A 130,434-nucleotide genomic window follows, 5' to 3' on the forward strand; every position below is an offset into this window, starting at 1 on the left:
CGTCCTCGCCTAAGCTTCGTGAAGGCAGTGGGCTTGTCTGGCCTGCTCACCATCCCGTCCATCATCCTGGGCCCAGATGTTTAACACACGTTTGCCCAATACGTGGGGAAATGGGACAGAGAGGGGACACATGTGTGGGGGCAGGACAGACAGAGATGATGTCCCGGGGTGCAGACAGGCTGCACTAGGGACAGGCAGACAAGGGCGGGAGCATGCAGGGCCGCTCCTCCGCAGGGGGCGCCCGTCGCCGGGGGCGTGGCCTCCGGAAGCCCCGCCCTCTCCGCTGGCGACCGGGCGGGCGGGCGGGCGGCTCGCCGCAGCGGCGCCGACATGGCTGCGCTGGTGGAGCCGCTGGGGCTGGAGCGGGGTAAGCGCGCCAGGGGTGCCCTGCCCACCCGGCCGTGGCCCGCGTCCGGGACCCCCGCCCTCGCCCCTCCCCCGGCCAGGGCCGGGCGGGGCGGGGCGGTTATTGGGTGTGGGAGGGTCCGTGGGCGAGCGGGCGGGGAGGGGCGCCCGCTGCACCCACTCCTGGGTGTGCATGGGGGCCCCGGGGACGAAGGGCGCCCTTGCCGCTGGCGACCCTGTGGGCGTCCGATCGGGACCCCGCTGCCCTTCCCGGGTCCGTCCGCGCTGCCCCGTCCTCGGTCTCCGGCCGCATCTCCCGGGACTTCTCTCTGCGCGTCGGTGTCTCTGACTCTGTCTCCGCGCCCGCCCCCGCCCCGCAGACGTGTCCCGGGCGGTGGAGCTCCTGGAGCGGCTGCAGCGCAGCGGGGAGCTGCCCCCGCAGAAGCTGCAGGCCCTCCAGCGCGTCCTGCAGAGCCGCTTCTGCTCCGCCATCCGCGAGGTGAGCGCCGCGCGGCGCCGGCCACGAGTGGGCGGCGGCTGGCAATGCTCTTCCTGGTCGCCCCGAGGCCGGGGACTACATCTCCCAGCAACGCCCGGGGCGGCCCGCCTCGTGAGTGCGCGTGCGTCAGCTCCCAGGGTGGATTGGGAGTTGTAGTTTTCTCCCGCTCCAGGTGTGGGCTGGGACAGTTCATGGGTGGGAGAGGCCGGGCCCGGACTCCAGCGCTGGGGAGAGGAGGGAGCCGACAGGTCCCCGATGCTGTGCATCCTCGCAGGTGTACGAGCAGCTCTATGACACGCTGGACATCACCGGCAGCGCCGAGATCCGGGCCCACGCCACAGCCAAGGTAGGCCCCTCCACCCACCTCGCACAGCATCTCGGAACTTCCTCCTGTCATTCATTCCTGGTTTCTCCTTCATGGTGTTTGCCAAACCTCCGTACCACCCTTACTATAGTTTATTTTCAGTGATCTCTCATAAATGTCATGAAGGGCATCTTTATCTACTACAATTAGTGAAACTAGTACCGAATGCCTGACTAGAAGGTAACCTTAGATACCGACCCAGTGAAAACAATGAAATATCATAAACACTGAGATCTGATGAAATCGGAGTTAGATGCCGTTCTTGCTGCTCCCTGGAGGCTCTCGGCTTCTTCCAGGTCTCGTTTTTTTCTGTTAAAAGGTGAGATTGGCAAGTGTTGAGTATTCAAGACACATTCGCACCAAATGGAGACCTTCTCTTTGACAGGTCTGAACCGCCAAAGTGAGCCAAGAGGGACATGCGGTCATTATGAAATGATCTTTAGAACTGTGGCCGGCAGGCACCTCGTGCTGGGGAAAAGCTCTCTGGCCTCGGTCGCTCTCCCTGGCCCAGATCCTCCACCCTCGTCCGCCTGTCCCCCATGGAGGGGCCCTCACCTCCCCCTCTTCCCGTCTCCCAGGCCACCGTAGCAGCCTTCACCGCCAGCGAGGGCCATGCACACCCCAGGGTGGTGGAGCTGCCCAAGACGGAGGAGGGCCTGGGCTTCAACATCATGGGGGGCAAGGAGCAGAACTCGCCCATCTACATCTCCCGCGTCATCCCTGGGGGCGTGGCCGACCGCCACGGAGGCCTCAAGCGTGGGGACCAGCTGTTGTCGGTGAATGGTGTGGTGAGTGGGAGGCTGGGGCAGGGCTAGGGTCAAAGTCTGTCCTTGTTTGTTTTTTTTTTTAAAAAAATATATTTTTTTTTTAATTGATTTTTTACAGAGAGGAAGGGAGAGGGATAGAGAGAAACATCGATGAGAGACAATCATCCATCAGCTGCCTCCTGCACACTCCCTACTGGGGATGTGCCCGCAACCAAGGCACATGCCCCTGACCGGAATTGAACCCGGGACCTTTCAGTCCGCAGACAGGTGCTCTGCTAGCGGGTCTGTGGGGAGGGAGGGGATAAAGAGGGCCCTGGAGGTCTGGCTTGGTGACTGAGGGCCCATGGGGCTTGTCCCTGACACGAGAAACCTGGAAAACGTTGGGGGAGGACACGGAGCCAGGAGTGAATGACTCCCACGAAGCGATGAGGTCTGGGCCCCTCAGGGACCTGTTTCGGGGTGGGGGGCTGGGTGAGCGTCGGGTGGGGGGCTGGGTGAGCGTTGGGGGGGCCCCACGCCCAGCTGTGCGTGCGCTTTCCGCAGAGCGTGGAGGGCGAGCAGCACGAGAAGGCGGTGGAGCTGCTGAAGGCGGCCCAGGGCTCGGTGAAGCTCGTGGTGCGCTACACGCCCCGCGTGCTGGAGGAGATGGAGGCTCGCTTCGAGAAGATGCGCTCCGCCCGCCGGCGCCAGCAGCACCAGAGCTACTCGTGAGCCCTCTGCCGCCGCTCCCCGGGGTCTGTCTCCACGGCCGCCCTCATCCCCGGACACCCCCCAGCCATGGGTCCCCTCCTGGGACTCTGACCCTGACTCAGACTCTCACCCCAAGCCATTCTGGCTAACACCCCGGGGGACTCTAAGCTGACGCCCATCCCAAGGTCTGGACCTCCTCTCCCTGGAATTCCTGAGCCCACTTCCCTCAGCCCTGGCTCTGGAACCCCCGCCCTGGCTCTGACCCATCCCTCCCCGGGCCCCCTGACCCTGAGCCTGGCTCCCTTCTCTTCGCCCTCCTTGCAGGTCCTTGGAGTCCTGAGGCTGAAACCACAGATCTGGACCCTCCCGCTCTCTCCCCCGCCACCTCCCCCTGTACAGTATTTATTGTCACCGGCTCCTTATTTAAAGATCTCTGTCCTCATTGAGTGTTTGTGTGTCTGTCCTGCATCGCGGGGTCACAGAGGGTCTGGAGAGGTGGGGGAGGGAAAGAAGCTGATGCTGAGACCAGGCCCTGAGGAAGCCGAGGTACAGAATGTCCCCCCCCACGCCCTCCAGGTCTGAAGGTAGAAGCTGGACAGCTTCCGAAGGGACCCGTCCCAGGGTGGAGGCTGGGACCCAGACTGGGTCTGAGGGGGAGCTCAGACGTGAAGACAACGCCCCCCCCCCCCCCCAGGAGAGACTGAGGATGCGGGCCGAACCCCTGTGCAGCTGGTCCTCCCCACGAGTGCCGAAACGCCGCGGGGAGCCAGTGGGTGTCCTCCGTGTGGGCGGGGCGGAGCGAACCATTCCCCTGTCCGCGGGGGAGCCCAGCGTGGGAGGCGGGTGGGGGTGCCGCGTGCCGCTCCCGCGGCGGGCGCGGCGGGCGCAGGGATTGCACAGTCAGGTGCACCCGCCGACCCGGCGTTCACCCCGCCCTGCAGCCCAAACGCGTCCCCGGGAGTTTACCCCCCCCCCCCGCCTTAAAACACAACCTTTCCTCCCGCCTCGCCGCCCGCCCACCCCTCCGGTCTCGTGCGGCGTGAGGGCCGGCGCGCGCCGCCGCCGCCGCCGCCGCCGGGATCCGGGGTCGCGACTCGCGTTCCACGCCGCACGCCACTCGCTCCGGGTGACATCATCCCCCTGCCGGGCCCCGCCCCCCGCCCCAGCTGCCGCACGCCGCGCGCCCATTGGCTGGCATGCCTGGAGCCCCGCCTCCCGCTCTCCGCCCGCGCGACCCCGCCCGGCCCGTGCGGGGGCGGGGTTTAGCCTCCTGCCGGCGCCGATGCCGCTTCCCATTGGCCACTCGGAGCCGTCTGTCAGTCTCCTGTTAAAGGGGCCACGACCGCCCGGGAGCTGTTGGGGGGGAGGGAAGAGGGAATTTTGGGGGGGAAGGTGGGATTTTGGGGGGCGCTGGTGGGCACCCCTGAATCTGGCGGCTGCGGCCTCGTGGGGGGGAGGCTGCACGGTGACAGGGTTAGGGGGACTGTTTTAGGGGGTGAAGGGCTGTGAGACTGTGCGAGGGAGTGGGGTCCCCAGCGCCCAAGCCGGAGCGAGAGACGCGGAGCCCGCGCGAGCGGCGGAGACAGGGTTCCAGAGCTACAGATCCGGGCCCCGGCCGCCGCCAGGGGCCCCGCCCGGCCCCCCCACCCCACCCCAGCTCCCTCCTGCAGCCCAGCTCCGCCCGCAGCCGCCGCGGACCAGGTAGGTGAGAGCCCGGCCTGCCAGGCAGCGCCCACCCAGGGGACCCCTCGCCCGGCTTTCCCCGCCTCTGCGAGGTCCCGGATTCCCTTCTGCATCCCCGGGGACCCCGGCGCCCAGATTCACAGCCCGGCCCCGGAGAGTCAGTGCGCCCCTCCCGGCTCCCAGAGTCCCCAGCCGAGCCCCAGACTCCCGGGCATCCTGCCGCCTCGCGCCTCCTCCGGGGCCCAGGAGCCTGGATTCCGGTTCCACCCGGGAACCCCTCTGGGTCTAGATCCTCCTCCTCCTCCTCCTCCTCCTCCTCCTCCTCCTCCTCCTCCTCCTCCTCGGCCCAGACCGGAGAGCCCCGGACCCCCGCCGCGGCTGTGTCCCCCTCCCCCGGCGGGGGCCGCGGGTCCCCGCCGCGGCCGCAGAGCGCTCCCTTCGCGCCCCCCGTCTGCCCGTCTCCAGCTCCTGGGTTCCAGCCGCCGGCCGGCCGCGTCCCTCCGTCCAGGCCGCCCCGCGGCCGCCCTGGACACAGGCCCGCGCCGGAGCTGTCCATGGTCGGTCAGCGCGCTCGGCAGCCTCGCCTCCCCCACCTCCTGCTGCCACCGCCAGAAAGGGGGCGCCGGCGGCGCGGGGATCCCCCTGCCGCGCCTTTGACCCGGTGATACCCGGGCCCTCCCCGACCCTGGATGCCCGGGACTCGGGGTTCCGCTGGCCAGGCGCTGGGCCCGGGCCTCAGCACCCTAGATTTCCGGGACCCCAGCACCTTCTTCAGGAGTCAAGGCTTCGGAAGGTTCCTGCCCTAGCCACCTTAGGGCAATGGGCATCCGGGGACCCGGGTTCCCAGCCTTTGTCCCTGAGACACCCAGTTCAACGGCCCCTGCGCTCCTCAGGCAAATATATCCCGGCCTCCTAGGACCCCGGCATCTACCCCCTTAGGGATTCGGACGCCATGACTCTCCCTTCTGGGGACTCCGAATGCAATTGTTAATGCCATACTTTGGCATCTGCCTCCCCACACCCCACACCCGCCCCTGGAGATGAGGTGCCTTGTCCCCAGCCCTGCACCCCCTCAGGGACCCAGGCGTTCAGATCCCAGCTTCTGTACTGGTCACCAGCCTGCCTCACCCTCCCCCCAAACCCCTGTCCTTTACCTCCCTCCACGAGGATTCAGGAGTCCAGGTCCCCGGATCTGCTCTCTTCCTGCCCAGGGTTCTAGCTCCTCATCTCTTCCTCTGAGGGACCCAGGTCCCCATGGTCTCACCGTCCCCCTATCACCTCCCAGCGGCCCTGGCAGACTCCTGCCTCATCCCCATTTCATCTCAGACTCCTGGGCTGCCCAGGACTCTATTCTCGCCCCTGGGACCGGCTTCTTGAGATATTTCTGGCAGCCCATTGCCTTCCGAGGCCCAGGGTCTCCGAACGCACTCTCTCAGACTGTGGGCCAAACGCACACCCCTTCCTCCAGATGTGTCCTGTGGCCTAGGCTCATCCGGTGATCTAGAACCTACGCACCATCTTCTGCGTTTCCAGTTAAACACTGCCCTTGCGACACCCCGCATTCCAGACTCTTTCTAGACCCTGGAACGTTCCCGTCAGCACCTCTGTTCCATCGCCACCCAAGGCAGGTGCTCGGTTCCAGGCTGGATGCTACCTTCTAGGCATGTCTTCTCCCAGATGAAGTCAAATATCTAAATAACCCCCGAAAGCCAAATGCTGACCCCACTCCCTCTCGGGACAGGATCCAGTCCTGGCTTAGACTCTGTTAAAATTTCATGTTGGGTGTGTTCTAGGCTCCAGCCACATCCTTGGCGTTGTCCTGCATTCCATTCTAAGTTCTAGAAGAATGTGTGTCTTCCAATTATGTGCTCTGGTCTTTTATTTACTTACTTAAGAAAGGAAGAGTGAGAGAGAGAGAGATCAATGATGAGAGAGAATCATCACTGATCTCACTGATTGGCTGCCTCCCGCACGGCCCCCCACCCCACTGGGGACTGAGCCTGCAACTCAGGCATGTGACCTGGACCAGGAATCGAACCTGGGACCCTTCAGTCCCGAGGCCGATGCTCTATCCACTGAGCCACACCAGCCAGGGCATGTGCTCTAGTCCTTTAACTGTGCTATCAACTCGAGAATGTATTTCCTGCTTCAGGGTCCATCCAATTCTACAGTCTACAATCTAGACTCCCACGGAAGTGTCCTACCTCACCTCTTCCTTTTCAGGTACCAGCTTCTAGGCCCATCCTTCTCTTCCCCCTTTCTCCTTAGTGTGAGGTTGGCTCGGAACTTGCCCCCTGGTGGATTGTGGGCTTCCTCCTCTTTCTGCCACACCAGCATTCTAAGCATGCTCTGGGCCTCTCCCCTCTTCTGGAGTCTTCAGCTTAGAAACGGCCTCATTCCCAGAGCACCCTATCTCTCCTTTGCCAGCTCAGGCCTTATGCCAGAGAATTCTCGATTCCAGGCATGCACCCGTCTACACCTTCCCCCGGGCACCACTACATTTCAGACAAGCTCCTTGCTTACTGTCTAGGTTTTCCTTCACCTCGAGGGCATATTCTGAACTCTAGAGCATCCCTTTTTCATTCTGCGTTCTGGCATTAGCTGGACACAGGATAAAACCAAGGCTGCGAACCCCGTTCTACCCTCATCCCCGGTAGATTTTGCGTTCTCGGTTCTCTCTCCTGACTCGGTTTGTTGGGCATTGCATTAGGCATATTCTTAGATATCATTCTGAGGTCATCCCGCTGCGTTTTAAGTGATGGATGGCTTTGGCAGGTTCGGCGTTTCAGAATTCGCCCCAATTGCAGCTCTTCCCCAACTCCCGTTGGAAAGGCGGGGGGATGGGTTCGTTCTGCACTCCGTGCTGTCTCCACGGGCCCGTGGCTTTCCAGATCTCTGCCCGGCGTTGCTGTGTTGTGTTTCCTTCTCAGTGAATTGGAAGTTCTAGAACAGCTTCCTTTTTAAAGCATCTGGTGTCGCATGCCCTGACCGGGTTCTGGGTTTTAGATACCATGTTGGTTTGGGGCCTAAGGACATATTCCTGAACTTGGCCTCTGAGTGCTGGGATTCAGGTGTCTAGATCCTCAGATGTACCTGTTCAGAGACCCAAGGGACCCAGCTGCCTGCTCTCCCAGGCCCCACGGGCTCTCCGTTCCCTGCTCTCCTCTCACGAGTCCAAAGCCCAGTCCCAGGCTCCAGACACAGTCCGAAAATTGGGTGGCGCTGGGAATTATCTACCCCGAGAACCGGTTATGCCACTGCCGGATGGGAGAGAGGGAAAGGGGGGAAGCCAATGAAAGTCCCTCCTGCTTTCGGCGGGGCCAGCCGGACCTGTCGGACCTGATGTGTGCGAGGGAGCGGCCCGGAGAAAGCCATTCATCTCCGCCCACAGCCGGGCGCCCCAGCCCCTGGGTCCTGGGGACCTGGCCTGTTGGGTTCTGGGGGAGCAGGAGTCTGAGGGCTGGGATTTCTGAGTCTGAGGTTGGAGGCCTGACGCCCAGGCAGAGGAGAGAGGGTCTCATCCTGGGCTCCAGGGATCAGAGGCTCAGACTCCTGAGTCTTGGGGCAGGAACCCCCGGACCTGATGAAGGAGGGAGCTGGATCTTGGTCACCTGGGCTGGGGGAGATGGCTAGCCCACCCCGCCCTCCTCCATGCTCCCCCTCTCCAAGTGGGGTGGGTCTTTAGAATCCTCTGGAGTTGAGGCCCAGGTGAGAAACTGAAGGAGAGGGGGATTGAGCTGGGTAGCAGCTAATGAGGTACCAGAGGCCTAATTCTGTGACCCCAGTCCGGTGTCCTCCTGAAGTCATGCTCTGGCGGGGACTCAGTTTTGTCACTCCTGCGGCGGGTTGAGGGGGATTCTTAGCATGGCCTTTCCACAGTACCTGCGTCACCTGGCTTCGTTGTGGTGGACGAGGCTGGGCCCAGATTTGCGGTCGGTGCCTGATGGAGACTGGCCTCAGTTTCCCCAAGTGCTCTCACCCGGGTAGCCACAGAGCAGTGGGTTTCAGTTTATCCTACGCGCCACGATCAGAATGAACAGATCTGTTTTTCCGGTGCAATGCCCAGGTGGCTCTGCCTCAGTTTCCCCGATGCATGAGCAGGGTGGCCATGTCTGTTTCCCTGCCTGCGCTTTGACGATGCCGGTCTCTGTTCCCTTGCCCCCTTCGCTCCCCTCCCCCCGCCCCCCGCAGGCCAGCACCGCCGCCATGATGTGCGAGGTGATGCCCACCATCAGCGAGGATGGCCGGCGGGGCTCGGCGCTGGGCCCGGACGAGGCGGGCGGCGAGCTGGAGCGCCTCATGGTCACGATGCTCACGGAGCGCGAGCGCCTGCTGGAGACGCTGCGCGAGGCGCAGGACGGGCTGGCCACGGCGCAGCTGCGGCTGCGCGAGCTGGGCCACGAGAAGGACTCCCTGCAGCGCCAGCTCAGCATCGCGCTGCCCCAGGTCTGGGCGGGGCCGGGGCGGGGCCTCGTGCGGCTGGGGGAGGGGCCTTGGGCCGGGAAGGGCGGGGCCAGGGCGGGCTCTGGCGGCGAGGGGCGGGGCCTGAGCTGTCGGAATGGGCGGGGCTTTCCAACCGTTCAGTTCAGTGAGGGACTGATCTGATTGTCCCGATCTTTTCTTTTTTTTTTTTTTTTAAAGCCCAGTGGGTTGTTTTTTTTTTGGCTTTATAATTATCATTTTTTTCTCATTTCTTTTTCTTTTTTAAAAAAATATATTTTATTGATTTTCCACAGAGAGGAAGGGAGAGGGATAGAGAGTTACAAACATCGATGAGAGAGAGACATCCATCCATCAGCTGCCTCCTGCACACCCCTCACTGGGGATGTCCCCGCAACCAACGTACATGCCCTTGACCGGAATCGAACCCGGGACCCTTCAGTCCCCAGGCCGATGCTCTATCCACTGAGCCAGACCGGTTAGGGCTGATTTTCCCGATCTTGCCCACATCTGGACAGGAGTTTGCGGCGCTGACGAAGGAGCTGAACTTGTGTCGAGAGCAGCTGCTGGAGCGGGAAGAAGAGATCGCGGAGCTGAAGGCCGAACGGAACAACACGCGGGTGAGCGAGCGCCTTGCCGAGCGGTGCAGGCGGGGGGCCTCGCGGTCCCGCTGTCTGACCACCTGGGTCCTGTCTCTCCCTGCTCCCGCTTCTCGGCTGGTGTCCTCGGTCCCTGCCTTTCTTCCCGTCTCTCCCCCTCTCCATAACGGTCTCTACTTCTGTGCCACTCCTTCCTGACGCCGCCCCCGACCTCGGATATCCCTGACTCGTTCCCTTACCTTTTGCTTGGCGGCTTCACCTCTCTCCCCATGTGTCCAACCCACCTGTCTGAACCACATTTCCTGTCTACCCTTCCTCTCTTTCCTTGCCTCTTTTTTAGACATTTATTTTATTTTATTTTTAAATATATTTTATTGATTTTTCTTACAGAGAGGAAGGGAGAGAGATAGAGGGCTAGAAACGTCGATGAGAGAGAAACATCGACCAGCTGCCTCTTGCACACCCCCTACTGGGGATGTGCCCACAACCAATGTACATGCCCTTGACCGGAATCGAACCTGGGACCTTTCAGTCCGCAGACCGACGCTCTACCGCTGAGCCAAACCGGTTTCGGCTTTCCTTGCCTCTTTAAAAAAATATATATTTTATTGATTTTTTTTTACAGAGAGGGACAGAGAGTTAAAAACATCGATGAGAGAGAAACATAGATCAGCTGCCTCTTGCAAACCCCTACTGGGGATGTGCCCGCAACCAGCACACATGCCCTTGACCAGAAAATCGAACCTGGGACCGTTGAGTCCGCAGGCCGATGCTCTATCCGCTGAGCCAACCCCGTGAGGTTGACCCGGTGTCCTGTCCCTCAGCTGCTGCTGGAACACCTGGAGTGTCTGGTGTCCAGACACGAGCGGTCACTGCGCATGACCGTGGTGAAGCGCCAGGCCCAGTCCCCGGGCGGAGTCTCCTCTGAGGTGGAGGTGCTCAAGGCTCTCAAGTCCCTCTTCGAGCACCACAAGGCCCTGGACGAGAAGGTAGGAGCGCGGAGGAGCCTGGCTCTGGAGGGGGAACAGCAGCTGGCTGGAGGGGTGCTGGCTGTGGCTGGTTGGGGGGGCTGGGGCGGTGGGGGGAGTCGACTCCGATCGCCTGGCTATGCAGACTGCCCTCCTGGTTGACGATGGAAAGTGGACGAGGGCGGGCTGCCTGCGGCCCGGCTGCTTTGGTGGCAGGTTGAGGCCACACATCCATTATGGATAGGGGAATTCTAACCTTCCCGCTGAGGCCCCGTTCCAGGGCGCTCTTCACCGGGGTCAACTGCCCTAGAGCGGATGGATCTGATCTCCATCTCGCTGCCGTCCCGCCCGCCCCCAGGTCCGGGAGCGGCTGCGGATGGCGCTGGAGCGGGTGGCTGTCCTGGAAGAGGAGCTGGAGATGAGCAACCAGGAGGTGAGGCCCAGAGGGGGAGGGAGGAGCTCGGGCGCTCCCATGGGGTGGGCTGGTTCTGGGTTCCAGAATCCATTGGGGGCAGGACTGGAGCAGAGGACTAACGGGGCTGGACTATGGAGAGAACCAGTGGGGTTGCTAAGAGAACTGCCTAGTGAAAGTGAGACGAAGGTGAGAAGCAGGGGCCGGGCCACCAGGAAGAGCCCACGCCGAGGGAATGTGTGGATGGGAGAAGCCAGGGCTAGAGAGGACCAGAGGAGGCCACACCCCTCCCTCTGGGAGGCTAAGGAGAGATACGACAGCCCAGGTTCTAAGGGTGGCCCCAGTGGGACCAGAGGCTCCTGTGGCCTCTCCTGAGGGCTGCAACTAAGCTTCCTTTTGCCCTGATTTCCCATTCCCGTTCCCAGACTCTGAACCTTCGAGATCAGCTGTCGAGGCGCCGATCCGGGCTGGAGGAGCCGGGCAAGGACGGGGACGGGCAGGTAAGAGGTGGAAGTTTTTCGCTCCCTCTGCTCTTCATCGGTCCTCATCCCTCTGACCGTCCCTCTGTCCTCTGGCTTTGTGATGGTCCCTTTTGAAAATACAGTTTGTTTTTTTTACAGAGAGGAAGAGAGAGGGTTAGAGAGCTATTGTAGAAACATTGATGAGAGAGAATCATCGATCAGCTGCCTCCTGCACACCCCCTACTGGGAATGTGCCTGCAACCAAGGTACATGCCCTTGACCGGAATCGAACCCGGGACCTTTAAGTGTGCAGGCCGATGCTCTATCCACTGAGCCAAACCAGTTTTGGCAATGGTCCCTTAAAAAAAAAATTTTTTTTTTATTGATTTCAGAAATTAAGGAAGAGGAAGAGAGAGACAGAAACATCAATGATGAGAGAGAAGCATTGATAAGCTGCGTCCTATATGCCCCACACTAGGGATCAAGCCTACAACCCAGGCATGTGCCCTAATGGGGAATTGAACCCTGATCTCCTCAGTTATAGGTCAGTGCTCACCCACTGAGCCACGCCAGCTAGGCTGTGATGGTCCTTTTAATGTCTGATATGATTCTCACTGATCCTGAGACATCTGAGCTCCTAGGACCTGACTCAGGTCACCTGGCCAATTACTGTGACCTCCGTGACCCTTACTGACATATATTTTTAAAATTTTTATTGATTTCAGAGAGAGGACGGGAGAGGGAGGGAGATAGAATCATCAATGATGAGAGAGAATTGTTGATTGGCTGCCTCCTCACGCCCCCTACTGGAGCCCTGCTGGGGAGTCAAACCGTGACCTCCTGGTTCATAGTTTGATGCTCAACCACTGAGCTACATGGGCAGGGGGCACCCTTACTGATCTTTGATTCACTCTGTCCACTCACCCATCCCCCCAGCTTTGTTCTCGCCTGGCATTTTCTTTCTGTCTCCGTTTCCCCACTCCGGGTCCTGTGCCTTCCCTCCTCACGGTCCCCCCTGCAGACCCTTGCCAACGGCCTGGGCCCCGGAGGCGAATCCAGCCGGCGCTCGGCTGAGCTGGAGGAGGCCCTGGAGCGGCAGCGAGCGGAGGTGTGCCAGCTGCGGGAGCGCCTGGCGGTGCTGTGCCGCCAGATGAGCCAGCTGGAGGAGGAGCTGGGCACCTCCCACCGCGAGCTGGGGAAGGCCGAGGAAGCCAACGTCAAGCTCCAGCGCGACCTCAAGGAGGTGAGGCTGGAGCCGCCGGTGGGTTGCCCTCTGACCCCCTTGTACCCCCCCATAACCCTGTCCCGTGTCCCTTCGCCCAGAGTCACCGAGCTCAGGAACGGTGGACGCGAAGTCAGTTCACGGGCTGTGTAGACTCTCTCCCGCTCTGAGCCCCCGTTTCCTCGCCTGTAACATGGGACTCACAGCTTAGTCAGAGGGTTGGCGTGTGGCACTTACACAGCGGCTCTCAGTGACTGTTCCTAGTGATGTGATCGTCGCAAACGCTCTGTGCCTCTAAGTTGAATTCCTTGGTCTGCATTTCCATCCATTCCGGGCTTTGGCTCCTGGATCCTAGCTCCCATGCCCCAGGGGCTGCTGGGAAATGTAGGCGTGGGTTCTTGAAGGAAGGCCCGGGATGAGAATGAATAGTGAGCACTTTAGTTTCCTCATCCACGAGGGCCTTCACCTCACGTTTTAAGCCTGCACGGCCCCGGGTCCTGATGGGAAGTCTACCACCACAAGGGCTCCCAGACTCAGGTCCGTTTGCTGGGGTTCCAGGCTGTGCTCCTCTGGGGGATCTTGGGAGATGCTGCCTCCAGGATGGAAGGGGCCTTTGCTTCCCAGGAGACCTAGGGCACTTGCTCTGTGCCTTTAAGCCTGGGCTGTGCCACAAGTTGCTGAAACTTCTAAGTCCTGGATTTATTTTTAAATGTATTTTTATTGCTTTCAGAGAGGAAGGGAGAGGGTGAGAGAGAGAGAGAGAGAGAGAGAGAGAGAGAAACATTAATGAGAGAATCATGGGTTGGCTGCCTCCTGCACACCCCCTACTGGGGGTCGAGCCAGCAACCCTAGGCATGTGCCCTTCATCAGAATAGAACCCGGGACCCTTTAGTCCCCAGGCTGACGCTCTATCCACTGAGCTAAACAGGCTAAGTTCTGGATTTAAAATATATATATATATATATATATATATATATATATATATATATATATATAATTTTAATATATTTTATTGATTTTGTACAGAAAGGAAGGGAGAGAGATAGAGAGTTAGAAACATCAATGAGAGAGTCATCGATCAGCTGCCTCTTGCACACCCCCTACTGGGGATATGCCCGCAACCAAGGTACATGCCCTTGACCGGAATCGAACCCGGGACCTTTCAGTCCGTAGGCCGATGCTCTATCCACTGAGCCAAACCAGTCAGAGCTAAATCCTGGATTTTTGAGGCAAGTGGTCCAAGAAGAGTGGAGCAGACTTCCCATCCCCTGAGCCTCAGGGCCTTTCACATGGGGAGGGTCTAAGCCAGTGCTGCTCTCAGACAGTGTGGAACCATCATTTTCACTTCCAAGTGGCAGGGACCTAACGTTGGCTGCTCCTGGGGGCTCCTGGCAGGTTTGGTTCCACCATTCTGACGCCCGGATGCTAGGGCATTTCATTTCCCAGGGTGCCCTGGGGTGCCTGGTTTGGGGTTCTAGGCCTAGGCTCCCCGCGGGGCCTTTTGGGGAGCTGTCGTCCACGGGGCCCTTTGCCGCCTCTGCAGGCGTTGGCGCAGCGGGAGGACATGGAGGAGCGGATCACGACGCTGGAGAAGCGCTACCTGAGCGCCCAGCGCGAGGCCACGTCTCTGCACGACGCCAACGACAAGCTGGAGAACGAGCTGGCCAGCAAGGAGTCGCTGTACCGGCAGGTGGGGCGCCCGGCTGGGCAGGGGAAGGGGCGCTGGGGACCAGGTCCTGGCCGCGAGACCCAGCCCCGCCCTCTCCGCCCCTGTCCCCCCCCAGAGCGAGGAGAAGAGCCGCCAGCTGGCCGAGTGGCTGGACGACGCCAAGCAGAAGCTGCAGCAGACGCTGCAGAAGGCCGAGACGCTGCCGGAGATAGAGGCGCAGCTGGCCCAGCGCGTGGCGGCCCTCAACAAGGTGAGGGGCCTGGGGCGGGGCCTGGCGGCTGGAGGAGGGGGCGGGGCCTGGCATCTGGAAGAGGGGCGGGGCCCGGAGTCTGGAGGAGGCGGGGCCAGGCATCTGGAGGAGGGAGCGGGGCCTGACATATGGAGGAGGAGCGGGGCCCGGAGGGGGCGGACCTGGCGAGGTGGAGTGGTGGTAGACCTGCAGCCTGGATTCTGGATGAGAACTCAGGGCCTGGGGTTTGGGGGAGGGATAAAACTTGGAATGGGGTCAGGGTCTGGAAGACTGGGACTGCGGAGTGGGGGGAGGATTCTCTAGCTTGGACTGAAGGAGGGATGGCCTGGAACACGCACTGAGGAAAGGAACGGGGCCCGTGTGGAGATGGGGGCCGGGCCTGGTGCCTGTCTTGGAGCCTGACTGGGTCCCAGGGGGGCAAAGTCAGATGTCACGGCCCCATCCTCCAGGCTGAGGAGCGCCACGGGAATTTCGAGGAGCGCCTCAGGCAGCTGGAGGCCCAGCTGGAGGAGAAGAACCAAGAACTGCAGCGGGTGAGGGAATGGGCTAATGCGGCGAAGGCGAGGGGCGGGGCCTGGGGAGCCTGGAGACGGGCGGGGCATGGAGGGGAGGGGCCTGGAGGCGGGGTGGGGCATGGTGGGCGGGGCCTGTATGAGGGGCGGGGCCTGGAGGCGGTCGGGGAGCTCAGGCAGGGGCCCCGCTCTGGACCCTGTGGGCTTGAGCACCGCGGTCCCCTCCTCTGGGCAGGCCAGGCAGCGGGAGAAGATGAACGATGACCACAATAAGCGGCTGTCCGAGACAGTGGACAAACTGCTGAGCGAGTCCAATGAGCGGTTACAGCTTCACCTCAAGGAGCGGATGGGGGCGCTGGAGGAGAAGGTGCACCCCAAGCCGGCACTCTGATAGCCCCGCATCCTGGGCCCCGGATCTTTCCCCCAAACCCATTATCCGAGCTCCCCCTAAACCTGGGCCTCCTGAATCCGAAAGACTTCTCTGCTGTATTGCAGGGACCACTTTTTCTCCTAACCCCCCCAAGAGCTGAATTCTGGGGCACCTGTACCCCGAGTTCTTGGCTTTTCCCCAAGACTCTGATCCTGGGGACCCTCAAACTGAATCCTCTGATTACACAGGACGTGGAATTCCGGGGCTCCCAGGAACGGGATCCCCTACCCCGCTGCATCTTTGGACCCACAACCCCAGTGCTCCAGCTCGCCATCCATGCACACCTCATTCACGGGGCTCCTCTCAGGCCCCAAGCATGTCCCTCCCAGCCCTGCTCCCCTCACTGCATCCCTGTCCCCACAGAACTCACTGAGCGAGGAGATCGCCAACATGAAGAAACTTCAGGACGAGCTGCTGCTCAACAAGGTAGGAGGGGCCTGGCGGGAGGGCGGGCGGCGGCGGGCCTGCCTGCCGGGGTGCGAGCCGCCGGGAGGGGCTGTGCCGGGCGCACATCGGACCGGACCCCTCCGCCCCGTCCACAGGAGCAGCTCCTGGCGGAGATGGAGCGAATGCAGATGGAGATCGACCAGCTGCGGGGCAGGCCGCCGTCCTCCTACTCCAGGTGACAGCAGCGCGCCGGCCCCACCCCCCGCGGACCCCATGGCCAAGCTCATCCTTTCTGACCCCGCACCCCCTCCGCTCACTGCCCGTCTTCCGGAGACTTCCACCGATGTCTTTCATTGTTGACCCCTGACTGCATGACCCCTGACACCTGACCCTGTTCCCTGACCTTTCACCTCAGATTCCTCTCTTCTCCTGACCGAAGGTCCTTTCCTACCTCAGCTTTCTTTTCTTTCTTTTTTAAAAAAAGTTTAAGGCCGAGACCGGTTTGGCTCAATGGATAGAGCGTCGGCTTGGGAACTGAAGGGTCCCTGGTTCGATTCTGGTCAAGGGCATGTACCTTGGTTGCGGGCATATCCCCAGTAGGGGGTGTGCAAGAGGCAGCTGATCGATGACTCTCTCTCATCGATGTTTCTAACTCTCTATCTCTCTCCCTTCCTCTCTGTAAGAAATCAATAAAATATATTTAAAAAAAAATAAAAAAATAAAAAAAGTTTAAGGTTTTTAGAGAGAGGGCAAGGGAGAGGGAGAAACATCCATGTGATGTGACAGCAAAGCATCAGTGGTGTCTCCTGCATGGCCCTCTGGGGGACCGAGCCCCCGGCCCAGGCATGTGCCCTGACCAGGAACCAGGCCTGTGACCTTTCAGTGCACAGCACAGCGCCCAACCAACTGAGCCACACCGACCAGGGCTCAGCTCTTCTTTTCTAAAAAAATACACTTTTATTCATTTCAGAGAGGGGGAGAGAGAGAGAGAGAGAGAGAGAGAGAGAGAGAGAGAGAAACGTCAATGATGAGAGGGAATCATTGATTGGCTGCCTTCGCACGCACCACACTAGGGGATCGAGACTGCACCCCGGGCACGCACCCTTGGCTGGAATCGAACTCAAGACCCTTCAGTCCGCAGGCCGACACTCTTTCCGCTGACCCAAACCAGCCAGGGCATCAGCTTTTCTCTTCTTGGCCCTTTAGTCTCTGTCTTCCTCTTTATTAATGTTTTTAAAATATATGTTTTTCTTGCATTTTATTTATTTATTTTAAAATATTTTTTAAAATATATTTTATTGATTTTGCACAGAGAGGAAGGGAGAGAGATAAAGAGTTGGAAACCGATGAGAGAGAGTCATCGACCAGCTGCCTCTTGCACACCCCCTAATGGGGATGTGCCTGCAACCAAGGTACATGCCCTTGACCAGAATCGAACCTGGGTCCCTTCAGTCCCCAAGCCGACGCTCTATCCATTGGGCCAAACCGGTTTTGGCTATTTTAAAATATTTTTATTAATTTTTTAATAAAGGTAGGGAGAGGGATAGAGAGTCAGAAACATTGATAAGAGAGAAACACCAATCAGTTGCCTTCTGCACACCCCCTACTGGGGATGTGCCCTCAACCAAGGTATATGCCCTTGACCGGAATCGAACCTGGGACCCTTGAGTCCGCAGGCCGATGCTCTATCCACTGAGCCAAACCAGTCAGGGCTTTTCTTGCATTTTGAAGAAAAAGGGAATGAGAGGGAGAGAAACATCAATCGGCTGCCTCATGCAGGCCCCCGTACCGGGGATTGAATCGGAAACCTGGGCATGAGCCCCGACTGGAACAGAACCAGTGACCTCTTGGGGCACAGGACGACACTGGGCCAGCTGAGCCAGGCCAGCCAGGGCTCTGACTGTCTCCTCCACGCCCACAGGTCTCTCCCTGGCAGTGCCCTGGAGCTCCGTTATTCCCAGGCGCCTACGCTGCCTTCTGGTGCCCACCTGGACCCCTATGCGGCCGGCGGAGGCCGAGCAGGCAAGAGGAGCCGCTGGTCGGGGGTCAAGGACGAGCCCTCCAAGGTCAGCAGCCTCTTCCGGGGCCTGGATGGAGTGGGGCTTGGGAGGGCGACGGTGGGCACTGGGGTCTGTCACCGGGGCTCTGGAGGGGCTGGGCGGAGAGCAGGGTCTCCTGGACCCAAGCTCTCTCCTGTCCTTCTCCCACAATGCTCTCTTCCCGCCGCCTGGACTCTCCTCATGGAAACCCCGCTGCTGGTGAGAACCTGAGAGGCGCGATGGGGTGGTGAGGGGCATGGGCTCCGGGGGGTGGTGTGCAGGGTATAGAATCCTAGAATGGGTGGCGTTCAGAGAAGAAGTGAGTTGAGTCAAAGACAACGGTGAAGTCAGGGGAGGGAGTGGAGCCATCAGAGGGTTGGGATGGTCAGAGACAGAGCAGGGCTGGAAGAAGGGTGAGGGCTCGGTCACAGGGTGAGGGCAGTCAGTGTCGGGGGGGGGCGTGGGCAAGGGCAGGAGAGCGGAAGGACAGCCCAGGGCCAATCTCCTCCCCCGCCCACCCGGGCCCCTCTGCCTCCACAGACACAGGAGTGGGAGCGGTCTGCCCCTGCGGGGTCCATGCCACCCCCGTTTCCGGGGGAACTGGACGGCTCAGACGAGGAGGAGGCGGAGGGGATGTTTGGGGCCGAGCTGCTCTCCCCCAGCGGGCAGGCCGACGTGCAGACGCTGGCCATCATGCTTCAGGAGCAGCTGGAAGCCATCAACAAGGAGATCAAGTGAGCACTGGCCCGTCCTGCGGCCCTGCTCTGCCGAGCTCACCCCACGGCCCCTCTCGCTGTGCAGTCTGATCCTAGCTCCTCCCCCACTGTCCTCAAAAATCTTCCCAACGAGACACTCCCTCCAGAAGTCTCCTATATGATATGTGATATGTGATATATGATATATATGATATATATATATCCCTCGGTCAATTACTCACAATTTCCCAGTACAGCAAAGACTAAACCTCCAATACCAAAATTCTCCATCCGGTACATCAACAGCTCTCCAGGACCGCGGTTGGCAAACTGCAGCTCGCGAGCCACGTGCGGCTCATTGGCCCCTTGAGCGTGGCTCTTCCACAAAATACCACGGCCTGGGCGAGTCTATTTTGAAGAAGTGGCATTAGAAGAAGTTTAAGTTTAAAAAATGTGGCTCTCCAAAGAAATTTCAATCGTCATCCTGTTGATATTTGGCTCTGGTGATGAATGAGTTTGCCGACCGCGCTCCAGGACACCATGGATTTAATGGCTACACTCAAACAGTACCCAGAGAGTCCTGGTACCCCAAGATTCTCAATGCAAGCACCCCATCCCCAAACACCAAGAACCTCACTCTAACACATCAAGAACTGCAATTCTCCATACCAAGAATTTCTACCCAACAGATAATATATGACAAGAATTCTCAATTTATATAAAATACACCCCAATTCCCCAGTAACTGCCTTATTTAGCAATTCCTTAATAATACACCCTTCCTGGGCCCAGCAAATATACCAACATGACTACCATCTTCCATTCAAACTTGTTCTGACTTGAGTAATCAACTCTCATACACAAAATGATTCTAAGACTTTTCCCAGATCCTAGGTTGACCTCTGAATTCCAGATCTCATCTTTTTTTTTTTTTTTTTAATATATTTCATTGATCCTTTTACAGAGAGGAAGGGAGAGAGATAGAGAGCTAGAAATGTCGATGAGAGAGAAACATCGACCAGCTGCCTCTTGCACACCCCCTACCGGGGATGTGCCCGCAACCAACGTACATACCCCTGACCGGAATCGAACCTGGGATCTCTCAGTCCGCAGACCGATGCTCCACCACTGAGCCAAACCGGTTTCGGCCAGATCTCATCTTGATCTTACTATGCACTTGCTCTTCTTGTCCTCCTTGAAACTTGATCTCGTTCCCGTGAAAATCCCTTTATGATTTCCCAGAAGCTCTTGGTTATCAGGGTCACCCTGACGCAGACCCTGACCACTGTCTCTAATCCTCTCCCATGAGCCCACCAGGACCCCTGATTCCCCTTGGATCTTGTTGGATTCACATCATGAATCCACGAAGACCCTCAAACCCCATGATGCCCTCTTCAGAATTATTTTCGCCTCCCTAAGCTCTCTGGCTCATCGGGATCCTCAGACTCCCTCTCCCATCGTCTGCCTCGGTCCTCTCACCAGTCTCCCCCTTCCCCTCCTCAGGCTGATCCAAGAGGAGAAGGAGACCACAGAACAAAGGGCAGAAGAGCTGGAGAGCCGGGTATCTGGCTCTTGCCTGGACTCCCTGGGCCGCTACCGCAGTAGCTGCTCACTGCCCCCCTCCCTCACCACCTCCACCCTCGCCAGCCCTTCCCCTCCCAGCTCCGGACACTCAACGCCCCGCCTGGCACCCCCCAGCCCTGCCCGTGAGGGCACCGACAAAGCTGTAAGTGTTCTGGAGTCTCCTTAGCTTGGGGGGGGGGAGGGGTGTAGGAGGTCAGAAACAGGATTCCCCAGCAGAGAGCAACAGTGACTCCTCACACCCGTGGTTTTCAAAGGCCTTCGCTTCCCTAAAAACTCCAGCTCAAAGGGCGGAGGGAGGACTGAGCCACTGGCTCCTGAACCCCAACTTGTGTTCTAGGTACATCTGGTCAACCTTCACCCGTTTCTGCAAGTGATTTTTATTTTTATTTATTTATTTATTTTTAAATATATTTTATTGATTTTTTTTACAGAGAGGAAGGGAGAGAGATAAAGAGCTAGAAACGTCAATGAGAGAGAAACATCGACCAGCTGCCTCTTGCACACCCCCGACCGAGGATGTGCCCGCAACCAATGCACATGCCCTTGACCGAAATCGAACCTGGGACCTTTCAGTCTGCAGACCGACGCTTCAGTCCACAGACCAACACTTCACCGCTGAGCCAAACCGGTTTCGGCTGCAAGTGATTTTTAAAAATCACTTCTGTGACTAAACGTACATTTGAGAACTACCATTATATCATAATTTATCTTTGAGGGATGCATAACAGATATTAATTTAATTTTATTGCCTGAAACCCAAGCTTCTGTGCATCCAGAGCCTGTAACCGGTGGCCACATCGACCCCACTACTGACACCATAAGCTAGAAGCACGGGCTTGTTTAGCTCAGCGGGACCAGTGGGACGGCCATCTTTGGCTCTCCGTCTCACCCCACTTGACCTTCAGAAAGGGTGCCCCAAACCGGGAATGTCTCATTCATCCCCCAGTAGATATTTCAACTAACAAGGAACCCCCAATATGACTCCAACCTAACCCAGCCTCTCTGCCTCTCTGCCCCCAGAATCACGTCCCCAAGGACGAAGCTGGGGCTCCGCGCGGGGAGGGGCCGGCCATCCCCGGAGAGACCCCGCCCCCCACCCCCCGCTCCGCCCGCCTGGAGAGGATGACCCAGGCCCTGTCCCTGCAGGCGGGGTCTCTGGAGGACGGGCCCCCCCGGGGAAGGTCAGCGGGGACAGGGACGGGGACGGGCCTGCTTGGGAGGATGGGGTGGGAGAGGCGAAGACGGGTGAAAGCCCGCCTCCAGGTGGGCGTGCCCTCACTCTGTCCCGCCCCCCAGCGAGGGCGCCCAGGACCCCCTGCACAAGGCCCCCAAGAAGAAGAGCATCAAGTCCTCCATCGGCCGCCTCTTCGGCAAGAAGGAGAAGGGGCGGATGGGACCCCCAGGACGGGACAGCTCCTCTCTGGGTGAGCACCCTGGTTCCACCCCTTCTTCCCTCCTTCCTCCCTCCCTCCCTCCCTCCTTCCTTCCCTCCCTCCCTCCTTCCCTCCCTCCTTCCTTCCTTTCTCCCTTCTCTCCTTCCTTCCTCCTTCCTTCCTCCCTCCCTCCCTTCCTTTGTTCCTTCCTCCCTTCCTTCCTTCGTTCCTTCCCTCCCTCCCTCCTTCCCTCCCTCCCTCCTTCCTTCCCTCCCTCCTTCCCCCCTCCCTCCCTCCCTCCCTCCCTCCTTCCCTCCTTCCTTCCTTCCTACCTTCCTTCCTTCCTTCCTTCCTTCCTTCCTTCCTTCCTTCCTTCCTTTCCTCCTTCCTTCCTTCCTTTCCTCCTTCCTTCTTTCCTCCCTCCTCCCTCCCTCCTTCCTTCCTTCTTCCTTCCTTCCTTCTTTCTTTACATAATCACTTGACATTCATTCCTGTCCTCGCTGATTCGGTAATTCATTTACAATGTGGAAGGGACAGGACTTGGCTGAGGAAGGGGGGGGGGGGCTGGGGGAGGGGAAAAGAGCCCTCCATGGCCTGCTCAAGTGACGGGAGGGCTGAATCATGTTATTTCATTGATGGTTTATAGAGAAGCGTCCTAAAGGCAGAGCACCTGGGGTGCGGAGCCCTGTATTGGCTGTGAGAGCCGATGGTGACATTTTCGGGCATTTGGGGAGCTGCCTGACGTCACGTCACATGGGTAGCTTGAAACTGGCAGCGTGGGGTTATTTACACCGCAGAGATTGGCACCTGCTGCAGATCAAGGAATATCTCCTTCCTCCTCACGGATCAGGCTAAACCCTTCCCACACACCCCTGCCCCCTGACAGGCCAGACCAATGAACGCGGGATTATCGCCAAGTTATTGCCTGCGAGGTGGCACTGGTCCCTTCTGGCTTGATCATGCCCTCTCTGTGGCCTCATTTACTCTTCCCTTGGGGCCTCTGCTCTCCTGGCTTTCTTCTCATCACCCCCAGCATGAAATACTCTTTTTTTAAAAAATATATATTTGATTGATTTTTTTCCAGAGAGGAAGGAAGAGGGATAGTTTGAAACATAGATGAGAGAGAAACATCGACCAGCTGCCTCTCGCACACTCCCTCCCGGGGATGTGCCCTTGACTGGAATCGAACCTGGGACCCTTGAGTCCCTAGGCCGACGCTCTATCCACTGAGCCACACCGGTTAGGGCACCATCATGGAATATTCTGCTTCCCCCTGAGTCTCTCCAAATGTTGGCCCCTCCCTGCCTCCAGCTGGAACTCCCTCCGACGAGACGCTGGCCACGGACCCTCTGGGGCTAGCCAAGCTGGCGGGGCCGGGAGACAAGGACCGGAGAAACAAGAGGAAGTGAGTGTGGGCGAGGGAGGGCGGAGGACTGACAGATTCCCATGCATTTTGCGCGAACCTCCTGCCGGGATGCTCCATTCATAACGAGTGTTTTGAGGGGCGGGGGGGTGGGGGGGGCCCGGGGTCCCTGCCCCTGAGAGCCTCCTGCCCTGCCCCTCTCCCCAGGCATGAGCTGCTGGAGGAGGCCTGCCGCCAGGGCCTGCCCTTCGCGGCCTGGGATGGCCCCACCGTGGTCTCCTGGCTGGAGGTACGCGGCCCAGAGATGCCTGATCCGGACCCTCAGCCCCTGTGACAGCCCCACCCTCCGGGCCCACAAGTGGGGGTGGGTGAGGGGGGGTGCGGTCCTGGGAGGAGCCAGACTTCCTGTGATCTCCTTCCTGTTTGTTCTCCTTCTCCCCCACCCCTGCCCCTTGGGGATGCTCACTTTGGTCCTGGTCTCCTGTTCTCTCTCTCTCTCTCTCTCTCTCTCTCTCTCTCTCGGATTCCCTGTCTATTTTTCGGCTTCTCTCCTCATCTCTGTGTTTGTGTCGTGGCCCATATTACTCCCCCATGCCTCTCTCCCAATGTTTTTGCTGCTTTCTCTCCCCACGTCTGTCTCTCATCTCTGTGTGTCTCTCTGATCTCTGTCCCTCTCCATCCCTCTCTTTCCCTCTGATGCTGGCACTGCCTTTCTCTGACTCTCCTCCCTCGTCTCCCTGTGTCTCCCTCTGACTCACGCCCCTTTGGCTTGCTCCTGGATTCTTCCCGCTGTGAACCGTGTGTCTTTCTGTCCTTCCCCCGCTTGCCTCTCCCCGTCTCTCTGTCTCTGTCTCTCCCCCATCTCTCCTGTTTCTCCTCTGACGTTATATTGTCTGTCTCCCTCCGCCTCTGTCCCTGTCACCCCCGCGTCGCGGGTCCAGCTGTGGGTAGGCATGCCCGCGTGGTACGTGGCCGCCTGCCGGGCCAACGTCAAGAGCGGCGCCATCATGGCCAACCTGTCGGACACGGAGATCCAGCGGGAGATCGGCATCAGCAACCCGCTGCACCGGCTCAAGCTGCGCCTGGCCATCCAGGAGATGGTCTCCCTCACCTCGCCCTCCGCGCCCGCCTCCTCCCGCACGGTGAGCGGCCGCGGCCAATCCCAGCCCTCGCTGCCTCGAGGCCCCGCCTCTCGCCTTCAGACTAGCCAATCCAGGCCTGCCTATTCCAGCTCCTTCCGTAGGCCTATTCTCCCTTTAGGCCACCTGGATTGTGCGGGTGGGGAGGGGTCTTCCCTGCCTCCCCTGTGCCCTAAACTCCAGTCTGTCTCCAACCGCAGCCAGAGGGCCCGTCCTGGAGAATAAGACAAACCCACACGGTTTCCCCCACGGTCCTGGATGAAAGACCATTGCCCCCGCCTTCCCTCACTCTGCTCCTTGGCACCAGCTTTTTTATTTATTTATCTTTTTTTTAAAAAAATATATTTTATTGATTTTGTATAGAGAGGAAGGGAGAGAGATAGAGAGCTAGAAACATCGATGAGAGAGAGTCATCGATCAGCTGCCTCTTGCACACCCCCTACTGGGGATATGCCCGCAACCAAGGTACATGCCCTTGACCGGAATCGAACCCGGTTCCCTTCAGTCCCCAAGCCGACGCTCTATCCATTGAGCCAAACCGGTCTCGGCTATTTATCTTTTTTAATATATATTTTTATTGATGTCAGAGAGGAAGGGAGAGGGAGAGAGAGAGAGAGAAAAACATCAATGATGAGAGAGAATCATTGATGAGCTGCCTCCTATACACCCACACTGGGGATCATATGCCCTTGACAGGAATCAAACCTGGGACCCTTCAGTCTGCAGGCTGATGCTCTATCCACTGAGCCAAACCAGTTTCGGCGAACCTGGGACTCTTAAAAATATATATATTTTATTGATTTTGTACAGGGAGGAAGGGAGAGAGATAGAGAGTTAGAAACATCGATGAGAGAGAGTCATCAATCAGCTGCCTCCTGCACACCCCCTACTGGGGATATGCCCACAACCAAGGTACATGCCCTTGACCGGAATCGAACCTGGGTCCCTTCAGTCCCCAAGCCGATGCTCTATCCACTGAGCCAAACCGGTTTCGGCCGAACCTGGGACTCTTGAGTCCACAGGCTGATGCGGTATCTATCCACTGAGCCAAACTGGTCAGGGCAAGACTTGATTTTCCTCTCTAGCATTCACGCCCTCCTAATGTTTTACCCTTTCATTCCACACAGACAGGTATGTGTACGGTGCCTCCTTCAGCAGTCAGCCCTTTGCCACCCTGGCTGTTCAGACGTGTATGTGCGTCTGAAGCAGTGGAATGTGATGTGTGGACATCATAACCGTTAGCCCCCAAATCACTTCAGCGGTGTCTCCGAAAAATAAGAGCTTCCCCACATAGCTGCCATGCCCCGTCACCTCAGAGCGGGACCGCTATTGCTAATTTCATCTCCTATTCAGTCTCTACTCAGCTCCTCTTCTTGCACATCCCAGACTCTACCACCGGGTCTGGCACTTAGGCTTCGTTGCATATATTTATTTTAAAATATATTTTATTGATTTTTTACAGAGAGGAAGAGAGAAAGAGAGTTAGAAACATCGATGAGAGAGAAACATCAATCAGCTGCCTCCTGCACACACACTACTGGGGATGTGCCCGCAACCAAGGTACATGCCCTTGACCGGAAGTGAGCCTGGGACCCTTCAGTCCACAGGCTGAGCCAAACCGGTTTTGGCATATATATATCTTTTATTGATTTTTAGAGGGAGGAAGGGAGAGGGAGAGAGAATGAGAGGGGGAGAGAAACATCCATGGGAGATCCAGACATGATTGGTTGACCGGGGATCAAGGCTGCAATCCCCCCGCCCCCACCCCCCCACCCATGTGTCCTGACCAACCGGCAGCCTTTGGTGCCTAAGAAGACGCCCAACCAACGGAGCCATCCTGGCCAGGGCACACAGGGTTGAATCCATGTGTGAATCCCTAACTCCTGCTCCACAAATGTGAACACACGTCCTGCTTCCCAGGACGTCCGCTCCTTTGCTGTCGCTGCCCCCTCACTCTGAACCTCTGAATCCTTTCTGTGCCTGTGTGAAGAGAGGGCATGCCATGGGCTCAGGCCGCCCGGCAAAACGCCCCGCAGCCCCCAATGGGAGCCTGAATCTGTTCAACCCGGAAGCGCAAGCTCTGAGACGCAGCAGGTGCTCAATAAACTCCTGCAGACCGAGGGGTCCCAGGTTCGATTCCGGCCAGGGGCATGTACCTTGGTTGTGGGCACATCCCCAGTGTGGGGCGTGCAGGAGGCAGCTGATGTTTGTTTCTCTCTCATTGATGTTTCTATCCCTCTCCCTTCCTCTCCGTGAGGAATATATCAATAAAGATATATTTAAAAAACACAACACAACAAAACAAACAAAAAAACCCCATGATCGCCAAAACCGGTTTGGCTCAGTGGATAGAGCGTCGGCCTGCGGACTGAAAGGTCCCAGGTTCCATTCGGTCAAGGGCATGGACCTTGGTTGCAGGCACATCCCCAGTAGGAGATGTGCAAGAGGCAGCTGGATCAATGTTTCCCTCTCATCGATGTTTCTAACTCTCTATCCCTCTCTTCCTCTCTCTGTAAAAAATCAATAAAATATATTAAACAACAACAACAACAACAAAAAACACCCACGATCATTCCTTCTCTCTGGCACTGGCTGGTCCAAGCAGTGACGGCCTTTCTGAGCCAGAAAGCAGGCTGGGTATAAACGAGCACGCCCTGACCTCCAGGAGCTGCCCCCTCCCTCTCCCTGTCTGCAAGTCCCCTCTCGCCTTCCTAACACCCCTGGCCCCTCAGTCCACAGGGAACGTGTGGATGACCCATGAGGAGATGGAGTCCCTCACCGCCACGACGAAGCCCGTGAGTGCCCCCTGCCGGCGGCTTTGGGGGTGGCACCGACTCTCTCTCTCGGGAGGGGCGGGGCCGGGCGAGTCCTTGGCTGTCTGTCCGTCTGTCCGTCCCTCCCGCCCTCCTCCGCCTGCCCCTTAACCCATCCCTTCTTTCCCCTCTTCCCACTAACGGGTCAGGAGACCAAGGAGATCAGCTGGGAGCAGGTAGGGGGCGCGGGCGGGCAGCGGGCGCATGAGCAGGCTGTGCACGCTGCATGGACCCCCTCCTCCTCCCCGCCCGCCCCGTCCCGGCTGGAACGTTCCACCGTCACCGCGGGGGGGGGGGGGAGCCCGGCTCCGGGCCGTGTGTGGGGAGGGGGGTCTATGTGAAGCCCGGGGTTCCATTGTGAGCTGCTGGCTTGGTGCGGGGCCATCCCATTGCCGGGGGCTGTGGGGACCCCAGGGCTTGTTCTATTGCTGTGATTAGAGGGAGACTGTGCACCCCTTTCCCGCCGGCTGCGGGGAAGGAGGCAAAGGGCAGCTTTTGGGGAGGCGCAGCTCCCTGTGCTCGCCGGAAGGGGGCGCATGCGCTCACCTGTCGGACAGAGCTGTGTGGCCGGGCTCTCGGCCTCCGGTCAGGGGCGAGGCATGGATCCTTTCCTTGCTAAAGTCGAGGAGGACTTTGGGCTGATCCAAACATTCCGGACAGTGCCAGAGTGACGGATGCACCACTTCCAGCTATGCTGGAAGAATCCGTTTTGTTCAGAGTAGTGAGGTTGGACTGATCCATTCTGAATTGTTTTTTTTTTTTAAATATATTTTATTGATTTTTCACAGAGAGGAAGAGAGAGGGAGAGAGAGGAAGATCGATGAGAGAGAAACATCGATCAGTTGCCTCTTGCACACCCCGCACTGGGGATGTGCCCGCAACCAAGGCCCATGCCCTTGACCGGAATCGAACCTGGGACCTTTCAGTCCGCAGACCGACGCTCTATCCACTGAGCCAAACTGGTTTCGGTGTTGCTCAGCCTTTAATGTTCAGTTCGCAGCCCCGGCGGGCCCTGTGAGGATGCAGGTTCCGGTTCAGTAGCTGGGGCTGAGACACCGCGATCCCAGCCAATCCGCAGGCGATAGGGAGCTGCGGGCCCACGGACCACCCCTGCGTAGACAGGCTCCGTGCCGTCATCCTGAGGGAGCGGGAGACCCCGCTGGAGGGGTCAGGGGTGGAAAAAGCACGGCCTCGGGTTGGGGTCAGGCTGTACCCCTGCGCACATACATGGGAAGGGAGGGGTCCGAGGGCCTGACCCTCCCCTGCCTGCCCCGGCCCAGATCCTGGCGTACGGCGACATGAACCACGAGTGGGTGGGGAACGACTGGCTGCCCAGCCTGGGGCTGCCCCAGTACCGCAGCTACTTCATGGAGTCGCTGGTGGACGCCCGCATGCTGGACCACCTCAACAAGAAGGAGCTCCGCGGCCAGCTGAAGATGGTGGACAGCTTCCACAGGTGGGTGCCGCCCACAGGCCCCCGGGGCCCATCTGCAGCGTCCAGCGGGGCTGGGAGCGGGGCTGGGAGCGGGGGGGATTCTCCGGAAACCGCCCCCCTGCCCCTTCCGTCAATAACCTGCCCGCTAGGAAAAGTCCCAACTCTGAGACAGCTCGGCTGGTGGAGGCCACACCCCTTCCAGGTTTGCAAATAAGAACTGCCTGCTGAGCCTAAACCGGTTTGGCTCAATGGATAGAGCATCGGCCTGCGGACTGAAAGGTCCCGGGTTTGATTCCGGTCAAGGGCATGTACCTTGGTTGCGGGCATATCCCCAGTAGGGGGTGTGCAAGAGGCAGCTGATCGATGATTCTCTCTCATCGATGTTTCTAACTCTCTATCCCTCTCTCTTCCTCTCTCTAAAAAAAAAATCAATAAAATATATATATAAAAAAAGAACTGCCTGCTGAAAGCACCCCAGCTTTTTGATGTCGATTCCGCACGCAGAGCAATCAGGCTGCCCTACATGTGCCACTCACCACAGAAGCCCTTTTTTTGCACCCCAGCTTTTTAAAAATAAATATATATTTTATTGACTTTTTACAGAGAGGAAGGGAGAAGGATAGAGAGTCAGAAACATCGATGAGAGAGAGACATCCATCAGCTGCCTCCTGCACACCCCCCCACTGGGGATGTGCCCGCAACCAAGCTATAATACATGCCCTTGACCGGAATCGAACCCGGGACCTCTCAGTCCGCAGGCCGACGCTCTATCTACTGAGCCACACCGGTCAGGGCAGCACCCAGCTTTGAGGTCGGCAATCACTAGAGCTGCCCCGATGGACTAACTCTGCCCTCTCCCGGAAGGCCAGGCGGTGGGGCGGGCCCCGCGGGAGCAGCAGGCTCCTCTGTGACGCCCCTTCCCCTGCCGCTCAGGGTGAGCCTGCATTACGGGATCATGTGCCTGAAACGGCTCAACTACGACCGGAAAGACCTGGAGCGGCGGCGGGAGGAGAGTCAGACCCAGATCCGGGGTGAGTAGGAGCGGGTGGGTCCCTGCGGGGGCCAGGCGGGAGGCTTGGGGCGGGGCTGGACAAAGGAGAAAAGCGCTGCCGTAAACCACGGGGCGGAGCCACCGCCAGGAAAGGGGGTGAATGGAGGACGGGCCCGCCGCTGAGCCGAGGGTCCCTGTGGCCCCAGATGTGATGGTGTGGTCCAATGAGCGGGTCATGGGCTGGGTGTCCGGCCTGGGGCTGAAGGAATTCGCCACGAACCTCACGGAGAGCGGGGTGCACGGGGCGCTGCTGGCCCTGGACGAGACCTTCGACTACTCGGACCTGGCCCTGCTCCTGCAGATCCCCACGCAGAACGCGCAGGTGAGCGCGGCCGCCGCCGGACCGCACCGGGCACACCCCCCAACCCCGCAGCCTGCAACCCCGCCCCTCCTCCCCCCCCAAACCCGCAGCCTGCAACCCCGCCCCTCCTCTCCCCCCCCCCAACCCCGCAGCCTGCAACCCCGCCCCTCCTCTCTCCCCCAATCCCGCAGCCTGCAACCCCGCCCCTCCCCCCCCAACCCCGCAGCCTGCAACCCCGCCCCTCCTCTCCCCCCCCAATCCCGCAGCCTGCAACCCCGCCCCTCCTCTCCCCCCCCAATCCCGCAGCCTGCAACCCGCCCCTCCTCTCCCCCCCCAATCCCGCAGCCTGCAACCCGCCCCTCCTCTCCCCCCAACCCCGCAGCCTGCAACCCCGCCCCTCCTCTCCCCCCCAACCCCGCAGCCTGCAACCCCGCCCCTCCTCTCCCCCCCCAATCCCGCAGCCTGCAACCCCGCCCCTCCTCTCTCCCCCAATCCCGCAGCCTGCAACCCCGCCCCTCCCCCCCCCAACCCCGCAGCCTGCAACCCCGCCCCTCCTCTCCCCCCCAACCCCGCAGCCTGCAACCCCGCCCCTCCTCTCCCCCCCAACCCCGCAGCCTGCAACCCCGCCCCTCCTCTCCCCCCCCAATCCCGCAGCCTGCAACCCGCCCCTCCTCTCCCCCCCAACCCCGCAGCCTGCAACCCCGCCCCTCCTCTCCCCCCCAACCCCGCAGCCTGCAACCCCGCCCCTCCTCTCTCCCCAATCCCGCAGCCTGCAACCCCGCCCCTCCCCCCCCAACCCCGCAGCCTGCAACCCCGCCCCTCCTCTCCCCCCCAACCCCGCAGCCTGCAACCCCGCCCCTCCTCTTCCCCCCAACCCCGCAGCCTGCAACCCCGCCCCTCCTCTCCCCCCCAACCCCGCAGCCTGCAACCCCGCCCCTCCTCTCCCCCCCAACCCCGCAGCCTGCAACCCCGCCCCTCCTCTCCCCCCCAACCCCGCAGCCTGCAACCCCGCCCCTCCTCTCCCCCGCAGGCCCGGCAGCTCCTGGAGAAGGAGTTCAGTAACCTCATCTCCCTGGGCACAGACCGGCGGCTGGACGAGGTGGGCGCCGCCCTCCGGGGCTGGGCTCCGGGCACCCCAGGGCGGGGCGGGGTGTGGCTGCCCGGAGGCGGGGCCGGGGCGGGGCGGGGCCGGGGCGGGGCGGGGCCGGGGAAGAGACACGGGAAGGGGCGGGGCCCGATGGAGGGGGCGGAGTCGGGGCGGAGGCAGCCGGCCCGGTCCCACCCGGACGCCGGTCCGTACCCAGGACAGCGCCAAGTCCTTCAGCCGCTCGCCGTCCTGGCGGAAGATGTTCCGGGAGAAGGACCTCCGAGGCGTGAGCCCCGACTCCGCGGAGATGCTGCCCCCCAACTTCCGCTCGGCCGCGGCGGGGGCCCTGGGCTCGCCGGGGCTCCCCCTTCGCAAGCTGCAGTCGGAAGGTGGGCGGCCCCCCCCACACCCCGCTTCTGGGGGGGGAAAAGGACCAACCAACTCTGCATCCCGGAGGCCTCCTCCCCCTCCTCCTCTTCTCCTTCCTCCTCCCCCTCCTCCTCCTCCTCCTCCTCCTCCTCTTCCTCCCCTCCTCCCCCTCCTCCTCCTCCCCCTCCTCCTCCCCCTCCTCCTCCCCCTCCTCCTCCTCCCCCTCCTCCTCCTCTTCTCCTTCCTCCTCCCCCTCCTCCTCCCCCTCCTCCTCCCCCTCCTCCTCCTCCTCCTCCCCCCTCCTCCTCCCCCTCCTCCTCCCCCTCCTCCTCCTCCTCCTCCTCCTCCTCTTCCTCCCCCTCCTCCCCCTCCTCCTCCTCCCCCTCCTCCTCCCCCTCCTCCCCCTCCTCCTCCCCCTCCTCCTCCCCCTCCTCCTCCCCCTCCTCCCCCCTCCTCCTCCTCCCCCTCCTCCTCCCCCCTCCTCCCCCTCCTCCCCCTCCTCCTCCTCCCCCTCCTCCTCCCCCTCCTCCCCCTCCTCCTCCCCCTCCTCCTCCCCCTCCTCCTCCTCCTCCTCCCCCTCCTCCTCCTCCTCCTCCCCCTCCTCCTCCTCCCCCTCCTCCTCCTCCCTCCTCTTCCTCCCCCTCCTCCTCCCCCTCCTCCTCCTCCTCCCCCTCCTCCCCCTCCTCCTCCCCCTCCTCCTCCCCCTCCGGCTTCTGGAGTGGCCGGGCCGCTCCCCTCCGGGCGGGGAAGGGTTCACCTCGCACCCTCTCTCCAGGGGGGGAATGAACCCGCCTGCTGTCCTCCGGGCACCGGGCACCAGTCTGCGGGAAAGGGAGGGAAACCGGCCAGGATGCGAAGGGGGATTCCGAGGAAGGTCCGCTCATTGGACCACACCATCACATCGGAGAAACCCCGGGGAGGACAGGGCGCGCGCGCGCGTGTGGGTGCGGGTGCGGGTGTGGGTGCCGGTGCCCGTGTGGGTGCGGGTGCGGGTGCCCGTGCGGGTGCCGGTGCGGGTGTGCGCGCCCGCTGACCCGCTGACCGGCTGCCCGCTCTCCCCCAGGCCCGCCCTCCGGGAACTCCCGGGCGGACGGCGTGTCGGTGCGGACCTACTCCTGCTAGTGCAGGCCGCCAGGTGAGCACCCGGGCGGTCCGGGCCCGGGCAGCACCGTGGACCCTCGCTGCAGGTGACCTCGCCCGGACGCAGCGCCTCCCAGAGGCCGGGCCGCCCCCTCCCGCCCGGGCGGCCTCGCCGCCGGGAGCTGCGCCGCGGACCGGACCATCCGCACCGCCGGCGGGGGCGCCCCCCCACATGGACTGGCCCGGACCGAACCACATGGACTGGACCGAGGGGGGGACGGAGAGGGCGGGAGGGATCCCGCCCCACACTCCCAGCTCCCTGCCCCCACTTTGTAATTTATTGATCAGTTTCTCACGGGAGGCGGGTGCCCGTCCCCCCCCCCCGGGAGGGGGCGGGGCTGTCCTCCCGGGGCCGCATGCGAGGAGAGGCGCCCCCCCGTCCTCCCCGGTCGCGGGGCCCCAGTCCTCCTCCTCCGTCCGAAAGGAGGGGAGGGGACTCGCTGCTACAAGCCTCGCCCCCGCCCAGTGCCACTCGGTCCCGCCCCCGCCTCGGTGCCCGGCGGCCCGGGGCCAGCTGCGGGCGGGGCCCCTCTCCCCAGTGTCTGTGTCCCCGGGGCCCCCGCCCCCCGTGCCGTGGCCGTGTCCGTGCCCCGGGGGTGGGGTGCGGGGGCGCAGGGGGCGCGCCCCATGCCCTCCGCCCCGGGGTTTGCATGGGAGCATCCTCTTTCCGCGGGGCCGCTGGGCGAAGGGGCGCGGGGCGGGGCAGGACGCGGGGAGCCCGCGCCCCGGACCCGGGCGGCCTCCCCGCCTCCGGCGCCACTCAGTGATCACGGGTAAAGAGAACTGTTTCAAAACGCGCCCGAGTGGACTGAGTTATTGATCCATCAGGACCTTCAACCACCCACCCGACCCACCGCCCCGCGGACCCAGCACAGCTCTGCTCCCTCCGACCCAGAGCCCCGGGTCCCGATCCCGCGGCGCCCCGGGGAGCCAGACCGACGCCTGACCAGGAGGGCTCGCGGGTCACGTTTATTCGGAGAAATAAATACGGCTCGTGGGGGTGGGGGGCCGGGAGGGAGTCCGCGCCGCCGCGGGGCCGGCTAGGGCTCGGGCGTCTCCAGCAGGTCCGCCAGGGCCCTGCGGGGGGAGCAGAGGTCAGGCGCGGGGAGCTGGCTGAGCTCCCCATCCATCAGCCCCCGGGACCCGCAGCCCAGGGCCCCCGCCCTCCGCACACACACACACACTCACTGGTACAGGGACGCGGAGAAATAGTCCACGTAGCTTCCTGCAGGGGAGGAGAGGGGGCGGTGTGAGGGGTACCCCCCGGCGGACTTAGGGGGTCACTTTTCACCGCGTCCGGGCCAAGCCAGCTCCGCCCTCTTTTCCTAATTCCTCCCCCAAACCCAGTTCCTTCCACTCGGGGACCTCGGTTCCTTCAATTCTTCTCGCTCCGGCCCCGCCCCTCCAGTTCCAGGCCCGCCCCTCAGCCCCGCCCCCAATCTTAAAAAAAATTTTTTTTTGCACGATCAGGTTTATTTACATTTGCCCTAAAAGTGCTAATAGTAAAACCGAGCTCCATAAAAATACAATATTCAGAGATTACAGCAGGCCCTACGGTTCCACGATCGTCTTTTTGTAAAATACATATTTTTTGGCTTCAGCATCCATCCCCAGCCTTCTGTGGGCGCAGGCCCCGCCCCTCCGTTCCCGCCCGGCTCCACCCACAGGCTCAGCCTTGACCTAGCGGCACACCTCGCCTCGCCCCACAGCCTCCCAGGCCCCCCAGGACTCACCTCCCTGGGCCCGCCCGTCCTCAGGCTTCCCCTGAGAACCCCCCCACCCCCTCCACCACCACCACCACCACCACCACCACCACCACCACGCTTACCTGGGGTGCAGACAGTTTCGCAGACCAGCGGGCAGAGGTAGCAGAACTGGCAATGCTGGGGGGGAGGGGGAGGGGGAAAGAGTGAGTGGCAGGCCGCGGTCAAAGGCAGCGTCAGGATTGGGGGGGGGGGGGGGCGTGGGGTGGAGGCTTGCTAGGTGGAGGTCAAGGTCAGAGGCGGGACTGGAGTGGGAGCCAAGGCTGCATCGGCGGCAAGGGGGTTCGGTCAGATGGAGGTGCAGAGGCCAGGATTGGGGTCTGGGCCACCCTGAGGCGGGCGTGGGGCTTTGAGTTCTGGGGGGGCAGGGGGTGTCTCACCTGGCACTGGTCACAGTGCTCCCCCATGTTCTCCTCGTCACAGTGACAGTTCTCACACTCAGTGCATCGCTGGGGACCGGAGGGGGCTGGTTAGACGGAAACCTTAACCCCTTTGGGAGCCACCTGCCCGTCTCCCACCCTTCCCAACTCTCACCCCATTACCTTCCACCCCAGCTCAGTGTCGCCCCCCAGAGCCACTCCTGCCTGCTTGGTTTCCCATCCCCCCATCCCTGTGGTGGGGCTGAGGTGCTCCCTTCTCCCCTTTCTTACTCCCCACAGCCCCAGCCCCGGGCACCCTCCTCTCCCGTCCTGGTCACAGACCTTCCTCTCCTCACACCCGCCCCTTCCGGACCGTGCCCCAGCCTCCCCACCGGCTCCTCGGCTCCAGTCCCCCCCCTAAACGGCCCCCGCAGTGTCTTTCTCCACCTGGAACTGCCCCTGCCCTTCCTTTTTTCTTTCTCTTTTATTTTATTGATTTTTTACAGAGAGGAAGGGTGAGGGATAGAGAGTTAGAAACATGGATGAGAGAGGAACAGAGATCAGCTGCCTCCTGCAACACTCCCCACCAGGGATGTGCCTGCAACCAAGGTACCTGCCCTTGACCGGAACCGAACCTGGGACCTTTCGGTCCGCAGGCCGACGCTCTATCCACTGAGCCACACCGGTTAGGGCTGCCCCTGCCCTTTCTTTGCTCAGAGCCCTCCCCAGGCAGCCCCAGGCCCAGGGACGAGTTGCAGGGACGGCTTGGTGGCCGGGGCTGGGACATACGTTGCAGAAGGAGCAGTAGCCGCACAGGGACCCTGGCTGGTAGTTCCCGTACTCCTGGGCGTCCTGCGGGCCTGTGGGGACAGGAGGGCAGCAGTGACCACTCGGACGCGGCTCCTCCCGCTCCCCGGGGCCCACGGCTTACCGGCCTCGCCGCGCTCCTCCTCGCTGGAGCCTCCGCCCGCCGCCTCCCTCCGGGCCAGCGGGTTGGGGATGATGGTGAAGGGGAGCTGGGCTTCCTCCAGCCCCTCCTCCTCCACTTCCTCCCCCTGGCGGGCCTGAACCTCAGTCCTCTCTCCTCTCCTCTCTTCCTCCTCCTCCTCCTCCTCCTCCTGCTCCCGGCTCAGGCTGAGGCCACGGCCTCCCTCCTCCTCTTCCTCGTCCTCCTGGGCCAGGCGGGTGCCGCCTTCTCTCTGCTCTGAGCCTTCCTCCTCCTCCTCCTCCTCCTCCTCCTCCTCCTCCTCCTCCTCCTCCTCCTGCGAGCTGTGCTCTCCTTTCTCCTCTTCCTCTTCCTCCTCAGAATCTCCTTCCCCCGAATGGCTGCTGTCCCGGACCCCCGTGTGCTCTGGGGCCTGGGGGCTCATTGCTTTGACGGACACTTCCTGGCCGGTCCCTCCGTCGCCCGGGCCTTGCTGACTGCGAGCGGGGGCCTCTCCGTCCCCGGGGACTCGGCGGGGGTGAGGGCGGGGCACGTCTGTGCTATATTCATCCGCGGGGTACCCCTCCTCGGCGCTCCTGGGGCCCCGCGGCTGGTAGCTGGCCACGTGGTGACTGAACTTGGCTGCGACCTCCTCCTCCTCCTCCTCCTCATCCCCAAGGCTGTGGGGAGTATGGTGCCAGTGCTCCATGGACAACTCCTCCTCCTCCTCCTCCTTGGCTCCGTGGCCTTGATGCCCACGGCTGAGGGCATGGTGGTGGTGCCCGTCTGGGGCAGCGTGGTCTTCCTGCCCGTGGCCTTGGCGCCCGGGGGCCTGCAGTCCATACTCCTCCTCCTCCTCCTCCTCTTCTCTGTGGCCTCGGTGTCCGTGGCCAGGCACGTGGTGGGGGTGCTCCTCGGAGTCGTCTTCTTCCTCTTGGTGCCTGAACCCCCAGTGTCCATACTCATTGGAGGCATCTTCATCATCGTCATCATCGTCATCATCATCATCATCGTCTTCTTCTTCGTGGCCTCGGTGTCCGTGGGCAGGGACGTGGTCGTGGTGCTCATCGGAGCCGTCTTCCTCTTCTTCCCTCCTGTGGCCGTGGGACCTGTGGGCCTGGAGTCCATGCTCCTTAGAGACATCATCGTCATTGTCGTCATCATCATCATCATCTTCTTCTCCGTGGCCTCGGTGCTTGTGGGCCTGGTGTCCATACTCAGTAGAGACATCATCGTCATCATCATCATCTTCTTCTCCGTGGCCGCGGGGCCCGTGCCTCATGACGCGACGCCGATACTCACTGGACACGACTTCGCTCTCCTCCTCGTCGTGGTGGCTCCCGTGGCTCCCGTGGCCGGGGGAGGGGCGCCCATGCTCCTCCGGATCGTCCCCCTCCTCGTTCCCACGGCCACGCTCCGTGGAGGCCTCCTCGTCGGAGTCACCCTCCTCTCCGGCCCCGTGGCCTCGGAGCCCGTGGCCGTGGAGCTGGCGACTGTCCTCCCCGGAGACACCGCCCTCGTCCTCCTCTCCGCGGTCCCGGTGGCTCCAGAACGGAGGCCCGCGGTCCGCGAGAACAGCCTCGCCCTCGTGGCCGTGGCCTCGGTGGCTGTGGCCGGCGTGGCCGAACTCACCGGACACGTCCTCCGAGAAGACGCCGGCATTGGTGTTCCAGTTGCTGGGGCCGGGCCCTCGCAGCTGCTGGGCCGGAGCCGGAGGGAGGAGCAGGCTGGCCACGGCCGCCCAGAGCAGGGCGGTGTGCAGCCACGGCCCGCAGCGGCCCATGGGGACGGACGGGCGGCAGGCCTTGTCCCAGGCTCGCTCTGGTGGCCACTGGTGGCGACGTGGGTGAATGTTGGGGGCTCTCGTCTCTCCCGGAGTCTTCCTCTTTCTCTCTGTCGCCCCTTTGCCGTGGCTCCCCCACCTCTGCCCGTCTGCCTCCCTCTGGCCCTCGCTGCCGGCCCGGACACCCCGGTGAGCAGTCTCCGAGCCCCTCACCCCTCGCGGGCCCTCCCTCCCACCTGCCAGCCTATAGGGTCTCTCCCCGCCCCTCTCTGTGGCTAAATTTACTCTGGGCCCTGAGTTATTCTGGGTCAGTCCCCCTGTCCTTCCCCTCCTGCTCCTGTTCCCCCTCCTCCTCCTCCTCCTCCTCCTCCTCCTCCTCCTCCTCCTCCCCCTCCTCCCAGCTGCGAGGGGGTGGGTGAAGGGGTCTCTCCTTGGTCAGGAGAGGAGGGTTCGAGGGCCTTGACCTTGGACTCCCAACAAGCTCATGGTTGGCAGCTGCAAAGACCACAGCTAGACTTGTAACAGGCCACCTCGGGGAGCCGGGCAGCGGGGGGCCAGGAGGGGTGTGTTTGAGGGGTGACGCCGCTGGGTGGAGGATGGGGGTTAGACCAGGGGGTTCTGGCGGAACAGGAGACTGTGCTGAGCCAGTGGATGCCGATCGGAGGCTTTCCCGAGGGGCCAGAGGAGCTGCTCCCAGCACCCCGTGCCCTGACCTCCTGTCCCTGGCACAGACCTGGGCAGGGGCCGGCCAGGCCGGGCTATAAATACACAGGGGGCTCAGGTTACCGGCCAGGGACAGCTGTCCCTGTCAGAGCTGGCTGGCGGGGACCTGTGTGTCCGTGTCCCCCGCTCCGCACCCCCTCCCGACGGCGCTGCGGGTCCCCAGCCCCTCGTCCCAGGTCTTCCTCTCTCCCTCACGGCTCCCTCCCTCCGCCTCTCGGCTCCCTGTCCTGGCTCCCCAGATCCCGGCCCCCTCCCTCTTCGGCTTGCCTTCCCCTCTCACTCTGAGTATCTGCCCTCTGCCCTAGTCTTGGCCACCCTCCCAGGGTCCCTGTGCCCCCTCCCTGGTCTCTGTCCCCCTCTCTCTGTGCCTCTGTCCCCCATTCTCTGTGCCTCTGTCCCCCTCTCTCTCTGGGTGTCTGTCCCCCTCTCTCTCTGGGTGTCTGTCCCTCTCTCTCTGGGTCTCTGTCCCTCTCTCTCTCTGGGTGTCTGTCCCTCTCTCTGGGTCTCTGTCCCTCTCTCTCTGGGTGTCTGTCCCCCTCTCTCTGGGTCTCTGTCCCCCTCTCTCTCTGGGTGTCTGTCCCTCTCTCTCTGGGTCTCTGTCCCTCTCTCTCTGGGTCTCTGTCCCTCTCTCTCTGGGTGTCTGTCCCCCTCTCTCTCTCTGGGTCTCTGTCCCCCCCTCTCTCTGGGTGTCTGTCCCTCTCTCTCTGGGTCTCTGTCCCTCTCTCTCTGGGTGTCTGTCCCCCTCTCTCTGGGTCTCTGTCCCTCTCTCTCTGGGTGTCTGTCCCCCTCTCTCTGGGTCTCTGTCCCCCTCTCTCTCTGGGTGTCTGTCCCTCTCTCTCTGGGTGTCTGTCCCCCTCTCTCTCTGGGTGTCTGTCCCCCTCTCTCTCTGGGTGTCTGTCCCCCTCTCTCTCTGGGTCTCTGTCCCCCTCTCTCTCTCTGAGTCTCTGTCCCTCTCTCTCTCTGGGTCTCTGTCCCTCTCTCTCTGGGTCTCTGTCCCTCTCTCTCTGGGTCTCTGTCCCCCTCTCTCTCTGGGTCTCTGTCCCTCTCTCTCTGAGTCTCTGTCCCTCTCTCTCTGGGTCTCTGTCCCTCTCTCTCTGGGTCTCTGTCCCTCTCTCTCTGGGTCTCTGTCCCCCTCTCTCTCTGGGTCTCTGTCCCTCTCTCTCTGGGTGTCTGTCCCCCTCTCTCTCTCTGGGTGTCTGTCCCCCTCTCTCTCTGGGTGTCTGTCCCTCTCTCTCTGGGTCTCTGTCCCCCTCTCTCTCTCTGGGTGTCTGTCCCCCTCTCTCTCTGGGTGTCTGTGGCTCTGTCTGCGCCTCCGCCTGGCAGCCCGTCTGCCTCCGCCCCGCCTCGCGCTCCTGCGTCGGGAGCCGGAGACGCCCCGCCTCCGGGCCGGCGGCCAGCCGGGAAGCGGCAGATCCGGTTTGCCCGGGGCGGACCTGAGGTCGGGGTGGCGGAGGGAATGCGGGGACCCGGATAGGCGGCGGCGGCATGGCGGGCCCGAAGGAGCAGGTACCGGCCGGGCCGGGCTGCGGGCGCGGGGAGCGGGCGCCGGGTCCCCGAGAGGCGGGTGGGGACCCCGATCCGGGTCAGACGGAGAAGGGGTTTGGGGGGGCCGGGACCTGGGTCCCTGGGAGCGGCGAGGAGGGGGGTGCGGGGTGGGACCCCTAAGTCCAGGGGAGGAGGCGCAGGGTCCCTGGTCCGGGTCCTGGGCGGGGCGCGGGGCGCGGGGCGCTGGGCGCGGGGCGCGGGGCGGGGGGCGCGGGGCGGGGGCGCCGGGTCCCAGGGAGTGGCCTGAGCCCCGCCCCTGTCCCGCCCCCAGAGCTGGATCCCCAAGATCTTCAAGAAGAAGACATGCACCGCGTTCATCGTGGACCCCGCAGACCCGGGGTGAGGAGCCCCTGGACCCGCCTGGCGGTCCGGACCGCTGACCCCGCCCCGGGGTCCTCCCCTTCCCCCCCCCCCCCCCCCCCGTCCCCCCTTCCCTCCTCCGGCTCTGGGACGCGTCCAAGGGCGTTCCCTCCCGCGCCGTCCTGAGGCGGGTTTGGGTCTCCGCAGACGCAGACGTGGCCAGTTTCTCACGCTCTTGCCCGGGGTCAGAGTTAAAGCGCCAGCACTCGGGGGCGTGGACCATGTCACCCTCCTCTCTGAGGTTCTGTCTCTTTCTTTCTCCCCGTCTCTGTCCTCTGTGTCACTTTCTTCTGTTTTTCTTTTTTGGCTGTCTCCGTTCCTTCCTTCCATCCATCCACCCGTCCATCCTTCCTTCCATCCACCCATCCACCCATCCATCCATCCATCCATCCACCAATCCATCCATCCATCCATTCACCCATCCACCCTTCCTTCCTTCCTTCTTTCCTTCCTTCCTTCCTTCCTTCCTTCCTTCCTTCCTTCCTTCCTTCCTTCCTTCCACCTATCCATTTATCCATCCATCCTTCCTTCCTTCCTTCCTTCCTTCCTTCCTTCCTTCCATCCATTCATCCATCCTTCCTTCCATCCATCCATCCATCCACCCATCCATCCATCCACCCACCCATCCATCTTTACATCCATCCATCCACCCACCTATCCCATCCATTTATTCTTCCTTCCTTCCTTCCTTCCATCCACCCACCCTTTTTTCCATCCATCCATCCATCCATCCATCCATCTATCCATCCACCCACCCACCTATCCATCCATCCACCCTTCCCTCCCTCCCTCCATCCATCCATCCATCCATCCATCCGTCCATCCAAGAAAGCTTCCCTCGGCGCTCACTTCTCAGGAGCACAGGCCCTGCCAGGGTTCACATGTCACCCAGGGACGCGTGCTGTGTGGCTTTGGGCAAATCATCGCACCTCTCTGGCCTTACCTGTGCTCGGAGCACAGAAGCAGACCTTAGCCCCTGGGGCTACGGTGAGGAACGCCTGTGTTATTCCTGGCGCAGTGCCCGGCCATGGTGAGCAGGAGACATGCCTGCAGCTCCGGGGCCGGAGCAGGGACTGCCCGTGCGGGCCGCAGCTCGCCTGGGTGACGGACGCCGGGTGTGGGGTGTGTGGGGGAGTCAGACGGTTTGCCACTCCTGAGCAGCACCCGGCCTCAGCCACTGCCTCTCAGGTGGGTTTGGGCTGTCTGGTTACCGTGGAGACCATCTCCGGGGCGTGGACCATGTCACCCTCCTCTCTGAGGGTGTGTCTTGTCTGCGCCTGTCATATCCATGCGGTCTGCTTGCCACGGTGGGTCAGCAAACAGCTATGCGTGTGTGGGGTGAGAGTTCAAAACTTCCTGGTGGACGCCAGGGCGTGGCCAGGAAAGCAGGGACCTCTGGGCTAGTGGGAGGGAGGAGGGGGGCGGGCGGGAGGAGGGGGGCGGGCGGGAGGAGGGGGCGGGCGGGAGGAGGGGAGCTGGGGAGGAGAGGGCATGGCCCCTGTCTTGGGGAGGAGGGAGGGGCCAGTGCGGTGACCTCTGAAGGAGGATCCGGGTTCGGCAGGTGAAGCGGGCTGGAGAGGGGAAGGCAGAGAGGGACTCCAGGCCTGGGAACAGCCTGTGCAGATGGCCCTCTGTGGACCCCGCGGTGAGGCTTGAAAATGGAGCAGAGGCCGAGACCTGTTTGGCTCAGTGGATAGAGCGTCGGCCTGCGAACTGCAAGGTCCCAGGTTCGATTCTGGTCAAGGGCATGTGCCTTGGTTGTGGGCACATCCCCAGTGGGGGGTGTGCAGGAGGTGGCTGATCGATGATTCTCTCTCATTGATGTTTCTAACTCTCTGTCCCTCTCTCTTCCTCTCTGTAAAAAAAAAAAAGAAAAAAGAAAATGGAGCAGAGTTCAGGGTGCGAGAGCACTATCTCGGGAGAGTGGGGGCCCAAGAGGTTGGCTGGGCCGGCCCTCACGGGGCCTCCGATGCCAGCTCGAGGGTCAGGGTCCTTGTCCCAGGCTGCCCTGGGCTGCGGGGCCACGGGAGGGGCAGGGCCAGCTCTGGGTGCGGGGAGACCCTGAGGGGGGTGTCAGGATGGATAGGAGTTCGGAAAGCCGGGGAAGAGGTCCGGCAGGGGTCCAGGCGGGAGGGGAGGAGGCCTGAGCCAGGACAGGCTGTGGGGATGCGGGAGGAGGGGACACAGAGGAGGGGCTGCGTGCGGGTGGGTAGGAGCTCGAGGATTTGGGCTAAGGTGACCAGACGTCCCGCTTTTGGCGGGACAGTCCCGATTTTTAACAATTTGTCCCACTTCCTTGGCATTTTTAAAAAAAGTCCCCATCAGTCCTGATTTTTTATTTTATTTTCATTTAAAAAAATATATTTTATTACCGAAACCGGTTTGGCTCAGTGGATAGAGCGTTCGCCTGTGGACTGAAAGGTCCAGGTTCGATTCCGGTCAAGGGCATGTACCTTGGTTGCAGGAACATCCCCATTGGGGGGTGTGCAAGAGGCAGCTGGTCGATGATTCTCTCTCATTGATGTTTCTAACTCTCTATCCCTCTCTCTTCCTCTCTGTAAAAAAAAATCAACAAAATAGATTTAAAAAAATAAAATAAAAAAGTCCCGACTTTTTTAAAATGCCGAGGGACGCGGGACAACGCCTGGTCACCTTAATGGGGGAGCAACGAGAGTGGCCCCTGGACCTTGGGCTGGGGGCTGAGAGACGGCGGGGTGTCCCCGCCCTGAGGGACCAGGACGGGGAGGAGCAGGGCTGGGGGACCTTTCGGGGCTCGGTGAGAGATGTGGTGAGCTGGGGCCCCCCAGGGGGACTCGGGGCCTTGCAGACTGGGTGGGGGGCTGAGGGGGAGGCCGGGGACTCCCATCCAGGGCCTGAGCAGTCCTCACTGCGGGGTGTGATGGAGGCTGGAGGTGGGGGAGGCGCTATGGGAGAAAGTGCAAAGCCAGGGAGGCAGCCGACTGGCCATTCTGTGACCTTTCCCCCCCACCCCCCATGGAGGCGGGTTTGCAAACACCTGTCTCCACCAGTAAATGCTGCCTCGGGCACCGGGCACCGGGCCTGGCACAGCCCCTCCCTTCCCACCGAGGCTTCCTTCCTTAAGCCACTGGCCTGGCCCCGGAGCTGCAGGTTTGAGGCCGGTGTGGGGCAGCCGCGTGGTCCTGGATCTGGGGACCACCCAACCCGCAAGCTCAAGCCGGGGAAAGCCACAGAGGAGGGAGGGCAGGGCAGGTGCTCTGCCGGGGCCAGTTCCTGGGAGCAGAGCCTTTCTTTAAAAAAAAAAAAAAAAAAATATATATATATATATATATATATATATATATATATATATATATATTATTGATTTTTCACAGAGAGAAGGAAGAGAGATAGAGAGCTAGAAACATGGATGAGAGAGAAACATTGACCAGCTGCCTCCTGCACACCTTCCACCGGGGATGTGCCTGCAACCAATGTACATGCCTTTGACCAGAATCAAACCTGGGACCCTTCAGTCCTCAGGCCGAGGCTCTATCCACTGAGCCACACCGGTTTCGGCCTTTTTTTTTTTTTTTTTTTTTTTTTTTTTTTTAATATATTTTTATTGGTTTCAGAGAGGAAGGGAGAGGGAGAGAGATAGAAACATCAATGATGAGAGAGAATCATTGATCGGCCCACCACCAGGGCATGTGCCCTTGACCAGAATCGAACCTGGGACCTTTCAGTCCGCAGGCCGAGGCTCTAGCCACTGAGCCAAACCGGCTAGTGCCTGGAGCTGTGGCCAGCGCCACTTTGATTGCCGGATGAGACCTGAACAGAGGCCATTGTGTTTGGGGACTTGCGGTAATTGCTGATCGTATCTCATATCTTATCTCAGGGAACCACTTCAGTTCCCATGGCCGCATTGAGTGGGAGGGAGGGAGGGAGGGAGGGAGGGAGGGGCGAGGGCAGAGGGGAGCGGCCAGCTCTGTCCGGCGGACTTCAGCCGGGGTGGAACTGTCCCACAGCCACAGCCAGCGTGCACGCTGGCCACACGTGGCTCCTGACCCCTCCGAGGAAATGGGTTTTTAATTTTCATTTATGTGTTTTTAAAACTAGAGGCGCCCTAGCCAGTTTGGCTCAGTGGATAGAGCGTCGGCCTGCGGACTCAAGGGTCCCGGGTTCGATTCCGGTCAAGGGCATGCACCATGGTTGCGGGCACATCCCCAGTAGGGGGTGTGCAGGAGGCAGCTGATCAATGTTTCTAACTCTCTATCTCTCTCCCTTCCTCTCTGTAAAAAAGCAATAAAATAAATTAAAAACTGGAGGCCGGTTGCACGAAATTCGTGCAGGAGTAGCCTTCTATCCCCCCGCGGCCGGCACGCGCCTCCTCTGGCAGCCGGGACCCGAGCTTCCCTCCCTCCGGCACCGGCAGGCGCCCAGGATCCCCTCGAAGCCCCGGCTTCGTCCGGAAGGAGGGAAGGATGGACATCCAGTCTAATTAGCCTATTACGCTTAATTATTATTACAGATACATTTTCATTGATGTCGGAGAGGAAGGGAGAGGGAGAGGGAGATAGAAGCATCCATGATGAGAGAGAATCATGGATCAGCTGCCTCCGCCCACCTCACACTGGGGATCGAGCCCGCAATCCGGGCGGGTGCCATGACCAGGAATCGAACCCTGACCTCCTGGTTCATAGGTTGATGCTCACTCAGGCTGGGCTGAATTTTTAAAATATATATATATTTTATTGATTTTTTACAGAGTGGAAGGGAGAGAGCTAGAGAGCTAGAAACATCGATGAGAGAGAAACATCGATCAGCTGCCTCCTGCACACCCCCGACTGGGATGAGTCCGAAACCAACGTACACGCCCTTGACGGGAATCGAACCCGGGACCCTTGATTCCTCAGGCAGGCCGACGCTCAATCCCTGAGAGGGGCAAGCAGGAGCCAGCTGATGTCTCGCTCTCAGATGGATGTTTCTCTCTCTCTCCCTCTCCCCCCTTCCTCTGTCTCTCAAATTAAAAACTCTTTACGCCTGGCCGGTGTGGCTCAGTGGTTGGGCATCAATCCAGGAGCCAAGAGTCGCGGTTGGATTCCCCGTCGGGCATGTGCCTGGGTGGTGGGCCCCAGTGGTTGGTGCTTCTCTCTCACCGATGTTTCTCTCTCTCTCCCTCTCCCTTCTTCGCTCTCTAAGAGAAATCAATAAAAACATAAAAAACACTCACCTCTGGCCAGTCTCATTTAGAAAGCAAGGGCTGGCCCTGGCCGGTTTGGCTCAGCTGGTAGAGCATCAGTGGACTGAAGGGTCCCGGGTTCGATTCTGGACCGAGGCACAGGCTTGGGTTGCGGGCTCGGTCCCCAGTGGGGGGCGTGCAGGAGGCAGCCCATGGATGATTCTCTCTCACCACTCTCCCTTCCTCTCTGAAATCAATAAAATATATTTTAAAAGAAAAGAAAAAGCAAGCAGGGGCTGCCTGTATGTCTGTTCAGGGGGAAAGGGTCACGTGAGATGCCCTGGCCGGGAGGAGAAGCAGCCACACAGACAGTCCCGGTGAGGCCAGGTCAGGGTGCCGGCTCTCGCTGAGCCACTGCCAGCCTCGTTCGGAGCCACAGCGGCTTCTCTGCGCTAAAGAGCCGAGCGCAGGGCTGAGCGCAGGGCTGGGCACAGGGCTGGGCACAGGGCTGGGCACAGGGCTGGGCACAGGGCTGGGCGTGGGTGCCCGCTCCGGCCCAGCCGCTCCCGGACTGAGAGGAATGACGTGCAGCCGAGGTTATTTAAAGCTGGGGCGCCGCCCTCATTGCAGGGATCGGCATTCCCCGCGGGCGCCTCTTAGTTCTGCGAGCCCGGCTGCTGCTCTTTTTTTTCATCTGCGGGGGAAATGTACTTATTTGTTTATGTTTTCATTGATTTCAGAGAGGAAGGGAAAGGGAGAGATAGAAACATCAGTGATGAGAATCACTGATTGGCTGCTTTCTGCACGCCCCCTCCTGAGGATCGAGCCCCCAACCCAGGCATATGCCCTTGTCTGGATCCGAACCGGGACCCTCCAGTCCAAAGGCCGATGCTCTATCCACTGAGCCACACCAGCTAGGGCTAATATATTTTTATTGATTTTTTTTACAGAGGGGAAGGGTGAGGGATAGAGCGTTAGAAACATCGATGAGAGAGAATCATCGATCAGCTGCCTCTTGCACGCCCCCCACTGGGGATGTGCCCGCAACCAAGGTACATGCCCTTGACAGGAATCGAACCTGGGACCTTTCAGTCCGCAGGCCGACACTCTATCCACTGAGCCAAACCGGGTTCGGCTCTAAAACATGTCTTTATTGAATTCAAGGAGGAAGGGAAAGGGAAAGAGAGAGGAAAAGAAAGAGAGAAACATCTATGATGAGAATCGTGGATCGGCTGCCTCCTGCATGCCCCTTATTGGGGATTGAGGCCCCAACCCGGGCATATGCCCTTGTCCGGAATCGAACCCGGGGCCCTACAGTCCAAAGGCGGACGCTCTGTCCGCTGAGCCACACCAGCCTGGGCCTGAGGGAAATTTAGCTCAGAGAGGTGAAGCCACTTGCCCGAGGCCACACAGCCGCCTCAGCTCCAGCGGGCGTGCTCTCTGAGTCTCTGGCTGTTCCTTTCCGGTGAGCGCGGTCCCTGTGGAGGGGCAGCAGGGCCGCCGCTCCTCCCGGGGGGCAGGGCAGGGCGGCTCCCTCCCCGCCCGCCCGGCGCCCTCAGGCTGCGGCCCAGGGGGGCGGGGCAGGGCAGCGGGACGGCCCAAGGGGGCGGGGCAGGGCAGCCGGACGGCCCAGGGGGGGCGGGGCAGGGCAGCGGGCGGCCCAGGGGGGCGGGGCGGGGCAGCGGGACGGCCCAGGGGGGCGGGGCAGGGCAGTGGGACGGCCCGGGGGGGCGGGGCGGGGCAGCGGGACGGCCCAGGGGGGCGGGGCGGGGCAGCGGGACGGCCCAGGGGGGGCGGGGCAGGGCAGTGGGACGGCCCAGGGGGGGCGGGGCGGGGCAGCGGGACGGCCCGGGGGGGCGGGGCAGGGCAGCGGGACGGCCCGGGGGGGCGGGGCAGGGCAGTGGGACGGCCCAGGGGGGGCGGGGCGGGGCAGCGGGACGGCCCAGGGGGGCGGGGCGGGGCAGCGGGACGGCCCAGGGGGGCGGGGCAGGGCAGTGGGACGGCCCGGGGGGGCGGGGCGGGGCAGCGGGACGTCCCAGGGGGGGCGGGGCAGGGCAGTGGGACGGCCCAGGGGGGGCGGGGCGGGGCAGCGGGACGGCCCGGGGGGGCGGGGCAGGGCAGCGGGATGGCCCGGGGGGGCGGGGCAGGGCAGTGGGACGGCCCAGGGGGGGCGGGGCGGGGCAGCGGGACGGCCCAGGGGGGCGGGGCGGGGCAGCGGGACGGCCCAGGGGGGCGGGGCGGGGCAGTGGGACGGCCCGGGGGGGCGGGGCGGGGCAGCGGGACGGCCCAGGGGGGCGGGGCGGGGCAGCGGGACGGCCCAGGGGGGGCGGGGCGGGGCAGTGGGACGGCCCAGGGGGGGCGGGGCGGGGCAGCGGGACGGCCCAGGGGGGCGGGGCGGGGCAGTGGGACGGCCCGGGGGGGCGGGGCAGGGCAGTGGGACGGCCCGGGGGGGCGGGGCGGGGCAGCGGGACGGCCCAGGGGGGCGGGGCGGGGCAGCGGGACGGCCCAGGGGGGGCGGGGCAGGGCAGTGGGACGGCCCAGGGGGGGCGGGGCAGGGCAGCGGGACGGCCCAGGAGGGGCGGGGCGGGGCAGCCGGACGGCCCAGGAGGGGCGGGGCAGCGGGACGGCCAGGAGGGGCGGGGCAGCGGGACGGCCCAGGGGGGCGGGGCAGCCGGACGGCCCAGGGGGGGCGGGGCAGGGCAGTGGGCGGCCCAGGAGGGGCGGGGCAGCGGGACGGCCAGGAGGGGCGGGGCGGGGCAGAGGGACGGGTATGCCCCTGGGGCTGGGTCGCCGTGGGGCTCACCCCCCTCCCGCCCCCAGAGGGACCCTGTGCCAGTGCGGGCGCCCCCGGAGCGCGCACCTGGCCGTGGCCGTGGAGGACGCGTTCGGGGCGGCCGTGGTGACCGAGTGGGACCGGGACCTGCACACCACGGAGAAGCCCACCGACGCCTTCGGGGACCTGGACTTCCTGGGCGCCGGCCGCAAGGCCAGCAACGTGAGGCCTGCGGGGCGGGGGGCGGCGGGTGGGGCTCGGGCTGAGAGCTGGGCCTGGGCGCCCGCTGAACACTGTCCCCGCCCCACCCGGGTGTCTGTGTCCCCCCTCTGGGTCTGTGTCCCCCCCGGGTGTCTCTGTCCCCCCCCCCGTGTGTCTGTGTCCCCCCCCCCCGTGTGTCTGTGTCCCCCCCCCCGGGTCTCTGTGTCCCCCCTCTGGGTATCTGTGACCCCCCCTCTCTGGTCTCCTCTCCTCCTGGTCTCAGTGCCCCGGGCCCCCTCCCTGTGCCCGCAGTTCCTCCGGCTCTCGGACCGCACGGACCCGGCCACGGTGTATAACCTGGTCACGCGCACCTGGGGCTTCCGGGCCCCGAACCTGGTGGTGTCGGTGCTGGGGGGCTCGGGGGGCCCCGTGCTCCAGACCTGGCTGCAGGACCTGCTGCGCAGCGGGCTGGTGCGGGCCGCGCAGAGCACAGGTGACCGGGCTGCCCTCGGGGTGTCCCCTCCTCCTCCGGGGTGCCCCCTCCTCCGGGGTGTCCCTCCTCCGGGGTGTCCCCTCCTCCGGGGTGTCCCTCCTCCTGGGTGCCCCCTCCTCCGGGGTGCGCTGTCCTGCGGGGTGTCCCCTCCTCCCGGGTGCGCTGTCCTGTCTCCGCCCGGTGTGTGGGCTCACCGCCCCCTCTGCAGGGGCCTGGATCGTCACCGGAGGGCTGCACACCGGCATCGGCCGGCACGTCGGCGTCGCCGTGCGGGACCACCAGACAGCCAGCACCGGCGGCACCAAGGTGGTGGCCATGGGCGTGGCCCCCTGGGGCGTTGTCCGCAACCGGGAGGCCCTCACCAACCCCAAGGTGGGACCGGGCTCCGGGAGGAGGGGCTGGGCCTGGGCCCTGGGTACAAGGGAGCAGGGGCTGGGGGCCTGGACCCCTGGGTCTGAGGGAGCAGGGGCTGGGGGCCTGGACCCCTGGGTCTGAGGGAGGAGGGGCTGGGGGAGGAGGGGCTGGGGGAGGAGGGGCTGGGGGGCTGGGTCTGAGGGAGGAGGGGCTGGGGGAGGAGGGGCTGGGGGAGGAGTGTCAGAGGGAGGAGGGGTTGAGGGAGGCGGGCTGGGGGAGGAGGAGGGGTTGGAGGAGAAGGGGTTCAGAGGGAGGAGACCCTGATGCAGAGCCCCCCCCCCCCCCCTCCCGGCCCTCCCCCAGGGCTCCTTCCCCGCCAGCTACCGGTGGCGCGGGGACCCCCAGGACGGGGTGCAGTTCCCCCTGGACTACAACTACTCGGCCTTCCTGCTGGTGGACGACGGCACGCACGGCCGCGTGGGCGGCGAGAACCGCTTCCGCCTGCGCTTCGAGTCCTACATCGCGCAGCAGAAGACGGGCCTGGGGGGTGAGCGCTCCGGGCACTCCGGCCCGGCGTCCGGCCGGCCATGCGTGGGGTGTGGGCAGGGAGGAGGCTTCTGTGGCCCAGCCTTCCCGCCATCTGCTGTGTTTTAAAAAAATCTTTATCTGAAATCGGAAATGCGCAGGAGGGACAGCTCACTGATATATATTTTTTAATTTTTAAAATTTTCTTTCTTTAATTTTAAAAAATATATTTTTATTGCCAAAACCGGTTTGGCTCAGTGGATAGAGCGTCAGCCTGAGGACTGAAAGGTCCCAGGTTCGATTCCGGTCAAGGGCATGTACCTTGGTTGAGGGCACATCCCCAGTAGGAGGTGTGCAGGAGGCAGCTGGTCGATGATTCTCTCTCATCAATGTTTCTAGCTCTCTCTCCCTCTCCCTTCCTCTCTGTTAAAAAAAAAAATCCATAAAATATATTTTTTTAAAAAGATTTATATTTTTTTATTGAGTTCAAACAGGAATGGAGAGGGAAAGAAAAAAAGGAACATCAGTGATGAGAGAGAATCATTGATTGGCTGCCTCCTGCACGCCCCACACTGGGGATCGAGCCTGCAACCCGGGCATGTGCCCTGACTGGAATCGAACCTGGGACCCTTCAGTCCTTAGGCTGACACTCTATCCAATGAGTCAAAGTGGTTAAGGCTAATCTTATTATTATTTTTTTAAAATATATTTTATTGGTTTTTCACAGAGAGGAAGAGAGAGGGGTAGAGAATTAGAAACGTCGATGAGAGAGAATCATCAATCAGCTGCCTATTGGGGATGTGCCCGCAACCAAGGTACATGCCCTTGACCGGAATCGAACCCGGGACCTTTCAATCCGCAGGCCGACGCTCTATCCACTGAGCCACACCGGTTTCAGCGCCAATCTTATTTTTGTAATGGCCATACAGAAAAGTTATTTTTTGGGGCGTGCAGTTCTATGATTATAGGTTCACTAGAGGCCCGATGCATGAAGCTTCGTGCCAGAATGGGCCTTCCTTCCCTTGGCTGCTGGCACCACCTTCGCTCTGGCCTGGAGCCACCTTTCCGCTTTCCCACGCTGCCCGGAGGCCCGGAGGCCCAGAGCGGCCTGGGGCAGTGTGGGACGCCTGAGTCATCGCCACGGTGATGACACAGGCATCCTGCCCCCAGCCGCTGGGTGCCTGCATATGCAAATTAACCTTCATCTTTGGTGGGTTAATTTGCATACCCACTCCTGATTGGCTGGTGGGTGTCGTGAAGGTACGGTCAATTTGCATCTTGCTCTTTTATTAGTGTAGGTATGACCATTTCCACAATCAGGACACAGTATGGTTCTCCTACCTTGAAGGCATCCGTTTCTTTTGTACCCTAGCCCCCAGCAACCACTGATCTCTTCACCAGCACTCTCATTTTCTCTTTGCCAGAAGGCCATGTAAATGGAATAATAAAACACATAACCCTCTGAGACTGGCTTTTCACGCAACATAATATCTTATGGCAGTTTTAACGTGTGCCCTTTGGAACAAATCAGACCATTCCAGGGTATATAAAGAAACAGTTAATTATCTTCCCTACCTAGCTCCAGCCCCTCTATTGGGGTAATTAGTCTTACACAATTTAGACTTTATCCTTTTACACCTTTATCTCTGCTTATAAAGTTTTATACAGTTATATTCCACCTATATGGTGTTTCTTTCTTATGCTCTATATCTACATATTACACTTCCTTATGGCCATCCCTTTAGGTCCACAGCTTCTTCATCTTGCTTCCCCTTCTAATAAATAGTTGTATGATATCCCTTAATTATGGGCGTATCATCTGTTGTTTATGTTTCTGAGATGATGGAGACTTAATGCATTACCAGTGCTTGGTCTTAGAAGCAGTGCTGAATTACATACAGGTGTTTTAAGTTCTATCCAGTGGATTCCCCAAGCGATATTGCTAAGGGTGTATATTAATGGGCAGACTAGATATTTTTTCTAAAAACTTGTAGCAGTTTTCACTCCATCAGGAATGTGTGAGAATGTCCTTTTCCATTCAGTTTCAACCAGCTCTGGATACTCTTGCCTTAATTTTTTTTTTTTTTTTCCAGTTTGGTGGGTAAAAAGTAACACCTCACTTTTATTTATTTATTTTTTATTTTTAAAAAAATATATATTTTATTGATTTTTTACAGAGAGGAGGAGAGAGGGATAGAGAGCTAGAAACGTCGATGAGAGAGAATCATCGACCAGCTGCCTCTTGCACACCCCCTACCTGGGATGTGCCCGCAACCAAGGTACATGCCCCTGACTGGAATCGAACCCGGGACCTTTCCGTCTGCAGGCCGACGCTCTACCACTGAGCCAAACCGGTTTCGGCTAACACCTCACTTTTAATTTGATTGTTTAATTAATCTAATAACGTGAAGAGATATAAGCATATTTTGTTGGCCCATCGGATATCCTCAGTTATGAGTTGCCTATCTTGCATGACTTTAATATATGGCTTTGGTCTATATCTTTATTATGTTTGGATAGTCTGTTCTCTTCCTTATTTCCTTTATTTTCTGTTTGAACCTTCATCTTCTCCTGGCTCCTGGGGGGCTCAGCAACCACAGACTCCAGGCCCCCAGCCCCTCCCTCCTTGGGAAGCTGAGCATCATTATCTTCAAAACCTGGCCCCTCCCAACGCGCTCAAAGACAGGACAGTTCCCATGAGCCTCGGACGGAGGATCAGGCAGATGCCGACCTTTGCCCCAGGGACTCCGGGCACATGTGGTTCTCCACCAGCCCTGGCAAAGGCTGACGGAGGTGACCACAGCCCTGGCTCTCTGCCCTCCCCAGGGACTGGCATCGACATCCCCGTCCTCCTCCTCCTGATTGATGGGAACCAGGAGATGTTGAAGGTACAGCCGAGGGCCCAGACACCTGGGTCTAAGGGGCTGGGGGCGCGGGCCCTGGGTTTCAGGGGCGGAGGGAGCGGGGGACCTGTACTTCAGGGGGGGTGACTCCCTTCCCTCTCTGACCTACCCCCCCTCTATCTTGTAGCGGATAGAGAACGCCACCCAGGCTCAGCTGCCCTGCCTCCTGGTGGCGGGGTCTGGGGGCGCTGCGGACTGCCTGGCCGAGATCCTGGAGGACTCTCTGGCTCCGGGGAGCGGCGGGGGCCGGCGAGGGGATGCGCGAGACCGGATCCGGCGTTTCTTCCCCAAAGGGGACCCCGACGTCCTGCAGGCCCAGGTATGACACTGAGGGCCCGGCTCTGGCTCCTGAGGTGGGCGGGAGCTGGGGACCTGGGCTCTGGGGACTGGAGAGAAGAGGTGCTTGCTGAGGGCTTGGAGTCTTGGGTCCGAGGGAAGAGGGTGATAGGGACCCAGACTGGCACCCAGGATCCCGGGTCCCGAAGGCCTCCGGTGCCTCTGCGGCCAGGGCCCCGGGGTGGGGGGCGGGGGGGCCCCCCGGGGATGGGCTAGCGATGCGGGATGTGGTTCCGCAGGTGGAGCGGATCATGACCCGGAAGGAGTTGCTGACAGTCTACTCGTCGGAGGACGGCCCCGAGGAGTTCGAGACCATCGTTCTGAGGGCTCTCGTCAAGGGTGAGACCTGGACCCCCAAATTCTCCCAACCTGCTCAGCTCAACTTTGGACAGTTTTTTTCTGGCCTGACAGTTTGCTCATTTTCTCTCATCTAAGGCCGTGCCCCCTTCACCTCTTTCTTTCCATCATTCCGCTTGGCACTGTTTCTTGAGGCTTTGCATGATGCTTTTGAACCATTTCCCAATATACTTTCTTTATATTCCAACACCTATTTCTTCCTGTTGGATCCACTTATCCAGCCTTTCATCCTTTATCCACCCATCCACTCTTTCATCCATTCATCCAAACACTAAATTTTCCATCTAACACTTATTCCATTCATTCTTCATCCATCCATCCACCCACACATCCATTCACCCATACATCCATGCATCAATTCACCTATCCATCCATCCATCCATCCATCCATACATACATACCTACATCCACTCATCCATCTGTCCATCCATCCATCCATCCATCCACTCATTCATCCATCCATCCACCCATCCATCTATCCATCCACCCATCCATCTATCCACTCATCCATCCATCCACTCATCCATCCATCCAGACATTAAATTTCCCATCTACTACTTATTCAATTCATTCTCCATCCATCCATCCATCCACTTCCTCTTCTGCGTGCCTCCAGTGTGTTTCAAGCACTGCAGGGTGGGGAGTCAGAGATGAACCAGAGCACTCACTGCCTCCCAGTGAGGACTCCTGACATCTCACTGGAGGAATGAAGGAAGAAAACCAAGGTCAGGAGCATGACGGCACCCAGCGGGAGCCGAGGACAGGGCTAGTGTGTTCATTCGACAAGCATCGTCCTGGGCTCCAGAGGTTAAAGCAGACCCACATCCTGCTCTCACCAACCCCTGATCCTCCCAGGGGTGTTTGGATGCAACCTTAAATAAAGCTTAGGACAAAAGCTGGGGAGGACCCGCCGTAGTAAGGGGCGAAAATCCGAAGGGGAATGGTATTTAGATCGGGCCTTGAAGACCCAGTGGGGCTGGGACTCAGGAAGAGGAGGAGACGGGATAAGTCAGTGGGGGCGGGGTTTCCCAGGGTTCCGTGGGGACGTGGGTGGGGGAGGTATTTGTGGAGTTAGAGAGTTTTACAGGGAAAACACCTCAGGTAAAAGCTCCTAAGCGGCATAGCATCCCTTTACAAGGCCCAGGCCCCACCCCAGCTGTATCCGCCATGTCCTGCGGCGGCAGAGAGAACAGTCACGCCTGATTTCGGAGTCAGATGAAGCCGGGTGCTCCCCGCGGGGCCCCTTCCTGGCCGTGTGGCCTCGAGAAAGAGACTCCCTCTCCGGTCTTCGTTTCTCTCTCTGAAACGTGGAGATGATACCTCGCGGGAGAGTTGTGAGCTCAGAGGCAGCTTATGGGGGGGGGGGGGTCCCCCATACACGAGAGGTCTTCGTGGGACCCCCTTTCTCCCGGGGACTGGTCCTCACACAGAGGATGGCGGTGGGCAGGTCGGCCTCACTTTGGGGAAGTGAAGGCCCGAGCTTCTTGGGGGAGAACGGCAGCGCTGTGGGACGCGGTTTGGGGCGGGGTGGGGCGGGGCTTGCGCCCGCTGCCTGCCGGAGCGGGAGCATCAGATCGCACCGGGCCGGGCCGGGAAACCGGAGCCGGCGGGCCGGTGAGGCAGAGTGGAGTGGATGGGGTTTCACAAAGGAGGAAGGAAAGGAGGGGGAAGGGACGAAGGCTCCGTAAGAGTCTAGCACAGCGGTTCTCAACCTTCCTAATGCTGCGACCCTTTAATACTGTTTCTCATGGTGTGGTGACCCCCAACCACAAAATTACTTTCTTTAAAAAAAAAAAAGAAAAAGAAAAAGAAATATATATATATATATATATATATATATATATATATATATATATATTATTGATTTTTTACAGAGAGGAAGAGAGAGGGATAGGATAGAGAGTTAGAAACATCGATGAGAGAGAATCATCGATCAGCTGCCTCTTGCACACCCCCCACTGGGGATGTGCCCGCAACCAAGGTACATGCCCTTGACCGGAATCGAACCTGGGACCCTTCAGTCCGCAGCCCGACGCTCTACCCACTGGGCCAAACCGGTCAGGGCGAGTGTTCCCGTTTTATAGACGAGGAGACTGAGGCTCCGGGGCCCAGTGGCTAGCCTGCGGCCGGTCAGCGGGTGTGGGTGGAGCTGGGATGGGAACAGCCGCAGGGCGCTTTGCCCACCCCCTGCCCCCAGACCCTCTGGCCCCGCCGTGCCAATTGCTGGAACAACCAGGATGATGCAAAGGTTCTCCCTTTGCTCTGGCGATAAGTCTGGAGCAAATGGACAGAGAAGGGAAAAGTGAAAGATGAAGCAGAGGCCGGAGACCGGGGTGGCAGGACACAGGCTTTATTGGAGAGAAGAGTACCCCTGCCGCTGCTTCCAGAGAGAGAGAGAGAGAGAGAGAGAGAGAGAGAGAGAGAGAGAGGGAGAGAGAGAGGGCCGGGGTACATGCACCTTTAAGGAGAGGGGCCGGGGCTTAGGGCACTCAGCACACGCTGACTGGTGGTTTCCTGTAAGGCCTATGGTTAGGGACCTGGGGACTTAGGAATGGGGGTGTAGGGCATTTGGCAGGTGCTGATGGGTGGTTCGGTGCTCAGGAGTGTCTGCCTGCAGGTGGAGTTTACCTCCGTCCATCAGCTGGAGGAAGGGAGGGTCTATCAGAAGGAACTCCATGGCCGAGTGCCCGGAGGCCCAGCAGCATCTAGCCTCGGCTTCCCTTCCTGTCCTCGCTGGCGTGCACACGCTTCGCACGCATTCCGTGGCTGGATCCGTGCTTTCAGGGCCTCTCGGTCTTCCTCCAGGGTTTCCCAGAATCCCCAGACTATCCGCATTTCCCTCACCCCGTTTCCTGCTGCTGCCCCCTCTTTCCTCTTACGCACACTCCGCGTTTCAGGAAGTGAGAGTGACTTGCGTTTGCGATCAGACCCCGTGTTTTCCTGCACCCGGCCTTAGCTCAAGTTAAGGTGATCAGACGTCCTGATTTTTAACAAATTGTCCCGCCAAACCAGTTTCGGCTGCCCCTGAGTTGAAAGACCTTCTGCTTGACTTCTTGAAGGCCCCAGAATCTGCCAACAACACCGCTTTATATGGAATTTAAAAAAATATTTTTATTCCTTTTTTTTTTTTTTTAAGGGAGACAGAGAGAGGAAGGGAGAGGGATACAGAGACAGAAACATCCATGTGAGAGAAACATCAATCGGCTGCCTCCTGCACGCTCCCTCCTGGGGATCAAGCCCGACACCTGGGCATGCGCCCTGACCAGGAATTGAACCAGGGACCTCTTGGTTCATGGGTTGACGCTCAATCCCTGAGCCACATCACCTGGGCTTTATATGGAATTTAAATGTTGGCGTCTCCCAAGCAAAACAGACACTCACCCGATGTCCCCACCCTCCGCCTGACATTTCCCGCCCCGTCTCTCCCTTGCAGCCTGCGGGAGCTCCGAGGCCTCAGCCTACCTGGACGAGCTGCGCCTGGCTGTGGCTTGGAACCGCGTGGACATCGCCCAGAGCGAGCTGTTCCGGGGTGACATCCAGTGGCGGGTGAGGGGTTGGGACCCGGGCTGGGGATCCTGGCAGGGGGATGCCCTCTACTGCCTCCTTGACATTTGGCCTGTCCACCCATTTCTTACTGTCCAGTGTCCCCATCCCGTTCCCTCCCCGTCCATCCGTCCACCCCGCAATTCTGTCCCCGCATCTCTTGTCCTGAACCTCTGACCTCTGACCACACCTGGCCTCCTGTCTGTCCCTGCTCATCTCTCCCCCCGTTCACCCCCCCTGTCAGTCCGTCCACCTGGAGGCCTCCCTCATGGACGCCCTCCTGAACGACCGGCCGGAGTTCGTGCGCCTGCTCATCTCGCACGGCCTCAGCCTGGGCCACTTCCTGACGCCGGCGCGCCTGGCCCAGCTCTACGGCGCGGCGCCGCCCAGCTCGCTCATCCGCAGCCTCCTGGACCAGGCGTCCCCCGGCGCGGGCGCCAAAGGCCCCGCCCTGAAGCCCTCCGCCGAGCCCCGGCTCCCCGACGTGGGGCGGGTGCTGCGGCTGCTGCTGGGCGAGATGTGCGCGCCCAGGTACCGCGCCTGGGCCGCGGGGGACCCCCACCGCGACCACGGCTGCAGGGGCAGCGACGGCGGCCTGGAGAGCGTGAGCACCGGGGATGCTGCTGGGGAGACCCAGGAGGGCCTGGGGGCGGGGCTACACCGGGAAGGGGCGTGGTCAGACGATGGGGTGTGATACTACTGGCCAGGCCGGCGTTGGGGGCGTGGTCAGACGACGGGGTGTGATACTACTGGCTTGGGGCTTATGGGGGCGGGACCAGGCCGGCGTTGGGAGCGGGGCTACACCGGAAGGGGGCGTGGTCAGACGATGGGGTGTGATATTACTGGCCAGGCCGGCGTTGGGGGCGTGGTCAGACGGTGGTGTGGGATGCTACTGGCATGAGGCTGATGGGGCGGGGCCAGGCCGGTGTTGGGGGCGTGGTCATACGACGGTATGTGTTAACTACTTTGCGTGGGGCTGATGGGGGCGGGGCCACCCCTAACCACGCCCCCTCACCTGCAGGCCCAGCTGCTGTGCGTCAGGGCCCCCTCGGAGCTCATGCTGGACGCGGTGCTGGGGCAGACCCCCTGGAGCGACCTGTTTCTCTGGGCGCTGCTCCTGAACAGGGCGCAGATGGCCCTGTACTTCTGGGAGATAGTGAGTGCTGGCCTGTGGTCGCTGGTTCTGCTCCCCCGCATCCCTGTCCTTAGTGCTACCACACTCCAGTGTCCCCAGTGACCTCTGATGTCACCCTGACCCCCGCCACCCAGTCCTCTATTCCTGGTATTTCTGCTGCTTCCTTCTCCCGCGCCCCCATGGCATGCATTTCTTGTAACTGGCCTTTTCTGTTAACAATATACACTGAGGGGCCAGATTATTATGCGTTCAGAGATCATAATAATCTGGCCACTCATTGTTTATGGGGCCTTTCTCTTGTTCATACATACATGTGAACTAATCTCTTTCTTTCAAAATGTCTGAGCAAAGCCAATGGGCATCACTTAAACATTGGTACCTGCCCTTGACCGGGATAGAACCTGGGACCTTTTGGTCCAAAGGCCAAAGTTCTATCCACTGAGCCACACCAGTGAGGGCTGAAGTCCCTGTTCTGTTAGCTCAGAGGTCAACGAGAAATGACTTGATAGAGATTTTCTTAAATGCTTGGGGGGGAGAGAGGGGGGAGGCCAAGCTCTCCCAGCCTGCAGGGTCCCTCTGTGTGGGAGCTGTCTTTCCACACTAGGCAGACTGTTTACAACCCCGCTTTATCGGTCGCTTCCTGCTTTTGTGGCCTGAGGTCAGCCCAAAGTGAAAGTGCGGGGCTTTCTCCCGTGGCTTCTGAGCCAGCATCCAGTCTTGTTGATGCCAGCAGCCTCCCAGGCCCCTGGGTACACACAGGAGCTTTGCAAACCCTCAGGCCCCCGGACCTCCTCCCCAGCCACTTCCCTCCCGGCTGTTCCGTGTGTCTATTACTGCCCGGGCTGCAGTTCTTTGTCTTCCTTGTTCCTGAGTTGTAAGAGGACAGCTCTTTATTGTTAAACGCTTTCACACACCCCCTGGGAAGCCACATCTGTCCTGGGCAAGTTCAAGGACAGGGGAACACAGGCAAGCCCTCAGCGGTTTCTTCAGGGAGCCAGCGGCTAGGCCCACACACACAACCACAGTTACGTTAAGAGGAAGGTCTGAATTGCTCCTTCTGGTGCCCCAGACCCACACCTTTGGGCTGCCACTGAGCAGGGGAGTTGGCTGTGGTAAGCAGGTTAGCTAAAATGTCACAGTGCTCTTTTTATATATATATTAGAGGTTTGGTGCACGAATTTGTGCCCAGGTAGGGTCCAGCTGGCCTGCCCCAATCGGGGTAGGAAAGGCCAATCAGGGGCGGGGCCGGCCAGGGGAGGGGCCACAGGCTGTTGGCAGCCCACCTCAGCCCCTGGTCTAACTCCTGGTCGAACTCCTGGTGGAGGGGACAATTTGCATATTAGCCTTTTATTATATAGGATAGATTTCAGAGAGGAAGGGAGAGGGAGAGAGATAGAAGCATCCATGATGAGAGAGAATCATGGATCGGCTGCCTCCTACATGTCCCACACTGGGGTTGGAGCCTGCAACCCGGGCCTGTGCCCTGACCTGGAATCGAACCGTGCCCTCCTGGTTCACAGGTCGAAGCTCAACCACTCAACCACTGAGCCACGGGCTTCCTGAAATGCAATAGTTTCTTTCTTCATTAAGCATGTTCTTATTTGCAGTACGTTTCATATTAGATTCCAGAATTTAAAAAAAAAAGTTGATTCTGACAGTTTCTGCCAGCTTATTGGTTGCTTTTGTGGAGGGATGGCATCTTGAAGCTCTCTCCCTGGCATTTCGGTGACCTCTCCAACCGCTCCTTGGCCTGCCCTTCATCTCCGAGGTCATTCTGACCAGCCCAGCCCCTGGCCTCTGAACTCTGACCTCTGACCTTTTCACCTGGCGTCCAATGTCTTCTACACCCCTTTCTCCGCAGCCTCTGTTGACCCTGGCTAATGTCTGAACCCTGGCTTTGTCCCTTCCTGTGGTCACAGGCTTGCTGCCCCCGTCCTCACCCTCTGACCCCCTCCGCGACCTCTCCCTGTCTCCTCAGGGCTCCAACGCCGTGGCCTCGGCTCTGGGCGCCTGCCTGCTGCTCCGGGTGCTGGCGCGCATGGAGTCTGAGGCTGAGGAGACAGCTCGGAGGAAGGAGCTGGCCGCCAAGTTCGAGGGGCTCGGTGTTGGTGCGTGGGGCGAGGTCCCTGGGGGTCGGGGTGCGGGGCTGCCGATGTGGGTAGGTGTGTCTCCCCACTCCTCTCATACCCCGCCCCCTCCCTGCCAACCCCGTCCCCTCTCCCCTCACGTCCTCTCCTCACTCCTGTCTCCGCCCCTCCCTCCGTAACCCCGCTCCCAGACCTCTTCGGCGAGTGCCACCGCAGCAGCGAGGAACGGGCCGCCCACCTGCTGCTCCGGCGCTGCCCCTTCTGGGGGGACGCCACCTGCCTGCAGCTCGCCATGCAGGCCGACGCCCGCGCCTTCTTTGCCCAGGATGGGGTCCAGGTGAGCATCGGAGGGCGGCCCCCAACAGCCCGTGGCCCCTCCCCCGGCTGCCCCGCCCCCGATGGCCCTCCCCATCCCGACTGGGCAGGCCAGCTGGACCCTGCCTGTGCACAAATTCGTGCACCAGGCCTCTGGAGTGTGTGTGTGTGTGTGTGTGTGTGTGTGTGTATATATATATGTACATACACATATATGTACATATATATGTATATATATATGTGTGTGTGTGTATATGTACATACATATATATGTATGTGTGTGTGTGTGTGTGTGTATATATATATATATATATATATACACACACATACATTTAAAAAGAGCACTGTGACATTTTAAGTAGCCCACTTGCCATGGCCATGCAGGATCAGCCCTGCCATTGGGTCTCCCCCTAGAAACCTCCCCTCCCCCAGGGAGCCCCACCCTCTCCCAGGAAGGCTGCTTGTCCCACAGGAACCGCACCACCTGCCACAGGAGCGCCCCCCCCCCCCGCCCCCAGGGCACAGCCTCCCCCCCTCCCACAGTTCCCCTGGACACAGGAGTTCCTGTGAACCGCGGCAGGTCCCGCCCAGTTCTGGACTCAGCAATGGGAATGACCTCGCCGGTGGCCTAGTGTTTTGGACACAGACAGACTCTGGGTTAGGAATGCCTGCCCTCCCGGTGGGAATGCCCCTCTTTCCGGAAGCCCTGCTTGTTCCCGGAGTTGAACTCTCTCCGTGTCTTTAACCCAAGTCGGCCAGGGGCACTGAGAGTCCCACCCTCAAGACCCTGTGTTCTGCCTGCAGACAGGAAGTCCAGGTTATCTCAACAGGAAGTCCCGCCCCCAGCTGTGGGAATGATTTGATTGGCATTTCAAATAATTACCCAGAGTTCTTTGCTTCGAATAACGGTTAAACTCATGGGGTCTATTTTTTAAAAATGTTTTTATTGATTTTTTTTTTTAGAGAGAGAGAGAAATGCAGAGGGATAGGGAGACAGAAACGTCAATGATGAGAGCAAAACATCTCTTGGTTGCCTCCTGCAGGCACAACCCGGGCATGTGCTCTGGCCCAGAATTGAACCATGACCTCCTGGTTCATAAGCCCAGGCTCAGCCACTGAGCCATGCTGGCCTGGCTCATGGGGTCTATTTTGTGCCCTTATCTTACCCCCCCTGTGCTCTGTCTGTGAACAGGGAGGAAATATTAGTGCCTGTTTCCTGGGCTGTGGTGAGGGCTATGTGAGCTAATCTATGTAAAGTGCTTAGCCCAGTACCTGGTATGTCCTTCCTTTTTAATAAAACCGTAATATGCAAATCGAACCAATGACCGAACAACTGGTCGCTGTGATGTGCTCTCACTATCCCTGTGCTGTGAACTGCCCCCTGGAGGTCAGTGCGCGCCCACATGTGGAGTGTCACTCAGCAAGAAGCCGGGTTCGCGGCTGATGAGCACAGGGATGGTGGCGGGGCCTCTCTCACCTGTGCTGCAGGTCGGTGGTAAGGAGTGAGGGGTCCCGGACTTTAAGAGCCCCAGACTCCGAGAGGGATGTCTGGTTGCCGGCTTAGGCCTGATCCTGGTGGGGGGTAGGGGGGCGGGGAATGGGCCTAAGCCGGCAGGCGGACATCCCCCACGGGGTCCTGGACTGAGAGAGGGCGCAGACCACGCAGAGGGACCCCTCCCCGGTCACGATTTTCCTGCACCAGGCCTCTAGTTGTGCTAGTAACCATCAGCTGTTTAACCTTCTGGCTACCAGCTGAGGGAAGGCAGTCCAGGCCAGGCCCCGATCGTTGCGGTCCCCACATGAGCACTCGCTCTGGCTCTGGAGCTGTGGGCCAGTTCCTGCCTGGGGTCTCCGGGAAGGGCTGGGGAGACCCAGGCTTCAACCTTCCCGCCCCACAGTCTCTGCTGACACAGAAGTGGTGGGGGGAGATGGACAGCTCCACGCCCATCTGGGCCCTGGTCCTCGCCTTCTTCTGCCCCCCACTCATCTACACCAACCTCATCACCTTCAGGTCAGTCCCGGGCTTCGGCGGGTACCAGGGCGCTGCCCGTGGCTCCTCCTGCTCGGCTCTGTCCACCTTCAGTCCTCGCACTGCTTCCCCTGTTCCTCTCTGTCCCTCCCCGGGACTGGGGCACGTTCTGGGAGGTGGCCTTCGGGGGCAATGCTCTACCCGCAGGCATGTATCTCTATGGGCAGTTCTTCTGCCCGCAGGCATGACTCTGGGATGGCTCCCTTTAGGAGCGGGGAACTTCCCTGTCTCCCTGCCAAATCTCTGGGTAAAGAAGCTGCGTGTCTCCTGAGAATTCCTCTCCCCCTCCCCTCTCCCCCCATCCTCACCCTGTGCTTCTCTCCACGCCAGGAAGTCAGCGGAGGATTCCACACAGAAGGACCTGGGGTTTGACATGGACGGGAGCCTCAATGGGGAAGGGCCTGTCAGGTGAGCGGAGCACCAGCACCACACGAGGGGGGCGGCCTGGGCGGCTGCAGGAGCTCCGGGGACTGGGAGGAAGGCCAGAGCAGAGAAGTGGGGCTTCCGCAGGTACTGGTTTGACGCTGCCCCTGAAGACACTGAGGAAGTTTTCCAAATGCCGAGCTCAAGGCGTGGTCAAGGTTTGGTTCTGCCACCCAGGAGTTTGTCATTGGAAATAAGTCTGCTTCATGCTACATGGACTTCTGTCTTTTTTTTTTTTTAATATATTTTATTGATTTTTCACAGAGAGGAAGAGAGAGGGATAGAGAGTTAGAAACATCAATGAGAGAGAATCATCGATCAGCCGCCTCTTGCACACCCCCCACTGGGGATGTGCCTGCAACCAAGGTACATGCCCTTGACCGGAATCGAACCCGGGACCTTTCAGTCCGCAGGCCGATGCTCTATCCACTGAGCCAAACCGGTCCCGGCTGGACTTCTGTCTTGATGACGAAGGGTTCTCAGCAATCTGGAGAAAGGAGCGGATGCGTAGATTCAATAAGGAGTCCAGGGACGAAAGATAATTTTGAAAGGCATTGGGGGTTAGAGGAGCTTCAGCTACAGGAGCTAAAGACTACCCCCTGACTCAGGATCCCGTGCTTTTTATTAACACAATTTGTCCTAAGGCCAGGGGGAGGGAGATAATACATTCCCAAGGGTAGGGTTTACAGAAGCATTGTCGGATTCAAAAATAGCCTACAGCTGTTCAGGTGTTTGGCCAACAGGAGGCAATACCATGTAGATTAAGAAGCTCTGAGCTGTCTGTCAGCAGACAATCCTATTCAGGTTTGGGGTAGATGCTTTTTAGCTGTTCCAACAGGTAATTATATATATGTGGCTCAGCCCTTGTTGAGCCCCCCCAAGTTTCACCAACCTTTTGATGACACTCTTATAATTATGATCTGTTGGAATTGGTTTCCGGCAGATAAGCAAGTGGAATTGTATGGGTTTGGTTAATTTAGGGATACTTTGTCTATTTCCTTCCCCCCTCTCCCCCCTCGACTTCAGGGCCTTTGCTTTAAAAAAAGAAAGTTTATATTGATTTTAGAGAGAGAGGAAGGGAGAGGGGGAGAGAGAAACATCAATGTGAGAGAAAAACATTGATCGGTTGCTTTCTGTACACACCCCAACCAGAGACCGAACTGCTACCTGGTCATGTGCCCTGACTGGGAATCAAACCGGCTATCTTCCTGTGCTTGGGACAGCACTCAACCAGCTGAGCCACACTGGCCAGAGCCAGGGCCTTTGCTCTTCATCTCAGGCCTAAGCAAATGAAATCAGCTCACTTAATTTTCTCGACAGCCCGATGCAGTTGGGTCTATGATGGATCTCAGTTACAGATAAAGTCACTGAGGTCTTCATTCACCACGTGACCCAGATCACGTGGCTGGTCAGTGGTAGAGCTGGGATTTGAACCCAGATCTCCTTATGCATGGATCTGTGCTCTCGGCCACTGTGGGGAGCCACCTTCCCGGGGAGCTCTGTACAAGGACAGTCCCTGGCCCCCCTCCCAGGGGCCGTGGGGTGGGCCCGGGAAGCCGTGTGGGGCCCGGCTCTGAGTGGGTAGGGAGGGCGGGCTTTGGGGAGCATGCTGACCCACCACCACGCGGTCTCCGTACCGGGACCCCGCAGAGGGTGACCTGGGAAACACCCCTCCACCGGGGAGCCGGCCTCCTCTCTGCCTCTCACCCTCTTTACCTGCTACTGTTCTCCCCATGTAATCTCTCCGAACAGCTTTATGGAGACATGATCCGTTCCGTTCACCCCTGTATTGCCATTGTGATGTTACACCATTCAGTGGATAGACCACATTTATTTACCATTCATCAGTTGGTGACCATTTGGGTGTTTCTCCTTCTGGATTCTTATTTTCTGCTTGGTTTATAAAGAGAGAGTGCCTCACCAGACCAGTTCGTTTTTTCCTGCAAGCTACTAGAGGCCTGATGCAGGGAATTTGTGCAAGGGGCTCAGCCCCGCCCCTCCCCCCCCCTCCCCCCGCCACCGCAGGCTCGACTGAAAGGTCATTGGAAGGACATCTGGTCTAATTAGCATATTTTTATTATGTTTTTATTGATTTCAGAGAGAGGAAAGGAGAGAGAGAGAGAGAGCGAGAGACATCAATGAAGAAAGAGAGAACCATTGATCAGCTGCCTCCTGCACGCTCCCTACTGGGGATCAAGCCCACAGCCAGGGTATGTACCCTGACCAGGAATTGAACCATGACCTCTTGGTTCATAGGTTGATGCTCAACCACTAAGCCACACTGAACGTATTATTAGTATTCCTCATTTTGGCATTTCAGAATTTTGGGGTCAGACTTAAGAGTCAGGATGAAATTGAGACAGAGAATCCGAACTCAGGAGAGAAGGGTCAGGTCGTACACATGAGAGGGTCAAAGGTCACATTTGAGGGTCTAAGGTCAGACGGAGAAAGTCAGAGATCGTGATGGAGAAGGAGGGGCATTTGGACTGTAGACAACAGCCAGGGGTCATCTCAGGGGCCAGAAGGGTGGCGGTAAGAGGTGAAAGGTCAGCAGTCTTGATGGTAGGAGCTTTCAGAGGTCAGAGGTCACGAGTCAAGGAGATGGCAGAGGGACCGCAGACTTAGTTCCAGTTTGGCAGGGTCCGAAGTCACAACGGTGCAGGGGGTCACGTGAAAGGTTAGCGGTCTTGACCATGGTGAAGGTCAGGCTCAGAGGTCGGGTTCAGAGGTCAGGTTCAGAGGTCGGGTTCAGAGGTCAGGCTCAGAGGTCGGGTTCAGAGGTCAGGTTCAGAGGTCGGGTTCAGAGGTCGGGCTCAGAGGTCAGGTTCAGAGGTCAGGCTCAGAGGTCAGGTTCAGAGGTCAGGCTGAGCCCTCCCTTCTCTCCCCCCCCCCCCCAGGCCAGCAGCGTCCCCGGAGAAGGTGCCGCTGGGGGTGCTGACCGAGCCCGGCCGGAGGGGGTGCTCCCCGTGCCTGCGGCGCTGGCGGCAGTTCTGGGCGGCGCCGGTGACCGCCTTCCTGGGCAACGTGGTCAGCTACCTGCTCTTCCTCCTGCTCTTCGCCCGCGTGCTGCTCGTGGACTTCGGGCCCGCGGCGCCCGGCGGCCTGGAGCTGCTGCTCTACTTCTGGGTGTTCACGCTGCTCTGCGAGGAGTTCCGCCAGAGCCTGGGCGGCGGCTGGGGCAGCCTGGCCACCGGGGGCCCCGGGCCGGGCCACGGCCAGGCCCCGCTGCGCCGCCGGCTGCACCTCTACCTCATGGACACCTGGAACCAGTGCGACCTGGTGGCCCTCACCTGCTTCCTGCTGGGCGTGGGCTGCCGGTGAGCGCGGGCCTTCACCCCTGAGAGAGGGAGGGCAGGAGGGGAGGAGGGAGGGGGGAGGAGGGGGGAGGGAGAGGGAGGGGAGGAGGGAAGGGGGAGGAGGGGGGGAGGGGAGGAGGGAGGGGGAGGAGGAGGGAGGGGGGAGGAAGGAGGAAGGGGAGGAGGGAGGGAGGCAGGGGAGGAGAGAGGGGGGAGGAGGGAGGGGGGAGGAGGAGGGGGGGAGGGAGGAGGGAGGGGGGAGGGGGGAGAGAGATTTGTTGTCCCAATTATTTTATTATTATTATTTTTTTAAATTTATTTTATTGATTTTTTACAGAGAGGAAGGGAGAGGGATAGAGAGTTAGAAACATCACTGAGAGAGAAGCATCCATCAGCTGCCTCTTGCACACCCCCTACCGGGGATCGAGCCCACAACCTGGGCATGTGCCCTGACTGGGAATCGAACCTGGGACCCTTCAGTCCGCAGGCTGATGCTCTATCCACTGAGCCACACCAGTCAGAGCCATCGGTTACTTCGCATATGCGCCCTGACTGGGGATTGAACCCGCAACCTTGGTGTATCGGAATGAGGCTCTAACCAACTGAGCTCCGCAGCCAGGGCCGGTGCTTCTTTCATGCACAAACGGCACTCTATTTTATGTATTCCTCTGCGATCTTTCCTTTTCCTCTACAACGCACCCTGGTATTTCCCCATGTCCGTATTTGAAAATAGACGGTATTCTTTGAAAATGCTGCCTCGGGTTCTGGAAGGAGGGAATTGGTGGCTGAAGATCAGACAGGACAGACCTCTCCTGGCCAGAATGTAATGCGGAATGCGTTCTTTCCTAAGGCACCGAGACAAAAGCTCCGCGCTTTACGAGACAGAGATCAGGCCACAGTGTATCCACAAAGTCTCTTTCATGTTCTACTCCAGATAGTAATCTCTGGGCCCAGGACTCTGCTGATCGTGTTTCTTTTTCTTTCTTTAAAAAAAAAATATTTTATTGATTTTTTACAGAGAGGAAGGGAGAGGGATAGAGTTAGAAACATCAATGAGAGAGAAACATCCACCAGCTGCCTCCTGCACCCCCCACTGGGGATGTGCCTGCAACCAAGGTACATGTCCTTGACCAGAATCGAACCTGGGACCTTTCAGTCCACAGGCCGATGCTCTATCCACTGAGCCAAACGGGTTTCAGCCATTTATCTCTTGTATTTTGTATAAAATATCTTCTGAGCTGAAAGGAGTGAGGCCTTGTTCTCCCACGCTCTAGAAGTACCAGCGTATTTTAGACATTTTGCCAAGCTTAGCGTGTTTTAGGGGAGAGGATAAGAAATCCCAGGATCTCGGCTTACCCCGGGAAATTTCCAGGGAGCTCCAGAATTGCATGATGGATGGATCATCTTGTTTTACCAATCCCTTCCAGATGGACATTTGGTTTCTAAATTTTTATTATTCCAAAGTAATAGAAGTTTGCATGCCAGATCTAACTTTTGTAGGTTGAACTGTACATGTTCTTGATGTTGACAGATTTCACCCACAGTCAGGGTAAGAAATTGCCCTCAAGGATATGCTTGGCAAAATCTACAATAGTATTTTCAATCTTTAAAATTTTGTAGCTCTCAATTTAGCTTAGTCTTTCTTTCTTTCTTTCTGCCAAAAATGACCTCTCCTTTTTATATTTATGCATCCCTGACTACTAGTTAAGTTGGGCATTTTTTAATAACTAACGGTCATATGGACTTCTGTCGTTTATCTTTTTCTTAAATTTTTAATCCTCACCTGAGGATATTTTTTCCATTGGTTTATAGAGAGATGAAAGGGAGGAAGAACGAGAGAGAGAGAGAGAGAGAGAGAGAGAGAGAGAGAGAGAGAACATCGATGTGAGAGACACATTAACACACTGATTGGTTGCTACCGGGTCTTGGAACCTGCAACCAAGGTATGTGCCCTTGACTAGGAATCGAACTTGTGGCCCTTCAGTCCAAGGATCGACGCTCTAACCATTGAGCAAAACAGGCCAGGACTCAATTGTCTTTCCATAGCCTTTTCCTTCACTTAAAAATTTTATGTTCATTAATCTCTTGCATATATATATATATATATATATATATATATATATATATATATATATTTGGTAGGTGCTTTCCTTAAAGTCTGGATCCTAATCCTTGGTGGTTTTGCTCTGTACATCTTCTCAAACTCTGAAGCTTGTCTTTTTGCTTTACTATCTTAAGCATTCTTTTAGTCTGTGACTTTTCATTTGAAATAACCCGAGACTAACAAAAAATACTGCAGACACAGTACAGAGAATGCCCGTACACCTTTCACCCAGATCCTCAGAAATCTTGTTCAAATTACACCGACCGTCCACTGAGGTTCTTGTTCTGGCCAGGAGCCCAGCCACGACCCCACACTGCCCTTGGTTGTCCTGCCTTGAACTTGCTGTTGCAGGGACCTCCTAATTTTATTCAATGGATGCCAGTGCTGGCCCAGCCAGCGGGCACCGTGAAATCTGAGTGCACCGGGTGAATGGGACGTCGGGATCTCCCCCGCACCCTCCCAGCCTCATCTGAAGCCTGTGTGGGGAAGACCGCAGGTTTTCCTATGCGCCCTGTGACCCCTGAGTGACCCCTGCTCCGTCTACCACCCCCCAGGCTGACCCCGGGCCTGTATGACCTGGGCCGCACAGTCCTGTGCCTGGACTTCATGGTCTTCACGCTGCGCCTGCTGCACATCTTCACGGTCAATAAACAGCTGGGGCCCAAGATCGTCATCGTGAACAAGATGGTGAGGGGTGGGGCCTGGGTGTGGCCTGGTGGGCGGGGTCAGAGCTGGGGAGGGCAGAGCCAGAACCAGGGTGGGTGGGGTCAGAGCTGGAGTAGGCGGGGTCAGAGCTGGGGAGGGCGGGGCCATAATGCAGTGGGTGTGGCCAGAGCTGGGGAGGGCAGGGCCATAATGTGGTGGGGGTGACCAGAGCTGTGGAGGGCGGGGCCATAATGTGGTGGGGGTGGCCAGAGGTGGGGAGGGCGGGGCCTGAGCCATGGTGGGCGGGGTCAGAGCCAGGTTGGGAGGGGCCAGAGCCAGGGTGGGGAGGAGGCCAAAACCTGGTGGGCTGGGCCAGAGCTGGGAGGGTGGGGCCTGAGCCAGGAGGGCGGGGCCTGAGCCAGGGTGGGCGGGGTCAGAGCCAGGTGGGCGGGGCCAGGCTTAGTCTCATCCCCTTTCCCCGCAGATGAAGGACGTGTTCTTCTTCCTCTTCTTCCTCGGAGTGTGGCTGGTGGCCTACGGGGTGGCCACGGAGGGTCTCCTCAGGCCCAAGGACCAGGACCTCCCACAGATCCTGCGCCGCGTTTTCTACCGGCCCTACCTGCAGATCTTCGGGCAGGTCCCGCAGGAGGAGATGGACGGTAAGGGGGGTGGGCCTGGCACCCCGAGTCCCTTCCTCTATTCCCCATCCCTCCCTCTCTCTCTCTCTCTCTCTCTCTCTCTCTCTCTCTCTCTCTCTGTCTCTAAGCAGCACCCCTCCCCCATCCTTAGGGGACTCTGTCCTCCTCTCTCCGCATCTCTGCCCTCTGGCTCTAGGTCTCGGACCCTTGCTGTGTCTCTTTGGGTCTTGTCCCCCTTGCTTTCTGGGATTCTGTCTCCCCCATGACCCTCTAGATTAAAAAAAAAAACAACAATTTATTTCTGCCCTAACCGGTTTGGTTCAGTGGACAGAGCGCCGGCCTGTGGACTGGGAGGTCCCGGGTTCGATTCCCGTCAAGGGCATGTACCTTGGTTGCGGGCACATCCCCAGTAGGGGGTGTGCAGGAGGCAGCTGATCGATGTTTCTCTCTCTTTGATATTCCCAACTCTCTATCCCTTTCCCTTCCTCTCTGTAAAAAATCAATAAAATCTATATATTTTTTTTAAAAAAATTGATTTTAGAGAGGAAAGGAGAAAAATAAATAAGTAAATAAACGAACAGAGAGGATGGGAGAGGGAGAGAGATAGAAACATCAGCGATGAGAGAGAATCGTCGATGGGCTGCCTCCTGCACACACACACACACACACACACACACACCCCGTGGATCAGGCCTGAAGGCCGGGCGCGGGCCTGACCGGGGATGGAGCCGTGACCTCCCGTTGATAAGTGGATGCTCCTCCCCTGAGCCCGGCCGGCCGGGGCCCTCGGCTTCTGCTTGGTCCGGCCTCTGTCTCTCCGCCCCACTGGGTGTCTCCCTTCGCAGTGGCCCTCATGGAGCTCGCCAACTGCTCCTCGGAGGCGGGCCAGTGGGCGCGCCCAGGGGGGCGCCAGGCCGGCTCCTGCGTCTCCCTCTACGCCAACTGGCTGGTGGTGCTGCTCCTCGTCATCTTCCTGCTGGTGGCCAACATCCTGCTGGTCAACCTGCTCATCGCCATGTTCAGGTGAGGCGCCCGGCGGCTCTGACCGAGGTCCCCCGCCATGACCTTGACCCCAGCATGACCTTTGACCCCAGCATGACTGATTCTTGATCCCAGCCTAATCAACTTACCTTTTAGTCTCTACATCCTAATTCACATCGAATGCTACCCTGTCCCCAGACCCGGGCAGACTCCGCTTCTGACCTGCACTGTGAACTCTGATCCTTTCGCTGAGCCCAGGCTGAAGGTTTCAAAAAAATTTTTTATTGTGGCAAAATATATACATATAACATGAAAGTCACCGTTTTTGCCATTTTAAGTATACAATCCAGTGGCATTGGTTACATTTATTGTCCTATATAATAAAACTCTAATATGCAAATTGATTGAATGGCGGACGACTGGTCGCTGTGACACGCACTGACCACCAGGGGGCAGACGCTCAATGCAGGGGGAGTGCTGCTCAGCCAGAAGCCGAGCTCACGGCTGGCGATGGCATCCTGGTGGCAGGAGCCTCTCCCTGCCCTGCCTCAGGGGATGTCTGACTGCCAGGGAGCTGGCCTAAGCCTGCAGGCGGACATCCCCTGAGCGGTCCCAGATTGCAAGAGTGCACAGGCCAGACTTAGGGACCCCCTCTCCTCCCAGTGCATGAATGTCGTGCACCGGGCCTGTACCGTTTTGTAACCATCACCACTCTCTCCAAGACATTTCTCTCTCTCCAAACAGAAAGTATGTACCCATTAGGCAAGCAGTGATTTCCATGTCTCCCTCCCACCACCCTGATAACCTCTGTCTACTGTATGTCTCTATGACTTTGCCTGTTCTGGGTCTTTCTGTGTGTGTGTGTGTGTGTTTCAGATGTTCATTATAAGAAGAATCATACAGTGTTTGTTCTTTTGTGTCAGGCTTATTTCACTTAGCATAAGGATTTCAGTGTTTATGCTGTGGCATGTGTCGGCATGCCATTCCTTTGCATTGATCTATGCCATTTGGCTTATTCATCTGCCTATTGTGAATAATGTTGCTGTGAACGCTGGTATTCCCGTATCTGTTTAAGCCTTTGTCTTGCTATCTCTCGGGTATGTTTCTAGAATGGAATGCTGGGCCATAGGGTGATTCTATGTTTTGCTTCTTGAGAAACCACCAAGTTGTTTTCTGTAGCAGCCGCACCATTCCAGTCTCTTTATTTATTTTATTTTTAAAAATATATTTTATTGATTTTTCACAGAGAGGAAGGGAGAGGGATAGAGAGCTAGAAATATCGATGAGAGAGATACATCGATCAGCTGCCTCCTGCACACCCCCTACTGGGGATGTGGCCACAACCAAGGTACATGCCCTAGACCAGAATCGAACCTGGGACCTTTCAGTCCACAGGCTGACTCTCTATCCACTGATCCAAACCGGTTAGGGCTCTTTCACCTTCTTGGTTAAATTTATTCCGAGGTGCTTATTTATTGTATTTTTTTAGATTCTATCGTAAATGGAATTGCTTTCTTAATTTCCCTTTTGGATTATTCATGGCAGATGTATAGAAACATAATTGAGTTTTGTTTGTTGATCTTGTACTCTGCAGCTTTGCTGAATTCATTTATTAGCTCTAGCAGCTTTCTTGGGATTCTCTGGGATTTCCTAGAATAGAATCAGGTCCCCTGTGAAGAGAGAGTTTTACCTCTTCCTTTGTCTAATTGCTCTGGCTGGAGCTTACAGTGCGATGACGAATAGCTGTGGGGAAAGGGGGCATTCTTGTCTTGTTCCTGATCTTAGAGGAAAGCATTCAGTCTTTCTTTTTCTTTTTTTAAATTCTCACCTGGGGATATCTTTCAGTGATTTTCAGGGAGAGTGGAAAAGAGAGGGAAAGACAGAGAAATATCAATGTGAGACAAACACATCAGTGGGCTACCTCCTGCACATGCCCTGACCAGGGCTCCGGCTGGGGATGTGCCTGCAACCAAGGTACGTGCCCTTGACCGGAATCGAACCCAGAACTCTTCAGTCCACGGGCTGATGCTCTATCCACTGAGCCAAACCGGCTAGAGCCGTTCAGTCTTTCTTCAGTAAATATGATAGTAGCTGAGGGTTTTTCCTGAGTACCCTTTGCCAGTTGAAATGATTATGTGATTCCCCCCCCCCCCTTTGTTCTATTAAGGTAGTGTATATTACATTGGTTAATTTTTATATGTTGAACCACCATTGTATTTCTGGGATAAATCCTACTTGGTCATGGTATATAACCCTTTTAATATTCTTCTGAATTAGGTTTCCTAGTACTTTGCTGAGAAATCTTGCATGTATATCCATAAAGAATATTGATCTAGCCGAAACCGGTTTGGCTCAATGGATAGAGCGTCAGCTTGGGGACTGAAGGGTCCCAGGTTTGATTCCGGTCAAGGGCATGTACCTTGGTTGCGGGCATATCCCCAGTAGGGGGTGTGCAAGAGGCAGCTGATCGATGACTCTCTCTCATCGATGTTTCTAACTCTTTGTCTTTCCCTTCCTCTCTGTACAAAAATCAATAAAATATATATTTTTTTAAAAAAAGAAAAGAATATTGATCTATGCCCTAGCCCAATTATGTCAAACTCAAGGCTGGAGAACCCTAGACAGTTGCTCAGTGGTTAGAGCAGCAGGGCTGTGTGTTTGATTTCAGTCCAGAACACGGACCTCTGTTGCAGGCTCGATCTCCAACCGGGCCACGTGTGGGAGGCAGCCGATCAGTGTGTCTCACATTAATGTTTGTCTCTTCGCCTCCCTTCCACTCTCTCTAAAAATCAATGGAAGAAATATCCTCGAGTGAGGATTAACGAAAGAAAACAAAACAAGACTATTGATCTGTAATTTTCTTTTCTTTTGATATTGGTATAATGGGAAATGCTGGCATCATAGAATGATTCAGGAAATGGTCTGTCCTATTCAGCTTTTTGGAAGCGTTTGAAAAGGATTGGTGTTGTTTTTTAGATGTTTGATAGAATTCACAGTGAAGCCTGGTCCTGGGCTGTGCGTGTGCATGTGCATGTGCGTGTGCATGTGCGTGTGCATGTGTGTGTGTGCGTGTGTGTGAGTGTGTATGTGTGCGTGTGTGTTTGATTAGTTAATCTCTTTACTTGTTTATTTGTTATAGGACTTTCGAGATTTTCTATTTCTTCTTATGTCAGTTTAGGTAATTTGTGATTTTCTAGGAACTTTTCCATTTTATCTAGGTTATCTTTTTTAAAAACTTGATTTTAGAGGAGGGTGGAGAAGAAATTGATTTGTTGGTCCACTATTCCTGCACCCATTGGTTGATTCTTATATGTGCCCTGACTGGGAATCGAACCCTGACCTCCTGGTTCATAGGTCAACGCTCAACCACTGAGCCCCGCCAGCCAGGCCATTGGTTGATTCTTGTATGTGCCCTGACCGATGGCATTCCAGGATGGGGCTGTAACCAGCTGAGCTATCCGGCCACCACGGCCTAGGTTATCTTTTTTGTTGGCATACAATTGTTGATACTATTCTCTTATAATCCTTATTTCTGTAAGTCTGGTAGTAACATCCCCATTTTATTTCTGATTTTAATTATTTGTGTTCAGACTGACTTTTGAACCTGACCAGAACCTCTCCCCTAACCCATGACCCCATCCCCAACTTGACCTCTAATCTCCGACCCTTGGCCCTCCTATCCTAACTACTAATTGCATTTCGGAATAACCTCTGACATTATTGATTCTACCATCTTGTAATAACCTCTGATATTATTGATTCTGACATCTGCCTGCTGCCTATCTACTGTGAACATATTGCCTGACCTCTAACCTTGACCCACCGCCCTTGACTGGGCATTGACCTCCGGTGACCCTTGACCTCTGGTCCCCACAGCTACACCTTTGGCAAAGTACAGGGCAACAGCGACCTCTATTGGAAGGCGCAGCGCTATAGCCTCATCCGGGAATTTCACTCTCGGCCTGCGCTGGCCCCGCCCTTGATCATCATCTCGCACGTGCGCCTCCTCTTCCGTCGATTGCGCAGGCACAGGGCCAGACTGCCGGCCTCCCCCAACCTCCAGCATTTCCGTGAGAGCGGGTTCTGGCCCAAAACAGAGAAACACGAGGGGCGGGACCCTGAGAGAAAGAACGTGGAGGAGCTGGGGAGGATGGCGGAAGCGCCGGTGGGCGTGGCCTAGACCGCCGAGGGCGTGGCCTAGGCCGTCGGGGGCGTGGCCTGAGAGCTCACTCAGGGTTTTGAGTGGCGGTGCTGGTCGGGCGGGTTGCGGCCCCAGGTGGGCGGTCCTTGACTCTGTCCTGCCTCTGCCCTCCAGGGGTCCACCTCCCTAAGGAAGCCGAGAGGAAGCTGCTGACGTGGGAATCGGTGCGGAAGGAGAACTTCCTGTTGGCGCGCGCGAGGGACAAGCGGGAGAGTGACTCAGAGCGTCTCAAGCGCACGTCTCAGAAGTAAGAGCGGGGCGTGGTCGGGGGCGGGGCTTCTGGCCTCTGGACATGGATTGGTTGGGTTTGCAAAGCACCAGGTTAGGGGCGGAGCCTGAGTGGGCGGAGCCCTGGAAAGCTAAGAGAGGCGGGGCCGCAGGGGCGGGGCTCCGTGTGGGCGGGGCTCCGTGTGGGCGGGGCGGGTGCGCTGCCCCCAGCTCAGGCCTGACGTCATGCGCGCCCAGGGTGGACATGGCCTTGAAGCAGCTGAGACAGATCCGCGAGTACGAGCAGCGCCTGAAAGGGGTGGAACAGGAGGTGAGGAGTCCGGGCCGGTCTGGGGAGTGTGGGCGGGTGGGTGGGAGGCAGTGGGTCTCCATAGGGCGCCCCGATATCCCCTCTGCTCCCCAGGTGCAGCACTACAGCCGCGTCCTGGGCTGGGTGGCCGAGGCCCTGAGCCGCTCTACGTTGCTTCCCCCAGGGGGGCCTCCACCCCCGACCCTGCCTGGGCCCAAAGGTCAGTGAGTAGGGCCGACCTGCATGTATCTCCGGCCTCTGTCACTGCCTCCCGTGTGCCTGCTTTCCAGGCCTCTGTTCCCATCTCTCTTTCTCATTCGCGATCCTTTCTTTGTCCCTCCTCCACTCTCTGGGCTTCCTTTGGATTTTTCACGGGTCTCTCTCCTTTCGCCAGTCTCCCATGGTTTTGTCCTCCTCTGCGTCCACCACCTGTTCGCTCTCCTCTCTTTCCCCCAGACTGAGCCCTGACGACGGACTTCAAGGAGTAGCACCATGTGGGGGGTTTGCCCCCAGAGGAAGGCCTCGCTGGTCCTGGACCCCAGTAGGTGGTGGCCCTGTGCCATGGACTGGATCGCCGTGGGGACCCCTGCAGGAGTCTCACCCATTCGGACCACAGCAGCCGGGCCCCGCCCAGAGGCAGGCCCACGTGGGAGGATCTGCCTCTGGAGCCCAGGCTGGCCCCTCCGCAGGCCCTGCCCGGCCCGCGGGCCCGGAGAAGGCGTCATGTCCTGAGGGCACAGGGACCACAGACCGCACTCAGCTTCCCACACTGGGGAAATAAAGCCACCTGAGCGTCTGGAGGCTTGATTCTTTTTTAAAAAATATATATATTTTATTGATTTTCCACAGAGAGGAAGGGAGAGAGATAGAAACGTCCATGAGAGAGAAACATTGACCAGCTGCCTCCTGCACACCGCCCACTGGGGATGTGCCCACAACCAATGTACATGCCCTTGACCGGAATCGAACCCGGGACCTTTCAGTCTCCAGACTGATGCTCTATCCACTGAGCCATACCGGTTTCGGCTGGATGCTTGATTCTTGGGAAACTGGTGGTATCTGTCTAGATCCTTCGGGCATGAGGGTTACAGCTGGGGGTGGGCTTGTGATCCTTGGTCCATTTGCTGTACTGCAGGTGGCTGGGGGTCTGTGCCTCCTCTGAGCCCCACTGTTCCTGTCTGACTCTGGTCCGGCCCCTCTTGTCTGCACTCTTTTGATGGCTCTCACGTCAGTGGGACGAGAACTACCCCCAACCCCCTGCTTCCTACTTTCCGGAACTCAGTGATGGAAGCAAATTAGCTCTTGGAGTGAGCGGGGAGGGTGGGCGCTGTGTACATCTGCTTTGGCAGCGGGGGAGCAGATGATGCAAAGCTGAGTGGATAACTGCCTATGTGTCTTTAAAAAGCCTAATTAGTGGGAAATTGCAGGCCACGCGCACATGGAATCGAAGCAAATATGCATCATTATCCGTGCAGTTTAACTAAACAACCCATAACAGACTAAACTGGTAATGACAAGGCTGCCCCGACAGCAATTATTAGTTAAATAGCAGGAGAGCCAGCAACAAGCAACACACCCAGCATCACAACCAGAACACCCCGATTGGAGGAATTCCAACGATCTGCCTCTTTGGGTGCAGAGTGGCTTTGAAACATTGCCAAGTGTTGTGTGGCAACCAGATTTCAACGGGAAAAAATTATCCTCGGGTAAGGATTAACAAACAACAGAAAAGAAATTTAAAAAAGGAAAGAATGAGCTGTTGGTTCTGCGGCCTCTACTATGGAGAAGGCCCAGCAAGGACCAGCCTCTGGATCTTGGACACAGCGTGTCTCACAGAGGGGACTTCCCTAGTCTGGATATTCACACTGATAAAAGAGTAAGATGCAAATTGACCATACCTTTGTGACACCCACTACCCAATCAGGAGTGAGTATGCAAATGAACACAACAAAGATGGGAGGTTAATTTGCATACACAGGTACCCCAGCCTGTCCAGGCCTCTGGGCAGAGTGGGAAGGCAGAAACGTGGCTCTGGCCAGAGCAAAGGCAGTGCTCGTAGCCAGGGGGAAGGAGGCCCATTTTTGCACAAATCTTCGTGCATCAGGCCTCTAGTTTTATGTAAGTGGAATCATGCCCTCACTGGTTTGGCTCAGTGGATAGAGCATCAGCCTGTGGACCGTAGGGTCCCAGGTTTGATTCCCGTCAAGGGCATATGCCTGGGTGGCAGGATCGGTCCAATGTGCAGGAAGCAACCAATCAATGATTCCCTTTCATCATTGATGTTTCTGTCTCTCTCTTCCTCTCTGAAATAAATAAAAATATATTTATAAAAATAAGTGGAATAATTGTAATGTTTTGTGTGTGACTTCTTTCACTTAGCCCAGTCTTTTCAAAGTTGACTCATGTCACATCAGAACTTCCTTTCTGTGGCTGAATACTATCCATAGTACGGGTATGTCACTTTTATTTTACCCATTCACCTGCTGACAGATATTTAAGTGGTTTCTACTTTTGGTCAGTTATGAATAATGCTGCTGTGAATGTTCATGTACATGTCTTTTATTTTTATTTTTAAAAATATATTTTTATTTATTTGAGAGAGGGAGAGAGAGATAGAAACATCAGTGATAAGAGAGAATCATTGACTGGCTGCCTCCTGCATGCCCCCCAATGGGGATTGAGCCTGCAACGCAGGCATGTGCCCTTGGCCGGAATCGAACCTGTAACCCTTCAGTTCGCAGGCCGATGCTCTATCCACTGAGCCACGCCAGCTAGGGCTACCTGTCTTTTTGAAGGCCTGTTTTCAGTTCTTTGGGGTATAATGTATACACCTAGAAGTGGGATTGCTGATATTTTTTAAAAATTATTTTATTGTTTTTTTACAGAGAGGAAGGGAGAGGGAAAGAGAGAGTCAGAAACATCCAAGAGAGAGAAACATCGATCAGCTGCTTCCTGCATACCTCCCTACTAGGGATGTGCCCGCAACCAAGGTACATGCCCTTGACTGGAATCGAACCTGGGATCCTCCAGTCCTCAGGCCGACGCTCTATCCACTGAGCCAAACTGGTTAGGGCTTCACTATTTAAAAAAATATTTTTTATTGATTTCAGAGAGAAAGGGAGAAATAGAAACATCCATGATGAGAGAGAATCCTTGACTGGCTGCCTCCTGCACTCCCTAAACGGGATCAAGCCCACAACCAGGCTCATAGGTTGATGCTCAACCAACCACTGAGCCACACCATCCAGCGGCTTTCACTATGGAAGGGAGGGTTGACACTGATGTCTCACATGCTCACACTGGATATCCTATAAGCGTCTGGGTCTGCCATCCAGCACCTGCAGTATGTGCGGTCCTCTCGGAGGTGGGAGTCTACAGGAGCAATGCAGAATCCAGAAGGAGAAAGGGAAACCTAAAGGTAAAATCTCATAGCTGAATAGAGACCATTCCCCAGTACGACAGCGCCACCTGCCGGAGGTAGCCACCATTACACCCCCTTTAAAATATTTTATTGATTTCAGAGAGGGAGAGGGAGAGATACAAACATCAATGATGAAAGAGAGAAAAAAAAATCATTGATTGGCTACCTCCTGCATGCCCCCTACTGGGCATGTGCCTCGACTGGGAATTGAACCTGGGACCCTTCAGTCCACAGGCTGACACTCTATCCAAGCCACTCCAGCAAGGGCCATGTACACCCGTTTTAAGAAAAGGCAGCTATGCCCTAACTGGTTTGGCTCAGTGGATAGAGTGTCAGCCTGCAGATTGAAGGGTCCCAGGTTTGATTCCGGTCAAGAGCCTGTACCGTGGTTGTGGGCACATCCCCAGTGGGAGTCACGCAGGAAGCAGCTGATGATGTTTCTCTTTATCTTCTCCCTTCCTCCCTGTAAAAAAATCAATAAAAATCCTCCCTTTCTTAAAAAAAGAAAAGGTAGCTATTAAGCTCTCCTTGAAAGCAGCCAGCGGCCATTTTGGAGTTTCCATTTTGGAGTAGGCCAGCTCAAACCTGACAGCTAGTAAGGCCTGAAATGGTGAAGTGTACACAGTATATTTGGGGGTGCAGTTGGCCTGGTGTCCATGTATCTGTTTTTCAATGGACAAGTAGCAGTTACCCCTTTGGAGGGAAGGCTGACCCCACTTTACTGCCTGAGGCAAAGCCACTGGCTCAGCATGCCCCCCAACCCTCCATTTCCAGAGGTTCCCACAATCCACTGGGCCTGGTTTGCTACCTGTTGAGCTAAGTTAAAAGCTGATGGTCCTGGCCTGTGTCGCTCAGTGGGTTGAGTGTTGTTCTGTGAACCGAATGGTCGCTAGTTCGAGTCCCAGCCAGGAGGGCACATAACCCAGGCTGCGTATCCCATCACCCATCGGGGTGTGTGAAGGAGGCAGCCAATGGATGGTTCTCTCTCGCACTGATATTTCTCTCTCTCCCTCTCCCTTCTTCTCTCTCTAAAAATCAATAAAAAAAAATGCTGATGGCTGGCATGGTTCAGGGGCTGAATGTCAACCTTTGAACCAGGAGGTCATGGTTCCATTCCCGGTCAGGGCACATGCCCAGGTTTCTGGCTCGATCCGTAGTGGGGTGCATGCAGGAGGCAGCCGATCAGTGGTTCTCTCTCATCATTGATGTTTCTATCTCTTTCATCCTCTCCCTTCCTCTCTGAATCAATTAAAAACATATTTTTTAAATCCATTAGGGTGCAGCAGCCAGCCAACCCATCAGCCCTATTGCAGGCAGTTTATAGTTAAGGTATTGGACGGGTCTCCCCACTTTTCCCACCATCTGCAGGCATCTGGCATTATTGTGGCAACAGTTTCCTAAAAATCAGTTCAAAAATATGTTTCTGACTCTACCTCCTGGTCCGCACACAGCGTAGTCAGGAGTTTGGTTACCAAGTGTGGGTGTGTCTAGCGTGGTTCAACGCGGCTGCTTCCTAGTGACTAAAATCTACATTGGCAACCGGGACAGGGTGGTGCCACCTACTCCGACAGACAACGCTAACGAGCCCCAAGCTCTCCAGCAGCCTTGGTCCTGAGTCCGGAACCCAGGCGACCCATCTCCCAGGCCCACGTTGGGGACACTGTACCCCAAGGAAAAACAAAGCGGAGCGCCAGGTGAGTCTAGGCAGGCTGCCGTCTCGGTGGTAGCAGTGAGGTGACAGTTTGGGACAGATTCTGTAGGGTCCCCATTTGCCAGCGTGGATTTTAGGGGTTAACACATGTCTGAGCCGAGACCGGTTTTGCTCAATGGATAGAGCGTTGGCTTGGGGACTGAAGGGACCCCGGTTCGATTCCGGTCAAGGGCATGTACCTTGGTTGCGGGCATATCCCCAGTGGGGGGTGTGCAAGAGGCAGCTGATCGATGACTCTCTCTCATCGATGTTTCTAGCTTTCTATCTCTCTCCCTTTCTCTCTGTACAAAATCAATAATATATATATATATATATATATATATATATATATATATATATATATATATATATTAAAAAAAAACACATGTCCGGGTTTGAGGGATACTGATGGGGTGGCCCGGTTCCTGCCAGGGCCCAGCTGAGTGACGTCACCGGTTGCTAGGCAATTTGCCCCACAGTTTGGCTCAACCCCAGGACAAGGAGAGGGTCTAGAAACTCGGTCTCTGTGCCCGGAAGGGAGACTGGAGTCACCAATTGGACACTCAGTTCACCGGGGCCTGGCGATTTGGAGGGGGCGTGTGTGGCGGGGTTGGGGTGGGGTGGGGGTGGGGGAGGTGTGGGGGGGTCGCTCACAGAGAGAACACGAGTCCCAGCGGACTGCTTTATTGACCCACAGCTGTGCCAGCCACTCCGCCCCCGGGTTCTGAGAGGGCGGCCCCCCAGCTGGGTGGTGGAGGTTGGGGGGGGGGGGTGTCTGCCTCCATAACTGGGGAGTCAGGTCCTGGAAAGTCCTGGGATGCCCCTCCCCATCAGGCCCACAGGGTGCCCCGACTTCACAGGGAGGAACAGGGGCCCCAGGCCCAGCCCTGTGAGCAGGCCAGTTGGCTCTTCTTCCCGGTTATCCAGGCTCAGAGCCGAGTGGGGTCCCCCCTGAACGTAGAATCGTTCCTGTTCCAGTAGAGGAGCGAGCCTGGGGTGGCGCCCCGCTGAGTGACGTCACCGGTTGCTAGGTAAGCTTTCCCGCACGCCCCTCCCCTTCCTCCCCGGCTGAGCCAATGACTCCTGCCCCCAGACGGGCTCCGAGGCCGCCATTGGTCGGACGGGGGGAGTGGGCGTGGCCGGCGGCTAGGGGCGGGCTTCTTGGGGAAGCGGCCCGCCTTGGTCCGGCGCCTCTCTAGGCCTTCGACGGCGCCCACGTGGCCGCGCTCGCCTGCGGGGTAGCGGGCAGGCTCAGGGAGGCGGACGACGGCACGGAGGGGAGGAAGGGCAGGCTGAACCCCGAGTAGCTCTCCGTCCGCCGCCTCCAGGGCAGCTCCTCCAGCCACTCGGGCTTCTCGTCCGCCTCCCCGACCGCGACGGCGGTGAGCGCGCTGGGCCTCGCCACCACCGAGTTCTCGCTCCGCTCCCGGAAGGAGGGCTTGGCCGCCGGCGGGAACTTGGGCCAGTCGGAGGGCCGGGCGGACTTCTTGGCCAGGAGCTTCTCGAAGGGGTGGCTGGCGATGCGCTCCTGCAGGTGCCACCAGTGCTGGAGCGGGTAGATGGGGATGGGCAGCAGGACGAGGACGCCGAGGAAGGTGATCCAGCCCAGGGCGCTCGGCAGGTAGGGCTGCTCCATTTCCCGGCCCTGCAGGCGGGAGGAGGAAAGAGGTAGGAGCGAGGGCGTGTTTTGTTTTGTTTTTTGGTCCGTGTCCTGTCGGAGGGCCAGAGTCCCCGAGGGGCCGGGAGGCTGGTGGAGCGGGTCCCCGGGGTGGCGGCCCGGGGCCTGCCGGGGGCCCCGCTGGCTGACGTCACCGGTTGCTAGGTAAGTTTCCCGCACGCCCCACCTGGTTCCTTTGGGGCAGAGCCACGGGTCCTGCCCTCCGCCCCGACGGGCAGGGGAGCCGGCCTAAGAGGGACCCCGGAGGGAGGAGGGGCAGGAGCCAGGGCCCGGCTCTCACGGTGCTGCTGTTCCAGGCGATGTAGGAGGGGGGCACCCTGCCGTAGAGGCGGATGAGGCAGAAGGCCAGGAGGACCAGCAGCGCGGGCATGGTCACGTAGCACCACAGGAAGGGGCAGGAGGACCACAGCAAGCGGCCCAGGTCGCCGTACATCTCCCGGAACCTGCGGTGGGGGCACGGGGGCCTGTGGGACGGAGCCCGCCTCCGGCCGCCCCGGGGCGGAGCCCTTGGGAAAGCAGGTCCGCCGGCTGTCTGGCTCCCTCGCAAGCCCTCAGCTCCCCGGGGACGCTGAGTCCTGCCAGGCCCCTCCCAAGCCTGGACCCTGCATCTGGTCCTCCCCGAGGAACCCCCCAATCCACGGGGCGGGGGGGGGGGGAAGAGGGGAGAGAGACACATGCACCAGCCGGGCCCTCTGCCTTCAGACAAGCTCCTGTGGGCAATGGCAGGGGAACCTGAGCCCCCCTTTCCCCGGGGTCCTGGCGGCTGGGTCCCTGGGACCCCCCGGCTGTGCCTCCTGCCCCCGCCCCCTGCTCTCAGAGGGTGCCCAGCTCCGCCCGCTCGGAGAGCCGGGGTGGGGCCCCAGGCCGGGTGGGCCCCGGGGCCTGGACATCACCTGGTAGCTCCGTAGATCCAGGCCAGGGTCACGTTCTGCAGAAGCACGATGACGACGAGGGTCAGCGGGACCAGCGTCTCGTCCAACAGAGACATGATGTAGCTGCCGGCCTTGCTGGTGAAGACCAGGCTGCCCAGGAACCCGCCCAGGCAGACGGCCACTAGGCAGAGGCAGAGGCAGAGGCAGAGGCGGTGTGGCCGCTGTGGTCAGGGGTGGGGTGGGGTTGGGGGGCTGGGCCGCGGCCAGCCCTGGAGGTCGGGAGGGGAGGCAGCGGGACCCCACGGTACCTGGGAACATCAGGGGCAGCCTCTTGAGGGAGGAGATGACGCTGTGGAGGGGAAAGACGATGCTCTCCACGACCTTGACCAAGGTGGTCAGCTGGATCACGGCCAGCGTCAGGAAGAGGACGAAGGCCCAGAACGGGGCGCCGGGCAGCATGGCGACGGCTTCGGAGAAGGCTGGGAACGCCAGGCCAGGGCCCTGCATGAACTGTGGGAGAGGAGGGCTCAGGCCGGGCGGGTCTGGATGGGGGAGGGGGGCAGGGGAGCAGGGGGGGGGATGGTACGGTGGTCCATTAGCAATGTCTGTCCTGGGCAGAGGCGGGAGGCGGGCGATGGGAAGTGGGGGGGTGATGGCGCGGTGGTCCATTAGCAATGTCTGTCCTGGGCAGACGCGGGAGGCGGGCGATGGGGTGGATGGCCGAGTGTTTGCTCTTCTCGGTTTCCGGTTTCCTAAGTTGTGTGCGGTTCACCGCTTGGGGCCTCCCGTTTCCTCCTCTAACAAATGGGGGGTAGGGGGGAAGGGGTCCTAGGATCTGTGTGAGATTTCAAGTAGAGTGACAACCTAGCCGAGGCCCTGGTCCACACAAAAATGGTGGTGGGCCGAAACCCGGTGTGGCTCAGTGGATAGAGCTTCTGCCTGTGGACTGAAAGGTCCCGGGTTCGATACCGGTCAAGGGCATGTACCTTGGTTGCGGGCACATCCCCAGGAGGAGGTGTGCAGGAGGCAGCTGATCGATGTATCTCTTCCATCGATGTTTCTAACTCTCTATCTCTCTCTCCCTTCTTCTCTGTAAGAAAATCAATAAAAAATATATTTTTAAAAAAACGGTGGTGGGAGCCCTAGCCGGTTTGGCTCAGTGGATAGAGCGTCGGCCTGCAGACACAAAGGTCCCAGGTTCAATTCCGGTCAAGGGCATGTGCCTTGGTTGTGGGCACATCCCCAGTGGGGAGTGTGCAGGAGGCAGCTGATTGATGTTTCTTTATTTCTTTTTTTTTTTTTTTTTAAATATATTTTATTGATTTTTTTTTACAGAGAGGAAGAGAGGGATAGAGAGTTAGAAACATCACTGAGAGAGAAACATCGATCAGCTGCCTCTTGCACACTCCCTACTGGGGATGTGCCCGCAACCAAGGCACATGCCCTTGATCGGAATCGAACCCAGAACCTTTCAGTCCGCAAACCGACGCTCTATCCACTGAGCCAAACCGGTTTTGGCACATCGATGTTTCTAGCTCTCTATCCCTCTCTGTAAAAAAACCAATAATAAATATATATATATATATATATATATATATATCAATATATCAATATCAATATATATATATATATATATACATATATATATATATATATTTTTTAAATGGTGGTGGGAATGTGATTACAACCCTTTCCTGCATGATAAGATGCTTGGGTGGCCCGTGAGGCTCCTGAGAAAGACATTTCCCAGTGTCCTCTGGGGCCTTTGGGATGCCCCCTGCCGCCCACCCCCTCCCCCCGTCCCCCCGCCCCCCTCCGCCCCGCAAACACACCTCTCCGCTCAGGGCCTCGATGCTGCAGGACGGGGCGGCCTGGATGACCTGGAACCGGAGGTGCTCGGGGAGGCTGCTGACCCACGTGAGGTAGTCCAGCGGGGCCAGGGTGCCCGCGGGCGGGTTCACGTCCTGGGGCAGCAGCCCCCTTTTTATTAGTTGATTCACCGCGTGGATGCTCCTGGGAGGGAAGGGGCGGAGAGGAGAGGCCGTGGAGACCCGCTGGCCTCTCGGCTGCTGACGAACGAGGGGACTGAGGGCGGGAACGCTGCCCACGGCGACTGCCGCTGAGCCACCAGGGCAGCTGGACAGGGGCCGGACACACCGCACATGGACTGGGGGCGAGGCGCCCTGGAGGCCCACCTAAGGGGCAGGTGATTTGTGCCTCCCAAGAAGCTTGTCCAGCCCTGGCCGGTTTGGCTCAGTGGATAGAGCGTCGGCCTGAGGACTGAAGGGTCCCAGGTTCGATTCCGATCAAGGGCATGTACCTTGGTTGCAGGCACATCCCCAGTAGTGGGGGTGCAGGAGGCAGCTGATCGATGTTTCTCTCTCATCGATGTTTCTAACTTTCTATCCCTCTCCCTTCCTCTCTGTAAAAAAAAAAAATCAATAAAATATATATATGTTTTTTAAAGAAATGTCTGATATGCATTTTTGAAATGAACGCCACGGGAGATGAAAAGAGGGAACAGGCAGGGGACATATGTAATACTTTCTACAATAAAGAATTATTTTTTTTAAAGAAGAAAATAGGGCCCTGGTTGGTTGGGCTTAGTGGGTAGAGCGGCAGCCTGCGGAATGAAGGGTCCCAAGTTGGATTCCGGCCAAGGGCACATGCCTGGGTTTCGGGCTTGATCCCCAGAAGGGGGCGTGCAGGAGGCAGCCGATCAATAATTCTCTCTCATCATTGATGTTTCTCTCTCCCTCTCCCATCCTCTCTGTAAAAAAAATCAACAAAATATATTAAAAAAAAAACACACACAAAAAAACTATGCACACTTCTGCTTGCTTTGTCTCCTTCTGCTTCTTCCTTAAAATTCCTGGACCAGAGTCAGGAAAACGGGTGCGTCAGGAACTTATCTCTGTGCTGGGCTCTTTGAATGTCCGAGACCTGTTGGCAGCCAATAGCGACGGTCACCGCGCGGCCGGCTCCGTCCTGCCTGTGCCCTCACTCCGTCCGGGACACTCACACGGCCCCGAACAGGCTCCTCCCCAGAGAGACACACGCGTGGCTCTTTGCTCACCGATGACGGGCTCGTTACCCTCTGGGATTCATTTCACAAAGGTCTCTGTGCCCCTGCTCTTCGGGAGCTTATAGGAAAATACGATGATTTTAATCCATCTTTAAAAGCGCTGCTACCGCCCTAGCTGGTTTGGCTCAGTGGCTGGAGCGTCGGCCTGCGGACTGAAGAGTCACGGGTTCAATTCCGGTCAATTCATGCCTGGGCTGTGGGCTCACTCGCCAGTGTGGAGCGTGCAAGAGGCAGCCGATCGATGACTCTCTCTCATTACTGATGTTCCTCCCTCCCTCCCTCCCTCTCTCTCTCTCTGTCTCTCTCTCTCTCTGAAGTCAATTAAAAATATATATATTTAAAAATTGCTGCTGCCATGGAAGCAGGCACTTTCTCATCCTTCCACATCCGAACTGGAAGGCCAGTCTCACCGCGGAGCTTTAGAAATCCAGCCGCTGAGTGCGCCCAGGCCCAGCGAACCCTGCCTCGGGCTGCCTCAGACAGGTGTCTCCGACGGCAGAATCGTCCCAGTGCGCAGCCTGGGCCCAGGATCGCGGATTGGGGCTCAGAATGCCGCAGCTGCTCCTGGGTGAGTTCAGGGACTGACCGTGAAATCTTTACACCATTTGTAACGTACGGAAGCCTTTAGAAGTCACGTCTTTGAGACCATTTTCTTACCTATAAAGGGGTGGCTATTAGCCTACTGCCTTTCTGGCTGTTTTCTCTGACCTATTAGTATACATTTATTATTATTATTATTACTAGAGGCCCCGTGGGTGGGATCCGGCCGGCCCACCCGATGGGGCACCATCAGGCCAGGCCAGCAGGAGCGGGGAGGGGCCGTGGGTGGTAGGCGGTGGCCCCACCCCCGATCAGGGTGTTGGGGGCAAATCAGGGCCGAGCTGGTTGGGGGTGGTCAGGGCTGGGATCAGGCTGGTTGGCTGCCACAGTGTGTGTCATAGCCACCAGTCGTCTGGTCCTCTGGCAGTCCTGGTCGCTCCACCATTCTGGTCGCTGGGCTTTTATATAGAGAGATTATTTAAAAAATATATACATTTTTTTAATCGATTTTTTTTTTCTTTTTTCTTTACAGAGAGGAGGGAGAGGGGGAGAGAGTTAGAAACATCGATCAGCTGCCTCCTGCACACCCCCTACCTGGGATGTGCCTGCAACCAAGGTACATGCCCTTGACCGGAATCGAACCCGGGACCCCTGAGTCCGCAGGCTGACGCTCTATCCACTGAGCCACACCGGTTAGGGCTAGAGGTTATTATTATTGTTATTGTTACTAACTGTCGGTGAGCCGGGAGCCTGGCAGCCTGAGCTGGGGGAGCTGCTAAGGCAGAGAGAGGGGGAGGGAGACCTCTTCTCGGAACCCCCGGCGGCGGGGACTCACTTCTCCACGCAGGCGGGGCCGCTGGTGCCGACCCAGTGGCCGGCCACCGCGAAGACGATGGCCGTGGCCACCAGCGACGCCGCCAGGGTGACGACGGCCACGCACAGGACCACCGCCACGAAGCTGTCGCTGCCGGCCGTGGAGGAGGAGATGTTGACGGTGGTGCCCAGGCCCAGGCCCAGCGAGTAGAGCACGTGGCCCACCGCCTGGTGCCACAGGTCCGGCGAGGCCCAGGACGTGTGCTGCGCGGGGAAGGGGGCGGGCAGCGGATTGGGTGTGAGACCCCCCCAGGGAGGGGGGGAAGAGGGGGCAGGCCGGGGCAGAGGAGAGAGGATGGAGGGGAAGGGGGTCCGGAGAAGCCCTGAGGGAGGGTGGTAGGGAGGGAGGGAGAGAGGGAAGGAGGGAAAGAAGGAGGGAGAAAGGGAGGGAGGGAGGGAGGGAGGGTGGGGAAGGAGGAGGGGGAGAGGAAGGAGGTGTGGAGCCCCAGGCCTCACCTTCAACGTTACCATGCGTTTGAGGCTGGCGGCCGCTCCTTCCAGGAAGAGGCAGTGGATGAGGAGGCCGATGAAGAAGAAGGAGGGGAGGAAGATCGTGAAGATCAGGAGCTGGCCGGGGAGCAGGGGCGAGGAGGGAAGACAGAGGCCAGCGTGAGCAGGGGCCGCAGGCGGGCAGGGGCAGAGAAGTGGGGTGAGCGGTGTTACGAGGGGCCTCTGGGAGGATTTTCCATGGAGACCACCATGGCGTCTGGGGGGAGGGGTCCCCTAAGGAGGGAGCGAAGGTCACAAACACAGATGGCTTTTCGATGGCGGGGCAGTTGGTCGTTATTCATCGTGGACCTTGGCTTTTCCGGCCTCTGAACAGTGAGGGGGAGGAGCCACGGGGCCGAAGGCTGAGGGAGACACTTCATAGGTGAGAGGGGAGGAGGAGAAACTGGGGAGAGAGGTTTGTGTTTGCGTGTTGTTTTTTTTGTTTGTTTGTTTTTAAATATATTTTTTTGCCGAAACCGGTTTGGTTCAGTGGTAGAGCATCAGTCTGCGGACTGAAAGGTCCCAGGTTCGATTCCGGTCAAGGGCATGTACCTTGGTTGCGGGCACATCCCCAGTAGGGGGTGTGCAAGAGGCAGCTGGTCGATGTTTCTCTCTCATCGACGTTTCTAGCTCTCTATCTCTCTCCCTTCCTCTCTGTAAAAAATCAATAAAATATTATATTAAAAAATATATATATATTTTATTGGTTTTTTTACAGAGAGGAAGAGAGAGGGGATAGTGAGTTAGAAACATCAATGAGAGAGAAACATCGATCAGCTGCCTCTTGCACACCCCCCACCGGGTACATGCCCTTGACCGGAATAGAACCCGGGACCCTTCAGTCCACAGGCTGACGCTCTACCCACTGAGCCAAACCCGTTTCGGCTGTTTTTTTTTTGTTTGTTTTTTTTTTAATGTATTTTATTGATTTTTTACAGAGAGGAAGAGAGGGATAGAGAGAAACATCGATGAGAGAGAAACATCGACCAGCTGTTGAGCGTGGACCTAGGAACCAGGAGGTCACGGGCTCGACTCCCGGGGTTGTGGGCTCGATCCCCAGGGTGGGGCGTGCAGGAGGCCTCGGATCCAGGATGCTCTCTCCTCATGGGAGTTTCTCTCTCTCTTTCCCTTCCTCTCTGAAATCAATAAAAGCATATCTTTGCCAAAACCGGTTTGGCTCAATGGATAGAGCATTGGTCTGCGGACTGAAAGGTCCCAGGTTCGATCCCGGTCAAGGGCATGTACCTTGGTTGCGGGCACATCCCCGGTAGGGCAGCGTTTTTCAACCGCTGTTCCTGGTGTTGCCTGGTGTGCCGTAGGTGCAGACAAGACAAGAATTTTATAATTTTTCACTATTTTGTTTACTTAATATTTCATAATAAAGTAATTATAAAATACTTTCTTTGTGTTTATTTGATTCCTATTCAAGAGAATTACTTTATATATAGTCAATATAGGCACAGAGTTAAATTTTTTAACATTTTCTAATGGTGGTGTGCCTCGTGATTTTTTTCATGAAACAAGTGTGCCTTTGCCCAAAAAAGGTTGAAAAACACTGCGGTAGGGGATGTGCAAGAGGCAGCTGGTTGATGTTTCTCTCTCATCGACGTTTCTAGCTCTCTATCTCTCTCCCTTCCTCTCTGTACAAAATCAATAAAATATATTTAAAAAATAAATAAATAAAAGCATATTTTTTAAAACGCAGGAAGGTGGGAGCTGGGAGGCTCAGAGTGTGTCCAGGGCAGTGACCGGGGATGGGGGCGGTGTGGTGACGGGGCTGGGCAGCAGGGGGCGCTCCTTCCGCCACGGTGGGAGAGGAGCAGCCCCGGTGAGAGGATGGGGTTGACACAGCTGCCTGGGGGGGCCCCATCGGAGGCTGCCGTCGGGGGAGTGCAGGGCGTGGGGGGTGGACAAGGGAGGCGTCGGGAAGGGGCTGGGACCTCGAGGTCTGTGGAGGCGGAGCAGGGGCGGGGGCGGCCTACCGGCGTGGACAGCTTCAGGCCTGAGACGAGGATGACGAAGAGGAGGCACCACGTGGCCAAGGTGCCCAGGGTGAGATGCAGGAGGAGGTGCTCGTCCTCCTCCTGGATGTGGGCCGAGGCGCTGAGGACCACTTCGTACCAGAAGTGCTGCTCGGACACGGTGCGCAGGCAGGACAGGCCTGGGGGCCGGGCGCTCAGCCGCCGCCTGCCGGGCTCCTCCCGCTCCCCACCGCCCCGCGCCCCCTCCTCCTCTGCTCTTCCTCCCTCTCTCTTGCTTCTTTATTTATTTTTTAAAAATATTTTTTATTCATTTTTTACAGAGAGGAAGGGAGAGGGATAGAGAGCTAGAAACGTCAATGAGAGAGAAACATCGACCAGCTGCCTCCTGCACACACCCCACCAGGGATGAGTCCACCACCAAGAGGACTAGGAATGGAACCCGGGACCCTTCAGCCCGCACGGAGCCACACTGGTTTCGGAGTTTCTCGGTGCCCTTGCCTCCCTTGGCCCTGCCAGCCCTCCCACTCCCTCTGCCTCTGCCTCTCCCTCTGCCTCTGCCTCTGCCTCTCCCTCTCCCTCTCCCTCTCCCTCTGCCTCTGCCTCTGCCTCTCCCTCTGCCTCTGCCTCTGCCTCTCCCTCTGCCTCTGCCTCTGCCTCTGCCTCTCCCTCTCCCTCTGCCTCTGCCTCTGCCTCTGCCTCTCCCTCTGCCTCTCCCTCTGCCTCTGCCTCTGCCTCTCCCTCTGCCTCTGCCTCTGCCTCTCCCTCTACCTCTCCCTCTCCCTCTGCCTCTCCCTCTGCCTCTCCCTCTCCCTCTGCCTCTGCCTCTCCCTCTGCCTCTGCCTCTGCCTCTCCCTCTCCCTCTGCCTCTCCCTCTCCCTCTGCCTCTCCCTCTCCCTCTCCCTCTGCCTCTCCCTCTCCCTCTGCCTCTCCCTCTCCCTCTCCCTCTCCCTCTCCCTCTGCCTCTCCCTCTGCCTCTGCCTCTGCCTCTCCCTCTGCCTCTCCCTCTGCCTCTCCTTCTCCCTCTCCCTCTGCCTCTGCCTCTCCCTCTGCCTCTCCCTCTCCCTCTCCCTCTCCCTCTCCCTCTCCCTCTCCCTCTGCCTCTCCCTCTCCCTCTGCCTCTGCCTCTGCCTCTCCCTCTGCCTCTCCCTCTCCCTCTCCCTCTCCCTCTCCCTCTCCCTCTCCCTCTCCCTCTGCCTCTCCCTCTCCCTCTGCCTCTGCCTCTCCCTCTGCCTCTCCCTCTGCCTCTCCTTCTCCCTCTCCCTCTGCCTCTGCCTCTCCCTCTGCCTCTCCCTCTCCCTCTCCCTCTCCCTCTCCCTCTCCCTCTCCCTCTCCCTCTCCCTCTCCCTCTGCCTCTCCCTCTGCCTCTCCCGCTCCCGCTCCTGCTCCCGCTCCTCACCGGTGACGTTGGTGTGGGGCAGCGGGCAGCGGGTCCAGGGCAGCGGGTGGTGGAAGGAGTTGGTGAGGTAGTAGAAGCACCAGGTGAGGATGATGCTGTTGTACACGCTCACCAGGACGCACACCTGGGGCGGGGGCCGCAGCGGGCAGAGGGGTGAGCGGGGTGGGGACCACAGGGGGGCGGAGCTAGGGCGCCCCCTGGCCTGGCCTCGCTCACCAGCACGCTCGCGTAGCCCAGGCCTCCCATCAGGGTCACGAGGTGCCTCCAGATCTGGATGCTGCCGAGGCGCAGCCACTGCCCCATGACCATCTCCATGTACAGGAGCGGGACCCCGAGCAGGCAGAGCAGGAGGCAGTAGATGAGGATGAAGTCACCTGGAGGAGGGAGCCGGGAGCTGAGCCACAGGCAGCGGGAGCCCGGCCCCCACCCCCTTTATGGCTTTTGTCCCGGGACCCCCACACCACGGATGACGCTCACGGACCTGGTACCCGGGGGGCGGGGGGCGGGGGGCGGGGTGCCCTCCCTCGGTCCCCTCCTCCCCCGGAGCCCGGGGTCCAGCCTTGTGTCCCTGAAACGTCTTCCAGAACCGCCCCGCCCGCCCGGCCTCACCTCCGTTCCGCTGGCAGAGGTACGGGAAGCGCCACGTGCTGCCCAGCCCGAGGGAGAAGGCGATCTGGCGCAAGATGCTCTCCGTCCTCTTGGTCTGAACGACGAAGTTCTGGGTCTTGACCAGGATCTTGCGGGAGAGCCTCCAGGGTGAGGATGACAGCCTTTGGGAGTGCTGGCGGGGGCCTGGCTCTCTGTCCTCCGAGGTCGCGGGCTCTCTGTCCTCCGAGGTCGCGGGCTCTCTGTCCTCCGAGGTCACAGGCTCTCTGTCCTCAGAGGTCGCCGCCATGGCTTCCTCTAACTCCTGGGGGAATCTCGGGGTCACCAAACACAGCAGACGTGAAGGGTCACGTCTCAGATGCCAAACCGCAAAACTCCACGAGAAAGACCCGTGTAGAACAACGAGGGCCGGAGTTTACCTCGCGGCTCCCTCCCCTAGTCACTGACTTAAGGCAAATATTTTCATCCGATGGAAGTAAGAGATATACAAGAAGGAATAAAAGAACATCTAAAAGGCTGACTAGGCAGACCACTAAAAGCGACTAATGACTGTGCTTAAAACAACAAAGAGAGCTGAGACCGGTTTGGCTCAATGGATAGAGCATTGGCTTGGGGACTGAAGAGTCCCGGGTTCAATTCTGGTCAAGGGCATGTACCTTGGTTGCAGGCACATCCCCAGTGGGGGGTGTGCAAGAGGCAGCTGATCGATGACTCTCTCTCATGGATGTTTCTAACTCTCTACCTCTCTCCCTTCCTCTCTGTACAAAATCAATAAAATATATTTAAAAAAAAAACACAGAGAGCAATATATTTTGGGGTTTATAATGTGTAGAAGGAAAATATTTTAATTTAAAAAAGGCCTGAAGTGCTGGGGACACTAGGACTAGGAGATACGTCCTGCACCCACAGCTCCCGGAAGCCCAAAGCTAACAGCACCCTCAGCGGTGAACTGTGAATGCTCTGCGCCTGAGGCCGGGAACAAGACAAGAATGTTGGATGGATCTCCTACTCAACTTCGTATTGGAGATCCTGTCCATTGCAATAAAGCAAGAAAAGGAAAAACAAACAATAACCACAACAGCATAGAAAGGCCATAAGTAAATAAGTCTTTCCTTATTTGAAAACAATATGAGTAGATGTGTGGAGATTACACATGCACAAAGAACCTACAAACTCCATAACCTTAAAAGGTACCATGGTTTTATTTTTAAAAATATATATTTTATTGATTTTTTTACAGAGAGGAAGAGATAGTTAGAAACATTGATGAGAATCATTGATCAGCTGCCTCTTGCACACCCCTTACTGGGGATGTGCCTGCAACCAAGGTACATGCCCTTGACTGGAATCGAACCCCGGACTTTCCAGTCCGCAGGCCAACGCTCTATCCGCTGAGCCACACCGGTTTCGGCAAGATACCATGGTTTTAAATGTTTGTTCCCTTTAGGTTTTGAAAGGAGGCACAACCCATTTTATAAATTAGATCTTGTCATTTTATGTGCTTCTATAATATTTCATATATTTGTACTTCTTTCAAATTAGGTATTGTCATCTATAGATTATGTATTAGATATTGTTATCCAATATACATAGGATATAATATATTTACATAGGGTATAATGTATTTATATTTCTTACACGTTGAATATTATTATTGAATATGTTATATATGGACACTATTGTTAAACATAACATATAGTATGTAAATGCATACTTATGAACATGTGTGTGTTTCTTACAAATTGGAGAATTATATATACACTGAGTGGCCAGATTATTATGCGCTCAGAGATCATCATAATCTGGCCACTCTGTGTATACTAGAGGCCCGATGCACGAAAATTTGTGCAGCAGTAGCCCGCCCCCCTCGCTGCTGGCACCAGCTGCCCTCCTCCGGACGCCTGCGGGCACCGGGACCCAGGCTGGCTTCCCTCCGCCCCGGCCTCCGCAGGAAGGACGTCCGGAATGACTTCCGGAAGACGCCCAGTCTAATTAGCATATCACCTTTTATTATTATAGAGACACTTCTGCTGTATCATGAGTATTTTCCTATGTAAAAAGTATTGTTTAAAAATACGTATTTAGCCGAAACCGGTTTGGCTCAGGGGATAGAGCGTCGCCCTGTGGACTGAGGGGTCCCAGGTTCGATTCCGGTCAAGGGCATGTGCCTTGGTTGCAGGCGCATTCCCAGTGGGATGTGTGCAAGAGGCAGCTGATCGATGATTCTCTCTCATCGATATTTCTAGCTCTCTATCCCTCTCTCTTCCTCTCTGTAAAAAATCAATAAAATATATATTTTTAAAAATGTATTTAGCCGGGACCGGTTTGGCTCAATGGATAGAGCGTTGGCTTGGGGACTGAAGGGTCCCAGGTTCATTTCCGATCAAGGGCATGTACCTTGGTTGTGGGCACATCCCCAGTGGGGGGTGTGCAGGAGGCAGCTGATCGATGACTCTCTCTCATCGATGTTTCTAAGTCTCTATCTCTCTCCCTTCCTCTCTGTACAAAATCAATAAAATATATTTTAAAAAATCCTACACGCATTTAAAATATATATATATATATATATATATATATATATATATATATATATTTAGCCAAAACCGGTTTGGCTCAGTGGATAGAGCATCAGCCTGCAGACTGAAGGGTCCCGGGTTTGATTCCGGTCAAGGGCATGTGCCTTGGTTGCAGGCACATCCCCAGTAGGGGGTGTGCAGGAGGCAGCTGATGGATGTTTCTCTCTTATCAATGTTTCTAACTCTCTATCCCTCTCTCTTCCTCTCTGTAAAATATCAATAAAATATATATTTTTAAAATACATATTTGTTGTTGTTATTTTTTAATCTTCATCCAAGGATATTTTTCCATTGATTTTTAGAGATAGTGGAAGACAAAGAGAAAGACAGAAATATTGATGGGAGAGAACCACATCGATTGGTTGTCTCCTGCCTGAGCCTGGGGCCAGGGCCTGGGCCTGGGAAGGAGCCCGAAACCGAGGTACCTGCCCTTGACCAAATGGAACCCGGGACCATTGGGTCCGCAAGCCAGCACTCTATCCAGTGAGCCAAACCGGCTGGGGTTAAAACTATTTTTAATGCTCCAACTGATTTGCTCAATGGACAGAGCATCGGACTGCAGACTGGAAGGTCCCAGGTTCGATTCCGGTCAAGAGCATGTACCTTGGTGGGTGTGCCCACAACCAAGGTACATGCCCTTGACCGGAATCAACCTGGGACCTTTCAGTTCGCAGACCGACGCTCTATTCACTGAGCCAAACCGGTTTCGGCTAAAAATATATATTTTTAATGGCTACTTACTATTCCAGTCATTCTGTAAACCTAACCACGTGGATGGTTTGCCTAAAACTTCCCAGGCCCCTGACAGCCCTGTTTAGCCCCCAAGGCCCTTCCCGCTGGGACCCTGCTTCTGGTCTCCCCCCACCAACTACCCCCCACCCCTCACCCCTCACCCCTCACCCCCACCTCTCACCCCTCACCCCTACCCCTCACCCCTCACCCCTACCCCTCACCCCTCACCCCCACCTCTCACCCTTCACCCCCATCACCCTGCCTCCGGCTGCAGCCACCCCCTTGTCTCCCTTTCAAGACCTCGTACCTGCAGTTCACTCGGCTGCCCCCAGGGAGCGCGCAGCCCCTGCCCTCGAAGCCTCGGCCCGTCCGGCTGTCCGGCCGCCCGCTCGGCGCACTCGGGCTCCCTGTCGCCTCGGCCGGGCTCTCCGAGAACCAAAGAAGCGACCACCTGCTGGGGCCGAGCTGAGACGCTGTTCCGAGGGGGCCGCCGGGGCTCGGCCTCCCCAGACCCCCGCCGGCCTCGGCGCTCACTGCGGGGGCTCCGGGCCGAGGACCGGGGGGCGCCCGGACTCCTCCCGCTGGGTCCCCCCGCCCCGCCTCGGCGTCTGGTCCCTAAGCCTGGGAGGGGGTCGGGCGCTGGGGAGTCTGGGTCCAGGGGAGGAGGGTGCTGGCGGGGACCAGCCGCCTGGGCGCTGAGAGGTCGGGAGTTGGGGGCCCCGACGGCTGCACCCCCTTTACCTGCCACCGCCGCCGCGCGGGTCCGAGGAGACCGGTTGCTCCGGGGGCACTCGCGGGGGGGGCGGGGGGGGGGCGCGAGGCCAGGCCCCGGCGGCCGGCTCCGGGGCCGAGCAGTCCGGGCTCCCGCCGCAGCAGGAAGGCGCTGCGGGCGACTCACCTGAGGATGCGGGACTCTGAGGTGCCCCCGCAGACCCCCGGCCCCGCCCCTGCCCCCCCCGCAGACCCCCGGCCCCTGCCCTATCCCCCCGCAGACCCCCAGCCCCTGCCCTATCCCCCCCGCAGACCCCCGGCCCCGCCCCTGCCCCCCAGCCCCGCCCCTACCGCCCCGCAGACCCCCGGCCCCGCCCCTGCCCCCCCCGCAGACCCCCGGCCCCGCCCCTGCCCCCCAGCCCCGCCCCTACCGCCCCGCAGACCCCCGGCCCCGCCCCTGCCCCCCCGCAGACCCCCCTGCAGACCCCCGGCCCCGCCCCTGCCCCCCTGCAGACCCCCGGCCCCGCCCCTGCCCAGGCCTTACCCCCCCGCAGACCCCCGGCCCCGCCCCTGCCCCCCTGCAGGCCCCCAGCCCAGCCCCGCCTCTGCCCCCATCATTCACTCGCCGGGCTCTTGGCCTGTCTCTCTGAAGGCAAAAGCGTGGGAGACTCGAGCAATGACGATGTTCATCGCCAACAGCCAGAAAAACTTGCCCGATCCAGGGGGAAAAGAGACTTGGGGTCCAGTTCATCAGCAATTCCTACACTTACCCCCCTAACGCCCCCTGGCCCGGCCCGGGAGCTCCCTGTGAAACACCGGGGGTGCCCTGGCCGGCGGTTAGAGCGTCAGCCTGGGGACTCAGGGTCTCGGTTCCCTGTCTGGCCCGGGGCACGTCCCCCACAGCTGCAGGCCGCCCAGCCCGGCGCCTGAGGCTGCTCTCTCCCGCCGCCCCTCCCTGCACTCTCTCCGGACGTCACTGGGGGGGTCCTCAGGGAGAATGAAAACAAAACAACAAAACAAAACAAAAACCAGCTCTTTCTCCACCGAGGTGCGCGCTCGCCTCTCCTCCGCCACGTCTTCCCACAAGACTCTCGGGATCGAGGTTCCGGCCGAGACACAAAGGCAGAGCCGGCCCGGCCCCCTGGGTCCGGATGAAACTGGCCATGAAATCAGGTACAACCCCAAGAGGGGACGGAGGAGGACCACGCTGGCCTGCGAGGAGTCACCCAGGAGAGAGGACTCCGTGTGCATGCTGGGTCCGGTGGCCTGCACCTTTAAGCGATTGAAAAGATGCTTCTGTCTGGACGGTGGGGGCATTTTAATTGGAAAATGAATGGACTTGTGATTTTGCTCTGTCGATTTCCCCATCTCCCTCCCCCCCCCCCACAATAGTAGGATGGTTCAGTAATAAATGTGTGAGATCTTTAAAAAACAAAACAAAACAAAAAACAGCTGAAACCGGTTGGCTCAGTGGTAGAGGTCCCGGGTTCGATTCCGGTCAAGGGCATGTGCCTTGGTTGCGGGCACATCCCTAGTGGGGGGGGGGTGCAAGAGGCAGCTGATCGATGTTTCTAGCTCTCTATTCCTCTCCCTTCCTCTCTGTAAAAAATCAATAAAATATTTTTAAAAAAAAAGAATATCAGGTCATCAAAATCCGATAGCTAACGTTTGATTATAAAAAACAAAACGGAACAAGCAGTGACAGGATGCCAGCCGAGCCCAGTCTTTATTTCGGAGGAACGCCCGCCGCCGGCGGAGAGCCGGCCCCCCGTTACCGGAACTTGCTCGTCTTCCTCTTGACCTGCGCGGGGGACAGCCGCAGGGGGGCCTTCTGGCTCTCCTCCTTGCCGTCGCCCTTGAAGAAGTCGGTGTCCGGGTGCTGCATGGCGCCCGGCGGCGGCGGCGGCGGCATCCGGTGGAGGAGGATGTAGGCGGCGCAGACGGGGATGGGCAGGATGGTGAGCGAGGTGAGCAGCCCCAGCACGGCCTTTCCCCACGCCGGGTAGCTCTGGAGCACTTCGTTGGACTGCGGGGAGAAGGGAGGACGGCTGAGGAGGCCCAGGGCACCCGAAGTCGGGGGCCGAAGGTGGGGGGTAGGTGCCGAAACCGGTGTGGCTCAGTGGATAGAGCGTCATCGGCCTGCGGACTGAAAGGTCCCGGGTTCGATTCCGGACAAGGGCGTGTACCTGGGTTGCGGGCACATCCCCAGTAGGGGGTGTGCAGGAGGCAGCTGGTCGATGTTCCTCTCTCATCGATGTTTCTAAGTCTCTATCCCTCTCCCTTCCTCTCTGTAAAAAATTAATAAAATATATTTTTTAAAACCTATATTAAAAAAAAAAGTGGGGGTAGGAGATGAACCAAGGCCAGAGACCGGATAACTGATCGCCAGGGAGTGAGGTGACTGGGTCCCGGAGACAAGCTGGGTTGGAAAGTCTGTCCCCACTGAGAGCTGAGACAGAGGGCTGGAGCCGGGAGGCCAGGACACAGGCTGTATTGGAGAGAAGAACAGAGAGCGAGGGCCGGGGCACACGCACTTTTTATTTTTAATTTTTTTAATTTTATTTATTTTTCACAGAGAGGGATAGAGAGTTAGAAACATCGATGAGAGAGAATCATCGATCAGCTGCCTCCTGCACACCCCCTACTGGGGATGTGCCCACAATCAAGGCACATGTCCCTGACCAGAATCGAACCCGGGACCCTCCAGTCCACAGCCCGACGCTCTATCCACTGAGCCAAACCGGTTTCGGCGACAAGCACTTTTTAAGGGGAGGAGAGGGGCCGGGGCTTAGGGCACTCAGCACACGCTGACTGGTGGTTTCCTGTAAGGCCTATGGTTAGGGACCTGGGGGCTTAGGAATGGGGGCTTAGGGCATTTGGCAGGTGCTGATGGGTGGTTCGGTGCTCAGTGTCCGGCTGCAGGTGGAGTTTACCTCCATCCATCAGTTGGAGGAGGGGAGGATCTATCACCCACTCCCTAGGAGGGGCAGGGGGTGTCTGGGGCCGGGGCGGGGGTGGGGCGGGGGGTGTCTGGGGCCGGGGCGGGGGGGTCTGGGGTCTGAGGCGGGGGGGTGGGGCGGGGGTGTGTCTGGGGTCTGGGGCGGGGGGGCGAGGGGGGTCTGGGGTCTGGGGCGGGGGGGTGGGGCGGGGGGGTGTCTGGGGTCTGGGGCGGGGGAGGTGTCTGAGGTCTGGGGCTGGGGGGGGCGGGGTGGTGTATGGGGTCTGGGGCGGGGGGGGGTGTCTGGGGTCTGGGGCGGGGGGGGGTGTCTGGGGTCTGGGGCGGGGGGTGTCTGGGGCCTGGGGGGGCGGGGGGCTGTCTGGGGTCTGGGGCGGGGGGGAGGGGTGTCTGGGGTCTGGGGCGGGGGGGGGGGTGTCTGGGGTCTGGGGCGGGGGGGTGTCTGGGGTCTGGGGCGGGGTGTCTGGGGTCTGGGGCCTGGGGGGGGCGGGGGGCTGTCTGGGGTCTGGGGCGGGTAGGAGGGGTGTCTGGGGTCTGGGGCCTGGGGGGGGGGCGGGGGGCTGTCTGGGGTCTGGGGCGGGGTGTCTGGGGTCTGGGGCCTGGGGGGGGCGGGGGGCTGTCTGGGGTCTGGGGCGGGGGGAGGGGTGTCTGGGTCTGGGGCGGGGGGGGGGTGTCTGGGGTCTGGGGTCTGGGGTCTGGGGGCGGGGTAGTGTCTGGGGTCTGGGGCGGGGGGTGTCTGGGGTCTGGGGTCTGGGGTCTGGGGCGGGGGGGGGTGTCTGGGGTCTGGGGCGGGGGGTGGCGGGGGGGGGTGTCTGTGATCTGGGGCGGGGGGGCGGGGTGTCTGGGGTCTGGGGTGGCGGGGGGGGGGTGTCTGGGATCTGGGGCGGGGGGGCGGGGTGTCTGGGGTCTGGGGCGGGGGGTGTCTGGGATCTGGGGCGGGGGGGCGGGGTGTCTGGGGTCTGGGGTGGGGGTGGCGGGGGGGGGTGTCTGGGATCTGGGGCGGGGGTCGGGGTGTCTGGGGTCTGGGGCGGGGGTGTCTGGGATCTGGGGCGGGGGGGGCGGGGTGTCTGGGGTCTGGGGTAGGGGTGGCGGGGGGGGGTGTCTGGGATCTGGGGGGGGGGGCGGGGTGTCTGGGGTCTGGGGCGGGGGGGTGTCTGGGGTCTGAGCCGGGGGGGGGTGGGGGGGGTGGGGGGGTGGGGGTGTCCTCGAGGCAGGCTCACGATGCTGGAGTTCCAGGCCACGTAGGTGATGGGCCTCTGGTACAGGTGGATGAGGATGATGACGAACAGGACCAGCAGCAGCAAGGGCGACACCAGGCTCCAGAGCCAGCGGTACACGGGGGAGATGGGGCGGCCCAGGATGATGATCAGGTCTGCGTGGAACCTGGGGGAAGGGCCGGGCGTTGGGCGGGCCCGGGGCCGCCCCCAGCTGTGGGGGAGGGGGAGGGCCAGCCGGGCCCCAGCAAGGCCCCTGCCCACGTCTTAGACCTTCCTGTCCGTCTCCACACCAGTCTCCCTCCCTCTAACCCACCCCTTTCCAGGCTCATTTCTGTCCCAGCCCCGGAATTAAAAAAAAAAAAAATTCCCCTTCAGGATGAAGCCAAGTTCCTAAATGTAGTTTCTTTTCTTTTTTCTCTTAAATATATTCTATTGATTTTTTAGAGAGAAAGAGAGAGTTAAAAACATGGATGAGAGATGAGAGAGAAACATCGATCAGCTGCCTCCTGCACACCCCACACTGGGGATGTGCCCACAACCAGGATACATGCCCTTGACTGGAATCGAACCCAGGACCTTTCAATCCACAGGCTGACGCTCTATCCATTGAGCCAAACCAGTTACGGCTGAATGTAGTTTCTTTATGCCCATGTGCCCTGCTATCTTTAGTACCCCTTTTTAAAAATATATATATTTTATTGATTTTTAAAATATATATTTTATTGATTTTTTTTTTTTTACAGAGAGGAAGAGAGAGGGATAGAGAGTTAGAAGCATTGACGAGAGAGAATCATTGATCAGCTGCCTCTTGCACCTCCCCCCCCACACACACACTGGGGACTCAAGGGTCCCAGGTTCAATTCCAGTCAAGGGCATGTACCTTGGTTGCGGGCACATCCCCGGAGGGGGGGGGGGTTTGCAGGAGGCAGCTGATCAATGTTTCTAGCTCTTTATCCCTCTCCCTTCCTCTCTATAAAAAAATCAATAAAATATATTTTAAAAAGTAAAATAAATAAATAAAAATAAAATTATTTTCGTTGCTACTTCATAACTGTAATTTGCTACTGTTACGAATAATAATGTAAATATCTGTGTTTTCTGATGGTCTTTGGCAACCCTGCTAGCGGTTCTCAGCCAGTGGGTCGCCGTCGGAAAACACAGATATTTGCATTAGGATTCATAACAGTAGCGAAATTGCAGTTATGAAGTAGCACCGAAAATGATTGTCCGGCTGAGGGTCACCACATGAGGGGCTGTGTGAAAGGGCCGGGGCGTCGGGAAGGCGGGGTTCCTGTCACCGTGCGGAGCCTGAGGGCTGCGTTTCTCTCTTTTTTAATTCCTTTTTATTTTTTTTTATTGATTTTATAGAGAGGAAGGGAGAGGAATAGAGCTAGAAACAGCGATGAGAGAGAAACATCCATCAGCTGCCTCCTGCACTCCCCCCACCGGGGATGTGCCCGCAACCAAGGCACATGCCCTTGACTGGAATCAAACCCAGGACCCCTCAGTCCGCAGGCCGCCGCTCTACCCACTGAGCCACACCGGCTTCGGCGGGCCTGCGTTTCCGGCGAGGCCGGGGCTGCTGCTCCTCAGAGAGGGCCACTGGGAGAAGCGCAGGCTCCCGTGCTCCAAGCGTGCGGGTCCCCGAGGCCCGGCTTCGGACCGTTCACCACTTTGTGCCTCCTCCGTCCTCTCCCCCAAACCAGCCCGTCCGCCTCCTCCCGCCCCGCGGGGCGCGGCCGGCCGGGCCCGGGATCGCGGGGGCGGGCGGGGGCCGGGGCGGGGGCCGGGGCTGGGCCTCACCGCCGGGCCCCGTAGATCCAGGCCATGGACACGTTCTCCACGATGAGGATGACGAAGAGGGGCAGCGACGCCCAGTAGTCGTCCAGCAGGTTCACGTAGTAGCTGCCCGAGGGCCGCACGAAGAAGAAGCTGCCCAGCGACATGGAGGTGCAGACGCCCACTGGGGGGGGACCGGACCGGTCAGGCCAGGGGTCCTGCGGGGATGAGCTGAGGGGTGCGGGGCGGGGGTGGGGATGGGCGTGGGGGTGGGGGCGGAGGTGGGGGTGGGGATGGGGTGGGGGTGGGGGCGGGGGTGGGGGTGGGGATGGGGTGGGGGTGGGGGCGGGGGTGGGGATGGGGGTGAGGTGGGGGCGGAGGTGGGGGTGGGGATGGGGTGGGGGTGGGAATGGGGGTGGGGGTGAGGGCGGAGGTGGGGGTGGGGATGGGGTGGGGGTGGGAATGGGGGTGGGGGTGAGGGCGGAGGTGGGGGTGGGGATGGGGTGGGGGTGGGGTGGGGGCTGAGGTGGGGGTGGGGATGGGGGTGAGGTGGGGGCGGAGGTGGGGGTGGGGATGGGGTGGGGGTGGGGGTGGGGGTGGGGGTGGGGTGGGGGTGGGGGCGGAGGTGGGGATGGGGATGGGGGTGAGGTGGGGGCGGAGGTGGGGGTGGGGATGGGGTGGGGGTGGGGGTGAGGGCGGAGGTGGGGGTGGGGATGGGGTGGGGGTGGGAATGGGGGTGGGGGTGAGGGCGGAGGTGGGGGTGGGGATGGGGTGGGGGTGGGAATGGGGGTGGGGGTGAGGGCGGAGGTGGGGGTGGGGATGGGGTGGGGGTGGGAATGGGGGTGGGGGTGAGGGCGGAGGTGGGGGTGGGGATGGGGTGGGGGTGGGAATGGGGGTGGGGGTGAGGGCGGAGGTGGGGGTGGGGATGGGGTGGGGGTGGGAATGGGGGTGGGGGTGAGGGCGGAGGTGGGGGTGGGGATGGGGTGGGGGTGGGGGCGGGGGTGGGGTGGGGGTGGGGGCGGGGCGGGGTGGGGATGGGGCCGGGGGCGGGGGCGGGGCGGGCCGGGGGCGGGGTCAGGGCACCTGTGAGCAGCGTGGAGTGCCGCCTGGTGAAGGCGAAGGTGTCCAGCAGCGGCGTGATGAGGCCCTGCATGATGCCCTGCATGGTGCTCAGCCCCGTGGCCACCAGGAACAGGAAGACGATGATGGCCCAGAAGGTGGACCCGGCAAACACGGCGACGATCTCGGTGAAGGCCACGAAGGCCACGCCGGGCCCCTCCATGACCTGCGAGTGGAAGGAAGGGGCGGGGGGGCGGGTGGTCAGAGGGCCCGTGGAGCCCCAACTCCGCTGCTGTCCCCCCCCCCACCCCCCAGCACTGTCCGTGACACTACAATGGACTTCCTCCTGCGACATCTGCTGCTCCAGCACCTCGGGTGTGAGCTCAACAGGTGCACGTGAACTTGGGTGCTCCGTGCGACAGAGCCTACCACGGCTGTGTCACCAAAGGAGGCCGCAGCCCCGACCGGTGTGGCCCAGTGGATAGAGCATCGGCCTGCGGACTGAAGGGTCCCAGGTTCCATTCCGGTCAAGGGCATGTATAATACCTTGGTTGCGGGCACATCCCCAGTAGGAGGTGTGCAGGAGGCAGCTGATCGATGTTTCTAGCTCTCTATCTCTCTCCCTTCCTCTCTGTTAAAAAAAAAAAAAAAAAAAAATCAATAAAATGTATATATTTTTAAGAAGTAAATTATGAATGCATAAATGAATGGAAAAACAAATCAATGCTTCTCTCTGTGAAAAATCAGTCAATAACTTTTTTTAAGAAAGAAGAAGAGCCGAAACTGGTTTGGCTGGTGGATAGAGCATGGGCCTGCGGACTGAAAGGTCCCAGGTTCGATTCCGGTCAAGGGCATGTACCTTGGTTGCGGGCACATCCCCAGTGGGGGGTGTGCAGGAGGCAGCTGATCAATGTTTCTAACTCTCTATCCCTGTCCCTTCCTCTCTGTAAAAAATCAATAAAAATTTAAAAAAAAAAAAAAAAAAAAAGAGCCAAAACCGGTTTGGCTCAGTGGTAGAGTGTCGGCCTGCGGACTGAAAGGTCCCAGGTTCGATTCCGGTCAAGGGCATGTACGTTGGTTGCGGGCACATCCCCGGTGGGGGGTGTGCAGGAGGCGGCTGCTCGATGTTTCTCTCTCATCGACGTTTCTGGCTCTCTATCCCTCTCTCCCTTCCTCTCTGTAAAAAAAATCAATAAAATATATTAAAAAAATAAATAAAATAAAATAAAATTAAATTAAATAAAGAGGCTGTGCACCTTGCTTGGTTGTCCAGGCTGCTGCTGGGAATTGCCTCCTGGGTTCTACAGACTCGGGAGGAGAGCTGGCGTGTCCGGTGCGCGGGGGGCGGGGGGGGGCGGGGGGGAGGGGGGAGGGACGGGGGCGGGGAGGGGGGAGGGGGACCGCCCCTCCCCCCGCCCGGCCTTGCCTACCTCCTTTAGCTGCTCGGACAGGTCGCAGTTGGACAGGTAGGGCAGGGCCACGATCCTGACGGGCTCGGGGAGGTTGCCGAACCACCTGGGGTAGGTGTAGCTCATGTGCTGGTACAGGCTCTCCGGGAGCCGCAGCTCGGGCGGCAGCACCCCGGCGGTGACCAGGTTCATGACCCTCTCCGCGTTCCTGGGGGCGGGGCGGCACCGGTGAGACCATCGGTGAGACCATCGGGGCCCCTAGGAGAGCGCCTCTCCGTCTCCCTCACGCTCTAGAGGAGGAGGGACGTCACTAGCGTGGTCTCTGCCTCCCTGAGGGCAGGGAGGACGGTCTGATTCCGACTGGCTCCGTTTCCAGAACCCAGCATACGGGGGGGTACACAGGAGGTGCTTTGTAAAGAGATGTCTGGCCCTGGCCGGTGTAGCTCAGTGGATAGAGCGTCGGCCTGCGGACTGAAGGGTCCTGGGTTCGATTCCGGTCAAGGGCAAGGGATTCCAGTAGGGGGTGTGCAGGAGGCAGCTGATGGATGTTTCTCTCTCATCGATGTTTTTAACTATTCCTCTCTGTAAAAATCAATAGTGTGTATATATATATATATATATATATATATATATATATATATATATATATATATTAAAAGAAATGTGTGATATGCATTTTGAAATGAATGCCATGGGATATGAAAGTCAGGAATAGGCAGGGGACATATGTAATCCTTTTAACAATAAGGAATTATTTTCTTAAAAAAGAAAATAGGGCCCTAGCTAGTTTGGCTTCACGGATAGAGTGTCGTCGCCTGCGGACTGAAGGGTCCCGGGTTCGATTCCCGGCCAAGGGCCGATGCCTGGATTGGGGGCTTGGTCCCCAGTAGGGGGCGTGCAGGAGGCAGCCAATCAACGATTCTCTCTCATCATTGATGTTTCTCTCTCTCTCTCTCTCTCTCCCTCTCCCTTCCCCTCTGAAATCCATAAAAATATATTTTAGAAAAAGAAAATAGGCCATGGGGGTTTGTGCTGTTTTTTTTTTTTTTTTTTTTTTTGTCTCCTGGTTCAGTTGAAGGCATCCCCTCAGTCTCCCCTGGCAGACACACCTTTGAAAACATCCGCGTTTGGGGTTTTCTTCGTTTAGAGAGACTCAGTGTTTGTAAAGCTTAGGGCGCTCCATTGTGAGGGACCTGCGCTGACCGAGCCAGCGTCCCTGAGGGACGGGCCGGCCGGGAGTCCCTGTGCTGTCGCTAAGGCTCGGGTCCGGGGCTGCTCACTTCACGTAGCACTTCTCGCTGTTCTCCGTGGCCAGGTAGCCCATCGTGGCGAACACGAACAGCGTGGCCGTCACCGAGATGAGCAGGTTGAGGAAGGCCACGGCCGAGGCGTCCATGATGCAGTTGTTGGAGCGAGGGATGTACGAGCTGATGGCGGTGAAGCAGCCGAAGCCCGAGCCCATGGACAGGAAGAGGTGGTTCCCCGTGCGGCGCCACACGTCCACCGAGTACAGGGCTGGCACCTGGGGGAGGGGGGAAGCGTGCGTGGGCGGGGCCCGGGGGGGGGGGGGGGCTGGCCCAGGCTGCACCGTCCTGGTACCCATCCCGGTACCCATCCCGGTACCCGCCCCGGGGTCAGAGGGCTAAGTGGGGAGAGGGGGAGAATTGCCAGGAACAAATGAGTTTCACTAAAAGAGAGATGTTGGCCGAAACCGGTGTGGCTCAGTGGATAGAGCGTCGGCCTGCGGACCGAAAGGTCCCAGGTTCGATTCCAGTCAAGGGCATGTACCTGGGTTGCGGGCACATCCCCGGTAGGGGGTGTGCAAGAGACAGCTGATCGATGTTTCTCTCTCATCGATGTTTCTAATTATCTCTCTCCCTTCCTCTCTGTAAAAAAAATCAATAAAATATATTTTTAAAAAAGAGAGAGAGAGAGATGTTGACAGGAAGCCAGGAAGGCTGGTCAACAACCTTCATTGCTCTCACCACTCACCCTTGAGTGGAGACATGGTTAGCTGAAGCAGCCTCCATCTGTCTGTCCGTGTAAGCTTCTGTGATTTCCTGCCCAAGGGCTGCATGTAAATCTGTTTACCTTGCCTAAGAGGTTTTCCCCAGAGCCTCCATAAAAGGGACGGCAGGGCCACTGGAGTTGGACTGCCGCCTGGCCCCCATGTCGCCACATTGAGTTTGTGTGCGGCCCTTCTCCAGAACCCGAACCCCGAATTGGATCCCTGTCCACGCGGGGCGTGAAAGAGATCCCCACAGGGAAGCACACCTCACCTGGGCGGCCAGCAGGCTCCTGATCCCAAAGTCCGCTCCCTTCAGCATGAGGCTCCGGATGAGGACGCAGACAAAGATGATGTAGGGGAGGAGCACGGAGACATACAGCATCTGGGTAGGAAGTATGAGTCTTTTTGTTTTTAATTTTTTAAAATTTAATTTAATTTAATTAAATTTATTTATTTATTTTAAATATATTTTATTGATTTTGTACAGAGAGGAAGGGAGAGAGATAGAGAGTTAGAAACATCGATGAGAGAGAGTCATCAATCAGCTGCCTCTTGCACACCCCCTACTGGGGATATGCCCGCAACCAAGGTACATGCCCTTGACCGGAATCGAACCTGGGACCCTTCAGTCCCCAAGCCGACGCTCTATCCATTGAGCCAAACCGGTCTCGGCTAATTTTTTTTAATTTTATATATTTTATTGATTTTTTACAGAGAGGAAGGGAGAGGGATACAGAGTAGAGAGTTAGAAACATCGGTGAGAGAGACAGTCATCCATCAGCTGCCTCTTGCAAGCTCCCTACTGGGGATGTGCCCTCAACCAAGGTACATGCCCTTGACCAGAATGGAACCCGGGACCTTTCAGTCCGCGGGCTGATGCTCTATCCACTGAGCCAAACCGGTTTCGGCCAGAAGTATGAGTCTTTTTTTTTTTTTAATATTTTTTTAATATATTTTATTGATTTTGTACAGAGAGGAAGGGAGAGGGATACAGAGTAGAGAGTTAGAAACATCGATGAGAGAGAGAGAGTCATCGATCAACTGCCTCATGCACACACCCTACCGGGGATATGCCCGCAACCAAGGTACATGCCCTTGACCAGAATCGAACCCGGGACCCTTCAGTCTCCAAGCCGACGCTCTAGCCACTGAGCCAAACCGGTTTCGGCCAGAAGTATGAGTCTTTGAAGAAAGTTCAGCAAAGGCAAAGGTTGGGATAGTAGGACCAAAACCATTGGGAATCAGAGGTCAGAGGAGGAGAAACGAGAAGTCTGGAGTGGGCTGGTGTGGCTCAGTGGCTAGAACATCAACCCGCAGACTGAAGGCTCACGGGCCAGATTCCCCAGTCAAGGGCACATACCTTGGTTACAGGTTCAATCCCGGCCCTGGTCGGGGGCGGAGGGGGGGGCGGGGGAAGGAGCAGGAGGCCAGGCATCGATGTGTCTCTCTCACACATTGATGTTTCTCTCTTTCCGTCTCTCTTCTCTCTCCTTCCCCTTCCACGCTCTCTAAAAATCATTGGGGAAAATATCCTTTAAAAAAGCTGTGGGACACCGGGACCAGTTTGGCTCAGTGGATAGAGCATCGGCCTGCAGACTGAAGGGTCCCAGGTTCGATTCCGGTCAAGGGTATGTGCCTTGGTTGCGGGCGCATCCCCAGTGGGGGGTGTGCAGGAGGCAGCTGATCAATGATCCACTCTCGTCATTGATGTTTCTCTCTCTCTCATCCTCTCCCTTCTTCTCTGAAATCAATAAGAACATTTTTTTTTTTTTTAAAGAAGTTGGGGACCTACAGGCATCAGGCTGGGAGAATACAGGGTCTCCGGTAGAAAGGAGACCATCAGAGGAGTCAGTTAGAAGGTAGCTCACCTTCCCAGTGGACTTGAGCCCTTTGACCAGAGAGATGCAGATAATTAACCAGGCCACCAGGAGAGAGATGCAGAGGTGCGTGACCGGGAGCCCGCCCAGCTCGATCTCATCCGTGGTCCGCAGCACCTGCCGGTACCAGAAGTACGTGGTGGACGCCGTCCGGGAACATTCGGGATCTGAGGGGAACGTGGCCATGGAGGAAACTGCAAGCACAGGCACCTCCCCTTCTTTTCCTCCACCCGCTCCTTCCCGTCCCAGGTCATCGTCCATCTGCGTGTCCATCTCTCTCAGCGACCTTCTTCTTCCTTCATCCCCCTTTCCTCTGCTCAGCCCTCCCCACTCGCCCTTTGCTCACCTCCCTTCTCACCGAAAGAGCTGGAGTTGTTCAGAAAGGGGCACATGGCCCACGGCAGTGGAGACTGGAAAGACTGGACCAGATAGTAGAGACTCCAAGCCATGAGCACGCTGTAGTACAGGCCCACGACGAAGCACACCTAGGGACCGTGAAGGATTCTGGAGGCGGGGGAGGAGAGGCGGGCCAGCAGGAGGGAGGGAATTTGACAGAGGATCGGGGAACTGGAGGAGGTGAAATCACGGGGCCCGCTCCGGGACGAGGGTGGGGAGAGGGTTCGGCGTGAAGGGCAGGCCTGGGCAGCCCAGGGCTCCTCACCATGAAGCTGCTGTACCCCACACCACTGCACCAGGGCGTCATGTTCTTCCACACGCCGATGCTGCCCTGATGTAACCTCTGACCGAGCGCTATCTCCATCACCAGGAGAGGGACTCCGACCAGGGCCAGCATGAAGATGTAGATGATGATGAAGCTCCCTGCGCAGGAGATTCGGAAGGGTCTCTGAGGACCATCTGTGGCGTGTGTTTGAGCCCCTGGACTTTTTGGGGAGCCCAGGAGAGCACATTCCCTATCAGGGCCAAGGGCATCGGGCTTCATCTATCTCCACATCCCTCGCAGCCCCAGGGGTCCAGGCCCTTATCCCCCAGGTCCTGGAAGACCCAGAGACCTCGTTTCTACCCCGACTCCTGACCCGGATCTCCACACACCCCCCCCCCCCCCCCGCCCCTGATGGACCCAAAGCATTCCGATATCCCGCTCTCGCCCTCCGGAGGTTCTGTGTATTCACGTGCTTGGCTCTTGCCTCATGCAGGACCCCAAATCCTCACCCCCTATGTATCTCAGAGACCCCAGAGAAGCCAGAACAAGCCTCTGGCTCCGTGACCCTTCCTGGGTTCAAGACCCCTCCCCCCCCAGGCTTACCACCTCCGTTGTGAAGACACAGATAAGGGAAGCGCCAGATGGTGCTCAGCCCCACAGAGTAGCCCACCTGGGCCAGGAAGTACTCCGCCTTATTGGCCCAGGATGGTCGGCTCGAGAGGCAATCGTCCTTCGGCTCATCTCTGTATATGGCCTCCAGGGTTCTCTCGAGCTCCTCGTCAAGCCCGTGTAGACTCTGTTCCTCTATGGTCAGTTCCTCGGCAGGCAGCGCCAAGGTGTTTTTGATCAGGGGAGCGTGTTTGATCGGGGGAGCGTGTTTGATCGGGGGAGCGTGTTCCATCGGGGGAGCTGACGTGGTAGCCCTCTCGGCCTTGGAATTGGAAGATGTGGCGAAATCGGGAGACTGAGACATCCGGGCTTTCTCCTCCTGGGGCTCTGTGTTTCTGAGGACGCTCGTCATTCTGAGGAGGCTCTAGTTCCCGCTTCTGCAAGGATGGGGCCTCCTTCCTTCTTGACCTTAAGAACATCAAGAACTTTAAAAGTTCGCCGCATGAGTTAAGGGAAGACAAGACTCATCTTACAAAAACCCTGAGACTTGCCTGGCTGGCGTAGCTTAGTGGTTGAGCGTCGACCTATGAACCAAGAGGTCACGGTTCGATTCCCGGTCACGATACACGCCCGGGTGGCGGGCTTGATACCAGTGTGGGGTGTACAGGAGGCAGCCGATCAATGATTCTCTCTCTCATCACTGATGTTTCTCTCTATCTCCCTTCCTCTCTGAAATCAATAAAAATATGTATTTTTTAAAGAAAGGATTACAAGAGAGGACTATGAACAATTATACACCAAAAAAACGCAGACAATCTAAATAAAATGGAAAACTCATAGAAACAGAAAATTTACCAAGACTAAATCACAAAGAAATAGCAAATCTGACTCAACATACTAGGCAGGAGACTAAATCAGTAATTTAAAAAATCTCTGTGCCCCCTCTCCCCCCCAAAAAATATCTCCTAATAAATAAAAGCCCTGGACCTAATGGCTTCACTGAATAACAAACAGTTAAAGAGAGACTAGTATCCATTTTCTTCAAACTTTTATCAAAAATTAAGGAGGAGGGGGAGAAACCAAGATGGCAGCATAGGTAAACGCCTAACTGCAGCCTCACACAACAATTTCAAAGAAAATACAACTAAAATACAAAATGGACATTATCCAGAACTACAGGAAAACTGAGTGACTGGAAATTCTACAACTAGAAGGAAAGAGAAAATCAGAAGGAAAATCAGAGGAACTGTAAAAGCCTAAAGTACGGAGACACAGTGCACTCGGGGAGAGGAAGGAGCCAAAGAGGAGGGGGAGGCTGAGTGCCTGAATGGCGTTCCCTAGCGGGAAGTAGATAAAAGCTCCAGACTGTGCTGAACCCCAGCTCCGACAGCACTGAACCCCAGTTCTGGGTGAGACCCTGGGGAACCATGCTCATACGGAGGGAGTCTGGGCTGTAAGGCGGAAACTCAGAGGAGCAGCGGAAGGCAGTCCCAGAGGCGTGCACATTGCGCACAGAGGACAGACTGTTGACTCTGCTGCTGGATTGCCCTAGCGGGAAGGAGACAAAAGCTCCAGACTGCTCTGAACCCCACTTCCAACCGCACTGAACCCCAGTTTTGGGCTCATTGGGGGAGAGCCTAGACTGTTTGGTGGAGGGTGAAACTCGAGGGCACCTTTCTCTCAAAGGTGCTTGCAGCCAGTACTGAGGAACACTGAGGAACACTGAGACTCAGGAACCTCATGGGCAGGGCTGACGAGAAGCCAAGGCTGTAGGCTCCACCCTGAAACTCTGCCCCATCCAAGCTGAGCACAGAGGCTTTTACAATTTTCCAAGTCTAGTCGAATAAGGCTGTCTGCTGGCATTGGCACAGGTGATCCTCACAGCCAATTGGCCTGGTGGTCAGTTCCACCCAGTGATACCAACAACAATCAAGACTTAAATACAACAAGGCTGTACACACAGTCCACAAAAGGGGGCACCAAGAGTGTCCACCTCAGGTAACTGGGAGACTGACCCACTGAACCATATAGGACACCTTAGCACACAAAGCCACCCTACCAACTCAGGGAAGCTGTGAAAATGCCGAGACAAGGAAACAGATCACAAAAGAAAGAAATGGAGGACAAAAAGCGACTGGATATAGAGTTCAAAACCACGCTTATAAGGTTTTTCAAGAATTTCCTAGAAAAGGCCGATAAAATAAACGAGACCTATGAGGATCTGAAAAGGGATTAACTAGAAATAAAAAGGGATCAACTAGAAATAAAGAATACATTCTCTGAAATAAAAAATATTATACAGTCTTAAAAACAGAATGGAAGATTGCAAGAATCAAGTCAAGATTTGAAATATAAAGAGCCAGAAGACACTCCTCCACAGAAGCAAGAAGACAAAAGAATCCAGAAAGTTGAAGATTGCATAAGAAACCTCTGGGACAACTTCAAGCGAACCAACATCAGAATTATGGGGGTTGCAGAAGAAGAGAGAGAGCAAAATACCGAAAACATACTGGAAAAAATAGTGACAGAAAACTAACCCCACCTGGTGAAAGAATTAGACTTACAAGTCCAGGAAGCACACAGAACCCCAAACAAAAGGAATCCAAAGAAGACCACACCAAGACACATCATAATTAAAATTCCAAGAGCAAAAGACAAAGAGAGAATATTAAAAGCAGCAAGAGAAAAGCAGGTAGTTACCTATAAAGGAGCACCCATACGATTGTCAGCTGATTTCTCAACAGAAACCATGCAGATCAGACGGGAATGGCAAGAAATATTCAAGGTGATGAATAGCAAGAACCTACAGCCAAAAATACTATACCCAGCAAAGCTATCACTCAGAATCGAAGGCCAGATAAAGAGCTTCACAAATAAAAAAAAAGCTAAAGGAGTTCATCACCACCAAACCAGAATTATATGTATTGCTGAAGGGGGTTCTTTAGGAAGAGGAAGAGAATAAAGATAAAAATTATGAACAACAAGTTCACTATCAACAAGTGAATCTAAAAACCAAGAGAATTAAAAAATCTGATGAACAATATTAACTGGTGAATATAATAGAATCAGCGATATGGAAGGGGAGTGAACTGACGATTCTCGGGGAAAAGGGAAGAGGGGGATGTGGAAGAGACTGAACATAAACTGTGCACCTATGGATAAGGACAATGGGGGGTGGGGAAAGGGCAGAGTGAGGGGTGGGAACCTGGTGGAGGGGAGCAATGGAGGGGGGAAAAATGAGGAACGTTTGTAATAATATGAACAATAAAGATTTATTTTTTTAAAAAGAAAAAAAAATTTTTAAAAATTAAGGAGGAGGAAACACTTTCTAAGCCAGCATTACCCCGATAGAAAAGCCAAAGAAAACTGCAGACCAATCTCCCTGATAAATATAGACGCAAAAACCCAAAGCAAAATACTGGCAAACTAAATTCAGCAGCCTATTAAAAGGATAATACACCATGACAACGTGGGATTTATGTCTGAAACACAGGATGATTCAACAGATGAAAATGTACCAATGTAATATAACTATCTATGTACACCCAGTGGCCAGATTATTATGATCTTTGAATACATAACAATCTGGCCACGCAGTGTCTATCCTATATAATAAAAGACTAATATGCAAACTGTTCCCTAGACCAGGAGTTCAACCAGCAGGCAGGCTGGTCAACCGCCCATATCCCCTTCCCCTGGCCAGACTCCACCCATGCATGAATTCATGCACCGGGCCTCAAATAAATAAATAAATACACACACACACACACACACACACACACACACACACACTGCGGTTTGGGCCCAATCCCTGCAGGTCAGGCTGAGGAACCCCACCTGCTGGAGGGACCCTGCTGACTCTGCCGACGCCCTTCCGGCCTGGGCACCACCCCGAGGACAGCCCGCTGGGGAAGGACCATGGAGGTTGGCTCCAGGGAGTGTCTAGCCCTCCTCACCCAGTCCCACCCCACCAGCCACCTCCTAATCAACTTCCTTCGCACGTGCACAAATCTGTGCACTGGTCCTTTAAGTGTTAACAGAATGAAGGGTTAAAATAATCTAAATAGATGCGTAAAAAGGATTTGACAAAATCCAACATGCTCTCGTGATAAACACACTCAACAAGAGTGAATGAAAGGAAACTACCTCAACATCATAGAAGCCATCTATGGAAACCCATAGCAGTTTTATTTTTTAAATATATATATATATATATATATATATATATATATATATATATATAGACTTCAGAGAAAAAGGGAGGGGGGATAGAAACATCAATGATAAGAGAGAATCCTTCTGTCTATCAAGGCCAGAAACTTCTTTTTAAAAAAATATATTTTATTGATTTTGTACAGAGAAGAAGGGAGAGAGATAGAGAGCTAGACATATCCATGAGAGAGAGTCATCGATCAGCTGCCTCTTGCACACCCCCTACTGGAGATATGCCCGCAACCAAGGTACATGCCCTTGACCAGAATCGAACCCGGGACCCTTCAGTCCCCAAGCCGACGCTCTATCCATTGAGCCAAACCGGTCTTGGCAAGGCCAGAAACTTCTAACAGCGGTCCGGAAGATGACTTGCTCAGACACAAGGGGCCCAGAAACCGCACTGTCTGCGGTGAGGACCCTGGACCTGTGTGAAGTACCGGTGATAGAAACCAGTCTTCCGCGGTAATCAGTACAGCAAAGTGGGGTGCTCCCCATTTAAACAACCCGAGGGGCCTTCCGCCAGCGGCTGCAGAAGAGAGATCTAGAGGAGGAGGAGGAGGAGGAGGAGGAGGAGGAGGAGGAGGAGGAGGAGGAGGAGGAGGGCACACATCAATCAAGATCTTGGTTCCGCTCCCATCGGTTTATCCGGTAAGCCCCCGCTTGTCAGTGCCTCTCCCACGGCTCTCCTCCCGGAGCTGGGCGGGGAGGCCGGGGGGCGGGAGGAGGACGGACACCTGGGCTCCCAAGAGGAAGGAGCCTTTAACTCGGGCCATTTGATCGTGAGGAGGTGCCTGTGTCCGCCCGCCCATTCCCGCCTTACCTGACTCAATAGCAGGAGTCCTCAGGGGGCAGATCGTTTGGATGGGGGCGGGGGCGGGCGGGGGCGGGGCCATCAGGCTCGGGAGCCAATGGGGCGGAGGGGGAGGAGCACGGCGCCCCGCCCTCCCCTCCTCGAGCCGGAGGGAGGAGGGACGCGGCGGAACTGCTGGGGTCCGCAGACGTTGGGGGCGTCCCTGCTCTTCCCATTCACCGCCCCCGCCCCTAGGGTTCCGCCCGCCAACGAATGGTCAGGAAGGTCTGCTTTTCCTGCCTTCGTCACGGGGACACGGGCGGAGATGGTCTCCCCGGGGGAGCTGAGCAAGCCGCAATCTTGGAGTTTCTGGAGCATCAAATCCTAAAGGAAACCTTGGATCTTCGGGAATCCCAACCACCTCTCCCCACAAGCCCCCGCGCCCAGCCACTGGCTGACTTCTCCTCCTCCTCCTCCCCCTCCTCCTCCTCCTCCTCCTCCTCCTCCTCCTCCTCCTCCTCCTCCTCCTTCTCCTCCTCCTTCTCATCCTCCTCCTCCTCTTGGCTCCGCTGTGGACTCAACCGCTCCTACAAGTTCCCCGAGACCCACTCAGCTCTCAGCCACTAAGTAAATTCATTTGGCTTAGCCCTGTGGGCAAAAGGTAACTCTTACCACGCGGATACGGGACCCTGGTGGGCTCGGAGTACAATCTGGTAGTTCCCAAACTGGTTGTGTTATTGACGGACCGCTTGGTCTGTGTGAATGACTTAGTCCACAGCAGTCATGGAGACTGTATACCGCCCCCCCTCATTCAAAGATGTTTTTACTGATTTTAGAGAGAGAGGGAGGGAGAGGGGGAGAGAAATATAGATGTGAGGAACATGTATCCGTTGCCTCCCCTACACGCCCTGACCAGGAATCAAGCCCTCGACCTTTCTGTGCATAGGACCATGCTCCACCAACTGAGCCAGCAGGACAGTCTCGGAAACTGTAATGAAAAATTTAGCCAAAACCGGTTTGGCTCAGTAGATAGAGCGTCGGCCTGCGGACTGAAGAGTCCTGGGTTCAATTCTGGTCATGGGCATGTACCTTGGTTGCGGGCACATCCCCGGTGGGGGGTGTGCAGGAGGCAGCTGATTGATGTATCTAACTATCTCCCTCCCTCCCTCTCTGTAAAATATCAATAAAATATATATTTTTTAATATTTAGACCGATGAGAGGAGTCTCGTGTCCCATTAACAAGCACATTAATATCCCTCCCTTCTTGGTTGAAACCACCACATGCTGGGTTTTTCTTGGCTACAGGCCAGCCCCTGGATAAAGGTAGTCTAGTCATCTCGCATCCGAATTTGCCACATCAAGGAGAGGGCAGGAGCTCAGGTCTGAATATTTAGCTCTCAAAGGGATGGCAGCCCCCTGAGAGTAAGACTGACTATCTGGCCAAAACCGGTTTGGCTCAGTGGATAGAGCATCGGCCTGTGGACTGAAGGGTCCCAGGTTCGATTCCAGTCAAGGGCATGTACCTTGGTTGCAGTAGGGGGCACACAAGAGGCAGCTGATCGATGATTCTCTCTTGTTCATGTTTCTAACTCTCTATCCCTCTCTCTTCCTCTCTGTAAAAAATAAATAAAATATATATATATATATTTTTAAAAAAGACTATCTGAGCCATTTATAGAAAATAAAAACAGAGCTGCTCACACCCAGTGCTTGGATTGATTTATTGATCAACAGCATTACCCCCCCACCCCCCAGCTCCAGGTTTCGGTATGCATCACCGACAGTGCGTATGTGTCCACACGGAGAAAGGGGGTGGGGAAAATGACAGTGGCAACCAGAGGGGTCTAGGAGGGGGGCTGCAAAGCCAGGCCCCAAGAGCCCCCCAAATAACGCTATATTCTTGGGAATAGGATTCTGGGTCCAAGGACATACCAATTGGTAGTTACGAGTTGCCTGTTCAATCTGCTTCGAAGGATGTGCGATGCCAGGCCACATCAAGGAAGTGAGGGTGTCACACAACTGACGGACCAGCAGGTTCACTGCTGACTTGTGGGGCTTCCGGCAGTTGGTCCTCACTTTTGGGCCTGGAGGATGTGAGAGAGCCATCCGCGCTTCTGGCTTGGAAGGGCGTACCGTGGGTGCAGCTGTATGCAAAGTATAAGGGGATGGGGAGGGTGATGACGAGGAAGACGGAAATCATCAGGAACAGCACCCATGATGGGTAGGGTCGATACACCTGTAGTGACTGTGGAGAGATGGGGAAGGGGTTCAGAACACTGAAGCTCCTAGAAGAGGGAAGGGAGGAGGGAAGGAGGAGGGGGAGGGGAACCGGGCAGAGGGCTGCGGGTTCAGGGAGCAGAGCATTAGAAAAGTCCCTGGAGGCCAAGAGTGGATAGAAAGATCTGGCCCCCGCTCTCGGGGCAGGTCGGGGGTCTGGGGAGGAAGGCTCACAGTACTGGAGTCCCAGGCCACATAGGTGAAGTTCTTCATATCTTGGAAAGACAGGATTGCAACGAACAGGCCCATCAGCGCAGCTGGACACACGCAGCACCACAGCCAGTGATAGATGGGAGGGATGGGGCGATTCCACAGAGTCCCCAATTCTGCAAGAAACCTGGAGGAAAGGGCCGAGAGACGGTGGCAGGCCCAGCCCAGCCTGCCCCTTCCTTCGAGGGCGAGGCCAGCCTGGCCTGATCAAGCTTACTTAGCATCTTTCAAATATTCTACCTCGCTTCCAAACTCCTGCCTCCTCTTCTCTTCTCGTCTCTTCTCCCAACCCGAGAACAAATGGTAACCATTCCTCTCCCGCTCTAAAACCTTTCATTCGTTCCAAAAACATGAGAGTATTGCCGAAACTGGAGTGGCTCAGCGGATAGAGCATCGGCCTGCAGACTGAAGGGTCCCAGGTTCGGTTCCAGTCAAGGGCATGTGCCTTGGTTGCGGACACATCCCCAGTGGGGGGTGTGTGGGAGGCGGCTGATCGATGATGTTTCTCTCTCATCGATGTTTCTAACTCTCTATCCCTCTCCCTTCCTCTCTGTAAAATATGTTACAAAAAAATAAAAAATAAAAAAACAAAAAAAGCATGAGAGTATTTAAGATGTGCCAGGGACTGTTCTAGGTGCACACATACAGCCCCCAATAAAGTTAACATGCGACCCTCAGGGAATTTTTCTGTTTCCTCCAGCCCATATATCCAGCCTCCTTCAGTGCGTGTTCTCAAACTGAATTAATATACACGTGCGGTCCTTTGGTCCAGACTATTCACCTGTCCAGACTCTGCTCAATTGTCTTCTCCTCTAAGATACCTCCTCTGACCTTCCAGTGCCCCTACAGTAAGGTGACCAGACGTCCCGCTTTTGGCGGGACAGTCCCGATTTTTAACGATTTGTTCCGCGGCGTTTTAAAGAAGTCCCGATTTTTAAAAGCGCGGCGGGACGCGGGACAAATTGTTAAAAAGCGGGACGTCTGGTCACCTTACCCTCCAGTGCTGCCAGCACCTCTCCTCTGGACTGACCAACTTGTACCGCGATTGTCTGCTTGCATCTGTCTTCCTCTCTGGACTCTGTGCTCCACCTCCCCACTCCTCCACCCCCCAACCCGCAACAGGAGGAGCTAATTTTAAGTCATTTGTATCCAAGTACTACAAGGCTTTCTCCACACAGAGAAAGTCTCAAGAAATATTTGTGGCCGAAACCAGTTTGGCTCAGTGGTAGAGCGTCGGTCTGCGGACTGAAAGGTCCCAGGTTCGATTCCGGTCAAGAGCATGTACCTTGGTTGCGGGCACATCCCCAGTAGAGGGTGTGCAAGAGGCAGCTGATCGATGATTCTCTTTCATCGATGTTTCTAACTCCCTATCCCTCTGTCTTCCTCTCTGTAAAAAAATCAATAAAATATATAAAGAAATATTTGTGGAGTAAGTAAATGTGAGTGAACTGACTCCAAGAACTACTGTCACCTGCAAACACTGTCCTCTGAGCCTTCTGCCCTTGAATCCTCCCACTTGGATGTCCGCATACCAGCCTGGTCAAAAGCTGGGCTCAGGAATCCCGTGTCTGACTTGGGCTCTCCCACTCTCCCACTCCAGTTATAGCTACTAATTTCCGGTCCCTGGCTATTTTGTTCTCTCTCCCCTGATCGTTCTTCCTTGAAGAATCAGACCACATCTCTCCATCTACCCCTCTAACACCCAGCCTAAGCCGTTGTTAGTTCCCATTCACAATATTACAATAACTCACTGCTGTTCTCCTTGCTTTGCTTTTGACTCCTCATAGTCTATTCTCCATAAAGCAATTACAGGTATCTTCTTTTTAAAAAAATATATTTGTATTGATTTCAGAGAGGAAGGGAGAGGGAGAGAGAGGCAGAAACATCAATGATGAGAGAGAATCATTGATTAGCTGCCTTCTGTAATGTCCCCCACTGGGGTTCAAGCCTGCAACCTAGGCATGTGCCCTGACCAGTGACCTCCTGGTCAATGCTCAACCACTGAACCACACCAGCCGGGATATAGGTGTTTGTTTTAATAAATCTGGCCCTGGCCACAGGGTCACAGGTTCCATTCCCAATCAAGGCAAGTACCTCTGTTGCAGGTTCCCAGTCCTTGTGGGAGTGCTTACAAGGACAGTCCATCAATGTTTCTCTCTCTCTCTCTCTCTCTCTCTCTCTCTCTCACCCCCTCCTCCCTCCCTTCCACTCTCTCTGAAAATCAATGGAAAAAGTATACTTGGGTGAAGATTTAAAATTTTTCATCTGATAATGTCTTTCCCCTACTCAAAACTCTCTAGTGCCTCCTCTGTCATTCTATATAATGAAAGTGTGATACACAAATCGACTGAACGGTGGAAAGACTGGTCACTATGATGTGCACTGACCACCAGGGGGCAGACACTCAATGCAGGAGCTGCCCCTGGTCAGTGCGCTCCCATATGGGGAGCACCGCTCAGCCAGAAGCCGAGAGACTGTGAGAGCCCTGGAGTAGGAGAGGGATTTCTGACTGCTGGGTTAGGCCCGATCCCCGGGGTCCCTCAGCCTGGCCTGTGAGGATCCGGCCAAAACTGCTCTCTGACATCTCCCAAGGGATCCCAGATTGTGAGAGGGCGCAGGCCAGGCCAAGGGGTCTCAATTGTCTTCGGGAGGGCTCCAGGGCTTGTCTGGCCGACCGACCGGTCTTGCCCAATCCCAATTGGCCAGACCCCAGCAGCAAGCTAACCTACTGGTGGGAGTGTCTGCCCCATGGTGGTCAGCGTCCATCATAGCAACTGGTCAAATGGTCAAACGAATGGTCAGACTCTTAGCATATTAGGCTTTTATTATATAGGATCCTATTTCCACCTCTCTGATCTCCTCGTTCTTTACAGCCTCCAGGCATAATGCTTCAGTGGTACTGACTGCTCCCTCTCCTTGGAGCACACTTTCCCAGAATCCCATCCGACTCCTTCATTCAGGAGTCCGCTCAAATGTCTCATCGGAGAGGTCTTTCTTGCAATCCTACCTCAATTAACACCCATACAAACTCACACTCTTGATCGTTTTGCCTTATTCTCTGATTTTTCTCCTGTCAATTATTACCAACGGACATTTTTGTTGTTGTTGTTGTTGATTTGGCGACTATCTCTACCACTAGAATGTAAACCCCCTGAGGACATGTGTGACTGTTTTATTTGAGACTCTATCCGGGGCCTAAAAAAAGTGCCTGGCACATAGTAAGTATTTAATAAATATGTTCAATAAATGAGTGAATTAGAAGGTTTCGCAGAAGGCCCGAAAGTTGAGGGTCCCTAGTGTCGCTCCAGCTGAGTGAGAATGGAGGCAAAAGGAAAGGGGTCAGTTCCGCCAGGGTGGCTCAGTGGTTGAGCATCAACCCATGAAGCAGAAGGTCACAGTTCAATTTTTGGTCAGGGCACGTGCCTGGGTCGTGGGGATATTCAGCAGACAGCCGATCAAGGATTCTCTCTCATCATTCATGGTTCTCTCCCTCTCCTTTCCTCTCTGAAACCAAGAAAAATATAAAAAAAAAAAAAAAAAAAAAAAAAAAAAAAGAAATAAAGAGCCGGGACCAGTTTGGCTCAATGGATAGAGCATCAGCTTGGGGACTGAAGGGTCCCGGGTTCGATTCCGGTCAAGGGCATGTACCTTGGTTGCGGGCATATCCCCAGTAGGGGGTATGCAGGAGGCAGCTGATTGATGACTCTCTCTCATCAACGTTTCTAACTCTCTAGCTCTCCATTCCTCTCTGTACAAAACCAATAAAATATTTAAAAAAGAAAAAAGAAAGAAATAAAGAAAGAGGTCACCCTTCCCTTAGCCCCAAGTGATCACCTCCTGGACCCGTAGGCCCAGCTCACGGCCACGTTTTCAAAGATGATAATGAAGACGATGGGGAGGACCATCCAGTAATCAGCCAGCAGTATGATGTAGTAGACGCCTGCAGGTTGAATGAAGAAGATGCCGCACAGGAACAGGAGCCCAAAGAGAAGCACTGGAAGAAACAGTGAGCGTGGATCAAGGTCAGAGGTCTGCCTGGGGGAGGAGGGGCCTAAGCAGGGGTTATTGCCGGGGTTATTCACTGGCTTAGAGTCTCAGTGAAACCAGGGCCAGTGGGGGGAGGAGGGCCACACATAGGTCGGAGTACCTATAAATAGCTTTGCATGGTTCCTGCAGAAAGCAAAGGTGTCCTGGAGCGGAGTCAGGACGCTCTGCAGAAGCCCTATCACGCAATTCATCTCCAGGCTCAGCAAGAGCAGGAAGAAGAGGATGGACCAGAAGGCAGACCCAGGGACGAAGGATATGGCTTCAATAAAGGCCAGGAATGCAAAGTTTGGGCCCTCCTTAACCTGTGGAGGGGGAGAAAAGTCCCGAGTGAAAGTGTTCGTGAACGTAACAACAATGCAGATAAAGATATTTTTTTTAAGGTTTAATCTTTTTTTTGATGCTGTTAATGTATTTTTAAATATATATTTTATTGATTTTTCACAGAGAGGAAGAGAGAGGGATAGAGAGTTAGAAACATCGATGAAAGAGAATCATCCATCAGCTGCCTCTTGCACACTCCCTACTGGGGATGTGCCCGCAGCCAAGGTACATGCCCTTGACCGGAATCGAACCCGGGACCTTTCAGTCCGCAGGCCGATGCTCTATCCACTGAGCCAAACCGATTTTGGAGAGATAAAGATATTCTATCTTCCCTGGAAAACTTCCTAAAAGCCTCGGGTCACTGAGAAAATCCGATCTCCAAGCTGGCTCTCTGACAAGGAAAATCAATCCCCCCAGCATTATCCTGGGCAGGCCATCCTTGCATTACCAGGGCTGCAGGTTATCCTGGTGTCTCTGGGATTTTTCCCCCTCTTCTTCTGGTGCTCATAAAAGATGAGATTTCTATTTTACAGAAGGCATTAAGGAACTCTCAGCCCCGAGCGCCTATGGTTACCGACCTTCAGAAACTGCTTCTCCAGGTGGCACTCAGTGACGTATTTGAGGACCATGTTCTTGGTGCGCCTGGAAAGCTTGTTCAGCCAGGAGTTGAAGGCGGTGGCTGGAAGAGTTTGCATGTTTGAAGGCGGAAAGGCCTCAGTAGGCAGCTTCCCCTCAAGTACCAGTTTCAAGAGCAGCTCGGAATTCCTGGGGATAAAAAGTTGAATCACATAGAACCATCTGGCCCCTTATCTTCCAGAGAAGACAGGACATCTCTAGCTTCGCATTACTGGTCTAGCCTGGGAGGAAACTAAAATGGCACCCACCTTCGGGGCCATGAATTTGTGTGAACCAGAAGCCTTTCCTAGTCTTCCGGGGACTCTGGGGTCCCTGCTCTAGGGATGAAGTCTCTTCCTCATCCTCACCTCTGCCCTTCCCCCCGTTTTATTTTTTAAATATATTTTATTGATTTTTTTAATTAATTTTTTTTTTTTACAGAGAGGAAGGGAGAGGGGTAGAGAGTTAGAAACATCATCGATCAGCTGCTTCCTGCACACCTCCCACAGGGGATGTGCCCGCAACCAAGGTCCATGCCCCTGACCGGAATCGAACCTGAGACCCTTCAGTCCACAGGCCGATGCTCTATCCACTCAGCCAAACCGGTTCTGACCTTTCCTCCCATTTTAGACTCGTAGGCAAAAGTCAACCTTCTAAGCTTTGCATACCGAGGATGAGGAAGCACGGTGCACTTAGGTGACAGTGCATAACTCTCCCAGGAGGCTGAGCTATGAGAAGCTTCTCGGTCTTTTTTCATCTGAGCTCTGCTGGCCTCTCTCACCTTGTGTTGCCCCCACCCTCCCACGGCCCTCTGCACATTGTGTGCTGTGGTCAGATTTGACCACTTCCACTTTCAGGGCTTGCCAGAGCCTCTTATGCCCAAGACCAACCCACCCCCGCCACCATTCTCCACTTGGTGAATTCTACAAATCCTTAGACATCAGCTCGCTGCTCCTTCTCTACTAACGCTTGCCGAGGCTTACTGATAAGAGCAAAATGCAAGCTGCAGGAAAATAAGTATAGTTCGATCCAATTGCATAAACTAAAAGACTGTATGTTCTTCTGGTGGTTATTTACCGGTTAGGACCCTGGGGACAAACTCAGCTTAGGGTTGCTTCCTCTAGAAGGCCTTCCCTGACTAGCCGAGGCTTTGTCTTCTGTCTTCCCATCACTCCTGCCACCAGCTATCATGACTTTATGATTGTGATGATGTATCTACATCCCTTCCCTTTATCCCTCCAAAACGGGAAACACAATGAAGGCAAGGACTGTGGTCTGATCCACACAGAACCCCTTCCAAACGCCTGAGGGACAGTTCTCATTCGTGCCTACAGAACGGGACAGGCTGAGAAGACAATCCAGGCTCTCGCCCTGAGCGTCCTGGTGGGCTGACGTATGACAGATGGACTGACACCCCTCCATTCCGGAGTTGCCGGTAAAGAATGACGGCATTCGGGAGCTGAAGGGTGTTCCAAAGGGTGTGGTCTCAGAGGCTGTCTGAGACTAGAGTAACCTTGACTGTTGGCTATGTTTTTGAATTTCTCTGTGGAGATACGTTGAGGTGAGCCATTGGCAATCTCTGACATGGACGAGTCCCAGGGCTAGAACAGGACTCTGAGAGGGTGACCTGCGACAGGGATTCTCTCGTCTGTTTTTCACTCTGGGGCACCTGGGTGGAGGTGGGGCTTTGCGGCGGAGCCGTGAGATGAGGACCTCTGGGTTTTGTAGTTCCCTGAGGCTGAAACTCCCAACTAAGGGGCTGGCCTTACTTCGTGGCGCAGTTCTGCGTGATGACGGTGGCCCAGAAGCCCAGCACGCTGAAGATAAAAGGCAAGGCGAGGACCGAGAAGCCCAGGTTGACAAAAGCCAGAATAAAGGCATCATGGAGACAGTTGCTGGGCTGGTCCACGTACGAGGAGTAAACAACAGCCGGCCCGTAGCCGAGCCCTAAGGCACATAAGACTTGCACCCCAGCTTGGACCCAGGATCTGAGGCTGTACATACATGACACCTACAAGGGAGAGGTGAAGAATACGGAGAGATGTCAAAAAGGAGGAGAACCTTAACAAAATACAGGGATGCAGAGGGCTGAAGTGGGGAAAGGATACCAAGAACAGACAACAGGTGTCCTCTAAGGTCTGAGACGATATACCTTCATAAATGTCAAATATTGAAGCCCACTTTGCGCCCCGGTCAGCAGTAAACTCCGGACGAAGAAAAGGATTATGCTGATAGTGGTCAATGGTATCAAGACATACTCTACCTGAATTCAGGAGAGGGCATATCAGCAACCATGTACGGGTGGCGGGGAGGGTCAATCAGCAGTCAGCAGGGATAGAACATTCTGAGCCAGAAATGAGGAGGAACAGAAGGTCGCTTTCAGCAGGGTTCAGGGGCTAGTGGGAGTGAGAGGCCAGAGGGAGCGGGAAATCAGATCAACGAGTAGTCATGTTAGGTGAGGACGTGAGCATCTGAGCCTGTTAAGGAATCCAAAAATGGAGACTCACCCTCGCGATGGCTCTGATCCCATTCACCATGAAAATGCCAACCAGACACCAAGCGATCAGAAGGGGCAGGAGCAGAGTGATGGCCGGCGGCCCACTGTCCTCGATCCTGTCCGAGGCCCTCAGGGTCACCCGGTACCAGAAGTACATGGAGGGTGCTGTCCGTGCACATTCGGGATCTGGGGGGATCTGGCTTTGGATTCCCTTGCTAGACAGGTTGACCGTTTCCCTCTTCATTAACCCTTCCCCACCTCCTCTTCCTCTCATTTCTTCTTCCTTCTGCTACCTGCTTCTTCTTTGTCCCTCCTCACTCACTCCTTTCTCCTCTTCCAAATTCCCTCCCACCTTTCTGTGTCCCCTTTCTCTTTCGCCTGCTCCTCACCAAAGCTACTGGCATTCTTCAGCACAGGACACTGCAGCCACGGGGGGGAGAACTGGAAGGACTGGCTCAGGTAGAAGAGGATCCAGGCATTGGCCACGTTCAAGTACATGGCGGTGATGAAGCTCACCTGCGGGCCAGGAAGGAGGCGGCTGGAGAGGAAAAGGGGGGACGGGCCAAAGGAGGGGATTTGACAGAGGACTGAGGGAACGAAGGGACTTGAGCCATGGAAGTGAAATCAGGGGACCCCTTCCAGGACGAGGGCAGGGATGGGGGTGGATGTCCAGGGCAGGCCTGGGCAGCCAGGGCTCCTCACCATTAAGCTGCTAATCCCCACACCACCAAACCAGGGGCTAATGACAGCCCAGGAGAAAACGCTGTACTGGTGCATCCTCTGACCAACCGCCATCTCGAGGAAGAGGAGAGGAATCCCGACCACAAACAGCAAGACCATGTAGATGAGGAAAAAGCTCCCTGCGCAGGGGATTTAAGGAAGGGCTCTGAAGACCATCTGGCTTCTCAGCATGTGGGTTTCGTTGGGAGTTCAGAAAAAGACATTCCCTACGAGGGACCTCCCTCAGGGCCACAGGCATGAGGCTGTAACTATTTCCACATCCCTCAAAGCCCCAGACGTCCAGCTCCTTGCCCCCCAATTCCCGGAAGACCCAGATACACAGTTTCCACCCCAACCCCGATACAGGCTTCTACCCCACCATATGTTCAGGTGTCCCGCACCTCGACCCCTCTCACCACCCTCGGTGTGCACACAGCTGGCTCCTATCCTGCTCAGAGCACCACGTCTCCAGCCTCTACAGGTCCCAGAGACCTCGCAGTCTGAGGCCTGGATAAGTAAGTCTCAGTCTTGTGGTCCCATGACCCCCGGTCCCCAGACTTACAGCCTCCGTTGTGAAGCCACAGGTATGGAAAACGCCAGAGACTGAGTGCCCTCAAGGAGTAGCCCAGCAGGGAGAGGAGGAACGTGTCCCTGCTGGGCCAGAGTGGACGGGTGTAGCCGCTCTCACTCTCTTCCTTCCCGAATAACGCCATCGTCTTAACCTGAAACCGGGGAGTTCCCTTTTTAATTGCACAACGTACAACGGGCGCATTCTCTTTCACTAGGACGTCTAGTGCGTCACGCCCAGTGGACGTAATTTTATATTATTGGTTTTTTTATTTATACTTAATTAAAATAAATGAAATATATATTTTTTGTTTATTTATATATAAAGCACAAAGGAAAATACAAAATTACAAACAAATAGAAAAGAATACCTACCAAAAAATGGAAACATCAAAAAATTATAAATTTTATAAAAAATTATAAATTTTATAAATATATATTTTTATTTCTATACACAATAAAAAATATAAAAAAGTTAACAATTACAGAATAAAAGCACACAAATAAAATAGAAATATTGAGTTTAAAAAATTGAAATATAGATGTAAAAATTCAAAACTCAACTTCCGTGTGATATATTTTAAAACAATTGTTGATACATAGTGCTACCTTACAATCCGGACACCAGTATGTAGATTCTTTCCTAACACCTTTTTTGTAGCAAACTCGGAATTTCCTAGATTTAGTTTTTCCTATATCACTTTTCATTTGTTCTGGAAAATGCCTTTCAACTAAGCGTGATGGTTTAGATGTAGAGCTGCTTGTTGATGTCTTTGGGTGGGTTTTCACTATGTTGTTATCTACCAATTTCTCTACACAGTCTATCAAAAAAGTGTAATCGATCCAAATGACCTTTATCTTTTTTGTATATAATATATGCATTGAAGCAGCACGTATCAATCGTAGAAAAATTTTTTTATAAAATTTTTTTACCCTATTACGGGCAGCCGTGTAGGCCACCATAACTCCATCTCCCAAATCTATTTTATACACAGGCAAGGACACAAATTATGGTTCGAACTACCCACAAGAAAAACAATCAACAAGTATTGTTTTGGAGTTAACACATGACTTACTGAATAAAGGGTATAGAATTTACTTAGATAATTTCTATTTCTATACGTCATATAGAAATTATCTAAGTAAATCCATATTCTTGTTATAATCCAGGACAACATTCGGTTTTTCTTCCTCTCTTTTCAATCATTGTCTTTTCGTCATTATGAATAGAACTGAGCACCAATACGTCTTTTTTATCCTTCCATTTTAAAACCATAAGTTTGTCTTTGATTCTTACATATGTTCATTTTTCTGTAATTTTTTTTGTTTTTATTTCACTGCGGATTCCGACGCTGTTTATCCTCATTGTTCCAACAATGTCTGTATTATTTTGACACAAGAGTTCAGCCAAATGAATTGACGTATAGAAATTATCTAAGTAAATCCTATACCCTTTATTCAGTAAGTCATGTGTTAACTCCAAAACAATTCTTGTTGATTGTTTTTTTTGTGGGTAGTTCGAACCATAATTTGTGTCCTTGCCTGTGTATAAAATTATATTTTGTATGTATCCAGATTGGCTTTTACTCAACATAAACAACTTCATTCCAAATCTAGCTCTTTTTTCCAAGATAAATTCCCTTTCCATAATAAAAGAGATTCATCTACGCATACTTCTCGTTCACATACATAAAAACTTTAAAACTTTTCTGACAAATTAATTGATGATTGGATCAATTTTATGTTTTTTATTATATAAAGGTTGGAGATATAAAAAATATAAGTAAATAATATATAAGAAAATAGGTAGGTAAGTGTAAGTACGTACCCGTCACTGCTCACCCAGAACACGTCCACCACTCTCAATAGCGAGATTATACTGATTCCCTCCGTGTCTTAAATTCACGTGGAGACATGTATGGATGACTAATACCTTTGTTCGGAAATATATGTCCCGCCCGTTTCAGGGCGAAACATATATTTCAAGGATGTATTCATACGTCCTACCTGTACCCGATATTGTTTACATTTGATGTATTTAGACGTCCCGCTCGGTTAACAGAGTAAGTGAGGATTTCTGTCTCACCTGGGCATCGTCATTCTCCCAGAAAGAGGATTTTCTAACTTCCTTGCTCTTCCTTCCCTGAGTCTGGCTATCCCAAGCATCAGTCTCTGAAATTTGGACTTCCAACCCCTGTTTATCGAAGGGCAACAGAAGCAGGTTCCCTGGGCCCTTCTTCTCCTGAGCTGGGGTTCTTGGAGCGCCCTCTGCACCGGCGGACGCCATGGTTTAGTCTTTCGCCTGCGAAGCCTGGGCCTCTGTCTCCACTTCAGGCACACTCCCCGGAGCAGCTTTCATTTTTTCAAGGGAGGGTCCGCCTTCCCGAGAAGACCTTAAGGACACCGGAAACCAGAGGTTAGGTTTTGAGTTTCAAAGTAATCCTCAGCACCCGCTTAAAGCAAACCTTTTATCTCTGTCCCTAACCACCACTGAAATTCAAAGCACAAATAATTCTCTGACATGAGTTTGACTTCTTAGAAACGCTTTGGTGCAAGAGTTAAGAGTAGAGATAGAGCCGAGACCGGTGTGGCTCAGTGGATAGAGCGTCGGCTTGGGGACTGAAGGGTCCCGGGTTCGATTCCAGTCAAGGGCATGTACCTTGGTTGCGGGCATATCCCCAGTAGGGGGTGTGCAAGAGGCAGCTGATCGATGACTCTCTCTCATCGATGTTTCTAACTCTCTATCTCTCTCCCTTCCTCTCTGTACAAAATCAATAAAATATATTAAAAAAAAAAAAAAAAAAAAAAAGAGTAGAGATAGAGCCAAAACCGGTTTGGCTCAGTGGATAGAGTATCGGCCTGAGGACTGAAAGGTCCCAGGTTCGATTCCCGTCAAGGGCATGTACCTTGGTTGCGGGCACATCCCCAGTAAGGGGTGTGCAAGAGGCAGCTGATCGATGACTCTCTCGCATCGATGTTTCTAACTCTCTATCCCTCTCTCTTCCTCTCTGCGAAAAATCAATAAAATATATATTAAAAAAAAAAGAGTAGAGATAGAAAAGCTAACAATAGTCTGGAATCCCATTCAATAAGTTTCTAAAAATACTGATGTGTGTTCCCTACAGAGGGATGTACCATTTTTCATGGGCTTTTGGGTCAAAGAAACTAATTCAACACTAACTCTGTCTTTCTCATCGGTAAAACAGTCAGGTCTCTGTTTAAATATCCCCTCACCAGAGGTGCCTTCCCTGCCCACCTATCTAAAATGGTAGCCTACCTATCCACCACTCTCTTCGTCCTACCCACTTTTATTTTTCTTCATAGCATTTCTCACCTCCTGATGTGATTAACTATTGATTGGTAGTCTACACTGAGTGGTCAGATTATTACGACCTCTGAATGCATATCTGGCCACTCAGTGTGTGCGTGTGTGTGTGTGTGTGTGTGTGTGTGTGTAACACATATACATATTAGAGGCTTGGTGCATGAATTTGTGCATGGGTGGGGTCTAGCCAGCCTGGCCAAGGGGAGGGAACATGGGCGGTTGGCCAGCCTGCCTGCTCGTCAAACTCTTGGTTGAGGGGACAGTTTGCATATTAGCCTTTTATTATATAGGAGGACATACACTGAGTGGCCATATTATTATGCTTTCAGAGATCATAATAATCTAGCCTCTCTGTGTAGCTATTGTCCATCTCCCCTTCCCTCCCCAGCTGCTCTATCCCCAGCAAGAGGATGGTGCTCTGTCTCATATTTGGGGCCGGTCTCCTCTCTGCTCTCTGTGCTTCCACCATTCTGACCTTTCCTTGGCTCCTCAAATACTTTATGAGAGAATGGGCGGGGAGTGTGCAGAAGAAGAAAAAAGAACAGGATGCAATGGGTTCACTGATCAAGTCTAATAAATATTTAAAGAAGAAATTATACAAATTCTCTACAATCTCTTTCGGAGGATAGAAGCAGAGAGATGACTTTCTAACTCGTTCAACAAGACCAGCATTACCCGGTCGGGGTACATGCCCAGGTTGGGGGCTCCATTCCCAGTGTAGATCGTGCAGGAGGCAGCTGATCAATGATTCTCGCTCATCATTGATGTTTCTATCTCTTCCCCCTCTCCCTTCCTCCCCGAAATCAATAAAAATACATTTTAAAAGAACAGAAAAATGGCCAGGGAATTAATTAGGAGACATGCCCAAAGAAAATGCTGTCACGACAGCTAAAGATAGAAAAAATAAGAGTCTCAGATTACCAACACAAAAATCAAATAAGGTGATGACAAAGAGTTCTATAGCGACTTCTTTCCTTTGGGTTTTGCTTCCCTTGGTGGGGTGGAGAGGGAGAGAGCGGTAATGACCAGTGTTCCGCCAAAAAGAGAAAGAAAAAGGGAAACTTGTGCTCATGAAAAATATATCCGCCTTTCTTGAACACATTCAAAAATCATATTCCTCAAAACAGTTTGGGGGGCCCTGGCCAGTTTGGCTCAGTGGATAGAGTGTGGGCCTGCGGACTGAGGGGGTCCCACGTTCAATTCCGGCCAAGGGCATGTACCTTGGTTGCGGGCACATTCCCAATTGGGGGGGGGGGGGGCCGCAGGAGGCAGCTGAATCGATGTTTCTAGCTCTCTATCCCTCTCCCTTCCTCTCTGTAGAAAATCAATAAAATGTATTTTAAAAAATAAATAAATAAAAGTTTGGGGGTGGGAGGGTGGTAAATTGGTGATCTGGCCTTTCGGGGACAGAAGTGAGTTTTGGCAAACAGATTCTGGGAACAGGCGGCCTGTGACACCCATAAACCCCTTGGTTTCGGGGCAGACCGTTCTCGGAAGCTGGAGGGGTCCTGGTTCCGGCCCAACTGCAGGCTCCACGTCGCCTGTCCCGGCCATCACCCTCCTGAGCGCATCGCCCAGAAACGCTGGTCTGCCTCATCCTTGGACCCACAGCCTCCCCCGAGGAAAGGAAGGAAGGAGCTGCTGTCCGGGTTCCCCAAGGCGCAGGAAGTCCCTGCTGGTCCCCATAGGCCTGTGATGGGGCTGGACCCCTCTGTCTGGGAACTCGAACCCCTGACTTCCACCCGTGGGCCAGGCCTCGGCATCGCTCCAAGTCAGACTCGACGAGCAAAGGGGCGAAAGCCAGCTTTCCGGGCTCCGAGGGAGGAAACAGGGGGGACCTCTGAGGCCCCTCTGGTCCCTCAGTTCCGCAGACACGGGGCGGCCAGGAGGCCCGGCCTGTTACACCCCGGCCCCGCACCCCCAAATCTACGAGCGTTTCTGGGCTCCCGAGGGCCAAGTCGTCCTCACCCTGGCCCTGCGGCCTGGCCACTTCGGTCCCGTCGTTAGGCAACAACGAGGATCAAGAAGCCCCAACTGAGAAGCCCAGCGACGCCCTCGGGCCCCTTCGCACCTCGAGGCCGGCTT

General features: G+C 56.9%; 7 protein-coding genes across 10 annotated transcripts; 3 read left to right on the top strand and 4 right to left on the bottom strand.

Annotated features, from left to right (window-relative positions):
* The first annotated feature begins 264 nt into the window (after window positions 1-264).
* Window positions 265-3,107, top strand: LIN7B (lin-7 homolog B, crumbs cell polarity complex component). 2 transcript variants are annotated; one of them, XM_084905754.1, is made up of 6 exons: window positions 265-367; window positions 726-844; window positions 1,119-1,190; window positions 1,787-1,996; window positions 2,519-2,682; window positions 2,990-3,107. In XM_084905754.1, the coding sequence occupies exons 1-6, from the start codon at window positions 331-333 to the stop codon at window positions 3,003-3,005; spliced, it is 618 nt and encodes a 205-aa protein (XP_084761880.1). In that variant the 5' UTR covers window positions 265-330; the 3' UTR covers window positions 3,006-3,107. The 2 variants fall into 2 exon arrangements, with proteins under 2 accessions (XP_084761880.1, XP_084761881.1); XM_084905755.1 differs by having other exon boundaries at window positions 1,787-1,984.
* Window positions 3,108-4,092: 985 nt separating this feature from the next.
* Window positions 4,093-32,193, top strand: PPFIA3 (PTPRF interacting protein alpha 3). The gene is made up of 29 exons (XM_084906287.1): window positions 4,093-4,366; window positions 8,540-8,794; window positions 9,307-9,408; window positions 10,212-10,376; window positions 10,714-10,788; window positions 11,193-11,267; window positions 12,250-12,471; window positions 13,994-14,140; window positions 14,235-14,369; window positions 14,819-14,902; window positions 15,117-15,248; window positions 15,675-15,737; window positions 15,854-15,933; window positions 17,620-17,764; window positions 18,284-18,471; window positions 19,936-20,158; window positions 21,037-21,197; window positions 21,313-21,440; window positions 22,701-22,794; window positions 22,960-23,041; window positions 23,694-23,894; window positions 26,624-26,686; window positions 26,854-26,880; window positions 27,985-28,160; window positions 29,073-29,170; window positions 29,337-29,512; window positions 30,522-30,590; window positions 30,796-30,967; window positions 32,011-32,193. Exons 2-29 carry the CDS (start codon window positions 8,555-8,557, stop codon window positions 32,067-32,069), a joined length of 3,582 nt encoding a protein of 1,193 aa, XP_084762413.1. The 5' UTR covers window positions 4,093-4,366; window positions 8,540-8,554; the 3' UTR covers window positions 32,070-32,193.
* Window positions 32,194-33,039: 846 nt separating this feature from the next.
* On the bottom strand, window positions 33,040-37,122 carry HRC (histidine rich calcium binding protein). The gene is made up of 6 exons (XM_084905967.1): window positions 35,141-37,122; window positions 34,999-35,069; window positions 34,231-34,299; window positions 33,916-33,970; window positions 33,276-33,312; window positions 33,040-33,164 (listed from the first exon to the last, which is right to left on the bottom strand). Exons 1-6 carry the CDS (start codon window positions 36,915-36,917, stop codon window positions 33,128-33,130), a joined length of 2,046 nt encoding a protein of 681 aa, XP_084762093.1. The 5' UTR covers window positions 36,918-37,122; the 3' UTR covers window positions 33,040-33,127.
* A 1,904-nt stretch (window positions 37,123-39,026) lies between these two features.
* TRPM4 (transient receptor potential cation channel subfamily M member 4) lies at window positions 39,027-75,337 on the top strand. Of its 2 annotated transcripts, XM_084905806.1 has the most exons (25): window positions 39,027-39,146; window positions 39,457-39,524; window positions 47,506-47,680; window positions 47,972-48,152; window positions 48,361-48,524; window positions 48,870-49,053; window positions 51,858-51,919; window positions 52,062-52,253; window positions 52,510-52,609; window positions 56,061-56,173; window positions 56,415-56,774; window positions 57,192-57,326; window positions 59,284-59,413; window positions 59,584-59,729; window positions 61,606-61,718; window positions 62,067-62,144; window positions 65,057-65,476; window positions 68,114-68,246; window positions 68,689-68,863; window positions 69,688-69,865; window positions 73,700-73,893; window positions 74,139-74,271; window positions 74,490-74,562; window positions 74,656-74,761; window positions 74,998-75,337. In XM_084905806.1, the coding sequence occupies exons 1-25, from the start codon at window positions 39,126-39,128 to the stop codon at window positions 75,000-75,002; spliced, it is 3,639 nt and encodes a 1,212-aa protein (XP_084761932.1). In that variant the 5' UTR covers window positions 39,027-39,125; the 3' UTR covers window positions 75,003-75,337. The 2 variants fall into 2 exon arrangements, with proteins under 2 accessions (XP_084761932.1, XP_084761933.1); XM_084905807.1 differs by lacking the exon at window positions 65,057-65,476.
* A 5,047-nt stretch (window positions 75,338-80,384) lies between these two features.
* Window positions 80,385-91,877, bottom strand: LOC311633888 (orphan sodium- and chloride-dependent neurotransmitter transporter NTT5-like). Its single transcript, XM_084906894.1, has 11 exons — window positions 91,177-91,877; window positions 90,784-90,941; window positions 90,568-90,691; window positions 89,037-89,350; window positions 87,157-87,267; window positions 86,663-86,904; window positions 84,035-84,215; window positions 82,511-82,712; window positions 82,224-82,383; window positions 81,611-81,773; window positions 80,385-81,297 (listed from the first exon to the last, which is right to left on the bottom strand). The coding sequence occupies exons 1-11, from the start codon at window positions 91,460-91,462 to the stop codon at window positions 80,848-80,850; spliced, it is 2,391 nt and encodes a 796-aa protein (XP_084763020.1). The 5' UTR covers window positions 91,463-91,877; the 3' UTR covers window positions 80,385-80,847.
* A 5,028-nt stretch (window positions 91,878-96,905) lies between these two features.
* LOC311633351 (orphan sodium- and chloride-dependent neurotransmitter transporter NTT5-like) lies at window positions 96,906-114,030 on the bottom strand. 2 transcript variants are annotated; one of them, XM_084905944.1, is made up of 12 exons: window positions 113,800-114,030; window positions 108,762-109,235; window positions 108,159-108,316; window positions 107,856-107,982; window positions 107,489-107,664; window positions 105,892-106,002; window positions 104,893-105,134; window positions 103,634-103,820; window positions 102,228-102,429; window positions 101,169-101,328; window positions 99,369-99,531; window positions 96,906-97,218 (listed from the first exon to the last, which is right to left on the bottom strand). In XM_084905944.1, exons 2-12 carry the CDS (start codon window positions 109,177-109,179, stop codon window positions 96,964-96,966), a joined length of 2,199 nt encoding a protein of 732 aa, XP_084762070.1. In that variant the 5' UTR covers window positions 109,180-109,235; window positions 113,800-114,030; the 3' UTR covers window positions 96,906-96,963. The 2 variants fall into 2 exon arrangements, with proteins under 2 accessions (XP_084762070.1, XP_084762069.1); XM_084905943.1 differs by having other exon boundaries at window positions 107,844-107,982.
* Window positions 114,031-115,525: 1,495 nt separating this feature from the next.
* On the bottom strand, window positions 115,526-125,711 carry LOC311633889 (orphan sodium- and chloride-dependent neurotransmitter transporter NTT5-like). The gene is made up of 11 exons (XM_084906895.1): window positions 125,020-125,711; window positions 124,440-124,597; window positions 124,127-124,253; window positions 123,748-123,923; window positions 123,393-123,503; window positions 123,010-123,251; window positions 121,204-121,390; window positions 120,405-120,606; window positions 120,092-120,251; window positions 116,222-116,384; window positions 115,526-116,015 (listed from the first exon to the last, which is right to left on the bottom strand). The coding sequence occupies exons 1-11, from the start codon at window positions 125,168-125,170 to the stop codon at window positions 115,782-115,784; spliced, it is 1,911 nt and encodes a 636-aa protein (XP_084763021.1). The 5' UTR covers window positions 125,171-125,711; the 3' UTR covers window positions 115,526-115,781.
* Between the last annotated feature and the right edge of the window lie 4,723 nt (window positions 125,712-130,434).

This window comes from Pipistrellus hanaki (genome assembly GCF_964339955.1).
Source record: "Pipistrellus hanaki genome assembly, chromosome: 15".
Lineage (NCBI taxonomy): Eukaryota > Metazoa > Chordata > Mammalia > Chiroptera > Vespertilionidae > Pipistrellus > Pipistrellus hanaki.

What these genes read in the sequence shown, in the direction of transcription:
- PPFIA3 (XM_084906287.1), top strand. Translation starts at nt 8,555, where the DNA reads ATGATGTGCGAGGTGATGCCCACCATCAGCGAGGATGGCCGGCGGGGC. An exon ending in AGAACCAAGAACTGCAGCGG is followed by an intron (nt 14,903 to 15,116) that starts GTGAGGGAATGG and finishes TCCTCTGGGCAG; the next exon opens with GCCAGGCAGCGGGAGAAGAT. An exon ending in CAGACCGGCGGCTGGACGAG is followed by an intron (nt 30,591 to 30,795) that starts GTGGGCGCCGCC and finishes GTCCGTACCCAG; the next exon opens with GACAGCGCCAAGTCCTTCAG.
- LIN7B (XM_084905754.1), top strand. Translation starts at nt 331, where the DNA reads ATGGCTGCGCTGGTGGAGCCGCTGGGGCTGGAGCGGG. An exon ending in GCCGCTGGGGCTGGAGCGGG is followed by an intron (nt 368 to 725) that starts GTAAGCGCGCCA and finishes CCCGCCCCGCAG; the next exon opens with ACGTGTCCCGGGCGGTGGAG. An exon ending in TCTGCTCCGCCATCCGCGAG is followed by an intron (nt 845 to 1,118) that starts GTGAGCGCCGCG and finishes GCATCCTCGCAG; the next exon opens with GTGTACGAGCAGCTCTATGA.
- LOC311633889 (XM_084906895.1), bottom strand. Translation starts at nt 125,170, where the DNA reads ATGGCGTTATTCGGGAAGGAAGAGAGTGAGAGCGGCTACACCCGTCCA. An exon ending in GGATCAGAGCCATCGCGAGG is followed by an intron (nt 123,504 to 123,747) that starts GTGAGTCTCCAT and finishes TCCTGAATTCAG; the next exon opens with GTAGAGTATGTCTTGATACC. An exon ending in TGGGCCTACGGGTCCAGGAG is followed by an intron (nt 116,385 to 120,091) that starts GTGATCACTTGG and finishes CCTTTCCTCCAG; the next exon opens with GTTTCTTGCAGAATTGGGGA.
- TRPM4 (XM_084905806.1), top strand. Translation starts at nt 39,126, where the DNA reads ATGGCGGGCCCGAAGGAGCAG. An exon ending in CCCTGTACTTCTGGGAGATA is followed by an intron (nt 57,327 to 59,283) that starts GTGAGTGCTGGC and finishes CTGTCTCCTCAG; the next exon opens with GGCTCCAACGCCGTGGCCTC. An exon ending in AATGGGGAAGGGCCTGTCAG is followed by an intron (nt 62,145 to 65,056) that starts GTGAGCGGAGCA and finishes CCCCCCCCCCAG; the next exon opens with GCCAGCAGCGTCCCCGGAGA.
- LOC311633351 (XM_084905943.1), bottom strand. Translation starts at nt 109,179, where the DNA reads ATGACGAGCGTCCTCAGAAACACAGAGCCCCAGGAGGAGAAAGCCCGG. An exon ending in GTGTCTTCACAACGGAGGTG is followed by an intron (nt 108,317 to 108,761) that starts GTAAGCCTGGGG and finishes TCTCCTGCGCAG; the next exon opens with GGAGCTTCATCATCATCTAC. An exon ending in CTCTTTCGGTGAGAAGGGAG is followed by an intron (nt 107,665 to 107,843) that starts GTGAGCAAAGGG and finishes CGTTCCCCTCAG; the next exon opens with ATCCCGAATGTTCCCGGACG.
- HRC (XM_084905967.1), bottom strand. Translation starts at nt 36,917, where the DNA reads ATGGGCCGCTGCGGGCCGTGGCTGCACACCGCCCTGCTCTGGGCGGCC. An exon ending in GCTACTGCTCCTTCTGCAAC is followed by an intron (nt 34,300 to 34,998) that starts GTATGTCCCAGC and finishes TCCGGTCCCCAG; the next exon opens with CGATGCACTGAGTGTGAGAA. An exon ending in TTCTCCGCGTCCCTGTACCA is followed by an intron (nt 33,165 to 33,275) that starts GTGAGTGTGTGT and finishes CTCCCCCCGCAG; the next exon opens with GGCCCTGGCGGACCTGCTGG.
- LOC311633888 (XM_084906894.1), bottom strand. Translation starts at nt 91,462, where the DNA reads ATGGCGGCGACCTCTGAGGACAGAGAGCCTGTGACCTCGGAGGACAGA. An exon ending in GCTGCCCCTGATGTTCCCAG is followed by an intron (nt 82,384 to 82,510) that starts GTACCGTGGGGT and finishes GCCTCTGCCTAG; the next exon opens with TGGCCGTCTGCCTGGGCGGG. An exon ending in TCGCCTGGAACAGCAGCACC is followed by an intron (nt 81,298 to 81,610) that starts GTGAGAGCCGGG and finishes TCCCGCCTGCAG; the next exon opens with GGCCGGGAAATGGAGCAGCC.